This window comes from Bos javanicus, chromosome X (assembly GCF_032452875.1).
Source record: "Bos javanicus breed banteng chromosome X, ARS-OSU_banteng_1.0, whole genome shotgun sequence".
NCBI lineage: Eukaryota > Metazoa > Chordata > Mammalia > Artiodactyla > Bovidae > Bos > Bos javanicus.
In genome coordinates this window covers 75,817,671-75,939,566 of record NC_083897.1, presented here as the reverse complement: position 1 = coordinate 75,939,566, position 121,896 = coordinate 75,817,671, and the positions used below count along the sequence as shown (strand labels likewise).

Sequence of the window (121,896 nt, the reverse complement as noted above, 5' to 3'; positions counted from 1 at the left end):
ATGGCCATATTTTGTTCTAATTCTTTCAGAGTTGAGAATCTCTGTATTGGGTTGGCCAAAAAGTTCATTCGGATTTTGCATATGTGGTTGCAGGAAACCTGAATGAACTTTTTGGCCAACCCAATAGTAAATATGATTCGGTATGTTTAAGTAACAAAACCATCTCTAAATACCTTATATTTAGTGTGATAAATTGTACCACACTGTATGTTTTAAGGTAAAATTTTAACATATGTGTGTCAAAATATGTATGTATACTATAATTACATTTGAGTTTCAAATGTGCCTTGTAAGAAAAGCAGGACACGTATTATTATTCCCACTTTACAAGTGAGGAAGCTGAGAATCAGAGTTTGTATTACTTGCTTCAAGTTTCACTGCTAGTAAGTAATAGAGATCAGATTAGCATCCAGGTCTTCTGGCTTTCAGTGTAATGTTGTTCTACTACAATATACTCATTGAATAACAGAAAGCTTAGTAAATGAGAAATAAGGACTGATTTTATGACACATGTTACATTTGATCTTTGTCAAGTAAGAAAAAAATATAGGGTAAAAGTGCAGGTACTTTTACTTGTACAAACCTCAGGTATGTTAAAAATAAATGGGCATCAGTTATTACTATACCTTTGAGATCCTATGGGCTTCCCACGTGGTGCTAGTGCGAACGAACCTGCCTGCCAATGCAGGAGACATATGAGATGCAGGTTCAATTCATGGATTGGGAAGATCCCCTGGAGGAGGGCATTGCAATCCACTCCAATATTCTTGCCTGGAGAATCCCATGGACAGATACAGTCCATAGGGTTGTAAAGAGTTGGACATGACTGAAGAGACTTATGCATGCAGAAATCTTTCAGGTTTTTGAAGGGATTGCAACATTAGAAGTGAAATAGAAATTACATACATGTGGCAGATTCAGATAGAACTTGTATCCTAGCTTTTCTTTTTTTCAACATTATCATTTCCTCTGAGATAATGCACTTTTTGAAACACAGAATTAAGGAACAGACTACACTTTGACAAAAACTTGCTCATAAGTATTATATTTCAGCCATAATCAAGCTGTTGCTATTTTAAGAAGAAAGCTTCCACTATAACATAAAAACCACTGTAAGTATATCTTTGGTATTCCTGTCAACATGCTAATAAAAGTAAAAAGCATAAAATATAACAAAGCTTATAACAAACTTCCACTCGTAAATGCATACAACAAAATTTCTTACATATAGTTTATACAATATGCATAAATGTAAGTACTTCTTAAAATTTGCAATATCAACATTCAAATTTTTATTCAGAGACTTATTGCAGTTCATTGTGGTTCCAATAATGTGCGTAGAAAATAGATTCCCTTTCCTCTTTTTTAGATAAATTTTAAATTATTTCTGTTATTATATGGTAGTGCCAGTCATCTGCTTTATTAAGGAAGGATGGCATCTTGTTTAGGGAGAGAGTACCCTAAAAGAATCTCAATGAGCAACAAAAACCCCACTATTCACTTTTGGAAGCCTAAGGCAGAAGCAGAAGAAAACTGGAGACAAACTAGCTTTTGATCAGGTTTACCTTCCTCAGTTTCCAGATTGTACATTGAATGGAGACTTTAGGGTCATTTGGCTGAAGACTAGGCTGTTCTAACATGTGATCATCTTCTTGAGGGAAAGAAATGGCCATACTTTCCTAGCCAATCAGTGCTACAAAGAAAGAGGGTGATAGTACATTTTATGTAGCTCCTGGCTCACTCCAGTTCTCATCTGTTAGCATGCATGCAAAGAAATATGTTAGGATCACTGAGAACTATTTGCTAAATTTGTATCTTAAAAAGCCAGTTCTTACCCTTGGTAAAACTTTTATTTGAGAGGGAAAACTTTAATCTCAGATCTATTTTTTACAGTGCCAAGATACAAATTTTGTCCATCTTTAGGTGAAAGCTCAGAAAATCATTTATAATTTAGTTTATAGACTTGAATTGAATTTTAACACTAAAAATATCTTTAGGACTTCTAATAATGTGAATTCATAAATGAGATAAATTTATAGGTACACATTAAGTCAAATAAGTGTAAATTATTAATGGAAGTCCTTATTTTTATTGTGAATGATTTGAGAAAATAGTGATTTGGAAATCATCAAAAATGGGCTTAAACTATTCTTTATATATTTCTTCTCCTTTTTCTGGCAAGGAGGTCTTCTTCTTGGGTACATAAGTCATGCTGGACAACGAATGCTTTCTAAATGTAGACAGCCTTCTCCTAAAGTTCCCCCCTGAAAAGAAATATAGTAGAGGGTCAAAGCAACAATTTGATGCAGCCAGAGACAAGGTTATGACCACTGACTTTTGCATTCTAAGGACAGAATCACAGGGTTTTGTTTCATTGTGTAAAAAATGAAGGTGAATGGTACGTTGAATATGATACGGCATGAAGCTGATCAAAAAGGCAGCTGTCACAACTATGATCATTCCTATCGCTTTTTTACGACTTGACAGATTTTTCTTCATTGATTTTTTTAGTAAGGTCAAAATGATCATCGTGTAACAGACAATTATAATAATGAAAGGAATGATAAATCCAAAAAATAATGACACATAATGCAAGACCAAGACATAATATTTAGCTTGGTTGTCCTGTGGAGGCTCAAAGCACTTGGTATTATTTTTCGCATCTTTGTAAGATTTGGACATTAAAAATGGAGAACTAGTCAAAATCACAAAAATCCAAATACCAACACACACAAACCTGGCTTTTTTCTGTGTAACCAAATTAATATTTTGGACTGGGAAAACAATTGCAATGCACCGGAAAAAGCTCATGGCTGTCATAAAGAAGATGCTACAATAGAGGTTGACATACAAGGCATAGGTGCTGAGGCGACACAAAAAGTCACCAAAGAGCCAAATGCCTTTGTGAACATAATAGACCACACGGAGAGGTAGTGTGCACACACACAGTAGATCAGCTACTGCTAAATTAATCATGTATACTTGGTAGGCTGACTTCTCATGATATGTTTTTATGAGGATATAGAGCACAAAGCCATTGCCAAAGAAACCCACAATGGAGATCATAGAGTACAAGGTGGAATACACTTGATTTCGGAAATCATCAATAGTGTCATTGCATGCATTACTACTGGAAGAAGATACTGTCAGATTTCCAACTCCATCCATGTTTCTCTAGGAGAGTCTTCTTGGTGCCTGCAATGTATATAAAAGATCTTGTCAATTTTTGCTCTTCCATAAATTATAGGACGTACTAATGTTTCATTTTATAGTGTTGCTATGTATATATTTTTTGAAAACAGCAGGAAGCAAGAGTGGTGGGTGAATAAAAAGATATTCTTCTGGACTTTGCCCCCAGGAGAAGGGTTTGGGTCTTATGCTGCTAAGTCACTTCAGTCGTGTCTGACTCTGTGCGACCCCATAGACGGCAGCCCACCAGGCTCTCCTGTCCCTGGGATTCTCCAGGCAATAACACTGGAGTGGGTTGCCATTTCCTTCTCCAATGCATGAAAGTGAAAAATGAAAGGGAAGTCGCTCAGTCGTGTCTGACCCTCAGTGACCCCATGGACTGCAGCCTTCCAGGCTCCTCCTTCCATGGGATTTTCCAGGCAAGAGTACGGGCACCCAGAAATCTCCTTTCCCCCATTTCCTATCCATGTTTGCCTGATGAACTTCTTAATCTTTAAGACCTAGCTAAAAGAGCTATGCCTTATTTTAAGCCTTATTACTCCAGTGCTATCCTATAAATCTTCCTTTTAAAAGGGTTTGTTTTTCAGAGAAAAGTTTTAAAGACAGTAGTTTCATAAGTATGAGTATCTATCTTCTATCTATCTATCATCTCTTTCTTTATTAGAAGAGCTCTAGATTCTTTCTGAGAATAAAATCTGGATGAAAATGCTTAGTTTCCCCACAAAGAAGTCTTCCTAAGTAACAGCTTCTGGGTGATGCTTGTACCTAAGGAAAATAATTAAATTTGTTATCAGTGGAACTCACTCCTTGGGGGAGAATCTTAGTCTAGAACATGGTGGACTCTATTTAGAACCACAGAACACCAAGGCTGGGGAAACTTTATAAGCTATCTAGTTATTTTAATGAGGAAAAAAGGTGAAATACATTTCCAAAATCCGCACCTAAGTTAAGGCTCTGAGGAGAACTGCAGCATATACTTCCCTGGTGGCTCAGACGGTAAAGCGTCTGCCTATGATGCAGGAGACCCGGTTTGATTCCTGGGTGGGGAAGATCCCCTGCAGAAGGAAATGGCAACCTACTCTAGTACACTCACCTGGAAAATCCCATGGATGGAGGAGCTTGGTGGGCTACAGTCCATGGGGCTGCAAAGAGTTAGACACGACTGAGCGACTTCCCTTTCCCTTTCTGGGTGAGGAAATTGTTGTACTCGCTCATCCTTGTTCTCTTCTCAGAATCACATTCAAAGTCGTACTGTTCAACAACACATGGTCATTTCTCTTATAGCAAGAGATTGTTGCTTGGTCTGGCCTAATTCAGCTTTATCAGGGCAATAAATAAGCTCTAATCAGAAAGATATAGGGATGAGATAGTGCAGAAGTAGTGATTTCCTATGTTCCTCCATAGTCTTCTCTTTTATTCTTTAAGGAGATGGGAACAACTCATCAATTTATAATATGGTAGATAATCTTTGGTTGAAATATGATTTGTTGGCCTGTTACACAGCTCTTTCTCTCTGGTAAGAGAAGGGTTAGGGTTTGTAAAGTGGGAAGATTGCTTCAGCATGCAAGAACTGCTGGCAATGAAAGAGACTGAATTAGTCTCTGTGTCAAGGATACGTATACAGGGAGCTATGGTTGTGGTTGTAGGTGGGATATAACTTTCCAGGTTTACTACTGCTAACAATTATACTTGCTGTGAGGGTATGTCATCTATTCATTTGTCCATCTATTTTTTCCTTTCATTAAAAATGTCATTTTTGGGAGTTCCCTGGTTTCCTAGTGGTTAGTATTCCAGGCTTTCACTGAGGTGGCCTGGGTGCAATCCCTGGTTGGAGAACTGAGATCCCAAAAGCTTTGCAGTGTGGCCAAAAAAAGTCATTATTTTCCACCAAGCAATGTTGATATACAGTAAAAAAAATTGAAGGTGAATCATTCTGAGGGTATATAACTAAGATCACAGAGAAAAATTAGTTCATTATTCTCAACCTATGCATTATTTCTCAGTTTGCTTTCCACTTAACCTGCCTCTTTCACCATCAATTTTCTGAATTCAGGTGCAATTGTGGAAGAAAGAGAATCTCTGTAAACTTATTCTAGCTAGCCCTGTATTGGGTTTTCTCCAAATCAGGCAGTGTTAGCCTGTGAGGCACTAGATGGTGCTGTTGAGATTTTTGATATCAATTCAGTTCAGTTCAGTCACTCAGTCGTGTCCTACTCTTTGTGACCCCATGAATCTCAGCACTCCAGGCCTCCCTGTCCATCACCAACTCCTGGAGTTCACTCAGACTCATGTCCATTGAGTCAGTAATGCCATCCAGCCATCTCATCCTCTGTCGTCCCCTTCTCCTCCTGCCCCCAATCCCTCCCAGCATCAGAGTCTTTTCCAATGAGTCAACCCTTCGCATGAGGTGGCCAAAGTACTGGAGTTTCAGCTTTAGCATCATTCCTTCCAAAGAAATCCCAGGGCTGATCTCCTTCAGAATGGACTAGTTGGATCTCCTTGCAGTCCAAGGAACTCTCAAGAGTCTTCTCCAACACCACAGTTCAAAAGCATCAATTCTTCAGCACTCAGCTTTCTTCACAGTCCAACTCTCACATCCATACATGACACTGGAAAAACCATAGCCTTGACTAGATGGACCTTTGTTGGCAAAGTAATGTCTCTGCTTTTCAACATGCTATCTAGGTTGGTCATAACTTTCCTTCCAAGGAGTAAACGTCTTTTAATTACATGGCTGCAGTCACCATCTGCAGTGATTTTGGACCCCCCAAAATAAAGTCTGACACTGTTTCCACTGTTTGCCCATCTATTTCCCATGAAGTGATGGGACCAGATGCCATGATCTTCGTTTTCTGAATGTTGAGCTTTAAGCCAACTTTTTCACTCTCCTCTTTCACCTTCATCAAGAGGCTTTTTATTTTATTTTTTTTTCAAGCAGGAAAGAATTTCTTTTTTTTTTTCTTTTTTTTTTCTCTCTCTTTTTTTTTTCTCTAATTTTATTTTATTTTTAAACTTTACATAATTGTATTAGTTTTGCCAAATATCAAAATGAATCCGCCACAGGTATACATGTGCTCCCCATCCCGAACCCTCCTCCCTCCTCCCTCCCCATACCATTCCTCTGGGCCGTCCCAGTGCACCAGCCCCAAGCATCCAGCATCATGCATCGAACCTGGACTGGCAACTCGTTTCCTACATGATATTTTACATGTTTCATTGCCATTCTCCCAAATCTTCCCACCCTCTCCCTCTCCCACAGAGTCCATAAGACTGTTCTATACATCAGTGTCTCTTTTGCTGTCTCGTACACCGGGTTATTGTTACCATCTTTCTAAATTCCATATATATGCGTTAGTATACTGTATTTATGTTTTTCCTTCTGGCTTACTTCACTCTGTATAATAGGCTCCAGTTTCATCCACCTAATTAGAACTGATTCAAATGTATTATTTTTAATGGCTGAGTAATACTCCATTGTGTATATGTACCACACCTTTCTTATCCATTCATCTGCTGATGGACATCTAGGTTGCTTCCATGTCCTGGCTATTATAAACAGTGCTGCGATGAACATTGGGGTACACGTGTCTCTTTCCCTTCTGGTTTCCTCAGTGTGTATGCCCAGCAGTGGGGTTGCTGGATCATAAGGCAGTTCTATTTCCAGTTTTTTAAGGAATCTCCACACTGTTCTCCATAGTGGCTGTACTAGTTTGCATTCCCACCAACAGTGTAAAAGGGTTCCCTTTTCTCCACACCCTCTCCAGCATTTATTATTTGTAGACTTTTGGATCGCAGCCATTCTGACTGGTGTGAAATGGTACCTCATAGTGGTTTTGATTTGCATTTCTCTGATAATGAGTGATGTTGAGCATCTTTTCATGTGTTTGTTAGCCATCTGTATGTCTTTTTTGGAGAAATGTCTATTTAGTTCTTTGGCCCATTTTTTGATTGGGTCGTTTATTTTTCTGGAGTTGAGCTGTAGGAGTTGCTTGTATATTTTTGAGATTAGTTGTTTGTCCGTTGCTTCATTTGCTATTATTTTCTCCCATTCTGAAGGCTGTCTTTTCACCTTGCTAATAGTTTCCTTTGATGTGCAGAAGCTTTTAAGGTTAATTAGGTCCCATTTGTTTATTTTTGCTTTTATTTCCAATATTCTGGGAGGTGGGTCATAGAGGATCCTGCTGTGATGTATGTCGGAGAGTGTTTTGCCTATGTTCTCCTCTAGGAGTTTTATAGTTTCTGGTCTTACGTTTAGATCTTTAATCCATTTTGAGTTTATTTTTGTGTATGGTGTTAGAAAGTGGTCCAGTTTCATTCTTTTACAAGTGGTTGACCAGATTTCCCAGCACCACTTGTTAAAGAGATTGTCTTTAATCCATTGTATATTCTTGCCTCCTTTGTCAAAGATAAGGTGTCCATATGTGCGTGGATTTATCTCTGGGCTTTCTATTTTATTCCATTGATCAATATTTCTGTCTTTGTGCCAGTACCATACTGTCTTGATAACTGTGGCTTTGTAGTAGAGCCTGAAGTCAGGTAGGTTGATTCCTCCAGTTCCATTCTTCTTTCTCAAGATAGCTTTGGCTATTCGAGGTTTTTTGTATTTCCATACAAATTGTGAAATTATTTGTTCTAGCTCTGTGAAGAATACTGTTGGTAGCTTGATAGGGATTGCGTTGAATCTATAAATTGCTTTGGGTAGTATACTCATTTTCACTATATTGATTCTTCCAATCCATGAACATGGTATATTTCTCCATCTATTAGTGTCCTCTTTGATTTCTTTCACCAGTGTTTTATAGTTTTCTATATATAGGTCTTTAGTTTCTTTAGGTAGATATATTCCTAAGTATTTTATTCTTTCCGTTGCAATGGTGAATGGAATTGTTTCCTTAATTTCTCTTTCTGTTTTCTCCTTATTAGTGTATAGGAATGCAAGGGATTTCTGTGTGTTGATTTTATATCCTGCAACTTTACTGTAGTCATTGATTATTTCTAGTAATTTTCTGGTGGATTCTTTAGGGTTTTCTATGTAGAGGATCATGTCATCTGCAAATAGTGAGAGTTTTACTTCTTCTTTTCCAATTTGGATTCCTTTTATTTCTTTTTCTGCTCTGATTGCTGTGGCCAAAACTTCCAAAACTATGTTGAATAGTAATGGTGAAAGTGGGCACCCTTGTCTTGTTCCTGACTTTAGAGGAAGTGCTTTCAATTTTTCACCATTGAGGATAATGTTTGCTCTGGGTTTGTCATATATAGCTTTTATTATGTTGAGGTATGTTCCTTCTATTCCTGCTTTCTGGAGAGTTTTTATCATAAATGGATGTTGAATTTTGTCAAAGGCTTTCTCTGCATCTATTGAGATAATCATATGGTTTTTATTTTTCAATTTGTTAATGTGGTGTATTACATTGATTGATTTGCGGATATTGAAGAATCCTTGCATCCCTGGGATAAAGCCCACTTGATCATGGTGTATGATCTTTTTAATGTGTTGTTGGATTCTGATTGCTAGAATTTTGTTAAGGATTTTTGCATCTATGTTCATCAGTGATATTGGCCTGTAGTTTTCTTTTTTTGTGGCATCTTTGTCAGGTTTTGGTATTAGGGTGATGGTGGCCTCATAGAATGAGTTTGGAAGTTTACCTTCCTCTGCAATTTTCTGGAAGAGTTTGAGCAGGATAGGTGTCAGCTCTTCTCTAAATTTTTGGTAGAATTCAGCTGTGAAGCCGTCTGGACCTGGGCTTTTGTTTGCTGGAAGATTTTTGATTACAGTTTCAATTTCCGTGCTTGTGATGGGTCTGTTAAGATTTTCTATTTCTTCCTGGTCGAGTTTTGGAAAGTTGTACTTTTCTAAGAATTTGTCCATTTCTTCCACGTTGTCCATTTTATTGGCATATAATTGTTGATAGTAGTCTCTTATGATCCTTTGTATTTCTGTGTTGTCTGTTGTGATCTCTCCATTTTCGTTTCTGATTTTGTTGATTTGATTTTTCTCCCTTTGTTTCTTGATGAGTCTGGCTAATGGTTTGTCAATTTTATTTATCCTTTCAAATAACCAGCTTTTGGTTTTGTTGATTTTTGCTATGGTCTCTTTTGTTTCTTTTGCATTTATTTCTGCTCTAATTTTTAAGATTTCTTTCCTTCTACTAACCCTGGGGTTCTTCATTTCTTCCTTTTCTAGTTGCTTTAGGTGTAGAGTTAGGTTATTTATTTGACTTTTTTCTTGTTTCTTGAGGTGTGCCTGTATTGCTATGAACTTTCCCCTTAGGACTGCTTTTACCGTGTCCCACAGGTTTTGGGTTGTTGTGTTTTCATTTTCATTCGTTTCTATGCAAATTTTGATTTCTTTTTTGATTTCTTCTGTGATTTGTTGGTTATTCAGCAGTGTGTTGTTCAGCCTCCATATGTTGGAATTTTTAATAGTTTTTCTCCTGTAATTGAGATCTAATTTTACTGCACTGTGGTCAGAAAAAATGCTTGGAATGATTTCTATTTTTTTGAATTTACCAAGGCTAGCTTTATGGCCCAGCATGTGATCTATCCTGGAGAAGGTTCCATGTGTGCTTGAGAAAAAGGTGAAATTCATTGTTTTGGGATGAAATGACCTATAGATATCAATTAGGTCTAACTGGTCTATTGTATTGTTTAAAGTTTGTGTTTCCTTGTTAATTTTCTGTTTAGTTGATCTATCCATAGGTGTAAGTGGGGTATTAAAGTCTCCCACTATTATTGTGTTATTGTTAATTTCTCCTTTCATACTTGTTAGCATTTGTCTTACGTACTGTGGTGCTCCCGTGTTGGGTGCATATATATTTATAATTGTTATATCTTCTTCTTGGATTGATCCTTTGATCATTATGTAGTGACCTTCTTTGTCTCTCTTCACAGCCTTTGTTTTAAAGTCTATTTTATCTGATATGAGTATTGCTACTCCTGCTTTCTTTTGGTCCCTATTTGCATGGAAAATCTTTTTCCAGCCCTTCACTTTCAGTCTGTATGTGTCCCCTGTTTTGAGGTGGGTCTCCTGTAGACAACATATGTAGGGGTCTTGTTTTTGTATCCATTCAGCCAGTCTTTGTCTTTCGGTTGGGGCATTCAACCCATTTACATTTAAGGTAATTACTGATAAGTATGTTCCCGTTGCCATTTACTTTATTGTTTTGGGTTCGAGTTTATACACCGTTTTTGTGTTTCCTGTCTAGAGAATATCCTTTAGTATTTGTTGGAGAGCTGGTTTGGTGGTGCAGAATTCTCTCAGCTTTTGCTTGTCTGAAAAGCTTTTGATTTCTCCTTCATACTTGAATGAGATCCTTGCTGGGCACAATAATCTGGGCTGTAGGTTATTTTCTTTCATCATTTTAAGTATGTCTTGCCATTCCCTCCTGGCTTGAAGAGTTTCTATTGAAAGATCAGCTGTTATCCTTACGGGAATTCCCTTGTGTGTTATTTGTTGTTTTTCCCTTGCTGCTTTTAATATTTGTTCTTTGTGTTTGATCTTTGTTAATTTGATTAATATGTGTCTTGGGGTGTTTCTCCTTGGGTTTATCCTGTTTGGTACTCTCTGGGTTTCTTGGACTTGGGTGATTATTTCCTTCCCCATTTTAGGGAAGTTTTCCACTATTATCTCCTCAAGTATTTTCTCATGGTCTTTCTTTTTGTCTTCTTCTTCTGGAACCCCTATGATTCGAATGTTGTAGCGTTTAATATTGTCCTGGAGGTCTCTGAGATTGTCCTCATTTCTTTTAATTCGTTGTTCTTTTATCCTCTCTGATTCATTTATTTCTACCATTCTATCTTCTAATTCACTAATCCTGTCTTCTGCCTCTGTTATTCTACTATTTGTTGCCTCCAGAGTGTTTTTAATTTCACTTATTGCATTATTCATTATATATTGACTCTTTTTTATTTCTTCTAGGTCCTTGTTAAACCTTTCTTGCATCTTCTCAATCCTTGTCTCCAGGCTATTTATCTGTGATTCCATTTTAGTTTCAAGATTTTGGATCAATTTCACTATCATTATTCGGAATTCTTTATCAGGTAGATTCCCTATCTCTTCCTCTTTTGTTTGGTTTGGTGGGCATTTATCCTGTTCCTTTATCTGCTGAGTATTCCTCTGTCTCTTCATCTTGTTTAAATTGCTGAGTTTGGGGTGTCCTTTCTGTATTCTGGCAGTTTGTGGAGTTCTCTTTATTGTGGCGTTTCCTCACTGTGTGTGGGTTTGTACAGGTGGCTTGTCAAGGTTTCCTGGTTAGGGAAGCTTGTGTCGGTGTTCTGGTGGGTGGAGCTGTATTTCTTCTCTCTGGAGTGCAATGAAATGTCCAGTAATGAGTTATGAGATGTCTATAGTTTTGGGGTGACTTTGGGCAGCCTGTATCTTGAAGCTCAGGGCTGTGTTCCTTTGTTGCTGGAGAATTTGCTTGGTATGTCTTGCCCTGGAACTTATTGGCCCTTGTGTGGTGCTTGGTTTCAGTGTCGGTATGGAGGCATTTGATGAGCTCCTGTCAATGAATGTTCCTTGGAGTCAGGAGTTCCCTGGAGTCAGGGTTTGGACTTAAGTCTCCTGCTTCCGATTATCGGTCTTATTTTTACAGTAGTTTCAAAACTTCTCCTTCTATACAACACCATTGATAAAACATCTACATTAAAGATGATAAGTTTCTCTACAGTGAGGGTCACTCAGAGAGGTTCACAGGGTTACATGGAGAAGAGAAGAGGGAGGAGGGAGTTAGAGGTGACCCAAATGAGATGAGGTGAATCAATAGTGGAGAGAGTGGGCTAGCCAGTAGTCACTTCCTTATGTGCACTCCACAACTGGACCACTCAGAGATGTTCACGAGGTTATACAGAGAAGAGAAGAAGGAGGAAGGTAACAGAGGTGGCCAGAAGGATAAAAGGGGGAATGAAAAGGAGGGAGACAGATCCAGCCAGTAATCAGTTCCCTAAGTGTTCTCCACCGTCTGGAACACACAGAAATTCACAGAGTTGGGTAGAGTAGAGAGGGGTTAGGGAGGAGACACAGGCGACCTGGTGGAGAAAAAGGAGGGTCCAAAGGGAGAGAGAGCAGTCAAGCCAGTGATCTCACTCCCTAGTGAAAAATGGGTCCTGAAGATTGGGTCCTTAAAGGTACAAAATTGGTAACAAATACATAAAAGCAAAAATTAAAAATCTAGAGTAGAGTTTGGAATTTCAAAAATACGACGTTAAAGAAAAGAAGAAGGAAAAGAAAGAGAGAAAGAACGAACAAACAAAAACAAACAAGGTCGCGAAAATTATAAAGAAAGTACAGGTACAAAATTGATAACTAATACCAGAAAGCGAAAATTAAAAATCTAGAGTAGAGTTTGGAATTTCAAAAATATGATGTTAAAGAAAAGAAGAAGGAAAAGAAAGAGAGAAAAATCGAACAAACAAAAACAAACAAGGTCGCGAAAATTATAAAGAAAGTACAGGTACAAAATTGATAACTAATACCAGAAAGCAAAAATTAAAAATCTAGAGTAGAGTTTGGAATTTCAAAAATACAATGTTAAAAAAAAAAAAGAAGAAGAAGAAGAAAAATAAAGAGAGAAAACAAACAAACAAATATGAACAATGTCACAAAAATTATAAAGAAAATACAGGTACAAAATTGATATCAAATACCAAAAAGCATAAATTAAAAATCTAGAGTAAAGTTTGGAATTTCAGATATACAATGTTATATAAAAGAAGAAGAGAAAGAAACAGAGAAGAAGAAAAAAAAAAGTCACAGAAATTATATAAAAAAAAACTATAGGTACAAAATTGATAACATATACCAAAAAGCGAAAATTAAAAATCTAGAGTAGAGTTTGGAATTTCAAAAATACAATGTTAAAGAAAAGAAGAAAAAAACAAAACCAAAAAAAAAAAAAAAAACACAAGGTCAAAAAATTATAAAATATATATATATGAAGTTTGATGAAGAAGAAAAAAATAGGGTCTTTTTTTTTTTTTTTTGCAAAGTAATAGGTTATAAAAGTGAAAATTAAAGGAACAATAGAGGACTTAAAATTTTTTTTTAATTAAAAAAAAAAAAAGAATGATCGTAAAAATAATAAAATTATATCTAGGACTTTTTTGGGTTTTTTTGTGGGTGTAGTGGGTTCAGTTCATTTTTGGCTAGTTCCTTGGTCAGATTTATATTTCTCAAGATCAATAGGCCCCTTCCTATGTAGTCCGTAGTAACCACAGGGTTTTGATCTATTGCCTGTAGCTTCCAAGGCGCTTCCCTCTGTTATATCTTCTTCTGTTTGCTAGTCTCTTCAGTATCTGGTTTCCGCCCTGACTCAAAGGGCACGGTGGAGGACACTTTTTTTTTTTTTTTTTTTTTTTAGCCTTACTTGTTCAGTCGCGCTGTGGGGAGGGAGGGAGGGAGCGATGCTGCAAACAAATAACACTGGCGTGGGCTCGCAGTGCCTCAGCCACCCTGGGTCTGCCCCCGCTCACGGCGCGTGTAGCCTCCCTGTCCACACTGCTCGGACTCTAGGTTGTTCCGCCGGGAACAATCCGAGGCTGGCCCTGGGCTGCATGCACCTCCCAGGTCCAAGCCGCTCAGGTTCAGGCACTCGGGTAGTCCTCAGAGGCGCAGACTCAGTTGGGCCTGCGTTTTGTGCTCTTCCCAGGTCCGAGCGCCAATTTGCTCTTCCCAGGCGAGCGCCAATGCTGCGACTTATCGCCTCCCCGCCACTCGGTTATCTGGATGTAAAACCGGCGCACCTTCTCAGGCAGATGTTGACCGTCCAGACCCCCAAGAAGTTTTAGTTAGCAAAGAAGCCTGCTTACAATTTTATAGATAATGTCTCTCTGGGGCTGCGATTGCCCCCTTCCGGCTCTGGCTGCCTGTCACCGGAGGGGGAAGGTCTGCAGCCGGCTATCTCTGTTCAGTCCTTTGTTTCGTGCGCGGGCCTGGCGGTCTTAGGTTAGGGCTGGCTTTTCGCGTGGTAGGTATCCCACAGTCTGGTTTGCTAGCCCAAATTATTTCGCTCAGATAGCGCTCAGGGTATTCAGGCCAGATTCTTACTCTCAGCGATGCAGCCCACGCCGCGAAGAGGCTTTTTAGTTCCTCTTCACTTTCTGCCATAAGGGTGGTGTCATCTGCCTTTTTAAAAAATAACCACATTTGAAAGGTATCAAATAATTACCATCTGTCCTTTCTACCACCACTAACACTCACTATATTCTACTACAAACTCTTTCCAAAATAATTCTCTATACATTATAGCTTTCAATTATTTCATATTACTTCTCTAAAAATCTTCAATGGTCTTTCAGTGTCTTCAAATTAAAATCCAGACTTCTTGGCCTGATATTTAAGCCTCTTGGAAGAACCCCTGGAGGAGGGCATGGCAGCCCACGCCAGTATTCTTGCCTGTAGAATCTGATAGAGAGAGGAGCCTGGCGGGCTACAGTCCATATGGTCGCAGAGTCAGATACAACTGAAATGACTTAGTGCGCACGTGTGCGTGCATGCGTGCACACACACACACAGAGTCCGGTTGCAATTGAACTTTCCTAGCTTCTTTCTACTTCTCCCTTTTTGTTCACCCTATATTTCAATAAACAACTACTTTACTATATCAGGGACATGAGCTATATGTTTTCCCGCCTATCTGTCTTTTTTCATGGTATTTCTTTTTCGTGAAATGACCTTTTCTCCATCTATGTGTGTGCAAAAGCTACCCATCTTTCAGCTCTTCTTGACCTTCATGACAAAGCCTTCCTTTAGCCTCCTTCCAAGGTAATTTCTATCTTTCCTCTTCTAGGGAACTTAAAATCTGTCTTTCAGATCAGTAGTGCGTATGTGTTTGTTATCTTCCCTCATAGACTTTCTGATTGATATATAAAGGGCTCACACAGGGCCAAAACATATGTACTTTGCTCATAAATATTAATAAAATGAATGAGTAAATGAATGACAGAGCAAGTTTATCATTTGAAAGTATTGTTTATCATTCTAAATCACTGAAAGTTATCTTTTCACTCCAATATTATTTAAAACTTTCCCAACCTCAGAGTGAATCTGTTAAGTTGCTTCCTAAAGTACTAAGAAAGGCACTAAATCATAAGGTTAACTATAATATTAAAACACACATATCTTTACAGAGATTAATTATTTGTTTTACTTGTCTGTTAAATATTATCTTTACAGAGATTAATCATTTGTTTTACTTGTCTGTTAAACATTATAAATAATTTTGAAATTCTCAGGTGTTTGAATGAAAAATGCCGAATAAAATGGATAAATTAATAAAAAAAAGAAATAGGTCACTCTAGTACCATTAATAAATTTATTGGTCATTACTAAAAAAGCTTTCCTTGTACTTTTGATATTTAGATTTGACTGCTTATTTATAACTAAGTCAAGCTATTGACTTATATTAGGTCAAAAAAAGAAAATTTTAAAACTTTCAAACAAGTAATGAATCCTAGAAGGTTAGAGATAATTTAGTTCAAGCTACTCATTTTGCAGATGATGGTTTTACTTATCTTAAACAACATTTGATTCATTTTTATAGAATTTACTGTGATCTCCTAATAATGATATCCACACTATATGGAAACAGGGATGCTTAAGGATGCATCTCTGCATTTGAGCAGCTCATAGAATGCTGGGGGAGAGGAGTGATAGCTCAGAAGTATGAACAAGTTATAGTACAGTATGGTAAGAACTGTCTTAGCACAAAACGAATGGGCTATTAGTTGATTCATATATACAAACAATAGGGACTTCCCAAGTGCTTAGTGGTAAAGAATCTGCCTGCCAATACCAGAGATGCAGGTTTGATCCCTGAGCTGGGATGATCTCCTGGAGTAAGAAATAGTAACCCACTCCAGTATTCTTGCATGGAAAATCCATGGACAGAGGAGCCTGGTAGGCTACAGTTCATGGGGTTGCAAAGAGTCAGACATGACTGAGCACGTATGCAAACATATACAGGCAATAAACATAAATGAAATTAATATTTAGTGCAGATGATGAAGGAAGTTACTTTGTTAAGATAAGTAGTGAATTGAAAAACAAGATTTATTTAGAAAATAGAGCCATACCTCTTTCTGGCACTGCAGTACCCTTCACGAATGTTCTTGGCTAGTGGTCAGCACTTCTTATGATATAATATCAGATGAAGCCTAAGCTGAAATCATAAGATTGAAAAGGAAGTTAATGACTTTAGAAGCAGTCCAGAGGGTCATGGGAGCTTAGCAGCCTTAACCACAGGGTGTGTGATGGGACATCATAGCTTTACTGACAGGTTTAGAGCTAGTTATTGGATTCCATGTATCCTCATTTCCACTCCACTCATTTTTACATCCTTAGGGGAAAATTTAAAATAAAGACCAGGGCTGATTACATATGTCTACTGCTCTATTAATAGTTTCTGTATCTAGAGATGAACACAGTATTATAAAAATTCTCTTCTATGAAACCATGGTATTTTCCCTATTTTCTCTTCTAAATAGCTCTTTATAAAGTTCCAAGGAGAAATAACTTTGAACTTCATATCCAAGCATCTAGTCTGCTAGGAAGAGGAATTAGGACTTGAAAAATATCAAGTATGTCTGCCTGTGATGGCTTAGGGACAGTTTTCCTGGGAGGAATGATGATTTATAAGACTTTGGGCTCTTTTCCCTAAAAATTCATAATAATAGTTATGGACTTAATCATCAATTTGGCATATATTATATACCTTTGAATATCAACTGTTTTATAGTTTGTATAGTTAACTTTTCATGAGTGTATGTATCTTCAACTAAACTATCAGAAAATCTAAGAAAGTATAGAAAATCTCCAAGAAATGAACAAAGAAGGGCTTTCTTAAAACCGTAGCAGCCTGAATACTTGTTTCCTAAATTTGTGTTGCCCTATGGCAACTTTCATCCCTATATGCAAGGACCCCAGAGGCTGGCCATTTTTCTTTTACTTGTGGCCTGTCAACAAAATAAACATATTTCTCCAATTAATCCTTCAGTTCAGTTCAGTTGCTCAGTCATGTCCGACTCTCTGTGACCCCATGGACTGCAGCATGCCAGGCCTCCCTGTCCATCACCAACTCCCGGAGCCTACTCAAACTCATGTCTATCATGTTGGTGATGCCATACAACTATCTCATTCTCTGTCATCTCCTTCTCCTCCCACCTTCAATCTTTACCAGCATCAGGGTCTTTTCCAGTGAGTCAGTTCTTCTTATCAGGTGGCTAAACTATTGGCTACAGCATCAGTCCTTCCAATGAATATTCAAGACTGATTTCCTTTAGAATTCACTGGTTGGATCTCCTTACAGTCCAAGGGACTCTCAAGAGTCTTTGCCAACACCACAGTTCAAAAGCATAAATTCTTTGGCTCTCAGCTTTCTTTATAGTCCAACCCTCACATTCATACGTGACTACTGGAAAAACCACAGCTTTGACTAGATGGACCTTAGCAAGTTTAAAATAGGTTGGAACTTTCCAAAGGAACTCTACTGAAAAAAAGGAAAATCAAAATGAAAATAAAGAAAATGCAAAATATGAAACAGTTTAAAAAGTAGGAATCTGAACCCACAGCTATGATATTGATGTTTGAGTCCACCGCATATTCAGATAATCATTTTTCAAATATTCTCCAATTTCTTCTCTCTCGCAGAATTTTCCTTTCATCCCCAGGCAAGGAGTTGACATAAGTAAGCTTCTACTAGCAGTCCGGAGGAAGTAAGCATTGCAGGTGGGAAATTACTCAAACAGAGTTGGCTTTTATATTTTGTTATTCAGGCATTAAAACTTCTTTGGGGATTTAGCTTATCCTGGGGCTCTTTAATCAATAAAGATACTGACTGACTATTTAATAAAAATAACCTTTCTAATCCAGGAATTATATGATTTCAGTCATTTTCTTTAGGTGAAAATTAACTTTGGCTCTGTCACAGTTTTGTGTTTAGACAAAGCTTATATTTCTCCCCAGTGTGGAAAGAGAAAGTTTTTGAATTTCTAAGACCCATCTATGAGAAGTGTACTTTTACCAGGCTAATGTACTAATTGTCCAAGTTTATGGTAGCTGTACAACTACAATTTAGCCTTCTCTCTGTACATGGACAAGTGAGTAAAGTTCACATTGCCTGGGCAACAATGTAATGTTTCCTGAAGTTTGGGATTTTGAAGTGTCTTCCATGGTTCCTTTAGAAATTTCCTTTAGAAATTCTGAGTTTGCATATAGTAGACATTCAATACTCTTATGCTTTGCCCCTCTTTTCTTTTTGTTTACTTGAGAACTCTTGTCTCTGACATCAGCTTCTGCCAAAATTGGATTCTACCATTCTTCTCTGGGTGATTGGGTGAGGGAAAATGAGGCAATAAAGTAAATGTGTGGATATATAACTTTTGGGTTCAATTATTTATTTCAGGAGGTACTCAAATTTTTATTTGGCTCCTCTAGTACATGTATATCTATCTATCTATCTGTCTATCAGTTTATCTATCTATCTTCATTATCATCATCATCTATCTACTCTCCTTGCATCAGCCCTTAGCCTCCATTGATCTGTAACCTGGTCAAGCTTCAGTGAACAAGTAAGTAGGAGTTCCCAAAGATAACCCGAGAATCAGTTCAGTTCAGTTCAGTCGCTCAGTCGTGTCCGACTCTTTGCGACCCCATGAATCGCAGCACTCCAGGCCTCCCTGTCCATCACCAACTCCTGGAGTTCACACAGACTCATGTCCATCGAGTCAGTGATGCCATCCAGCCATCTCATCCTCTGTCATCCCCTTCTCCTCCTGCCCCCAATCCCTCCCAGCATCAGAGTCTTTTCCAGTGAGTCAACTCTTCACATGAGGTGGCCAAAGTGCTGGAGTTTCAGCTTTAGCATCATTCCTTCCAAAGAACACCCAGGACTGATCTCCTTCAGAATGGACTGGTTGGATCTCTTTGCAGTCCAAGGGACTCTCAAGAGTCTTCTCCAACACCACAGTTCAAAAGCATCAATTCTTCGGCGCTCAGCTTTCTTCACAGTCCAACTCTCACATCCATATATAACCACTGGAAAAACCTGAGAATATAAGGTCCCGATTCATATACCATACCCTTTATTTTTGCTGCAATAAAACTATTTATGAATGAGGATGACTTATATACTGTTGTGCCTTCTAAGTGTGGCCCAGGTAGAGCTAGTGATCTGTAGCATCCTCAGATAGTCCCCAGGCTAGTATCTTCTATTAAATGAAAATAGTAACTGTGCCTCTTTTTTGCTTATATTAAAAAAAAAAAGCCATTCCTGATCCAATTTAATATTTCTTTCCTTTGAAGTCCTACATTATTTTGTTTGTACTTTCCTTGATAATTTTTACTGATTGTTTCATGTCATACTCATCTCTGTGGTTATTCAATTTAAACTTCACTGTTCTTTCTACTGGGCAGTCCCACTAGCCTTAAAGGGCAAAAACCAAGTATTCTTTATTTTTCATCTTAGAAAAAAAGAGCACATAAGTTAAGAGATTTACAGCTTCAATAAAGAGGAACCAGACATAAGTTGTTTGTGAACTTGATTTAAGACTTCTAGGTGTTCCCTGAGTTTCTCTCAGGTGAACATCTGAGAGAAAGTATCACTTCATTCCTCTTTGAATATATCAGCTGTGCTCAGGATACAGGTTTCTTCAGGCCCTCTAAAGGTAGCACAACAGTTTTAACTTTGATAGTGGTTTCTAAACTAAGTGCTAATTTTGCAATGTAAAGTTACTGGACTTTCTAGGGCTCAAAGGTCTTTTTTTTTTTTTTTTCCTTGACCTTACCCGCTTTGTTTTCTAACAAATAACAACATATTCTGGCAGTATGATCACCATTCTTCATAGCCTGCAAGGGAGAAACTGCTTAAGTCTTCTTTGTTGGTCCCTTTTATTTTATTTTTTTTAAAAATACAAATGTATTCATTTTAATTGGAGGCTAATTACTTTACAATATTGTATTGGTTTTGCCACACACTAACATGAATCCTCCACTGGTGGACATATGTTCCCCATCCTGAACCCCCCTCCCACCTCCCTCCTCATACCATCCCTCTGGGACATCCCAGTGCACCAGCCCTGAGCATTCTGTATCATACATCAAACCTGGACTGGCGATTCGTTTCACATACGATATTATACATATTTCAGTGCCATTCTCCCAAATCATCCCACCTTCGCCCTCTCTCACAGAGTCCAAAAGACTGTTCTATACATCTGTGTCACTTGCTGTCTCGCATACAAGGTTATCGTTACCATCTTTCTAAATTCCATATATATGCATTAGAATACTGTATTGGCGGAGAAGGCAATGGCACCTAACTCCAGTACTCTTGCCTGGAGAATCCCATGGATGGAGGAGCCTGGTGGGCTGCAGTCCATGGGGTCACGAAGAGTGGGACACGACTGAACGACTTCACTTTCACTTTTCACTTCCATGCATTGGAGAAGGAAATGGCAACCCACTCCAGTGTTCTTGACTGGAGAATCCCAGGGGTGGTGGAGCCTGTTGGGCTGCCATCTATGGGGTTGCACAGAGTCGGACACGACTGAAGCGACTTAGCAGCAGCAGCAGCAGCATACTGTATTGGTGTTTTTCTTTCTGGCTTACTTCACTCTGTATAATAGGCTCCAGTTTCATCCACCTCATTAAAGCTGATTCAAATGTATTCTTTTTAATGGCTGAGTAATACTCTATTGTGTATATGTACTACAGCTTTCTTATCCATTCATCTGCTGATGGACATCTAGGTTGCTTCCATGTCCTGGCTATTATAAACAGTGCTGCGATGAACATTGGGGTACATGTGTCTCTTTCAATTCTGATTTCTTCAGTGTGTATGCCCAGCAGTGGGATTGCTGGATCATAAGGCAATTCTATTTCCAGTTTTTTAAGGAATCTCCACACTGTTCTCCATAGTGGCTGTACTAGTTTGCATTCCCACCAACAGTGTAAGAGGGTTCCCTTTTCTCCACCCCCTCTCCAGCATTTATTGCTTGTAGACTTTTGGATCACAGCCATTCTGACTGGCATGAAATGGTACCTCATTGTGGTTTTGATTTGCATTTCTCTGATAATGAGTGATATTGAGCATCTTTTCATGTGTTTGTTAGCCATCTGTATGTCTTCTTTGGAGAAATGTCTATTTAGTTCTTTGGCCCATTTTTTGATTGGGTCATTTATTTTTCTGGAGTTGAGCTGGAGGAGTTGCTTGTATATTTTTGAGATTAGTTGTTTGTCAGTTGCTTCATTTGCTATTATTTTCTCCCATTCTGAAGGCTGTCTTTTCACCTTGCTTAGAGTTTCCTTTGTTGTGCAGAAGCTTTTCAGTTTAATTAGGTCCCATTTGTTTATTTTTGCTTTTATTTCCAATATTTTGGGAGGTGGGTCATAGAGGATCCTGCTGTGATGTATGTCGGAGAGTGTTTTGCCTATGTTCTCCTCTAGGAGTTTTATAGTTTCTGGTCTCATGTTTACATATTTAATCCATTTTGAGTTTATTTTTGTGTATGGTGTTAGAAAGTGTTCTTGTTTCATTCTTTTACAAGTGGTTGACCAGTTTTCCCAGCACCACTTGTTAAAGAGATTGTCTTTAATCCATTGTATATTCTTGCCTCCTTTGTCAAAGATAAGGTGTCCATAGGTGCGTGGATTTATCTCTGGGCTTTCTATTTTGTTCCATTGATCTATATTTCTGTCTTTGTGCCAGTACCATACTGTCCTGATGACTGTGGCTTTGTAGTAGAGCCTGATGTCAGCAAGGTTGATTCCTCCAGGTCCATTCTTCTTTCTCAAGATTGCTTTGACTATTCGAGGTTTTTTGTATTTCCATACAAATTGTGAAATTATTTGTTCTAGCTCTGTGACAAATACTGTTGGTAGCTTGATAGGGATTGCATTGAATCTATAGATTGCTTTGGATAGTATACTCATTTTCACTATATTGATTTTTCTGATCCATGAACATGGTGTATTTCTCCATCTATTAGCGTCCTCTTTGATTTCTTTCACCAGTGTTTTATAGTTTTCTATATATAGGTCTTTAGTTTCTTTAGGTAGATATATTTTTAAGTATTTTATTCTTTTCATTGCAATGGTGAATGGAATTGTTTCCTTAATTTCTCTTTCTATTTTCTCATTATTAGTGTATAGGAATGCAAGGGATTTCTCTGTGTTGATTTTATATCCTGCAACTTTACTATATTCATTGATTAGCTCTAGTACTTTTCTGGTGGAGTCTTTAGGGTTTTCTATGTAGAGGATCATGTCATCTGCAAACAGTGAGAGTTTTGCTTCTTCTTTTCCAATCTGTATTCCTTTTATTTCTTTTTACGCTCTGATTGTTGTGGCCCAAACTTCCAAAACTATGTTGAATAGTAGTGGTGAAAGTGGGCACCCTTGTCTTGTTCCTGACTTTAGGGGAAATGCTTTCAATTTTTCACCATTGAAGATAATGTTTGCTGTGGGTTTGTCATATATAGCTTTTATTATCTTGAGGTATGTTCCATCTATTCCTGCTTTCTGGAGATTTTTTTTTTTAATAAAAAATGGATGTTGAACTTTGTCAAAGGCTTTCTCTGAATCTATTGAGATAATCATATGGCTTTTAGTTTTCAATTTTTTAATGTGGTGTATTACACTGATTGATTTGCAGATATTGAAGAATCCTTGCATCCCTGGCATAAAGCCCACGTGGTCATGATGTATGATCTTTTTAATGTGTTGTTGGATTCTGAATTTTGTTAATGATATTTGCATCTATATTCATCAGTGATATTGGCCTGTAGTTTTCTTTTTTTGTGGCATCTTTGTCAGGTCTTGTTATTAGGGTGATGGTGGCCTCATAGAATGAGTTTGGAAGTTTACCTTCCTTTGCCATTTTCTGGAAGAGTTTGAGTGGGATAGGTTTTAGCTCTTCTCTAAATTTTTGGTAGAATTCAGCTGTGAAGCCATCTGGACCTGGGCTTTTGTTTGCTGGAAGATTTCTGATTTTAGTTTCAATTTCCATGCTTCTGATGGGTTTGTTAAGATTTCTATTTCTTCCTGGTTCAATTTTGGAAAGTTGTACTTTTTGAAGAATTTGTCCATTTCTTCCACGTTGTCCATTTTATTGGCATATAATTGTTGATAGTAGTCTCTTATGATCCTTTGAATTTCTGTGTTGTCTGTTGTGATCTTTCCATTTTCGTTTCCAATTTTATTGATTTGATTCTTCTCCCTTTGTTTATTGATGAGTCTGGCTAATGGTTTGTCAATTTTATTTATCCTCTCAAAGAACCAGATTTTGGCTTTGTTGATTTTTGCTGGTCTCTTTTGTTTCTTTTGCATTTATTTCTGCCCTAATTTTTAAGAGTTCTTTCCTTCTACTAACCCTGGGGTTCTTCATTTCTTCCTTTTCTAGTTGCTTTAGATGTAGAGTTAGGTTATTTATTTGACTTTTTTCTCGTTTCTTTAGTATGCCTGTATTGCTATGAACCTTCCCCTTTGCACTGCTTTTACAGTGTCCCATAGGTTTTGGGTTGTTGTGTTTTCATTTTCATTAGTTTCTATGCAAATTTTGATTTCTTTTTTGGTTTCTTCTGTGATTTGTTCGTTTTTCAGCAGTGTGTTGTTCAGCCTCCGTATGTTGGAATTTTTAGTAGTTTTTCTCCTGTAATTGAGATTTAAGCTTACTGCATTGTGGTCAGAAAAGATGCTTGAAATGATGTCATTTTTTTTGAATTTACTAAGGCTAGATTTATGGCCCAGGATGTGATCTATCCTGGAGAAGTCTCCCACTATTATTGTGTTATTGTTAATTTCCCCTTTTATACATGTTAACATTTGTCTTACATATTGTGGTGCTCCTATGTTGGGTGCATATATATTTATAATTGTTATATCTTCTTCTTGGATTGATCCTTTGATCATTATGTAGTGTCCTTCTTTGTCTCTTTTCACAGCCTTTGTTTTAAAGTCTATTTTATCTGATATGAATATTGCTACTCCTGCTTTCTTTTAGTCTCTATTTGCTTGGAATATCTTTTTCCAACCCTTCACTTTCAGTCTGTATGTGTCCCTTGTTTTGAGGTGGGTCTCTTGTAGACAACATATTTATGGGTCTTGTTTTTTTTATCCATTCAGCCAGTCTTTGTCTTTGGCTTAGGGCATTCAACACATTTACGTTTAAGGTAATTATTGATAAGTATGACCCCATTGCCATTTACTTTATTGTTTTGGATTCGTGTTTATACACCCTTTTTGTGTTTCCTGTCTAGAGAAGATCCTTTAGCATATGTTGGAGAACTGGTTTGGTGGTGCTGAATTCTCTCAGCTTTTGCTAATCTGTAAAGCTTTTGATGTCTCCTTCATATTTGAAGGAGATCCTTGCTGGGTACAGTAATCTGGGCTGTAGGCTATTTTCTTTTGTCACTTTAAGTATGTCCTGCCATTCCCTCCTGGCCTGAAGAGTTTCTACTGAAAGACCAGCTGTTATCTTTACGGGAATCCTCTTGTGTGTTATTTGTTGTTTTTCCCTTGCTGCTTTTAATATTTGTTCTCTGTGTTTGATCTTTGTTAATTTCATTAGTATGTGTCTTGGGGTGTTTCGCCTTGGGTTTTTCCTGTTTGGGACTCTCCGGGTTTCTTGGATTTGGGTGATTATTTCCTTCCCCATTTTAGGCAAGTTTTCAACTATTATCTCCTCAAGTATTTTCTCATGGTCTTTCTTTCTGTCTTCTTCTGGGACTCCTATGATTCGAATGTTGGGGCATTTAACATTGTTCCAGAGGTCTCTGAGATTGTCCTCATTTCTTTTAATTCGTTTTTCTTTTTTCCTCTCTGATTCATTTATTTCTTACCATTCTATCTTCTACCTCACTAATCCTATCTTCTGCCTCTGTTATTCTACTGTTGGTTCCCTCCAGAGTGTTTTTGATATCATTTATTTCATTATTCATTATATATTTACTCTTTTTTATTTCATCTAGGTCCTTGTTAGACTTTTCTTCTCAATCCTTGTCTCCAGGCTATTTATCTGTGACTCCATTTTGTTCAAGATTTTGGATAATTTTCAATATCATTGTTCAGAATTCTTTATCAGGTAGATTCCCTGTCTCTTCCTCTTTTGTTTGGTTTGGTGGGCATTTATCCTGTTCTTTTACCTGCTGGGTATTCGTCTGTCTCTTCGTCTTGTTTATATTGGTGTGTTTGGGGTGGCCTTTCTGTATTCTGGCAGTTTGTGGAGTTCTCTTTATTGTGGAGTTTCCTTACTGTGGGTGGGATCCTATGGGTGGCTTGACAAGGTTTCCTGGTTAGGGAAGCTTGTGTCGGTGTTCTGGTGAGTGGGGCTGGATTTCTTCTCTCTGGAGTACAATGAAGTGTCCAGTAATGAGTTGTGAGACGTCAGTGGGTTTTGAGTGACTTTGGGCAATCTGCATATTGAAGTTCAGGGCTATGTTCCTGTGTTGCTGGAGAATTTGTGTGGTATGTCTTGCTCTGGAACTTGTTGGCCCTTGGGTGGTGCTTGGTTTCAGTGTAGGTATGGAGGCGATTGATGACCTCCTGTCGATTAATGTTCCCTGGAGTCAGGAGTTCTCTGGTGTTCTCAGGATTTGGACTTAAGCCTCCTGCTTCTGGTTTTCAGTCTTATTTTTACCATAGTCTCAAGATTTCTCCATCTATACAGCACCTTTGATAAAACATCTAGGTTAAAGATGAAATTTTCTCCACAGTGAGGGACACCCGGAGAGGTACACAGAGTTACATGGAGAAGAGAAGAGGGAGTAGGGAGATAAAGGTGACCAGGATGAGATGAGTTGGAATCAAAAGAGGAGAGAGCAAGCTAGCCAGTAATCACTTCCCTATGTGCCCTCCACAGTCTGGACTACTCAGAGATGTTCACGCAATTATACAGAGAAGAGAAGAGAAGAGGGAGGAAGGAGATAGAGATGGCCAGGAGGATAAAATGAGGGAATCAAAAGGATAGAGTCAGTAATCAGTTCCCTAAGTGTTCTCCACAGTCTGGAACACACAAAGTGATTCACAGAGTTGGGTAGAGAAGAGAAGAGGGAGGGAGGAGATAGAGGCTACCTGGTGGAGAAAAAAAAGAATCCAAAGGGGGAGTGAGCAATCAGGCCAGTGATCTTACTCCCAAGCAAAAATGAGTAATGAAGAATGGGTTCTTAAAAGTACAAAATTGATAACAAATACCAAAAAGCAAAGATTAAAAATCTAGAGTAGAGGTTGGATTTTCAAAAATACAATATTAAACAAACAAACAAACAAAAAACAACAAAGTCACAAGAATTATAATATATATATATATATATATATATATGAAGTTTGCTTTAAAAAATAGGGTCTTTTTTTTTTTTTCAAAGTCATAGTAGGTTATAAAAATGAAAAGTAAAGGAGTAGTAGAGGACTTAAAAATTAAAAAAATTAAAAAAATTAAAGAATGATAGTAAAAATAGTAAAAATATATCTAGGACTTTCTCTGGTGTTGTTGTGGGCAGTGTGGGGTCGGTTTATTTTTGGATAGTTCCTTTATCTGGCTTATATTTCTCAATATCTATATGCCCCTTCCTATGTAGTCAGTACTAACTACAGGGTTTTAATCTATTGCACCTGTCACTTCCAGGGAGGTTCCCTCTGTTTTAGCTTCTTCTGTTTGCTGGTCTCTTCAGTGTCTAATTTCTGCCCTGACACAAGGGGGCGGTGGTGGACACTTTTTTAGGCTCACTTGTTCAGTCATTCTGTGGGGAGGGAGGGACACTGCAAACGAATAACACTGGCAGGTGCTCGCAGTGTCTCAGCCACACTAAGTTTGCCCCCTGCTCACAGCGTGTGTGCTTTCCCTGTCTATACTGCTTAGGCTCTAGACTGCTCTGCTGGGAACTGAGCCCAGCCCTAGGTTGTATGCACTTCCCAGGTCTAAGCCGCTCAATTCAGGTACTCGGGTAGTCCTCAGAGGCACAGACTTGGTTGGGCCTGTGTTTTATGCCCTTCCCAGGTCTGAGCAGCTGAGGTGACCAGGTGTTTAGCGAGCGCAGTTGCTGTGACTTATCGCCTCCCCTGTCCCTGCTGCTTGGTTTTCTGGGTGTACAACCAGCACACCTTCTCAGGCAGATATTGACTGTCTAGAATCCCAAGAAGTCTTGGTTAGCAACGAAGCCTACTTGCAGTTTCATAGATAATCCCTCTCTGGGGCCGTGATTGCCCCCTTCTGGCTGTGGCTGCCCTTGCCTGCATGTCAACAGGAAGGGGGCTGGGCTGGGCTAGCTCTGCTCAGTCCTTTGTTCTGTGAGCAGTCCTGACAGTGTCTTACGTTAGGGCTTTTTGCGTGGTGGCTATCCTACAGTCTGGTTTGCTATCCAAGGTAGTTCCCTCAGATTGCCCTTGGGGCATTCAGGCTTGGTCCTCACTCTAAGCAATGCAGCCCAGGCCTCCCTGCCCAACCCCCGCTTGCTAGTGGCGGATGCATGTGTCTGCGCTGCTTCTCTGCTGGGGGAATTACCGTTGGGCATGTAATCTGTGCATTTTAATTATTTATTTTTCCTCTCGGCTACGTTGCCCTCTGTGGTTCCAAGGCTCGCCACAGACTCAGCAGTGAGAGTGTTTCCTGGTGTTTGGAAACTTCTCTCTTTTAAAAAACTCCTTTCCCAGGTTGGAGCCCCATCTCTACCTCTTTTGTCTCTTTTTATCTTTTATATTTTTCCTACCTCCTTTTGAAGACAATGGAGAAAGCAATGGCACCCCACTCCAGTACTCTTGCCTGGAAAATCCCATGGATGGAGGAGCCTGGAAGGCTGCAGTCCATGGGGTCACTGAGGGTCGGACACAACTGAGCAACTTCACTTTCATTTTTCACCTTTATGCATTAGAGAAGGAAATGGCAACCCACTCCAGTGTTATTGTCTGGAGAATCCCAGGGACGGGGGAACCTGGTGGGCTGCCGTCTATGGGGTCGCACAGAGTCGGACATGACTGAAGTGACTTAGCAGTAGCAGTATGAAGATAATGGACTGCTTTTCTGGGTGCCTGATGTCCTCTGCCAGCATTCAGAAGTTGTTTTGTGGAATTTACTCAGCTTTCAAATGTTCTTTTGATTAATTTGTGGGGGAGAAAGTGGTCTCCCCATCCTATTCCTCTGCCATCTTAGGACCTCCTCCTGTTGGTCCCTTTAAAAAAAATCGTCTGATATGTGATGCTCATCCAGCTCGATCATATGGCTTTAGAGTTCCAGGACCAACAATTCATCTGTCCATATCTTAGCTGAGGGCCAGAATCTACTCTTCAGAATTTTTAAGAGGCTTTGATTTCTGTTAAAATGACAAATTTATCAGACTGTGTCATCTAGTTAGATGGTAGGAGTCTGGGAGAGTTTTGCTAAAACTCATGGGGAAAGAGAAAAAGAGAGGAAGGTAATAGAAATCTGAGATCTGATGACACTGAAGTTAAAATTAAATATAGGGAAAACAGCACAAATGTGGGAAGCTGGGGGTGAAGAGAGAAAGGATGTGGCTTTGCAATTTTGCTCCAGTTCCAGCTAACATTTATACAATCTGACACCAAGTCTTGGTCTTTTTCCACTCAATTCCTTTTCTTTCCTACTGCTGCTTCTTCTATCCTGACTCTAATTACCTCAGATGTAGATGACTTAACAATAATCTCCTACCTTTCACATGTACTTTGTATTTCAACCATGCTGAACTGTTTGTAATTCCTGGAGATGTCTTTCATGCGTCCTTAATTTCAGGCTCTTTCTTTTCAACATCATCTTACACACCACTGCCCAACCAGTCATTTTTAAAATTGAAATACAGTTGACTTACAATGTTATGTTAATTTAAGATGTATAGCACAGTGATTGTTTTATATATACATATACATATGTATATATATGGATATAATATATATTTATTTTCAGATTATTTTCCATTTTAGTTATTATAGGTAGAGAATATAATTCCCTGTGCTATACAGTAGGTCCTTATTGTTTATCTATTTGTATATAGTAGTGGGTATCTGTTAATCCCAAACTCATAATTTATTCCTCCCCTCCTTTCCTATTTGATAACCATAGGTTTGTTTTCTACATCTGTGAGTCTATTTCTGTTTTGTAAATAAGTTCATTTGTATCATTTTTTAAAGATCCCACATATAAGTGATAACATATGATATTTGTCTTTCTCTGTCTGACTTTACTTAGTATGATAATCTCTATGTCCATCCATGTTGCTGAAAATGACATTATTTCAAGATTTTTATGACTGAGTAATATTCCATTGTGTTTCTATGTGTGTGTGTACATGCATACCCCAGATTTTCTTTATCCATCATCTGTTGATGGACATTTAGGCTGCTTCTGTGCTTCTTGGTTATTGTAAATAGTGCTGCTATGACATTGGGGTGCATATATGTTTTTCAAATTAGTGTTTTTTCTGGGTGTATGCTGAGGATTGGGATGGATTACACACCATACATATGGTAACTCTGGATGTATGCTGAGGATTGGTATGGATTACATACCATACATATGGTAACTCTATTTTTAGTTTTTAAAGGAACCTTCATACTGTTCTCCATAGTGGCTGTATCAATTTAAATTTCCATCAACAGTGTAGGAGTGTTCCCTTTTCTCTACCTCCTCTCCAGCATTTATTGTTTGTAGATTTTTTGATGATGGCCATTCTGACTGGTGCAAGGTGATACCTCCTTGTAGTTTTGATTTTAATTTCTGTAATAATGAATGATGTTGAGTACCTTTTCATGTGCCTGTTGGTGATCTGTATTGAACTACTCATTTTAGACCTTGTTGTTTGATTTCTCAAGAGTCTGTAAGTAACTATAATCAAGACCCCACCCTAAATTCCAGGCAGTTCCATCCACAATCTAGCACTAGCCTCCTATCCAGTGAATCTTCTCTTTCACAGAGAAAGGTAATAATGGCAGAGGCCAAAGAAAGAATCTGGAGAAAGAATAAAGCCACCAGTAAGTACTAAGGAGAGCTTAGGGCTCTTAGAAAGAGAGCCTTGAAACAATCTGTGGCATATTTTTGGATATGCAGTTATCTCAAGCTAAGATATTCTGTAGAATTAAAATGACAGCTTAATTATTGAAACAGTGACTCTTGGGAAAATTAGGTTTAAGGACAAGGTTACCTTGATATGCCAGTTTAAAATTCTGATCTTGACAGGCATATCAATTTTGTATATTATAGTGAATCACCAAAATAGGTCAATAACTTGCTTAAGTTTAGCTTATTTTTAGGTTATCCAGTCATCATTTACAAGTATCCGTGGTTTCCACCCAACCTTTTCCTTGTTGGGCCCACCTCCAGCTGTACACCACTTGGATAATCTCTTGAGAAATGAAACATTTATTTTTACTTTGTTATTTGTCCTATCTGAACAAATCACAAACATTTTTATAAGTAATATCTTGGGGGGTAGTCAGGTATACTTAATATTTCTAACAATTCTAATCAAAGGAGATGCTAGGGCCAACTTTGATCAGCCGGGTGAGAAGTTAGAGTTTGTTTACTTTATGGCATTTGGAACTAAAATCATCTTAGGAGATGAACTTAATTCTGGAATTTGTTTCCCAGAAGAGTGTGAGAACATTTTTGAAGATATACAAAGAAGAGCATCTATGTTAATCTAAATTTGGGGACTTCACATTACTGATAGCATTTTGTTGGAGTAAACAAATTGCAAATCATTTTAATTGTGAAGAAGAACTCACTTATTTGGGTTGTTAAGAATCCAAGAAATCAAAATAGTCTGAATTAGGGGATAGATATGCTTTCTATAAGGACTAAGGATATAGGTGGAAATGTATAATGAGTCTATTTTGTTTTCCAAAACATAGGAAGTTAGGACTTGCCAGCAAGATGACAGAGTAGGATGGGAGCTCGCCCTTTCTCATAAAAACACCAAAATGACAACTAACTGCTGAACAACCATTGACAAAAAACTGTTGGTACCTGAAAAAAAATAAAAGATTTCCTTTATCCAAGACAAAGAAGAAGCCACAATAAGACAGTAGGAGAGGTGTGATCATGATAAAATAAAATCCCACACCTGTTAGGTGGGTGACTCACAAACTGGAAAATATTGATACCATAGAAGTTCTCCCATAGGAGTGAAAGTCCTGATCTCCATGTCAGGCTTCACAGACTTGGGGCCTATCAATGGGAGGAGGATCCCCCAGAGATTCTGATTTTGAAGGACAGCAGGGTTTGAGTGCAGGAATTCCACAGGACTGGAGAAACAGAAACTCCATTCTTGGAGGGCATCCACAAGGTCTAGCGTGCACCAAGAAAAAAGCAGTGACCTCATAAGAGATTGGGAAAGACCTACCTGCTAGTACTAGAGGGTCTTCTTTGGAGGTAAGGAGTGGATGTGGCTCACTGCAGGGAAAATGACACTGGCAGCAGCAGCTCTGGTGAGCACTCATTGGCATGAGCCCTCCTGGAGGCCTCCATTCTCCCACAAGAACTAGTCCTACCCAATAGCCAGTAGGCTTTAGTGCTGGGATGTTTCAGGCCAAACAACCAACAGAACAGGTACACAGCCCCATCCATCAGCAGACAGGCCACTTAAATAAAGTCTTCCTGAGCACAGCTCTGCTCAACAGAGGGACAAAACCCAGCTGCACTCATCACTGGGCAGAAACCACGTCCTCCCACAGGAAGCCTACACAAGCCTCTTACCAGCTTCATCCAGCAGAGGACAGACAGAAGAAGCAAGAAGAAATATAACCCTGCATCCTGCAGAAAAGAAACTGCTATCACAGAAAGTTAGATGAGATGGCAGAGGCATATGTCCTAGAGAGAAGATCAAGAATAAACCTCAGAAGAAAAACTAAATGAAGCAAAGATAGGCAATCTACTGGAAAAGAAATTCAGAGTAATGGTAGTGAAGACGATCCAAGTTCTCAAAAAAATAATGGAGGCACAGACTGAGAAGATACAAGACATGTTTAACAAAGACTTGTAAGAACTAAGGGCTTCCCTGGTGGCTCAGACAGCAAAGAATCAACCTGCAAATGTGGGAGATCCAGGTTCAATCTCTGGATTGGGAACATACCCTGGAGAAGGGAATGGCTACCCACTCCAGTATTCTTGCCTGGGTAATTCAATGGACATAGGAGCCTGGCAGGCTACAGTCTATGGGATCACAGAGAGTCAGACACGACTGAGCAACTAACACTTTCACTTTTCCAGAAGTGCTAAAGAACAAACAAACAGAAATGAATAATATAATAACTGAAATGAGAAATATACTAGAAGGAATCAATAGCAGAATAGCTGAAGCATAAGAATAGAGAAGTGAATTGGAAGACAGACTGGTGGAAATCACTGCCATGGAATAGAATAAAGAAAAAAGAAGGAAAAGATATGAGGAAAGAAAGAGAGATCTCTGGTACAATGTCAAATGCACCAACATTTACATTATAGAGGTCCCAGAGGAGAATCGGAGAAGGCAATGGCATCCCACTCCAGTACTTTTGCCTAGAAAATCCCATGGACGGAGGAGCCTGGTAGGCTGCAGTCCATGGGGTCGCTAGAGTCGGACACGACTGAGTGACTTCACTTTCACTTTTCACCTAAATGCATTACAGAAGGAAATGGCAACCCACTCCAGTGTTCTTGCCTGGAGAATCCTGGGGACGGGGGAGCCTGGTGGGCTGCCGTCTCTGGGGTCACACAGAGTCAGACACGACTGATGTGACTTAGCAGCAGCAGCAGAGGAGAATATATATAGAAAAGACCTGAGAAAACAGTGAAAGAGATAATAGTTGAAAACTTCTCTAACATGGGAAAGAAAACAATCACCTAAGTCTAGAAAATGTAGAGAGTCCCAGGCAGGATAAACCCAAGGAGAAACACTATGAGACACATAGTGATTGAATTGATAAAAATTAAAGACAAAGAAACAATATTAGAGAGAACAAGGGGAAAGCAACAAATAACATACAAGGGAAGTACCATAAGTTTATCAGCTCATTTCTTATCAGGAGGCAGTGCAAAATATATTTAAAATGATGACAGGAAAGAACCTATAACCAGGAATGCTTCATCTAGTAAGGCTCTCCTTCAGATGTAATGGAGAAATAAAAATGTTATGAACAAGCAAAAGCTAATCACTAGACCTGTTTTGCAACAAATGCTAAAGGAATTTCTCTAAGCAACAAAGAAAAGGCCATTATTAGAAACAAGAACATAACAAATTGAAGAGCTCACAGATAAAGGTAAACATATAGTAAGATTAAGAAATCATCCACACACAAGTATGATATCAAAACCAAAAACCATGAGAAGAGGAGAACACAAATGCAGGAAATAAGAATTGCATTGAATTTAAAGAAATTGAATTGAATTGAAATTGAATTGAAATTAAAATACCAGTAACTTAAAATAGTTTTGTTTATATATAGACTGCTATATAAAATTCTCATGGTAATCATAAACCAAAAATCTACAATTGATACACAAACAAAAAAGAAAAAGGAAAGCAAATGCTACACTAACGTTAGTCTTTAGAGGCGGTCCTAAGAGGGTGGAGGAATAGGACAGGGAGACCACTTTCTCTCCCACAAATTCGTCAAGAGAACATTTGAATGCTGAGTAAATTCCACAAAACAACTTCTGAATGCTGGCAGAGGTCATCAGGCACCAAGAAAAGCAGCCCATTGTCTTCGAAAGGAGGTAGGAAAAAATATAAAAGACAAAAAGAGAGACAAAAGAGGTAGGGATGGAGCTCTGTCCTGGGAAGGGATTATTAAAAGAGAGAGACGTTTCCAAACACCAGGAAACACTCTCACTGACCAGTCTGGGTGAGCCTTGGAACCACAGAGGGCAACAAAGCTGGGAGGGAAAATAAATAAATAATTAAACCCCACAGATTACAAGCCCAATGGTAACTCCCCCAGCGGAGAAGCAGCACAGACACCCGCATCCCCCACTAGCAAGTGGGGGTTGAGCAGGGAGGCGCGGGCTGCATTGCTTCGAGTAAGGACTGGGCCTGAATGCCCCGAGGGCAATCTGAGGGAACTAACTTGGGATAGCAAACTAGATTGTGGGATAGCTACCACGTGAAAAGCACTAACTTAAGACACCGCCAGGCCCACTCACAGAACAAAGGACTGACTAGAGCTATGCGAAAAGCCCTAACCTAAGACACTGTCAAGACTGCTCACAGAACAAAGGACTAAGCAGAGCTAGCTGGGTGCAGACAGGCCCACCCCCTACCTCCCCTCCCCCGTGACAGGCAGGCGAGGGCAGCCAGAGCCGGAAGGGGGCAATTGCGGCCCCACAGAGGCATTATCTATCAAATTGCAAGCAGGCTTCATTGCTAACCAAGACTTCTTGGCATTCTGAATGGTCAACATCCGCCTGAGAAGGTGTGCCAGTTGTACACCCAGAAAACCAAGTGGCAGGGACTGGGGAGGCAATAAGTCGCAGCAACTGTGCTCACCAAACACCTGGTCACCTGAGCTGCTTGGACCTGGGAAGGGCATAAAACGCAGGCCCAACTGAGTCTGCATCACTGAGGACTACCCGAGTACCTGAACCGGAGGGGCTTAGACCTGGGAAGTGCATACAACCCAGGGCTGGCCTCAGACAGTTCCTGGCAGAGCAACCTAGAGCCTAAGCAGTGTAGACAGGAAAAGCACACACACCGTGAGTCGGGGGCAAACCCAGTGCGGCCAAGACACTGCGAGCACATGCCAGTGTTATTTGTTTGCAGCGTCCCTCCCTCCCGACAGCACGACTGAACAAGCGAGCCTAAAAAAATTGTCCACCACCTCCCCCCTTTGTGTCAGGGCGGAAATTAGACACTGAAGAGACCAGCAAACAGAAGAAGATAAACCAGACTGAACCTCCGTAGAAGTGACAGGAGCAACAGATAAAAACCCTGCAGTTAGTACCGACTACATAGAAAGGGGCCTATAGATATGAGAAATATAAGCCAGATCAAGGAACTATCCAAAAATGAATTGACCCCACACTGCCCACAACACCAGAGAAAGTCCTAGATATATTTTTACTATCATTCTTTAATTAAAAAAAAAAATTTTTTTTTCAATTTTAAGTCTTCTATTACTCCTTTAATTTTCATTTTTATAACCTACAAAATTTTTTTTTTGCAAAAAAGACCCTATTTTTAAAGCAAACTTCATATATATATATTTCATAATTTTTGTGACTTTGTTATTTTTTTTTCTTTAATACTGTATTTTTGAAAATCCAACCTCTACTCTGGATATTTAATCTTTGCTTTTTGGTTCAGTTCAGTTCAGTCTCTCAGTAGTGTCCGACTCTTTGTGACCCCATGAATCACAGCACGTCAGGCCTCCCTGTCTTCTTTTTGGTATTTGTTATGAATTTTGTACCTTTAAGAACCCAGTCTTAAGTACCCATTTTAACTTGGAAGCAAGATTACTGGCTTGACTGCTCTCTCCCCCTTTACACTCTCCTTTTTTCTCCATCAGGTCGCCTCTATCTACTTCCTCCCCCTTCTCTTCTCTACCCAACTCTGTGAATCTCCTTATGTGTTCCAGATGGTGGAGAACACTTAGGAAACTGATTACTGGCTGGATCTGTCTCTCTCCTTTTGATTCCCCCCTTTATCCTCCCAGCCACCAATGTCTCCTTCCTTCCTCTTCTCTTCTCTATGTAACTCAGTAAACCTCTCTGAGTGTTCCCGACTGTGGAGAGTACATAGGGAATTGATTACTGGCTAGCTTGCTCTCTCCTCTTTTGATTCCAACTCATCTCATCCTGGTCACCTCTATCTCCCTACTCCCTCTTCTCTTCTCTAACTCTGTGAACCTCTCTGGGTGTTCCTCACTGTGGAGAAACTTTTCATTTTTAACCTAGATGTTTTATCAAAGGTGCTGTATAGATGGAGAAATCTTGAGACTATGGTAAAAATAAGACTGAAAACCAGAAGCAGGAGGCTTAAGTCCAAATCCTGAGAACACCAGAGAACTCCTGACTCCAGGGAACATTAATCGACAGGAGGTCATCAATCGCCTCCATACCTACACTGAAACCAAGCACCACCCAAGGGCCAACAAGTTCCAGAGCAAGACATACCACACAAATTCTCCAGCAACACAGGAACATAGCCCTGAGCTTTAATATGCAGGCTTCCCAAAGTCACTCAAAACACATTGGCATCTCACAACTCATTACTGGACACTTCATTGCACTCCAGAGAGAAGAAATCCAGCTCCACCCACCAGAACACCGACACAAGCTTCCCTAACCAGGAAACCTTGTCAAGCTACACGTAGGACCCCACCCACAGTGAGGAAAGTCCACAATAAAGAGAACTCCACAAACTGCCAGAATACAGAAAGGCCACCCCAAACACACCAATATAAACAAGACGAAGAGACAGGAATACCCAGCAGGTAAAGGAACAGGATAAATGCCCACCAAACCAAACAAAAGAGGAAGAGACAGGGAATCTACCTGATAAAGAATTCTGAACAATGATATTGAAAATTATCCAAAATCTTGAAAACAAAATGGAATCAGAGATAAATAGCCTGGAGACAAGGATTGAGAAGAAAGGTTTTAACAAGGACCTAGATGAAATAAAAAAGAGTAAATATATAATGAATAATGAAATAAATGATATCAAAAACACTCTGGAGGGAACCAACAGTAGAATAACAGAGGCAGAAGATAGGATTAGTGAGGTAGAAGATAGAATGGTAGAAATAAATGAATCAGAGAGGAAAAAAGAAAAAATGAATTAAAAGAAATGAGGACAATCTCAGAGACCTCCAGGACAATGTTAAATGTCCCAACATTCGAATCATAGGAGTCCCAGAAGAAGACAGAAAGAAAGACCATAAGAAAATACTTGAGGAGATAATAGTTGAAAACTTGCCTAAAATGAGGAAGGAAATAATCACCCAAGTCCAAGAAACCCAGAGAGTCCCAAACAGGAAAAGCCCAAGGCGAAACACCCCAAGACACATATTAATGAAATTAACAAAGATCAAACACAAAGAACAAATATTAAAAACAGCAAGGGAAAAACAACAAATAACAAACAAGGGGATTCCCATAAGGATAACAGCTGATCTTTCAATAGAAACTCTTCAGGCCAGGAGGGAATGGCAGGACATACTTAAAGTGACAAAAGAAAATAACCTACAGCCCAGATTACTGTACCCAGCAAGGATCTCATTCAAATATGAAGGAGACATCAAAAGCTTTACAGATAAGCAAAAGCTGAGAGAATTAAGCACCACCAAACCAGCTCTCCAACAAATGCTAAAGGATCTTCTCTAGACAGGAAACACAGAAAGGGTGTATAAACTCGAACCCAAAACAATAAAGTAAATTGCAATGGAATCATACTTATCAATAATTACCTTAAATATAAATGTGTTGAATGCCCCAACCAAAAGACAAAGACTGGCTGAATGGACAAAAAACAAGACCCCCTATATATGTTGTCTATAAGAGACCCACCTCAATGCAAGGGACACATACAGACTGAAACTGAAGGGATGGAAAAAGATATTCCATGCAAATAGAGACCAAAAGAAAGCAGGAGTAGCAATACTCATATCAGATAAAATAGACTTTAAAACAAAGGCTGTGAAAAGAGACAAAGAAGGACACTACATAATGATCAAAGGATCAATACAAGAAGAAGATATTTAACAATTATAAACATATATCCACACAAAATAGGAGCACCACAATATGTAAGACAAATGGTAACATGTTTGAAAGGGGAAACTAACAATAAAACAATAATAGTGGGAGACTTTAATACTCCACTCACACATATGGATAGATCAACTAAACAGAAAATTAACAAGGAAACACAAACTTTAAATGATACAATAGACCAGTAAGATGTAATGATATCTATAGGACATTTCATCCCAAAACAATGAATTTCATCTTTTTCTCAAGCACACACGGAGCCATCTCCAGGATATATCACATCCTGGGCCATAAATCTAGCCTTGGTAAATTCAAAAAAATTGAAATCATTCCAAGCATCTTTTCTGACCGCAACGCAGTAAGATTAGATCTTAATTACAGGAGAAAAAAAAAACACTAAAAATTCCAACATACGGAGGCTGAACAACACGCTGCTGAATAACCAAAAAATGACAGAAGAAATAAAAAAAGAAATCAAAATATGCATAGAAGTGAATGAAAATGAAAACACAACAACCCAAAACCTGTGGGACACTGTAAAAGCAGTGCAAAGGGGAAGGTTCATAGCAATACAGGCATACCTCAAGAAACAAGAAAAAAGTCAAAAAAATAACCTAACTCTACACCTAAAGCAACTAGAAAAGGAAGAAATGAAGGACCCCAGGGTTAGTAGAAGGAAAGAACTCTTAAAAATTAGGGCAGAAATAAATGCAAAAGAAACAAAAGAGACCAGCAAAAATCAACAAAGCCAAAAGCTGGTTCTTTGAGAGGATAAAAAAAAATTGACAAACCATTAGCCAGACTCATCAAGAATCAAAGGGAGAAAAATCAAATCAATAAAATTGTAAATGAAAATGGAGAGATCACAACAGACAACACAGAAATTCAAAGGATCATAAGAGACTACTATTAGTAGTTATATGTCAACAAAATGGGCAACTGGGAAGAAATGGACAAATTCTTTGAAAAGTACAACTTTCCAAAACAGAAGCAGGAAGAAACATATAATCTAAACAGACCCATCACAAGCACGGAAATTGAAACTATAATTAAAAATCTTCAAACAAAAGCCCAGGTCCAGATGGCTTCACAGCTGAATTCTACCAAAAATTTAGAGAAGAGCTAACACCTATCCTACTCAAACTCTTCCAGAAAATGGCAGAGGAAGGTAAACTTCCAAACTCATTCTATGAGGCTACCATCGCCCTAATACCAAAACCTGACAAAGATAACACAAAAAAAGAAAACTACAGGCCAATATCACCGATGAACATAGATGCAAATATCATTAACAAAATTCTAGCAATCAGAATCTAACAACACGTTAAAAAGATCATACATCATGACCAAGTGGGCTTTATGCCAGGGATGCAAGGATTCTTCAATATCTGCAAATCAATCAGTGTAATTCACCACATTAAAAAATTGAAAAATAAAAGCCATATGATTATCTCAATAGATGCAGAGAAAGCCTTTGACAAATTTCAACACCCATTTATGAAAAAAAACCCTCCAGAAAGAAGGAATAGATGGAACATACCTCAAGATAATAAAGGTATATATGATAAACCCACAGCAAACATTATCCTCAATGGTGAAAAATTGAAAGCATTTCCCCTAAAGTCAGGAAAAAGACAAGGGTGTCCACTTTCACCACTGCTATTCAACATAGTTTTGGAAGTTTGGGCCACAGCAATCAGAGCATAAAAAGAAATAAAAGGAATCCAAATTGGAAAAGAAGAAGTAAAACTCTCACTGTTTGCAGATGACATGATCCTCTACATAGAAAACCCTAAAGACTCCACAAGAAAATTACTAGAGCTAATCAATGAATATAGTAGAGTTGCAGGATATAAAATTAACACACAGAAATCCCTTGCATTCCTATACACTAATAATAAGAAAATAGAAAGAGAAATTAAGGAAACAATTCCATTCACCATTGCAATGAAAAGAATAAAATACTTAGGAATATATCTACTTAAAGAAACTAAAGACCTATATATAGAAAACTATAAAACACTAATGAAAGAAATCAAAGAGGACATTAATAGATGGAGAAGTATACTGTGTTCATGGATTGGAAGCATCAATATATTGAAAATGAGTATACTACCCAAAGCAATCTATAGATTCAATGCAACCCTATCAAGTTATCAACGGTACTTTTCAGAGAACTAGAACAAATAATTTCACAATTTGTATGGAAATACAAAAAACTTTGAATAGCCAAAGCAATCTTGAGAAAGGAGAATGGAACTGGAGGAATCAGCCTGCCTGACTTCAGGCTCTACTACAAAGCCACAGTCATCAAGACAGTATGGTACTGGCACAAAGACAGAAATATAGATCAATGGAACAAAATAAAAAGCCCAGAAATAAACCCATGCACCTATTGACACCTTATCTTTGACAAAGGAGGCAAGAATATACAATGGAGAAAGGACAATCTCTTTAACAAGTGGTTCTGGGAAAACTGGTCAACCACTTGTAAAAGAATGAAACTAGAACACTTTCTAACACCATACACAAAAATAAACTCAAAATGAATTAAAGATCTAAACTTAAGACAAGAAACTATAAAACTGCTAGAGGAGAACATAAGCAAAACACTCACCGACATAAACCACAGAAGGACCCTTATGACCTACCTCACAGAATATTGGAAATAAAAGCAAATATAAACAAATGGGACCTAATTACAATTAAAAGCTTCTGCACAACAAAGGAAACTATAAGCAAGGTGAAAAGACAGCCTTCAGAATGAGAGAAAACAATAGCAAATGAAGCAACTGACAAAGAATTAATCTCAAAAATATATAAGCAAACCCTGTAGCTCAATTCCAGAAACTAAATGACCCAATCAAAAAATGGGTCAAAGAACTAAGCAGACATTTCTCCAAAGAAGACATACAGATGGCTAACAAACACATGAAAAGATGCTCAACATCACTCATTATCAGAGAAACGCAAATCAAAACCACAGTGAGGTATCATCTCACGCCAGTCAGAATGGCTGCTATACTAAAGTCTACAAGCAATAAATGCTGGAGAGGGTGCGGAGAAAAGGGAACCCTCTTACACTGTTGGTGGGAATGCAAACTAGTACAGCCACTATGGAGAACAGTGTGGAGATTCCTTAAAAAACTGGAAATAGAACTGCCTTATGACCCAGCAATCCCACTGCTAGGCATACACACCGAGGAAACCAGAATTGAAAGAGACACGTGTACCCCAATGTTCATCGCAGCACTGTTTATAATAGCCAGGACATGGAAGCAACCTAGATGTCCATCAGCAGATGAATGGATAAGAAAGCTGTGGTACATACACACAATGGAGTATTACTCAGCCATTAAAAAGAATACCTTTGAATCTTGACTGGATGAAACTGGAGCCTATTATACAGAATGAAGTAAGCCAGAAAGAAGAACACCAATACAGAATCAGTTTAGTTCAGTTCAGTTGCTCAGTCGTGTCCGACTCTTTGCAACCCCATGAATTGCAGCATGCCAGACCTCCCTGTCCATCACCAATTCCTGGAGTTCACTTAAATTCATGTCCATCGAGTTGGTGATGCCATCCAGCCATCTCATCCTCTGTTGTCCCCTTCTCCTCCTGCCCCCAATTCCTCCCAGCATCAGAGTCTTTTCCAATGAGTCAACTCTTCACATGAGGTGGCCAAAGTACTGGACTTTCAGTTTTAGCATCATTCCTTCCAAAGAACACCCAGGACTGATCTTTAGAATGGACTGGTTGGATCTCCTTGCAGTCCAAGAGACTCTCAAGAGTCTATTCCAACACCACAGTTCAAAAGCATCAATTCTTTGGCCCTCAGCTTTCTTCACAGCCCAACTGTCACATCCATACACGACCACTGGAAAAACCATAGCCTTGACTAGACAGACCTTTGTTGGCAAAGTAATGTCTCTGCTTTTCAATATGCTATCTAGGTTGGTCATAACTTTTCTTCCAAGGAGTAAGCATCTTTTAATTTCATGACTGCAATCACCATCTGCAGTGATTTTTGAGCCCCCCCCCCCAAAAAAAATAAAGTCTGCCACTGTTTTCACTGTTTCCCCATCTATTTCCCATGAAGTGGTGGGACCGGATGCCATGATCTTCATTTTCTGAATGTTGACTTTAAGCCAAAGTTTTCACTCTCCTCTTTCACTTTCATCAAGAGGCTTTTTAGTTCCTCTTCACTTTCTGCCATAAGGGTCGTGCCATCTGCATATCTGAGGCTATTGATATTTCTCCTGTCAATCTTGATTCCAGCTTGTGCTTCTTCCAGCCCAGCGTTTCTCATGATGTACTCTGCATATAAGTTAAATAAGCAGGGTGACAATATACAGCCTTGACGTACTCCTTTTCCTGTTTGGAACCAGTCTGTTGTTCCATGTCCAGTTCTCACTGTTGCTTCCTGACCTGCATACAAATTTCTCAATAGGCAGATCAGGTGGTCTGGTTTTCCCATCTCTTTCAGAATTTTCCACAGTTTATTGTGATCCACACAGTCAAAGGCTTTGGCATAGTCAGTAAAGCAGAAATATATGTTTTTCTGGAACTCTCTTGCTTTTTCGATGATCCAGCAGATGTTGGCAATTTGATCTCTGGTTCCTCTGCCTTTTCTAAAACCAGCTTGAACATCTGGAAGTTCACAGTTCACGTATTGCTGAAACCTGGCTTGGAGAATTTTGAGCATTACTTTACTACCTTGTGAGATGAGTGCAATTGTGTGGTAGTTTGAGCATTCTTTGGCAGTACCTTTTTTGGGATTGGAATGAAAACTGACCTTTTCCAGTCCTGTGGCCACTGTTGAGTTTTCCAAATTTGCCTGCATATTGAGTGCAGCATTTTCACAGCATCATCTTTCAGGATTTGAAATAGCTCAACTGGAATTCCATCACCTCCAGTAGCTTTGTTCATAGTGATGCTTTCTAATACAGTATACTAACACATATATATGGAATTTACAAAGATGGTAATGATCACCCTGTATGCGAGACAGCAGTAAGACATAGATCTATAGAACAGTATTTTGGACTCTGTGTGAGAGGAGGAGGGTGAGATGATTTGGGAGAATGGCATTGAAACATGTATAATATCATATGTGAAATGAATCGCCTGTCCAGGTTCTCTGCATGATACAGGCTGCTCGGGGCTGGTGCACTGGGATGATCCAGAGGAATGGTATGGGGAGGGAAGTGGGAGGGGCGTTCAGGATGGGGAACACGTGTACACCAATGGTGGATTCATGTTGATGTATGGCAAAACCAATACAATATTGTAAAGTAAACAAAACAAAACAAAAAGAAACATGTATATTACCATATGTAAAATAGATGCTCAGTACAAGTTCCATGCATGGAGTAAGCACCCAAAGCCCATACTCTGGGGCAACCCAGAGGGATAGGGTGGGGAGGGAGCAGGGAGGGAGGTTCAAGATGGGGGAACACATGTATCCCTATGGCCGATTCATGTTGATGTATAACAAGACATCACAATATTGTAAAGTAATTATCTTCCAATTAAAATAAATTAATAAAAATGTGGTGACATAAAAAAAAGTTAGTCTTTAAATTGCAAGAGAACAAAAGAGGAAGGGAAGAAAAAGGACCTACAAAAAAAAAATCCAAAAAAAAATTTAAGAAAATGGCAATAGGAACATACATATTGAGAATTTCCTTAAATGTAAATGGATTAAATGCTGCAACCAAAAGACATGGACTGAGGTGGGTTCAGGATGGGGAACGTGGGTATACCTGTGGCGGATTCATTTCGATATTTGGCAAAACTAGTACAATATTGTAAAGTTTAAAAATAAAATAAAATTAAAAAAAAATAAGACTCATATATATCCTGTCTAATGTAGATCCAATTCAGATCTTGGGGAACATACAGACTGAAAGTGAGGAGATGCAATTAGGTATTTCAATCAAATGGATATCAAAAGAGCACTGCAGTAGCAATACTCATATCAGACAAAATAAACTTTAAAATAAAGACTGTTAAAAGAGAGAAGGAAGGACACTATATAAACATGAAGGGGATTGATCCAAGAGGAAGGTATAACAATTGTAAATATGTATGAACTCAATATATCATCACCCCAATATATAAGGCAAATATTAACAGCCATGAAAGGAGAAATATACAGTGACTCAATAATACTGGGTAACTGTAATACTCCAATTTTATCAATGGACATATCATCCAGACAAAAGATCAATAAAAAACAGGCCTTAAATGACATATTAGACCAGATAGACTTAACTGATATTTATAGAGCATTCCTTCTGAAAGCAACAGAATACACAGTCTTCCCAAGTGGACTTGGAACATTCTCCAGGATTCACATGCTGGGCCACAAGGTGAGCCTTGGAAAATGCAAGAAAATTGAAATTGTATCAAGGATTTTTTCTGACAATAATGCTATGAGATTAGAAATAAACTACAAGAAAAGAACTGTTAAAAATACTTAGAGGCTAAACAATAGGTTAAAAAACAATGAATAGATCACTGAAGAAATCAAACAGGAGATAAAAAATACAGAAAATGAAAACTAAAACATGGTGTTCCAAAACCTGTGGAATGCAGCAAAAGCACTTCTATGAGGAAAGTTTATAGCAAGCAACCTTCCACAGGAAACAAGGGAAATATCTCATAAACAACTCAATCTTACACCTAAAAAAAAAAAGAAAGAAGAACAAACAAACTCAAAGTCAATAGAAGGAAAGAAATCATAAAGATAAGAGCAGAAATAAATGAGATAGAAATGAAGTACACGATGAAAGAGATCAGTGAAAGTAAAAGCTGGTTCTTTGAAAAGATAAACAAAATTGGTAAACCATTATCCAGCCTCAAAAAGTAAAAGAGGATAAGGCTCAAATCAATAAAATTAGAAATGAAAAAGGATAAGTTACAACATAAAATGCCACAAAAATACAGTAGATCACAAGAGACTACTACAAGCAACTATATGCCAATAAAATGGACAACCTGGAAGAAAGGGATAAATTCTTAGGAAGTGACAATCTCCAAAGAATGGACAAGGAAGAAATAGACATTATAAATAGATCAATCACAAGGCCTAAAATTGAAAATGTGATTAAAGATCTCCCAACAAATAAACGTCCAGGACCAGATGACTCCACATGTGAATTTTACCTAATTTTTAGAGTTAACACCTATCCTTCTGAAACTCTTTCAAAAAATTGCAGAGAAAAGAATATTCCCAAACTCATTCTATGAGATGACAATCACCCTGATACCAAAACTAGTAAAGATACCACAAAAAAGAAAAAATTTCAGGCCAATATCACTGATGAACATAGAAGCAAACTTCCTCAAAAAAATACAAGCAAATCAAATACAAAGATATTTTAAAAGGATCACACACCATGATCAAAAGGAACTTGAGGATTTGTGAATCAATCAGTGTGATACACCACATCAACAAGTTGAAGAATGAAAATAATTTGGTCTTCTGGTTCAAGATGGTGAAGCAGAAGAGCATGTGCTCATCTCCTCCTTTAAGAGCATGAAAACCACAACTAGCTGTTGAACAACCATCGACAAGAGGATGCTAGAACCCACATACACAAAAAAAAGATGCTCCACATCCAACCACAGCAAGATGGTAGGAAGAGCACAATCATAATAAAATCAAATCCTATACCTGCTAGGTGGGTGACACATAAAGTGGAGAACAATAATACCAGGAAGTTCTCTCACTGTTGTGAAGGTTCTGAGCCCTACATCAGGCTTCCCAGCCTGGGAATCTGACAAAGGGACTGGGAATTCCCAGGGAATCTGACGTTGAAGGCCAGCAGGATTTACTTACAGGACTTCCACAGGACTGGGGGAAACAAAGACTCCACTCTTTGAGGGCACAAACAAAGTCTTGTGCATGCCAAGACCCAGGGGAAAGGAGCAGTGATCCCACAGGAGACCAAGACAGACCTAACTACTAGTGTTGGAGGGTCACCTGTGGAAGCATGAGTCAGCAGGTGATTGTCACAGGGACAGGGGCACTGGCAGCAGCAGTCCTAGAAGATGCCCCTTAGTTCTCTTGGAGGTTGCCATTAACCCTACCATAGAGTCTGTAGACCCCATGGCTGGGCCATCTCAGGCCAAACAACTAATACAGAGGGAGCACAGTCCCACCTATCAACAGCTAATTGGATTAAAGATTTACTGAACAAGGCCCTGCCTACCAGAGAAAGACCCAGTTTCCCCCACCATCAGTCCCTCTCATCAGGAAGCTTATACAAGCCTCTTAGCCTCATTCACCAGAGGACAGATAGAAGCAAGAAGAACTATAATCCCACAGCCTGGCTAGAACAAAAACCACATTACAGAAAGTTAATTAGGATGAAAAAGCAGAGAGTTATGTCCCGGATGAAGGGACAAGATAAAACCCAGAAACAACTAAAAGAAGTGGAGATAGACAACCTCCCACCTAAAGAATTCAGAATAATGATAGTGAAAATGATCCAGAATCTTGGGAAACAATGGAGAAGATGCAAGAAATGTTTACTAAAGGCCTAGAAGAACTAAAGAAAAAATAGAACAAACAATACACTAGAAGGAATCAGTAGCAGAATAACTGAGGCAGAATAGACAAGTGACCTGGGGGAAAGAATGGTGGAAAACACTGCTTCAGAACAGAATATAGAAAAAAGGATGAAAAAAGATGAATATAGCCCAAGAGTCCTCTGGGACAATATTAAACACACCAATATTTGCATTATAGGGGTCCCCTAAGTAGAAGATTGAGAGAAAGGACTTGAGAAAATACTTGAAGAGATAATAGCTGAAAACTTCCTTGACATGGGAAAAGACATAGTCAACCAAGTCCAGGAAGCACAGAGAGTCTCAGGCAGGTTAAACCCAAGGAGGAACACACCAAGACAAATAATAATCAAACTGTAAAGACAAAGATAAAATATTAAAAGCAACAAGGAAAAAATGAGAAATAAAATACAAGGGAATGCCCATAAGGCTGTCTGCTGATTTTTCAACAGAAACTCTACAAGCCAGAGGTGCCTGCAACCAAGAATACTCTACCCTGCAAGACTCTCATTCAGATTTGATGGAGAAATCAAAGCTTTCCAGACCAGCAAAGGAGAAATTTAGCACCATCAGATTAGCTTTACAACAAATGCTAAAGGAACTTCTCTAGGCAGGAAACAAGAGAAGGAAAAGACTTACAGAAAATAAACCCAAAACAATTAGGGAAATGGTAATAGGATCATACATATCAATAATTACCTTAACTGTAAATGGATTAAATGCACCAACCAAAAGACATAGACCAGCTAGGTATATGAAAACATGTGCATGTACACTTCCACTTACCTCATCACTCTATTTAACCACCCAAATTGTATGCAATTATTTTATATTGTTAGGTTAATCATGTTTTCATTATAGCTTGCAATTGTAATTATCTTTTATTTTTTGTCTGGCTATTGATTGTGAAAACTGATAAACATCTTTTACTATTGTGATTATGTAACTAGTATTCATTTTAATACTGTTGTATCATGATTGGTCAACAGAAAATAATAGAATTTTATATCACCAAAGACTGGCGGGCTGCAGTCCATGGGGTTGCAAAGAATTGGACATGACTGAGCAACTGAACAACAACAACAATATCACCAAAACTATCATTTAATAGAAAAACCTGTAATCACTTAAAAAAATCTAGATGCATAATAGAATTATCTTGGAATTTTTTTTAAAAATACAAATGCTTAGGTATTTTTGTTTCTTCAAAGCTCCATATGTTTTTCTAATGAGCAGCCTTGTTTTATTTTATTTTTTAACTTTACAATATTGTATTGGTTTTGCCATATATTAACATGAATCCGCCACAGGTATACACGTGTTCCCCATCCTGAACCCTCCTCCCATCTCCCTCCCCGTACCATCCCTCTGGGTCATCCCTTGTTTTAAAACAACTGGGTTATATGATGATCTTTTACTTTTATCAAGTTTGCTTAATTTTTTCTATTTCATATTCAGCTCTCACATTTTATCTTGTTTATGTTTTCTAATTTCTCCATCTTTTTTTTTTTGATGCTCTTTTTCAAGTCTTCATCAAGTGTAGTAGAAAAGCTTTTGTGTGTGTGTGTGTGTGTGTATATATATATATATATAGTGTGTATAATATATGTGATCCCTCTTCATAGATCACTGCCTTGTTGTGGTGAAGGGGCTTGCATAATTCAATGAAGCTATGAGCCATGCCATGCAGGGATATCCAAGCTGTGCAGGTCATAGTGGAAAGTTCTGACAATATGTGATCCACTGGAGGAGGGAATGGCAAACCGTTACCCCAGTATATTTGCTGTGAGAACTCCAAAAGCATGGAGTCGCTAAGAGTCAGACACAACTTGATGACTGAACAGCAGCAATAATATACATATTTTAGAAACATGAATTTTTGCCTAACTAAAAAATTTATAACATTTTGATTCCATGTATTTGACTTAATATAAACAGAATGCTAGTTTTCTCATGAAACATATACATTGCCATATGTAAAATAGATGACCAATGTGAGTTTGATGCATGAAGCAGGGCACCCAAAGTCAGTGCTCTGGGACAACATAGAGAGATAGGGTGGGGAATGGGGTAGGAGGGGGATTCAGGATGGGGGCAACACATGTATACCTATGGCAGATTTGTATTGATGTATGGCAAAAACCATGACAATGTTGTAAAGTAATCATTCTCTAGTTAAAATAATTAATTTAAAAATAGATAGGCAATAGACAACAAAGGTTTTCTGTATAGCATAGGGAATTATAGTTGATATCTTGCAATAACCTATGATGGAAAATAATCTGAAAGATAATATATGTGTATATGTATAAGTGAATCACCTTGTAGTGCACCTGAAATATTGTAAGCCAACTATACTTTGGGGATCCCCTCATAGCTCAGTTTCTTCAACAAAATATATAAATAAAAACATGACCTTTTCAACAGATGTAAGAAAATAATTTTTGGCAAAATTCAACAATGATGTATGATAAAACTCTTCAGCAAGTGGGCATAGAGGGAACATACTTCAACATAAAACAGCAAGCGTCATTCTCAATGGTGAAAAAATTAAAGCATTTCCTCTATGATCAGGAACAAGATATGGATGTCCACTCTTGCCACTTTTATCTACATAGTTTTGGAAGTCCTAGGCATGACAATGATTGAAGAAAAAGAAAAAAAAGGAATCCAAATTGGAAAAGAAGTGAAACTCTCACCGTTTGCAGGTTACATGATATTATACATAGAAAATACTAAAGAGGCCACCAGTAAATTACTAGAGCTAATCAGTGAATTTGGTAAAGTTCTGGATACAAAATTAATACACAGAAATCCCTTGAATTCCTATATACTAACAACAAAATATCAGAAAGAGAAATTAAGGAAACTCTCCCATTTACCATTGCAACAAAAAGAATAAAATACCTAGTAATCAACCTACTTAAGGAACCAAAATACCTATACTAGAAAACTATAAGGTACTGATGAAAGAAATAAAAGACAACTTTACAAATAGATGGATAGATATACCATGTTCTTAGAATGGAAGAGTCAATATGGTGAAAATTGCTATAGTACCCAAAGCAATCTACAGATTCAATGCACTCTCTGTCAAATTACCAATCGCACTTTACAGAGAACTAGAACAAAATCTTAAAATTTGTCTGAAGACACAAAAGACCCTCAATAGGAAAGGGGTCTTGAGAAAGAGAAATGGCACTGGAGGAGTCAGGCTCCCTGAATTCAGACATACTGAGTGGTTACAGAGACAATTTAAAAATCACCTTATATGGAGTAGAAGGACTTGGTGATGGATGAAACCAAATGACTCTGCCCTCCCTGATGGACCCATCACCCCTGTATTTCACTTTGAGATTAATTTTGGTTTTATTCTATGTCATATTTTACTTATAGTAAGTTCTCTGTTTTATCAATAAAGATTTTTTCATTATGCAAAAACACATCTTTTTTAAAAAAGGAGAAAAACTCAGCTTAATTGTCTACTGAGACAAGGTCAATGTGGATACAATGGGGAAAACATAAAGGCTTTTGAGCCAGTATAGATCTGAGTTTGAATCATAGTTTCTCCACTTACTGTTTGAACTTTGGCAATTTACTTAACCTCAGTAATACTCAGTTTTCTCATCTGTAAAGTGAAGATAGTAAAGGAGGGGAGAGATCCAAAGAATAAAACAAGTCAAAAGGGCAATTTTAAGAAATAATATGGTCATTTATTAAAAATATTTCCAAAAGACCAAAGAGAATGAAGTTCATAAAATAGCAATTGCATTTGGTACTTAGGAAGCCTTGCAGACCTTGGAGAAAATATTTTCAATACAGTGTTGAGTTTAGAACCAAAATAAAGGTTTTAATCAGACTTCTTGATCTCCACTTTGGTAGTCATCATCAGTAAAAAGAGAAAAAGAATGAATAAAAGTATATTATTTTTCTATTGGTTTAACAAATTATCACAAACTTGAAACAACACCAACTTATTTCCTCATTGTTTCTGTGGATCAGGAGCTCAGATACAAGTTAGCTGGGTCCTCTGCTTAGGGTATCATAGGGCTGCAATCAAGTTTTCAGCCAGAATTGAGATCTCATTTGAGGCTAAGCGTTCTCTTCCAAGATCACTGGTTATTGGCAGAATTCATTCCTTGCTATTGAGGTCCTGTTTTCTCACTGTCTTTCTTATTGGCCAGGAACCACTCTCAGTTCTTGAAGGGCATTCTTAGGCTCTTGAACCACTTCTCTCACAACATGGATGTTTGTTTTCTTCCAGGCCATCGGAAAAGAAATCTCTTTAAATCTTTCTGACTTCTTTCTCGAACTTACCAACTTTTCACTTGATATAGGGCTCACCTAATTAAGTAGTCCAACCCAGGATAATCTCCAGTTTGGTTAACTGAAAACCAATGGATTGTACTCTAATACAGGAATAAAATATCCTATTCACAGGTCCTACATATATTAAAGAGGAGGAGATTATATCAAGTTTGTACACCAGTGGGTAAGAATCCTGAGATCTATCTTTGAATTCTGCTTACCAAAGAAAAAATGTCTAGGGGAGATTTTCTAGGGAGAAAAATGTGGTTCAAAGCTAAGCTAGATAAATCTGAAAAGAGTGACAGCAATTGGAAGTATAGATTTGTATATAGAAACATGATGAAGATTGGTTAAAGTTCTTCAGAAGGATGTTCATTTCATGTAAAACATATCTTTTTTTCTGGTAAGGTGGGAGTGAATCACTGTAGTCTGCATATAAGTGCTCCAACAGAATGGCATTGTCAGAAATCTTTGCTATGAGTCCAGATGAGGTCTCCTGGATAAATTATAGCAAAATCTGGGAATTCAGATGAAAGTTTTGAGATGAAGTAAGGATTTTATAGTGTTGAAAGAAGCTGTTAAAGGCACATAATGCCGTTAAAGAAAGCATCATTATTTTGTGCAGATGTTTTCAACTAGTGGGTTGGGGTAAAATTGTTAATAACTCTGAAAAATCAAATGAGTTGGGAAATGTAACTAAGGTTAACACTCTGTAAGTTTGAGTAGTTTGTTAAATACCAGTTAGGAAATGTACTGTATTGTTGCAAGTAAAGCTAGAAAGAAAGAAAATAAGGAAGGAAGGGGAGGGAAGAAAGAAATAGAAAAAAGAAAAGAAAGCAAGATAAAAAAAGAGAATGAACTAGGCATAAGTGTGGAAAGCAAGCTTCAACTTGTTCATTAATCAGCAGTGAAGAGGTAATTCTGGGTGACCACCACCTTGATCATGGCTTCTATCTCCTTAGAATCTCCTGGTTGCTTACAGGAGAAAGCATAAATTTTATCCCACTAAATTGTACTAAATTACTTCTCAGAGTTCTTTCTCTTACTATAAATCTGCTAGCTTAATGTCAAATTTACTTCTTTAAGGTATATTCAATTATTTGAAAAATTCTACCAGTGCACACTTTGGCACTCTACAGCAAGAAATGGCAGAACAAAGAATAACCTAGTAGTGTCCTGGTGGTCAGGCTTTCATGAAGATTAAAGACTAGACATGATCACAGAGCAAGTTCTATGAGAAGGGATGAAGGCTATGTTCCCATATAACTGTTAGCTGAATCAGGTCACTGTGAACAAGGAGGTATGTGTCAGATAAATAAAAAGGAAGTATGTATCAGAATACTGAAAACAATTCTTATACAAAGCTATTCCTGAAGGAAACTTCCAGAAGTGGCTATACAGTCTCTCTTTGTTGAATGACCTATTTTGATGGAATATTAGATACAGAAGAGCACTTAGAAAACATCTAATCCATCCCACTTCATGACCCAGAAAGATAAAATGATTATTGAAAGTAACTCACAAAATTAGTGCCAGAACCACTGGCTCACAGTCCAAGGCTATTTTCATTACACCACACTATTAAGTTTCAAATTCCACAAGGCCTGTTACTAAACAATGACATAAGATAAACTTGTGTATTGGTATGAAAGTGAGAGTGCTAATCGCTAAGTCGTGTCTGACTCTTCATGACCCCATGGACTGGGGTCCACCAAGCTCCTCTGTCCGTGGAATTCTTGAGGCAAGAACACTGGGGTCGGTAGCCATTCCCTTCCCCAGGGGATCTTCCTGACCCAGGGATTGAACCCGGCTCTCCTGCATTCCAGGCAGATTCTTTACCATCTGAGCCACCAGGGAAGCCCCATATACTGGTATAAATCATGACAATTTAACAAACTGTTGTGGAGAGGACTGCACAAAAGCCCAGGACTGATCCATTACTTTGCTCTCTCTTTGGTTATAATATGGGAGAACTGTTTACTGAATGCTAGAAATTACAACTTTCCTTTTAATTTTCTTATTTCTCTTCTGTTTAGTTGGTCTTTATCACTTATAACAAATTATTCATCTTAAAGCACAGTTATAATCATTTCACATCCGTTTCAGAGTTCTCTGATGACTTATTAAGCTTGAAGCACCATTCAAGACTACAATAATATTCTATCTTAACTTTATAGAGTCATTTTATATGGTTTACTATATACATAATAGAACTGTGGTCTTATGAATAGCTCCATCCTTTACTTAGTCTTTTGCTCAGGCCATTTTGCCATCTGAAACGTTCTTTTCCTTCATTGTTATTTGATATAATTCTGACCACTTTTAAGACCATCTCTTACATCACTCCCTCTATAAAAAATTTCCTAATCTTCGGTACTACTGTGATATGTTTATTATATTAAAAGGGATGTATTAGCCTGGAAAATCCCATGGACGGAGGAGCCTGGTAGGCTGCAGTCCATGGGGTCGCTAAGAGTCAGACACGACTGAGCGACATCACTTTCACTTTTCACTTTCATGCATTGGAGAGGAAATGGCAACCCACTCCAGTGTTCTTGCCTGGAGAATCTCAGGGACGGGGGAGCCTGGTGGGCTGCCGTCTATGGAGTCACACAGAGTCGAACACGACTGAAGCGACTTAGCAACAGCAACAGCAATTAGCTACTTACTATGTGTCAATCCTTTGGAAAATAAGACACAGGCCCTGCCTGCCCATGAAGGCTTACACTCTACTAGAATAAGGCATAGATATGTTAAAAAATTCATTTACTGCACAATTACAGTTGCTGCAATAGAAGTATATAAAGAACACAAAGAATGGTTTGCATATGTCAGTAAAAGCTTTACAAAAGATAGAGGGGTATGATAGGTGGAGAAGAGCATTCTAGGCAAGGGTAGAAGGTAGAATGGGCTTCCCTGGTAGCTTAGCTGGTAAAGGTCTGCCTGCAATTCAGGAGACTCTGGTTCGATTCCTGGGTCAGGAAGATCCTCCAGTGAAGGGAAAGGCTACCCATTCCAGTATTCTTGGGCTTCCCTGGTGGCTCAGATGGTAAAGAATTCACCTGCAGTGAGGGAGACCTGGGTTTGATCCATAGGTTCGATCCATAGGGAAGATCCCTTGGAGGAGGGTATGGCAACCCAGACCAGTATTCTTACCTGGAGAATCCCCATGGACAGAGGACGCTGGAGGGCTACAGTCCATGGGGTCACAAAAAGTTGGACATAATTGAGTGACTAAGCACAGTAGAGCACAGAAGGTAGAATGAGCAAAGATTTGGAGATGTGAAATAGCATGGCATGTTTAGGGAATAGCTAGCAGTATGACAGGGATGAAATATAAGATGAAGGTTGTATATGTGTGCAGATGTGCCTATTTAGGTGTATGTATCTGTGTATGTTTGCACTATTGAGTTTAAACATAAGAAAATAGGTTGGCAAAAAATGCAGAAACTAGATCACAGTGGTCTAGTATACTGTTTTAGAGAATTAAAGTTTATCCTTTAGGGAATGGAAAACTACTAGAATGTGCAGGGGAAGAAAAAAATACTAACAGGTAATGGAAAGTGGAGGGAATCTCAGGTGGCTTGGTGGTAAAGAATCCATCTGCCAAGCAGGAGATGTGGGTTCAATCCCTGGGTTGGAAGATCCCCTGGATGTGGACCCACTCCAGTGCTCTTGCCTGGAGAATTCCATGGACAGAGGAGCCTGGTGGGCTACAGTATATGGGGTTACAAAGAGTTGAACACAGCCTAGCAACTAAAATAGCAACAGCAAGGGAAAGTGGAAGTGGAGAAACAAAGATAGAGATTGCTTATCCCTGAGAGGCTTAACTTTCTTGGTGAAATAAGAAACAATGTTGTCTGTTGAGAAAAAGAGGACTAAACTTGGGTTCAGGTCTTTTGAAAATTGGTGAAGGTTTGAATGGTGACTCTGGGGATTGGGAGGGAAATATGACCAAGAAGAAATTGAAGGCCCAGTTGAGGTTGGAGAGTATGAATTTTTAGTGGACCCAGCTGCAAAATTGTGCCATTTGTTTTAGGAGTGTTGAAAAACCTGTGTGTAAGAGAAAAAAAATGCAAATGCTTAAATTGATATAAGGTTGGGATCATAGAGCAAGTGCTGTGGAAGGACAATGGGATAAGAAAGTTGAAAATGCTACAAAAAGAGTAGTAAAAAGTGAAACAATGAAGAAGTTTAACAGATTAGGAAAAAAGGGAGGAACCAAGGGGTGCAAAGATTTAATTGAGATTTAAGGACTGGTATAGGGCTTCCTTGGTGGCTCAGTGGTAAAGAATCTGCCTGCCAATGCAGGAGATGTGGGTTTGAGATGCAGGTTTGACCTCTGGGTGGGGAAGATCCCTTACAGTAGGAAATAGCAACCCACTCCAGTATTCTTGCCTGGAAAATTCCAGGGACAGAGGAACATGGTGGGCTACAGTCCATGGGATCACAAAGAATCAGACTTAGTGACTAAACAACAACAAGGAGAACTGGTATAGGAACAATGAAATATCCTGTTTCAATGGACTGATGACTTGCTCAACAGCACATAGCTAGGGACAGGGCTGGGACTAGAACCCAGGTATTGCAACCACCAGCCTAGTTCTGCTACCTCAGTGCTGCCCCAATAGCCACTCTTTCTTTCTTTTTTTTTATTATTATTTTTTTCCTCTGGAAATTCTTTTTTTTTATTATTTTATTTTATTTTTGTCTCACTTCATCAGTGACAGAGTTTTCAGATAGCCAATTGTGGCAATCGGTGTAGCCAAGATCTGTGAAACACAAATTTTGGTGCTTTGTTCTGTGCTTCTCTCTTTCCCTTGGAGAATCTACCAATTTACATGGCTCAAAAAGATCACTTATGTATTAATAGATGATTCAAATTTCTGTCTCAGCCACAAACCTGAACTTTAGTCTCTCATTTTCGTCTACCTATTATGTTATTCTTCTTGGACTTCATATGTTTACCTCAGTTTTGACATGTTTAAAGACAAATATCATCTTCCTTCCCAAGTCAAATTCTCCAACTAACTTTTCTGTTTTTGTCCCATTGACCTAATAGTCTTTCAGTCACTCAAGCACAGAATCTGGTAGTCATATTTGACCCCAACCAACCCTGACTTCTCCCCTCATATGTAAACTCTGAGTTTTGTTAATTCTTATTCTGCAGTATCCCCTGACCCTCTTTCTTCCACCAATGTAGTTCAGAATCCTGATAGCATCATGTCCGGGCTACTTGAAGATACCTGAACTATGCGTCTTTTACCCTTTACCTAGTCAAAGAGGTGAACGTGGCAAATTTCTACTTATAGTTCAAGAGTAAAATAAGCGGTCATTCTCTACAAATACTCCTTTTCTCATGGCTTTATTATTCCATTTATTACAGTGATTTAATTACTCTTTTTGCTTACATGTGTGTCATACCCACCTAGACAGTAAGCCCATTAATGGCCATGAGTCTGTTTTATCCATTTTTTCTCTCTTCCTCTCCTAGTTGAGCAACTTTCGAAGAGTAACTGTGTGGTACAGGAGATTTTGAGTAATTTGACTCTCCAGGGTGAGTGTCCTGGGGGGAGCATGTTTTTAGTGTGGAAACATAGGTGCTATTGTGCAGGAATCTAGATAATGGTGTAAAGTGGAAGTGAAATGTATACTCTTTTAGAATGATAGAGTCTTTTAAAAAGAAATTTGAAAAATCAGAGTGTAGGGTATCACGACTCACCCACCCTCCCTCTCCCCAACCCACATCCATGTCCACGTGTATGAATTAGTAGAGAAGAAAGGAAAAGTGGTAGCACAGTTGTATCCACACATTTGGGAAGAAATAGAAGGCAGAGCTTAAAAAAAAAAACAAACAAAAAAAACACAGCTAAAGTGGTGTGATGGGGCTGTAGGAGAGTTCAAAGTGGCTGAGGACAGAGATTGTTGAGAATCCAAAGATCCAAAGCTGTGTCTGACCATAAGTTCTGGGTAACACATAATTCAGTCAACAAGAGAGACTGAAAGATTAAATCAGCATTTGGACGTAGTTTTATGATTCTATTTAGTCGACTGCCTCCCCAAGACTTTCTTTACCTTTCTAGCAAAAGCATGCACCAGATTGTCTGAATATGTTGGAGGACTGCCAGCAGGGGTGGGGTGATGAGGCGAAAGCAGAAGGGGAAGTGGGGAGACTCAGGGCTCGGCTTCTAAGACAGATACTTCCTCGACTTCTGCTGAGTAGTGAAAACATGCAGGAAACTTAGTTTGCATGAAGGTACAGCTCAATGGTCCATGCTTTTATTTGGCCAGCTCCCCAATACCGTCTTTCCTATTCTCCATGTATCCTATTATTGACAAATGAAAAAATTTAGTTGTGCTATTCATCATTTTAAAGCTGAGCTCAGGAAGGTGAAGGACAATGCTTCCCCTTCAACTTTATTGAGGTATATTTGACAAATAAAATTACATATTTAAAGTGTACAATGTGATGATCTGATATATGTTTACATTGTGAAGGGATTCCCCCCAACAAGTTAATTATCAGGACAATGTTTTATTCACCTTTTGATATAGAAGGTGTTTGTTGAATAAATACATGAATGAATAATAGGATCAATAAATAAGAGTGTTTTGTAAACTGTAAAACACTATATGAATGTAAATTTTGATGATTTTCTTTCCTACTCACATCAGACTTAGCTCAGGTTTCACTTCCTGACACCTACTTTGACTGTTGCATCCTACACTCAAAGTTTCTCCTTTTTGAACTTGTATTATGTTTATTGTCTGTACCAATAGCATAACAACCAGTATTCTATTGCTTTGTATTGTATCTTTTAGTGTGTAGGAAACTTGTCTCCCTAGGTAGATTGTGAACTCCCCTAGAGCAGGAGAAAGTCCAGCCTTTTTTTCCCCTAAGCTCTGTGAACCCAAAGCCTAACCTGCTACAACATTTTGCACATAGAAAAATGTTTATTAAATGATTGGTTATTGATTAATTGGAGCAAAGCTACACATCCCCTATGGAGTTTTAATCTATAAATGACCAGGATTGTACTAATGATCCCAGTGGCTTTCCTCCATGAGAGTAAAAGATCTTGAGGAGGAAAGTAGAAAGACCCCCTCCCCCATCATTACTGTCACTTTATTATTACAATAAGTAGTATTTTCCTTGGCATTTCCAGGGATATGCTTAGTAGCATTCTCACTAGTATTAAAAATTACAGGAGGAATTGATACTACATTGCTGACAGTTCTATGACCTCTCTTCTCCAGTAAATTCATTCTTAAGAAGAGATCATCACGTTCATCAAATCAGGTCACTCTATTGTCAAACAGTTGGGTTCCAAATACAGGACACTGTCAAGTCCAAATGGAAGTCAGACTATGACATTCAAAGTTAATGTCACTATGTGTCCTCTGCATAGTGAAGTCACTCAGTTGTGTCCAACTCTTTGCAACCCCATGGACTGTAGCCTACCAGGCTCCTCTGTCCATGGAATTTTCCAGGCAAGAGTACTGGAGTGGGTCATCATTTCCTTCTCCAGGGGATCTTCCCAACCCAGGGATCGAACCCAGGTCTCCTGCATTGCAGGCAGACACTTTACCAACTGAGCCACCAGGGAGGCATAGTACCATGATACAAATATTTTATCTTGTATGACCAGAATGAAGCAATGCATAAGAGCAGACCTCAGGGGAAATATGAGTCACAAAATGGCAATAGAAATCTTGAGGAGTGCATGAGTGTGTGTGAGAGAGGACAGTGGGAGGATATTTCTACTCTTAGTCTAGATGGTCAAAATATGTTACAGACAGCTTACATACTTTTGAACTTTTTGTAAAGCACTAACTAGAGGGCTGACCTTTCAGGGATACCTGTATGAGTCCCTATCTAATTACTAGCAATCTGAAATCCTCCTAAGTTCTGAGGTCATTCCTCAGACCTGGCTCCAAGGCCTGCCTCTAACTTCTTGGTATTTTAGATGCCTGGATTTTGGAAGCAAGATAATTGTTCTTTAAGAGATTGCTTTTTATGGAAGGACTTTGTCACAAACAAGAATTCAATTTCATAAACCAAATGTTTACCCGAACTGGGTAAACCGATTCAGAATGAAAAGAAGCTTTTAATATTTTGTAAGGCCTGAACTTCTTAGAAACTTTGGAATAAGTAAACAAGATGTGTCAGAGGTGTTTGAGTATTGTTACTGCTAACTTAATTCCACGTATCATGTAGAACCCATGACAACACAGACAGCCCTATGTAAAAATAAAGGCTATTAATCTGAAATAGATATGTCAGTCATCTCAAAATGTCATTCCAAACTGGATTTTCCGTTCCTTTTTAGAGTAAAGAGATTGATGAAAAGTAAATCAAAGCCTGATGTGCCAGAGAACTCTAAGTCTAGATCTCAGTCCCCTTTCCTCTTTCATTAGTGACACTTAAGTAGGAGCTCAAATGTCTGTGATATGATTCCACAAACACTCTAAATAAGATAATGGCATTTTATTCTTCAAAAAGAAAACCAACTCTGTATTTAAGTGCTAAAGGGTTTATGTTTACTCTTCTATTTTGCCTTGTTTCCCCTATTTCTGCCAAGGCCCCTCCTTAACCTATATTTTCCAAACATGTATAGATTTTTCTTTCTCTTTTCTCTCAAATGTGTGCATGTGTGTGCTAAGTCGCTTCAGTCATGTCTGACTCTGTGCGACACCATGGACTGCAGCCTGCTGAACTCCTCTGTCTATGGGATACTCCAGGCAAGAATATTGGGATGGGTAGCTGTTCCCCCCTCCAGGGGATTTTCCCTATCCAGGGATCAAATCTGCATCTCTTACATCTAACCTGCATTGACAGGTGGGTTCTTTACCACCTAGGAAGCTCTTGTCTCATATGTACTACCCCCTAAATAAAGAAGAAAAGCTTGGAAGGCACAAAGAAAAGAGGGATCATGATGGGATGAAGTGGGATGGGCTGGAAAGAAGAAGTAGGATAGAAGAGTTTTGTGGTTTACAACTTATGTTTAAACGGTGGTCTTCCCTACCAACCCATGAAGAATTCTCAGTCAAAGGCAAAAGTAATTGTCAGTTGACAGTGTTGTAGCACCAGTATTGTAACATGAATTAATTGACCTAAGATGTCTGGATTTATCTAATCAGGTTAATTGGCTTCCTTTGTTGCTTTTTCTATAAGAATGAAGACATGCCACTACCAGCTATGAGTCTACCATACTTATTGACAGTTGTATTTCTTCAATACAAATAAACAAATTGACAATCTGATTCAAGAATCTCTTTTATAGGATTGATTAATAGGAATCTAACTTCCAGGAATTTTCTCACACCTGATTGAACAGGGGAAGCTGTTTCTTACTGGCTCTCAAATCATACCATGCTTGGTAACCATGTAGCCTGAAACATAAATATCATTGGTATGAGGGATAAAAATGACTTTAGGTCTTTGTATTTTAGGGAGAGATACATGCACTATACCTACTTATATTTTCTGGAACATCATATGTATTATAACTAAATCTGTGTTTGGACAAATGGCTTGATAACAGAGTAGTAGAATATTGTGTTACATTCAGAAATCAGTGTAAAAAATTATTTTGATTCTCAGCATTTGATCCTAGGAATCAATGGACTTAATGGAAGTAATATGTAGAGAAAAGGTAAATAGCATTTTCACAGAAATACTTCTTAAATATTACTCTTAAATATTTTAATCCTTTCAACAGAAAATTAATAAGGAAACATTGGCCTTAAATGACACTTCAGATGACTTGGACTTAACTGATATTTATAGAGCATTCCATCCAAAAGCAGCAGACTACACACTCCTTTCAAGTGCCCACAAAACATTATCTAGGATTGCCTACATGCTGGGCCACAAAACTAGCCTTGATAAATTTAATAAAATTGAAATCATATCAAGCATCTTCTCTGATCACAACGCTATGAGTTTAGAAATGAACTACAAGAAAAAGAAACCCATAAAAACACAAACATGTGGTGGCTAAACACTAAACTACTAAACAACCAATGGATCACTGAAGAAATCAAAGAGGAAGTTAAACAAAACAAAACAAAACAAAACAAAAAAAAAAAAACAAACAAAAAAAACCTACTGACAAATGAACATGAAAGCACAAGTCCAAAACATATGGGGTGCAGCAAAAGCAGTTCTAAGAGGGAAGTTTATAACACTACAATCTTTCCTCAAGTAACAAAAAAAGAAAAACTCAAATAAACAACCTAACCTTATACCTAAAAGAACTAGAGAAAAAAGAACAAAACCCAAAGTTAACAGGAGAGAAGTCATAAAGATCCAGCAGAAACAAATGAAATAGAGGCAAAGCAAAAAACTGCAAAGATCAATGAAAATAAAAGCTGGTTCTTTGAAAAGATAAACAAAATACGTAAACCTTTAGCCAGACTCATCAAGAGAAAAAGGGAGAGGACCCAAATCAATAAAATCAGAAATGAAAAAGAAGTTGCAACTGACACTACAGAAATACCAAGATCACAGTACCAATACTATGAGCAAATGTAGACCAAAAAAAAAGGACAACCTGGAAGAAGTGGACAAATGCTTAGAAAGGTACAAGACTGAACCAAGAAGAAATAGAAAATATTAACAGATAAATCATAAGCACTGAAATTGAAAGTGTGATTGAAAACCTCCCAACAAATGAAAGTCCAGGACCTGACAGTGTCACAGGCAAATTTTATGATACATTTAGAGAAGAGTTAACATCTATTCTGTTGAATCTGTTCCAAAAATTGCAGAGGAAAAAAAACTTCTTAACTCATTTTATGAGGCCACCATCACCCTGATACCAAAACCAGACAAAGATATGACAAATGAAGAAAATTACAGTCCAATATCACTGATGAACATAGAGAGGCAAAAATCCTCAACAAAATACTTAGCAATCCATATACAACAATACATTAAAAAGATCATACACAATGATCAAGTGGGATTCATCCTAGGGATGGAAGGATTTTTCAGTATCCAAACATCAATCAATGTGATACACCACATCAACAAACTGAAGAATAAAAATCATATGATGATTTTTATGCAGATTTTTATGCAGATGCAGAAAAATCTTTTGACAAAATTCAGCACCTATTTATGATTAAAAAAAAAAAAAACTCTCCAGAAAGTGGGCAAAGAGCGAAAACACCTCAAAATAATAAAGGCCATATAAGATAAACTTGCAGCTAGCATCATACTCAATGGTGAAAATCTGAAAACATTCCCTCTAAGATCAGGAACAAGACAAGGATGTCCACTCTTGCCACTTTTGTTTAACATAGTTTTGAAAGTCATAGGTTATAGCAATCAGAGAAGAAAAAAAGTAAAGGGAATCCATATTGGAAAAGAAGAAATAAAACCGTCACTGTTTGCAGATGACATGATACTTTAGGTGAAAGATCCTAAAGATGCTACCAGAAAATTACTAGAACTCATCAATGAACTTGGTTAAGCTGCAGGTTACAAAATTAATACACAGAAATCTATTGCATCTCTATGCACTAACAATGAAAGATCAGAAAGAGAAATTCAAGAAACAATTCCATTTACCATCACATCAAAACCAATAAGATATCTAGGAATAAACATAACTAAAGATACAAAAGACCTGTACTCTTAAAACTATAAGATGCTAATGAAAGAAATTGAAGAAGACATAAACCAGTGGGAAGATATACCATGTTTGTGGATTAGAAGAATCAATACTATCAAAATGACTACACTACCCAAGGCAATCTACAGATTCAATGCAATCCCTATCAAAATACCAATGGAATTTATCACAGAACTAGAACAAAAAATCTAAAATTGCATGGAGACACAAAAGATCACGAATAGTCGAAGCAATTTTGAGAAAGAAAAACAGAGCTGGAGAAATCAGGCTCCTTGACTTCAGACTACACTATATACGTTGGTGAAAAAGTAATTGCAGTTTTTGTATTGTTGAAGTTTGCTGTTTGATATTGGAATACATTCTTAAATAAATGTGGCTACGTTATACATCATTTTTAATGTGCACTTCTCAATTTACGGTTTTTTTTTTTTTTTTGCTAATGACATTACCTTTTGCTTATTTTATCTTTATTTTAGACTATGGAAATGAAGTTAGAAAAAAATCAAATTTGAGTGATTCTCTTATTCCAGTTCAAAATGGGTTGTAAGCAGTGGAAACAACTTGGAACATCAACAATGCATTTGGCCCAGGAACTGCTAATGAACATATAGTTCAGTGGTTGTTAAAGAAGCTTTGGAAAGGAGATGAGATCCTTGAAGATGAGGAGCTTAGTGGCCGGCCATTAGAAGTTGAAAATGACCAACTTAAAGCAGTCACTGAAGCTGATCTTCTTACAACTATACCCTATGTTGCTGAAGAACTCAACATTGACCATTCTATGGTTACTCAGCATTTGAAGCAAATTGGAAAGGTGAAAAAGCTCAGTAAGTGGATGCCTCATGAACTGACTGAAAATAAAAAAATCTTCGTTATTAAGTTTCATCTTCTCTTATGCAACAAGGAGCCATTTCTTGATCAGATTGTGACATGTGATGAAAAGTGGATTTTATACAACTGGTGACAACCAGCTCAGTGGTTGAATCGAGAAGAAGCTCCAAAGCACTTCCCAAAGCCAAATGAAAAGTAGTGAAAGTGTTAGTTTTTAGGCTCCTCTGTCCATGGAATTCCCCAGCGAAGAATACTGGAGTAGGTAGCCATTTCCTTCTCCAGGGGTCTTCCCAACCCAGGGATAGAATCCAGGTATCCTGCATTGCAGGCAGATTCTTTATCATCTGAGCCACCAGGGAAGCCCCTTCCAAAGTCAAACTTGCACCAAAAAAGGTCATGGTCACTGTTTGGTGGTATGCTGCCAGTCTGACCCACTACAGCTTTCTGAATCCCAGAAAAACCATTACACCTGAGAAGTATGCTCAGCAAATTGATGAGATACAGCAAAAACTGCAGTGTCTTCAGTTGGCATTGGTTAACAGAAAGGGCCCAATTCTTCTCCATGACAATGCTCAACCACACTTTGCACAACCAACACTTCAAAAGTTGAATGAATTGGGCTACAAAGTTTTGCCTCATCGACCATATTCATCTGACCTCTTGCCAAACCACTACCACTTCTTCAACCATTTTGACAACTTTTTTCATGGAGTACACCTTCAGAACTAGCAGGAGACAGAAAATGCTTTCCAAGAGTTTGTCAAATCCTGAAGCACAGATTTTTATACTACAGGGATAAACAAACACTTCTTGTTGTCAAAAATGTGTTGATTGTAATTGATTAATAAAGATGTGTTTGAGCCTAGTTATAATGATTTAAAATTCCCTATCCAAAATCACAATTACTTCTGCATCAGAACAGTATGGTACTGATGCAAAAATAGAAATATAGATCAATGAATCAGGACAGAAAACCCATGAATAAGCCCACAAACTTATGGCCAATTAATCTATGACAGAGAAGGCAAGACTATAAAATGTTGGAAAGATAGTCTCTTTAACAAATGCTGCTGGGAAAACCAGACTGCTATATATATAGTGGTCCATGCAGAGCTATCTGTGTTACTGGGGAGATTATGATAGATACGCTCCATGGCATCAAATCCACAAGGTTTAATACATATCTTAAGGATCAGTGCTGTTCCTTTAATCTCTTATTATTAACAAGTAGTACTGAAAAAGAAAATTTATAATTTTCAGCACTATGGGAGAATTTTGCTTTTATCCCAGACAAATAGTTCCTAAAAAATCAAAAGCTTGACTAAGGATAGGAGAGAAAAGATAGTAGAAAATGAAACTGATGATTCTGGGCTAGGAAGAAACATAAATGCTGAATTCGCACTGGACTCAACCTGCAAACTTTCTTTAACCTATCATTCTATTAAATACCTCTGCATGGACTGCTATTCTGATCTATTTCATTATTTTTATGTTCTTATTAAAATAGCTCAAATCTCTTATAATTCAGTTAAACAATCTTCAATTAAGCTCAATATAACATGTACCACAAAGTAAAGTTAGATGTAGTCCCTGCCTTTTGGAGAATTACCATGTTGGTGGGGAGATATATGGAATTTAGAAAGACGGCACCAACAATCCTACATGCAGGGCAGCGAAGGAGACACAGATGTAAAGAAGAGACTTTTGGACTCAGTGGCAGAAGGTGAGGGTGCGATGGTTTGAGAGAAGAGCACTGAAACATGTACATTGCCACATGTAAAATAGATGACCAGTGCAAATTCAGTGCATGAAGCAGGGCACTCAAAGCCGGTGCTCTGGGACAACCCAGAGGGCTGAATGAGGGAGGAGGTGGGAGGGGGGTTCAGGATGTGGGGGTCACATGTATACCTATGGCTGATTCATGTTGATGTATGGCAAATTCACCTAAATGCTGACTTCGCACTGGACTCAACCTGCAAACTTTCTTTAATCTACCATTCTATTGCTTCCCTCGTGGCTCAGCTGGTAAAGAATCTGCCTGGGTTTCTTTACCAATGTGGGAGACCTGGGTTTGATCCCTGGGTTGGAAAGATCCCCTGGAGAAGGGAAAGGCTATCCATTCTAGTATTCTGGCCTAGAGAACTCCATGGACTCTATAGTCCATGGGGTCGCAAAGAGTTGGATACAACTCACTTCTCTTCACTTCACCATTCTATTTGGGTTCATGGGCTGATTTATTTCATTTGTGGGAAGGGATTCGCTAGTATAATCATTTAAATATCATGGGGACCTGGGGAACAGTTTTTATTAAAGGGATAGATATAAATATAGTACCTCAGGTTGTTTACTTACAGTGTAAACACAGACTGCTTTTAGTTCTGATTGAACAATTAATAATAAAACAGCAACAGAAAGTTTTCTGAATAATTTAAATAGATACCATAAACTTGATCTTGTTGTAGTAGAGATTATAAATTTAAAATTATCTGGAAACAAATTTCACCAACATATTTGAAATGCAATGTAATCTCAACTCTAAGTTTAGTTACATTTTTTTTTAATAATAGCCTTAAAAATCCTTTTTCTAGATTTCAAAATAATCAGAGGATTGGAAGGCAGAACCACTGAATTCAGGTTATTTTTTTGTTTTTGTTTTTTAGCTATAGATGGAATCCACCAACCCATTTGTTTACTTTTGAAAACAACTCTTTGCTTCTAAGTAGAAGGATGCTCCTGGCCAAAGATTTTGATTAAAATATATGAAGCGGTAGGCCTGTTTAAACCTGGTATAAGTCAGATATGTCCAAGCTACTAAATCATCTAATTTCCTTATATTCATTTATAATTGTGAGAGCTTTCTATTTTCAGTTTCTAGTCAGAACTTGTCAGTTCTAGTTGTGTGGCAAGTTTCCAGAAAATTTCTTAACCCCTTTGAATTTATTTTTTTTGCAAAACAGAAATAAGAACACTTACCTGTTTAAACTGCAGAATATTGATAGATTCAAGTAGGATAATGAATATGAAACTACCTTGTGAAGATACCAAATCAGTCTTCACTAGTGGGTTTACCTTCAGCCGTCACTGTATATTTTATTTGTATGTTAAAGGAAACTGCTATTACAGTTTAGAGAAACTCCACTGAGCCCTTAATAAAGAATTTAAAAATATCCCTTACTTTTTTCACTTGATTGCAAAGGTGCTGGAGGCTTGGGGAGTGTCCCCTCGGTATTTTGCCATGTTGAACCCCTAACAGAAGCACTGAGCAATACTTGTTGACTGACCGATTAGATTATTTAATCTCTGTCTAATAAATAAAGCAGAAAGAATCATACCAGCAGCCCAATTTAAAGCAGACAAGGCAAATTATTTATCCTCAAACTCCTGGGAATTTGCTAAAATCTACCATCAGCAGAATGCCTGGTTCTAGCACTGAAAAAAACATCGAATCTGCTTACCTGTTAACTTCAAGGTTGACAATTTAGGGTCTTTTGCATTCACTCTCAGAAGTAAGCTCCAGGTCTTCAGTAAATCCAATCTATCAGTCCCTTGGAAAGCTAATCATTGCTGGTCAGCTGTACAGTAAATTTGAATACCCTGGAGGTCCTGAAAGTAAACACCATTCACACTATGCCTGCTCTTTTAGGCAAACTTCTTTGAAAAGATGAGTTGTTGCTATTTTCAAGAGGAGAGGAGGGCAGGGGAAATATGCTAGCCAATGTATACAAATTCTTCTTCCTCTTTCAGATCAGTCCTCAAGCTGTTTAAAGCACGCCTCAATTTGGCTACCCTGGTTCAAAGTGGGGGAAGGGGAAGGCAGAAGGAGAGAAGAACAGAAACTGGACTTACAGGTTGTTGTGTGTATAAATGAACTTTTATCCCTAGCTCCAGTAACGGAATCCTCAGGAAATCACACAACTGTTTTGAGATTGGAAGCAGGAAGGAGTATACTCTGTCCAGTTTAGTTCTCTCTGATTTTTATGATTTGGGGGAGTGGTTAGACTATTTGTAGGTGGAGAAATATATACCAGTATATGCTAATATAACTGTCAACATGTGAAACCTGATCTTAGGCAAGATAAATTTTACATCTCTCTCTCACTGACAATTATGGCTCTATCTGCATTCTAAGACTCCTCCTTTCTGGTGACTTATGCCCTGACAAATAAATGTCTTAGGTTGAATTTGGTTTCTCAAAATCCCCACAGCAATACATTATCTCCGTTGAATTAAAAATGATTTTTTTTCTTTCTCTCACACTAAGAGTGGTCTGGAATGACTGGGTTTTCTGTCTGTGGGCCTGTTATGGGAATTTAGAAAGAATTTGTCTTTGGCTAGGAATTTGTCTTTGGCTAGGCTCTGGGATATTGGAGCTTTGGGATGCTCTGTCTGTTTCTGGATAAAGGGATATAACAGTCTGTTATGTGTTGACTGGAACTTGGGGCAGCACCTTGATGTTATAAACCAAATGGATAATAATACCCAAATGTGAATTGGTTACTGCAATTATATTGAGTTGTATATTAAGATATTTCATCTTGGGATGGCATAAATATGTTCATATTAACACTTTTAAAACATAGCCCTATAACTAATAATGAATTTGTGTACTCAGTAAATCAGGAAACTAGCAACAGCCCTCTGGCATGCTACCTGCTGCAGAAACAAAGGCTTGAACTTTGCATCTGTAGGTAACAGAATTATCTCATAGCCAACCTGGGGTCAGGGCTCTAAGGTTTCTTAAATATTCATCTCCTTTCATAGTATTCTTGGTTGTGCTATTAGTTGGGGGGAAAAGTCATTCAACCAAATTAAAGAAGGAGATAACATTTGGATTCAAGATCATACTCTAATCCTTTCCTGGAAAGTTTTACTAACTGAAGTGATATTAGAAATAGAATTTCTTCAACTGAATTTGGATCCTCAGAGATCTAGGGGAAAGTTTGTAGGAGAGACAGAGGATAAATTACCACTTTGCCTCTGATCTGGACTGTTACAGCCATTTTCAACTATGGTGGAAGCGTAGTACATACTCAGGAAAGGAAGGAAAAAGAAAGAGGCAAAATCTTTCAAGAGGACATCACAATAACTGTGGCAGAGACAGGATGTCCTGTGGTGCCTCTGTGTACTCCCCCAGTTGTCTGTCCTTAGCTGTTTCTCTGCCTCTGGGATGGAAAAAAGCAGTGCTCCACTCATCCCCAATTGTGTTTTTGCCTTCTTTAGCTATATCAATTTATGCCATGTTTGTTATAACTGACAGCAGATTCCTAATCTCCTTTCCTCATCTCTCTATCCTTTCTTTTCAATTCTGTCTTCATTACCTACTTGTCCTTACATTTTCTATTATTTTAGGAAATGATGAAGTATCACACTGTTATCTCTTTGCTGTCATCTCTCTATTCTTTCTCATTTTCCCCAGACTCTTTCAGTTCTTAATTTTTTATTGAGGTGGAGAGGACCAAGAAGGGAATGGTGAGGAAGAAGGTGAATAATGTGTAGTTGGATGGGGACTCTGTCTTAATGGAGTAAAACTTGGGTAGAAGGTTATAAGATTTTCAGTAAGACAGCATTCATATATTAACTTTGTGCTGCAGGATTCATAGCTTACTCATAGAGCTGAAAAGGCCTTGAAAAATCATTTTGTTTAGACTTTTTAAAAAATTGAGTTCCTGAGGGTATGACACATCTGGTTAATCATTGTGTTCCTAGATGTTAGCTGATTGCCTTGTTTGGTTTGTTAAATAAATCTAGTTCAACTCTCTTATATTATAGATAAGGTAACTGAGGCCATAAGAGAAAGAGATTTTCTAAAGATGTTTATTTTACCACAAAAATCAAGAAACATCACTTATTTTCTTTCAGAACTGAAACTGTTCCACAATTAATACTCACAACACTTTGAAAAGGTAGATAAAGAGTGTTACTATACTTACAGCCCAGTTCTATACAGACATACATTCACTCAAAGAACCTTGGATACCATGATGCATGCTTTAGTTCCAGCTTAAAGAAAATCAGAGACAATGAAAAGTATCAATCTAGTTGTGGAAATATGACTCTCATCACTCTCCCTATTTCTGCCCCAGGGCTTACCTCATGATATAAATCAATTTTGAGTTGTCATTTCTGGTGAGGCCATGACACAATAAATGAAAAATTTGAATAAGTTTGAATAAACCCTGTAGGACAGAATGGTATAGACCACTTAAGGAGAGCTGGTACAGATTATTTAAGCCCCCAATCCCTACATTATTCTGTGCTGCCCAATGCCATAGTCACTAGTACTATGTGCTTATTTAAACTTAAATGTAAATACATTAAATTATATTAAATTAAATAGAAAATTCTGTCCTTCAATTACACTAGTCACATTTCAGATGCTCGATAGCCAACATATAGACAGTGGCTACTGCTTTGAACTGCACAGATTTAGAATAGATTTTAAAATTAATACTTAGTTTGGAGTAAAGCATATCATCAGTACAAGGTCATATAATTAAGTGCCAAAGTTGGGAAAGAAGCCAAGTTTCTGGATTCCTAATTAAGAGTAAGTAGATTTATTTCCACTTCCTTTGTATTTATTTATATCTCAGTGTGGGTCTACGGGCATAGTTGAGGCACACTAGTGTGTGTAATTTCATGTATGGGCTTTCAAGTTTGAGGAGGATGCCATCTGGTTAGCATGGATGAGAAAGTTCATTTGCATGGATTTGTAGAGTTCCTGCCTTTCTCCCTGACAGGACCAAAAAAGAGAATATATAGAAAGGTGCTATGAAAAGGAAAAAAAAAAAAAGTTATACAAATGGAAGTTGTAGTAATGATGATAAACTCCAACTTTATTTTTTCCTACTTAGTATGTGCCCCTGAGTCCAGCTGTAGATGGGTGTGAGTAGGAAAATGGGCTGTATTGGTGAGTCATTTTGGCAACTGATGTGAGAGACAGTCTGCTGTGTGCATGTGATCAGGGAACCTGGTATATAGCCTGCAAACCTAGGAACTGGGGCTGGTTGGATTTGCCCCTACCTCAGACTTTACTTCTAAAGAAGATCAGTAATGGGAGAATTAGACAAAAACTTTCAGTGAGAACTAGACCTTCTGTTAATTGAAGGGATTGTGCAACTACTGAAAAGTGTGTCAAGTTTAGTTTTTTCTAAGAAAATGAAAGAAAACTTTCTGAGTAATCATTGTACTGTAAATTCCTGGTGAAAGTGTTGCTGTATCTAGAGACTAGTGCTGTTGTTGTTCAGTTGCCCAGTGGTGTCCGATTCTTTGTGATCCCATGAACTGTAGCAAGCCAGGCCTCCCTGTCTCTCATCATCTCCTGAAGTTTGCTCAATTTCATGTCCATTGCTTTGGTGATGCCATCAAACCATGTCATTCTCTGATGCCCTCTTCTCCTTCTGCCCTCAATCTTTCCCAGCATCAGGGACTTTTCTAATGAGTCAGCTGTTCACATCAGATGACCAAAATACCTGAGTTTCAACTTCAGCATCAGTGTAGAGACTAGTGTACTAAGAATTATTTTAGGAGTGTCTAAGAAGTCCACAAGGAGAAGGCAATGGCACCCCACTCCAGTACTCTTGCCTGGAAAATCACATGGATGGAGGAGTCTGGTAGCCTGCAGTCCATGGGGTCGCTAAGAGTTGGACGCGACTGAGCGATTTCACTTTCACTTTTCACTTTCATGCATTGGAGAAGGAAGTGGCAACCCACTCCAGTGTTCTTGCCTGGAGAATCCCAGGGACAGAGGAGCCTGGTGGGCTGCCGTCTATGGGGTCGCACAGAGTCGGACACGACTGAAGCGACTTAGCAGCAGCAGCAGCAGCAGCAGCAAGAAGTCCGAAGATCCTCAAAGCTCCTGCTACTCCAAACTTGCTAGCCTAGCCGGAAATACCTTTAAGTATAGTTGAGTGAATATCGTCTATTAAATTTCTCTAAATTAAGAAGTCGCTCAAGAACTGACTTTTATAGGAGAGGTCACCCATTATAAATGGGGAGTCTAAGTGTTCTTATTAGAAAAGTGATGATAATATCAGCTCTGCTTATTTCACAGCATTTATTTCACAGAAAAGGAGAGCCATGAAAGGGCAAAGGTTTATTTTTATATTTGGAGCTGCTGCTGCTGCTAAATCGCTTCATCTCTCAGGAGTATTTGTATGTGTTTTACTGTGTGTATGGGTTAATAAAGTACTATTTGTAAAACTGCCTTAGCCCCTGAAGGGAAAACATTAGTTTAACTTGAAAATGGAATTCCATGGCCTGGGTTTATTGGGGCTTCATCACTTTTGGTGTGACCTGAGAGGGAGCAAGTCACTTGAATTTTCTGAGCTTCAGTTTTTCCCATTTGTAATTAATAATGGTAAAGGGTTAATAACCACCACTCTGTCACTTTACTGGGAATCAGAGTGAGGTAACACATGTGAAAGTGCTTGTGAACTGTAAATAGCTATATAAACAACCTCTTAGTTATTTCCTAGTATTGGGGGAAGTTCCCCAGGGATGTGCTCAGAAGCTATGTTTGGCATGTTTCCTTTATCTCACCAGGGACCAAACAACTGTCTAAGCCAAGAAGGGAAATGGACTTAAATATTTGATTTTGGGGCCTAGCTCTTAACTAGCTTCGCCTCTCTTACCAAGATAACTTCCCTTTCAAAAAATACAAGCAAGACTAGACTTGAACAAACATTTTGAAGCAAATAAAGCACGTTTTCAATTACTTTCTTTTTTCATTTTTCCTTTCAGTACCCCTCCCCCCCGCCCCCGAGGGAGTAGAAGGTAGTGGAAGAAACTACATTCTGAGAGGTTGTAGCACTAGGGTTTAATAATATAAACTCTGGAGGTGGACAGATCTGGGATGAATTTTGGTTCCACCATTTACTAATTGTGATCTTAGGCAAGTTATCCAAACTCTTGTATCCTTAGATTCCTGGTCTGTAATATGGGGCCAATAATTACACTACCTTATGCAGTTATTATGGGACTTAAGTGCATAGTGTCTGGCACAAATTATGCTTCTAATACATATAGATTTATTTTCATTAACATTATGGTTTACTCACTCAGAGTTATTTAAAGTTACCAGCCAGGAATGTAACACTGTTTCAAAGAATGATTTCTGGTTTGGAGCATTAAAAACTTTCCCATATCTTAGCTTTGCTGGTTTTGTGGTTTGTATAAGTGAATTCTCAGGCAATATGGGGCACAAATCAGAATATAAAATAGAATCTTGGTTTTTTTAAAAAAAATAACATTTTCACAGACTTTCCAATTTGCATTTTAGATGACTTTTCTTTTTACTTTTGCTTTCATATGATCAGAAGTTCTTTACTTGACATTGATTTGTCTCCTATTAACTATGTTCTTTCCTGTTCTATCCAAAGGCCTCTCACCACTGGATAGTTGGTGCTTAGATTAGCTTGCTGAGGTTTTGACCTTGGCTAAAAAAATAACAAAATAGAAGATTTTTTCCTGTGTCACAGGGCTAAGTTGAATCCTTAAAGTGTAATATATATGACTATGGAACAAAGTGCTTAGTTTAATTTCATGATTTTTAATTTGGAACATACTTTTATGGATCAACCTCGATTTTACTTGTCAGTTTATAGATTGCCCTTGGCATTTTAGAGTTGCATTTATTTCTCACACATAGAGAAAATTAGTGGACAAAGTTGTGGGAAAGGGACATATGTGAGGTTACTGGTTGGTTGAACACTTTCTGTATAGCAGGAAAATACACTTTTAGGATGAAGAGTAAAGGTTTATCTGGTGTTCAGGCACTCAAACCAATAGCTTTTGTCACATCTCTTAAGATAGAGCCAGAGCTATCGTTTTTCAGTTTCTCACTGTTGATAAAATGAAGTCTGTTAAAGCACTTTGAAAATTGGAATGCATTATAAAATTCTGAGATTATTTTTTGTTATTAACTTAGTGTTGCTTGTGAAATGCATTTGTTAGGTAATGTTGAACTTTCTTTTTTGCATTAAAATATTATTGGTACCCTCACTCCACTGAAATAGTTCTAATGTCCACTTGATTTCTAAATAAGATATATTCTTGAATCTCATGACTATTCCATCTCCAGGCTGTCTTGAGTCCAATATCATTTAAACAAATGAACAAACAAGCAATTATCAGAAGCACTCAAAATGGTAAGTGTAATGGTCTGTCTTTTGTTCCTGAGATAAAGAGGCCTCCTCATTTCACTAATTTTGGGTTTACAACTGTCAGTCCTTCTCTTCCTTCCTGTTTTAAGGAGGAAGTGCTGATAGTATTATATATAAATAAGCACCCCATGTTGCACAACTGTTGCCTCCTTTAAGGCTTTAAGAGTGTCAGAAAGTCATGTTGTACTTAGTATATACTTAAGAGAACCAGTCATATGAACATTTTAAACAAAGAAGAAAAGAAGCTAGAAATCTTGAAATCTCTCTTACACGCTGTGTATGTGTCTTCTTGGGGGCATGGCTTATCTACCATGTGAAACACATGAAATTAACTCAAAACTTCTCAGTCTTGCTGGATCAGCCCTGAGAAAAATTAGGGAATAAATAAATTAGGGAATAAATTAGGACTCAGCCCTTCCTGGAGCTCTCTTTTCTCTTTTTTATCTCTTGTGTGGTCCAGATATCTTCTTATGCTGACTGAGTTCCAACTGCTTGAAGGAAAGTAGATCTGTGAAATCTCTGACATTTCAGTGTAAATAAATTTAAGTTGTTCTTTTTTCTGAAATTATTTCATTTTATTTTAGTTATATAAAAGTGTAAAATATCACTAAGCAGAAATAAAATCAATTAAAAAATCATACATGATCCCATCATGTTAAAGTAACCCACTCTTAATATTTATATGTATAGCCTTTTTTGCTTTTTATATATATATATATATATATATATAAATATATTCATCAAAATGGGATTACACTATACATGTTGCTGCTGCTAAGTTGCATCAGTCATGTCCGACTCTGTGCGACCCCATAGAAGGCAGCCTACCAGGCTCCGCCGTCCCTGGGAGTCTCCAGGCAAGAACACTGGAGTGGGTTGCCATTTCCTTCTCCAGTGCATGAAAGTGAAAAGTGAAAGTGAAGTTGCTCAGTCATGTCCAACTCAGCGACCCCATGGACTGCAGCCTCCCAGGCTCCTCTGTCCATGGGATTTTCCAGGCAAGAGTACTGGAGTGGGTTGCCATTGCCTTCTCCAGAAAAACACCTACTCCTGCTTTATTGATTACACCAAAGCCTTTGACTGTGTAGATCACAATAAACTGTGGAAAATTCTTCAGGAGATGGGAATACCAGACCATCTTACCTGCCTCCTGAGAAATCTGTATGCAGGTCAAGAAGCAACAGCTAGAACCAGACATGGAACAACAGACTGGTTCCAAATTAGCTGGGACTCAAACCCAGCCAAAAGCTTGCTTGGGACTCAAACCCAGCCAAAACTCTGCTTGGGACTTGCACCCACATGGCTGGGACTCAAACCTAGTTAAAACCCTTTTTACCTGATTTCAGGACCTAATGAAGTTAGGTTCTAGATGTCTCATCACAGAAGGAATTCAGTGAGAGACAAAGTGATAGCTAAGAAATGGATTTATTCAGATTCAGAGAGAAGCACACTCCACATACAGAGTATGGGCCATCACAGAGGGCGAGTGCAGCCTTACACTATACATATTGCTTATCAACTTGTGATTTTTACTTAGCATTATATTATGAATTTATTTCTATAATATTAAACATATTCTCTCTCTTCACAGGCAATCTGCTTATAGATCATTTACAAAGCAGTTTCTTTGTTGTTATTTAAACAAAGTCAGCCCTCAACACAGGGTTTGTAAAAAAAGATGAGGTAGAAACACACACTCATAAAAGAAATAAAAAAAAAAAACCCAACTTAAAAAACGGTGCATGTAATTGGCTGAGGAGCCAATGGGGGTAAAGCTACTATTTGTGGAATTATAGTTAAATGCTTCTGAGTCAGAATCCTACTCAGGAGGAATGACGTGTCAGTGCTACAGAGCTTAGATTGGCATCAGATAGCCTATCCTCTTACCCCTTATGTCACTCAACATGTTCCCACTGTGTACCAAGACAGGGTCTGGCACCCAGACCTGTCACAGATGGTGATGTCCTGGAAAGAAAGCCTATTCACTTGCCAGTCATGCAACACAAGTTGGTGGGGAACCTGGTGCTAAATTTTTTAAATTAAAATATTATGCTATGATAACTGGATATTCACATGCAGTTCTAAGAAATAACAGAGAGACGTTGTGCACTTTTTGACCCATTTCCCCCAATGGTAGCTTCTTAAAAAAAATCTATAGCACAATATCACAATCAGGAGGCTGACACTGATATAATCAAATACAGAACATTTCTATCACAACAAAGATTCATGTCACCCTTTTATAGGATTGGCTTTTTAGCACTCAGCATAGTTCTCTGGAACTTCATCCTAAGTTTTTGTGTGTATCAATAGGTTGATCATATTTTATTGCTGTGTAGTATTCCATGGTATGCATATGCCACAGTTTGTTTAATTGCATGCTTATTGGGGGACATTTTGGTTGTGTCCAGTTATTTGTTCTTATGAACAAAACTTCTATGAACACTTCTGGACAGGCTTCTGTGTGTACAAAATTTTTTACTTCTGGTGAAAATGCCTAAGAGTCCAATTGTTTGACTGAATGGCAGTTGCATGTTTAGCTTAGTAAGAAAGTGACAAATTGCTTTCCAGAGTGGCTGAACAATTTTACTTTCCAAAACCAATGCATGAATGATGTTTCTTACAACCTCACAGGATTGGTGTCACTTAAAAAAATCCATTCTAATAGTGCATAGAGATATTTCATTATTTAAATCTGTATTTCTCTAAGAACTAATAAATTGAATATCTTAAAAGTATTTATTTACCATTTGTACATATTCTTCAGTGAAGTGTCTGTTCATGCCTTTTCTAATTTTCATGCTCATTTTCTAATTATTAAAAAAATTGTTTTTTTTGCTTTTGGAGACTCATTTACATATTCTTTACACTATTCCATTGTCAGATATGTCTTTTGAAAGAATTTTGTCTGAATCTATAGCTTGCATTTTCAACCTCTTAATAGGTTTTTTTTTTTCTTTTTTGTAAAGCAAAAGTTCTTAATTTAATGAGGTCAAATTTGTCAGTTTTTCTCTTTATGGATCATGCTATTGATGTCAAAACTCTTTGCTTTTCCCAAGATTCTGAAGATAATTTCCTATTAATTTTTCTGAAAGTTTTACAGTTTTTTAAAAAATTATTTATTTTTAATTGAAGGATAATTGCAAAAGTTCTTAATTTAATGAGGTCAAATTTGTCAGTTTTTCTCTTTATGGATCATGCTATTGATGTCAAAACTCTTTGCTTTTCCCAAGATTCTGAAGATAATTTCCTATTAATTTTTCTGAAAGTTTTACAGTTTTTTAAAAAATTATTTATTTTTAATTGAAGGATAATTGCTTCATAGTATTGTATTGGTTTCAGCCAAGCAGCAACACGAATCAGCCATAGGTATGTTTTACATTTAAGTCTGTAATCCATTGAAAGTTAAGTTTTGTGCAAAGTGTGAGACTTTGGTGGAGATTAATTTTTTAATCTATTGATATCCAATTGTTCTAGCACCATTTGTTGAAGAGGTTTCCTCCACTGAATTGCTTTTGCATCTTTGTCAAATATAGTTGGGAATATTTATATTAGTCTATTTCTAGGTTATTTATTCTGTTCCATTAATTTATGTTTCTATTTCTATGCCAATTCCGTAGTCATTATTTCTAAAGAAATTCTTTTTTTTAATAAAAAATTCAAAACAACTTTATTGAAATATAGTGGATTTACAATTTAGTGTTAGTTTCTGGTGTACAGCAGAGTGATACAATTGTACATACACACACACATATTCTTCTCCATTATGATTTATTACAAAATATTGAGTATAGTTCCCTGTGCTATACAGTAGGTTCTTGTTGGTTCTGTAGGTTCAGTAGGTTCTGTATCAGTTAATCCTAAATTCCCAATTTATCCCTCCCTCTTTTTTGTCCTTTGGTAACCATAAGTTTGTTTTCTTTTCTTTTTTTAAAATTTATTTATTTGTTTTACAAGAAAAAAGTCAAATAAATAATCTAACTCTACACCTAAAGCAACTAGAAAAGGAAGAAATGAAGAACCCCAGGGTTAGTAGAAGGAAAAAGATCTTAAAATTTGAAGAACTTCTTTGATAATCTGCAGTTTGTTGGTCACCCATGTGGGTAGTATGAGATTTGATTATATTGTGAGTGTGCCCCTTCTACCATATCATTGTGGTTTCTTATTTATATCATTGGATGTAGAATAAATGTTTTTTGGTATGTTGAAATTGTTTCTATTGATGTTTGTTCAGCAGTTAGTTGTGATTTGGGTGCGATATTGATAGGAGACGAACTCAAGGTCCTTCTAATCTGCCATCTTGTCCCAGCCACCCTCTATAGTAATTCTTAACATTGAATAGAGTAATTACTCCATTTCTATTCTTCTTTTTACATACTGTCTTAACTATTCCAGGTCCCATGCCTCTCCATATAAATAATAGAATAAGACTTCAGTTCAGTTCAGTCATTCAGTTGTGTCTGACTCTTTATGACCCCATGGACTGCAGCATGCCAGGCTTCCCAGTCAAACACCAACTCTTGGAGCTTGCTCAAACTCATGTCCATCGAGTTGGTGATGCAATCCAACCATCTTATCCTCTGTTGACCCCTTCTCCTCCCACCTTCAATCTTTTCAAGCATCAGGATCTTTTCCACTGAGTCAGGTCTTTGCATCAGGTGGCCAAAGTACTGGAGTTTCAGCTTCAACATCAGTCCTTCCAATGAATATTCAGAACTTATTTCCTTTAGGATTGACTGGTTGGATCTCCTTGCAGTCCAAGCGACTCTCAAGAGTCTTCTCCAACACCACAGTTCAAAAGCATCAGCATTCTCTATGGTCAAACTCTCACATCCATACATGACTCCTGGAAAAACCATAGGTTTGACTAGACAGACCTTTGTCCACAATGTCTCTGCTTTTGAATATGCTGTCTAGGTTGGTCATGACTTTTCTTTCAAGGAGCAAGGGTCTTTTAATTTCATGGCTGCAGTCACCATCTGCAGTGATTTTGGAACCCACAAAAATAAAGTCCACCACTATTTCCATTGTTTCCCCATCTATTTGTCATGAGGTGGTGGGACTGGATGCCATGATCCTTGTTTTTTTTTTTTTAATTTATTTTTTTAAATTTTATTTTATTTTTAAACTTTACATAATTGTATTAGTTTTGCCAAATATCAAAATGAATCTGCCACAGGTATACATGTGTTCCCCATCCTGAACCCTCCTCCCTCCTCCCACCCCATACCATCCCTCTGGGTCGTCCCAGTGCTCTAGCCCCAAGCACCCAGTATTGTGCATCGAACCTGGACTGGCATCTCGTTTCATACATGATATTTTACATGTTTCAATGCCATTCTCCCAAATCTTCCCACCCTCTCCCTCTCCCACAGAGTCCATAAGACTGTTTTATACATCAGTGTCTCTTTTGCTGTCTCGTACACAGGGTTATTGTTACCATCTTTCTAAATTCCATATATATGGGTTAGTATACTGTAATGGTGTTTTTCCTTCTGGCTTACTTCACTCTGTATAATAGGCTCCAGTTTCATCCACCTCATTAGAACTGATTCAAATGTATTCTTTTTAATGGCTGAGTAATACTCCATTGTGTATATGTACCACAGCTTTCTTTATCCATTCATCTGCTGATGGACATCTAGGTTGCTTCCATGTCCTGGCTATTGTAAACAGTGCTGCGATGAACATTGGGGTACACGTGTCTCTTTCCCTTCTGGTTTCCTCAGTGTGTATGCCCAGCAGTGGGATTGCTGGATCATAAGGCAGTTCTATTTCCAGTTTTTTAAGGAATCTCCACACTGTTCTCCATAGTGGCTGTACTAGTTTGCATTCCCACCAACAGTGTAAGAGGGTTCCCTTTTCTCCACACCCTCTCCAGCATTTATTGCTTGTAGACTTTTGGATCGCAGCCATTCTGACTGGTGTGAAATGGTACCTCATAGTGATTTTGATTTGCATTTCTCTGATAATGAGTGATGTTGAGCATCTTTTCATGTGTTTGTTAGCCATCTGTATGTCTTCTTTGGAGAAATGTCTATTTAGTTCTTTGGCCCATTTTTTGATTGGGTCATTTATTTTTCTGGAGTTGAGCTGTAGGAGTTGTTTGTATATTTTTGAGATTAGTTGTTTGTCCATTGCTTCATTTGCTATTATTTTCTCCCATTCTGAAGGCTGTCTTTTCACCTTGCTAATAGTTTCCTTTGATGTGCAGAAGCTTTTAAGGTTAATTAGGTCCCATTTGTTTATTTTTGCTTTTATTTCCAATATTCTGGGAGTGATTCTTGTTTTTTGAATGTTGAGTTTTAAGCCAGCTTTTTCACTCTCTTCTTTCACTTTCATTAAGAGGCTCTTTAGCTCCTCTTAGCTTTCTGTCATAAGGGTGGTGTCATCTGCATATCTGAGGTTATTGATATTTTCCCCAGCAATCTTGATGCCAGCTTGTGCTTCATCCAGCTCGGCATTTCTCATGATGTACTCTGCATATAAGTTAAATAAGCAGGGTGACAATATACAGCATTGATGTACTCCTGTCCCAATTTTGAACCAGTCCAATATTCCTGTCTGGTTTTAACTATTGCTTCTTGATATGCATATAGATTTCTCAGGAGGCAGGTAAGGTATTCTGGTATTCCCATCACTTGAAGAATTTCCCACAGTTTGTTGTGATCCACACAATCAAAGCTTTTAGCATAGTCAATGAAGCAGATGTTTTTCTGTAATTCTCTTTCTTTTTCTATGATCCACACGATGCTGGAAATTTGATCTGTTTCCTCTGCCTTTTCTAAATGCAGCCTGTACACCTGGAGGTTCTTGGTTCACATACTGTTGAAGCCTGGCTTAGAGAACTTTGAGCATTACTTTGTGAGCATGTGAAATGAGTGCAATTGTGCAATAGTTTGAACATTCTTTGGCATTTCTCTTCTTTGACACTGGAATAAAAACTGATCTTTCCCAGTCCTGTGGCCACTGCTGAGTTTTCCAAATTTGCTTGCATATTGAGTGCAGCACTTTCACAACATCATCTTTCAGGATTTGAAAGAGCTCAGCTGCAATACCATCACTTCCACTAGCTTTGTTTGTAGCTATGCTTCCTCAGGACCACTTGAATTCACACTCCAGAATGTCTGGCTCTAGGTGAATGATCACACCATCATGATTATCTGGGTCGTTAAGATCTTTTTTGTATAGTTCTTCTGTGTATTCTTGCCACCTCTTCTTAATATCTTCTGCTTCTGTTAGGTTCATCCCATTTCTGTCATTTATTGTGCCTATTTTTGCATGAAATGTTCCCTTGGTATCTCTAATTTTCTTGAAGAGATCTCTAGTCTTTCCTATTCTACTGTTTTTATCTATCTCTTCGCATTGTTCACTTAGGAAGCCTTTCTTATATTTCCTTGCTATTCTTTGGGACTCTGCATTCATACAAGGATTTCTTTCCTTTTCTCCTTTGCCTTATGCTTCTCTTCTTTTCTCAGCTATTTGTAAGGCCTCCTTAGGCAGCCATTTTGGCTTTTTGCATTTCTTCTTCTTGGGATCATTTTGATCACCACTTCCTGTACAATGTCACCTCTGTCCATAATTTTTCAGGCACTCTGCCTCTCAGAGCTAATCTGTTAATATTGGGGTACATGCATCTTTTTCAATTTTGGTTTCCCTAGGGTGTATGCCTAAGAGTGGGATTGCTGGGTCATATGGTGGTTTTATTCCCATTTTTTAAAAAGAAATACTATTTTCCATAGTAAGTGTATAAATTTACATTCTCACCAGTAATGCAAGAGGGTTCCCCTTTTCTCCACATCCTCTCCATCATTTATTGTTTGTAGACATTTTTTTTTCTTTTTTTTTTAAAATATTTTATTGGTTTTGCCATACATCAACATGAATCCACCACAGGTACACACGTGTTCCCCATCCTGAACCCTCCTCCCTCTCCCCTCCCTGCACCATCCCTGTTTGTAGACATTTTAATGATGGACATTCTGACTGTTGTGAGGTGGTATCACACTGTAGTTTTGATTTGCATTTCTCTAATAATGAACGATGTTGAGAGTTTTTTCATGTGTTTCCTAGCCACCTGTATGTATCAAAAGTGCTTCTTGATGAAGGTGAAAGACAGGAGTGAAAAAGCTGGCTTAAAATTCAACATTCATAAAATGAAGCTTATGTCATCTGGTGCCATCACTTCATGGCAAATAGATGGGGATAAAGTGGATATGGTGACAGACTTTATTTTCTTTGGCTCCCAAATCACTACAGATGGTGACCACAACCATGAAATTAAAAGATACTTGCTCCATGGAAGAAAGGCTATCACAAACCAGGACAGCATGTTAAAATGCAGAGATAACACTTTGCCGACAAAGGCCCATATAGCCAAAGCTGTGTTTTTTCCAGTAGTCATGTATGGATATGATAGTTGGACCATAAAGAAAGACGAGCACCAAAGAATTGATGTTTTCAAACTGTCTTGCTGGGGGTGACTCTTGAGAGTCCCTTGGACAGCAAGGACATCAAACCAGTCAATCGTAAAGGAAATCAACCCTGAATATTCATTGGAAGGACTGACGCTGAAGCCAAAGCTCCAATACTTTGGCCACCTAATGCAAACGGTTGAGTCTTTGGAAAATACCTTGATGCTGGCAACGACTGAGAGCATGGGAAGAATGGGGAGAATGGGGAAACAGAGGATGAAATGATTAGATGGCATCACTGACTCAATGGACATGAGTTTGAGCAAACTCTGGGAGACAGTGAAGGACAGGGAAGCCTGAGCTGCTGCAGTCCATGGGATCGCAAAGAGCCAGACATGATTGAGTGACTGAAAAAGAACAACAAATGTCCAGTAGTGGAGTTGGCTGCCTTAAGATTACTGAATTGAATTTCCCATTACAGGTTTCAGCGACATATCTGTCAGGCATGAAGTAGGATTCTTCCACTTCCCAGGTGGTGCTGCTAATGGTAAAGAACCCATCCGCCAATGCAGGAGATGTAAGAGATATGGGTTCGATCCCTGGGTCAGGAAGATCCTGGAGGAGGGCACGGCAATCCATTCAAGTATTCTTGCCTGGAGAATCCCATGGACAGAGGTGCCTTGGAGGGCTATGGGGTTGCAAAGAGTCATACATGACTGAAGCTACTTAACACACACCATTGGAATATTTAATATTCTACCAGTGTTATTATTGTATAACCCAACTGTTGAATATTCTGAGAAAAGCCACACTCTAATGCATACTAGATGTACAGTAAAAGGATAACATTATTAGATCACTAGAAATGAAAAAAAAAACTTATTTCTTTAACAATCATGAACGTAGGCTCAAGAGGGTGATCTGAGTACCAGCACTTTCACATATTATACATCTCCTGAGCTAGCAGTCCCATGAAAAGGCTGAAGACAACCCTGCTACTTTCCTAGAAAAATGATGAGGAAGTTTTAGCACTTGTAAGTGTTGCTGACTGATGAGATAAGTGTAGAGAAAAGTATTTATTTTTGAGAGTCTGAAGTCATTTTTGTTTTTTTATACCAGTGGAATCCAATTACACTCATCTCAGCTACATACTGTGTGTCTCCCATTTCTCTTCTAATCTTCTCAATGTTTACTGTTTACCCATTTATGATTTTTGATGATTGCTACACTATCTGGTTTGAGAACAGTTGATTTTAACTCTGGGGAGGTTGACTCCTAAGATAGTATCCTTTCATCAGGCCAGTGGTTCTTTGCCTATTTCAGTCTGTGGGATTGTTCTGGTGGGCTTATATTCAATAATTAGCTCATCTGGGAAGAGCTCACCTCCTTAATGGTTCTCAATGCCTCCTCTCCATTTTGGTTGTCATATCTGTGTTCATTTACAATTTATATCCACACGTCTACCCTTCCAACTAAAATGTAGTAAAATCACATGACATGGCAAAGAAATCTTTGCATTATTCATTACAACATTTATTACATGGGTTTTAAACTACTAATATTTTTGTCTTTCTTCCTAAGTAGTTGTGAATTTCAGGGCAAGAGCTATGGCTTCATTTTTGTATCCTCATTGCCCCATTCAGTGTTTGATAGAGAGTGGGTTCTCAATGTGTAGCTTAAGTGAACAAAGCTACCAAAATGTTTAATATATAGTGAGTATAGAATGCTCTAGACAGTATAGTTTAATACTTAATCAAAGGTCATTTGCCCAGCATAATATGCCTGAAAAAAGGCCTATAAGAAGGATAAAGAATGGCTCAATTTTGTTTTAAAAACCAGGTTAGATGCAGAAGAAAGTTTCTTTTGGTCACATTATAACAGTGAGTTTGTCCAAAATTTTATGTAACTATGAGTTGTTTTCCTGAATCATTCACAACGGTTAAGAATTTTATAACTATTTATGATTATAAAATACATGTACTTAAGTAAATGTGTAAAATTTAAACTTCTAAATAACTTTTAGATCTTTGAGAACAAAAATGTTTATGAACATAGTCTGGAGATAAATTAGGAGTCTAAACAGACTTAAAAGAAAGCTGGAGACAAAAAAGGCAACAAAGGATAAAATAGATACTATAAGGCATAAAAAGTTATTCTATGACATTTTTAATGACTTTAAAGTAACATTGTTTTTTTGTTACATAAAAAATAACATAGAAAAATTTACATGTACCAACAAGTGAAAAGAAGAACACAAAAATCACTTGTAGAATTATCACACAAAAATAATTGTGATTAACAATTTGGTATATAGCTTTCTAGTTTTGTTTTACTTAATAATAAAAATTATTATAAAAATAATGGTATAATCAATATAATTAAAAGCTGCGTTAATTGTGGCTTAAGGAGAAATCAATTTTATTCATTCTCACTATTCATTAAACTCTCTTTGTGGAATAGCTTTTGCTCCTTGATGAAATCTTGAATGGATGTGATATACTCTTACATGTGTATTGTTGTTGTTCAGTCCCTAAATGTTAAATTTAATATAATAACCACTCAGCTCTAAACTCTCACAAAATTTAAAGCTTCTCCCTGTCTCCAGTATGGATCTATTCCAAATGGTACTTGGAAAGGCACAGCCAGCTTCTTTATTTTTCTGTACTACTGTTTTCTGTACTACTATTCCTTCTTCTATAATCTCTAAGCTGCATCTACCTTCTTCAGGGTTGAAGTTTGTGGTGGAATGTGTGTATGAAATAGAGGGAAGAGATAAAGAGAAGAGGGCCTTACTTGACTGATACAGTTGTAGATATTATGTTATGCTTGTGTTGGAGCAGATTTCAAATGTTGAATATTCTTGAGAAGTTATTCATCACTGCCTGTCTCATCTACTGTTCTCTTGATACATGCAGTTCTTCCTTTGTTTGACCACTTATAATGTTGCTTTTAGTCCTATGGTTACTAGCAGTTCTTTTCTCTACTCAGGTAACCTTGCTATTCTAAGTAGACCTTTCTTTGATTAAAGAAAACTCAAGTCCAAATCCATTCCCTGATATCAGTTCTGGTCTTCAGGAAACAAGCATGAACCTTTATCTGCTAAATTCTACAAGTTTAAGCCATTCTGCAAAGCATTTCTGCTATCTAAGGGATGAAACTCAAGTCCCCACAAATTCCTATCTTTACGTTTCCTAGGCAAGGGACAGATGCCTATCTTTACCACCACCCCCCACCTCATTCAATGGGATACATATACAATTTCCAAATTATTCCACTGAAGCTTCCCTAACATAGTTTGAAATAAGGGGAAACAAACTCCCCACTTCTCTTTGGGTTTAGGGGGAATATGCAAGGTACATTGAAAACTTTCTCTAGCTAGATTTTTACTGGAGAATGATGTCACCAAGATAGAAACATAGATTGTTCCCAGCTTTACTTCCCTTCACAAGAAAAACAATTAGCAGCTATTTATTGATAAGACACTACTGAGAAAATCCTATAATATGGGGGTGAGGGTGAATCATTCTTCTGTATCACAGAGACCAAGACAGAATACATTAGAGGAGTAGGAGGAACAGCTACACATTGACAGCCTTGTCCTCCCCAAGATCAGCACAGCACCATACCAGTCTGCTTTGAGTCCATAGCTCCTCCAGTGGAAAGAGAGTCCAGGGTGGACAAAGAGCTCTCCCAGAACTGTGTGTAGCTTCTTGGGAGTCCCCACTCCAGTTTTGCCAAATGGAGATTGTGGGAAAATCTACAAGGTTTGCCCACTGGAAATATGATTATGATGAAAGGGAGAGGAGCTTGCAACAACCAGCACTGGGATCCTAGCATTACTGAATTCCTGCTTTCAGCTCCCAAGTAAGAGTCCAAACCAGTGGCTTTGTTTATCTGCATAGCCATGGCAGTGGCACAGTCTGGTCAGGAAAGTTGGTAAGGCATAGTTCTGCTTGATTTGAGTCCTGAAATGAAGAGCCTTGCTAGTCCTGTAGATTGGTCCACCTCCCCACTCATCTAGCAGGACAGCTGAACCATAGCCCTGCCGATTGCTGAGTGTAGCTCCAAGCCCCACCCAACCAGAAAGCCTGCCTGGGACATCTGGAAGCTGCAACATGCTCAGGATGGAGAATATAGCAGATAGAGCAAACTGTCCACAGAGCAAAACCAGTGACTCTGTTCAGTCAAGGAACTTAGGGTATAGATAGGCTTGAGTCAGGATCACAAACAGTATTGTGGCAGGCGGGGAGGAGGGAGCCAGTTCTGCCCAGGCAGTGCAAAAATTTATAGCCCACCCACTGCTGAGTGTAGCTCCTGGGGCTGCACCCTGGAACTTCTGGCATCTTGCTAGGAGCTAGCCCACCTGCTCTACTTGGGCAGGGCAAATAATTCATAACCTCACCTACTGCTGAGTATAGTACCCAGCCACAATCACCTAAGAAACCTGATCAGAAAATACAGACAACTATGGAACCAAACTACAGCTTCACTTGGGCAGAGAACCAAGCCAACAGTCCTATCTAACTGTTCTAAGCCAATGGCCTCTCCCTAACTTCAGAGCTCAGGCAGTGGTCTCATCCCAAAGCAGACCCTGATAGCAAGCCCCTCCTACCCAAGGATGTTACAAGCAGATGCATACAGGAGCCCAAATTGAGATGACTGGTGAAGAGCTGTTTCTGCCAAAGCAAACCTGGAAAGTCTGGAAAAGAATAACACTTACTCATATGTGCAGATACCAATATAAGGAATCAAAGATCATAAAACATCAGGTTAACATGGCACCACCAAAGGAAACAGTTCCAAAAACTGACCCTAAAGACATGAAGATCTTTGAACTATCAGACAAAGTAATCAAAATAGTCCCCTTAAACATGTTTAGTGAACTACAAGAACACACAGATAGACACATAAAATTAAGAAAACAATGCAAGAACAAACCAAGAACTTTAACAAAGAAATAGAAGTTAAAAAATCCTAGAGCTAAAAAACAGAATGACTTAGCTAAGTAATTCAACAGAAAGCTTCAACAGTAGACTCAATTATGCAGAACAATCAGTGACCTAGAACACAGGACATTTGAAATCATCCAGTCAGAGGAACAAAATGAAAAAAAAAAAAAAAAAAGAATGAAGACAGCCTAGAGAAAAAAAGACAACCTATAGAACCTATGGAACACAATCAAAAGAAATACCTTTTTTATGGATAGTCTAGAAGGAGGACAGAAAGAGAAAGGGATAGAAAGTATATTTAAACCAGTAATGTATGAAAATTTCCCAAACCTGGGGAAAGAAGAGGAGATCCAGATCCTTGAGGCCCAAAGGACTCCAAATAAGTTGAACTTGAATTGGACTACACAACTTCATATTATAATTTATTAAAAAAATCAAAGAAAAAGAGAATTTTGAAAGCAGTAAGAGAAAAGAGAGACGTTACATTCAGTGGAACTCCCAAAAGACTAGAGATGTATTTCTTAATAAAAACTTTTCAGGAGAGAGTGGGATAAAATATTCAAAGCGTTTAAAGAAAAAAATCCCTGTCAACTAAGAATTCTATACATGGCAAAACTATTCTTCAGAAATGAAGCAGGGATAAAAACTTTCTTAAACAAACATAAGCTTAGGGTGTTAATGCCATTAGATCTGTCTTATAACAAGAAATATAGGGAGTTTTTTGAGTTGAAATAAAAGGATACTAATGAACAGCAAAAAAAAAGTTGCATAAAACTCACTGGTAATGAAAATATATAATCAAAGTTAGATTCTATAATATAGTAATGGTGATGTGTAATTTACTAACAATTCTATTTTAAAAATCAAAGAACAAATTTATTAAACACAACCATAGCCACAATTATTTGTTATTGGTTACACAGTAAAAGAAATGTGCAAACTGTAACATCAATAACCTAAAAAGTGAGGGGAAGAAGAAGTAAAAGTAAGATTTAGGTATGCTATCAAAGTTCAGTTGGTATCAGTTTAAAATAAAATATCAAAATTTTAGGAGGCAGTCTTAAGATGGCAGAGGAATAGGTTGGGGAGACCACTTTCTCCCCCACAAATTCATCAAAAGAACATTTAAATGCTGAGTAAATCCCACAAAACAACTTCTGAATACCATCAGAGGACATCAGACACCCAGAAAAGCAGCCCATTGTCTTCAAAAGGAGGTAGGAAAAAGTATAAAAGACAAAAAGAGAAACAAAAGAGGTAGGGACGGAGCTCCATCCTGGGAAGGGAGTCTTAAAGAGAACTTTCCAAACACCAGGAAACACTCTCACTGCCGAGTCTGTGGCAAGCCTTGGAACCACAGAGGGCAACATAACCAGGAAGAAAAATAAATAAATAATTAAACACCACAGATTATGTGCCCAATGGTAACTCCCCCAGTGGAGAAGCAGTGCAGATGCCTGCATCTGCCACTAGCAAGCAGGGGTTGGGCAGGGAGGCGAGGGCTGCATTGCTTAGAGTAAGGACCGGGGCTGAAGGCCCCAAGGGCAATCTGAGGGAACTAATTTGGGCTAGCAAACCAGACTGTGGGATAGCTACCATGCGAAAAACCCTAACCTAAGACACCGCCAGGCCTGCTCACAGAACAGAGGACTGAACAGAGCTTGTTGGCTGCAGACCATGCCCCTCCTGTGACAGGCAGACAGAGCCGGAAGGGGGCAATCATGGCCTCAGAGAGGCATTATCTATCAAACTGCAAGCAGGCTTCGTTGCTAAGACTTCTTGGGATTCTGGACGGTCAACATCCGCCTGAGAAGGTGCACCAGTTGTACACCCAGAAAACCGAGCGGCAGGGATGGGGGAGGCAATAAGTCACAGCAACCTCCCTCACGAAACATCTGATCACCTACCTGAGCTGCTCGGACCTGGGAAGGGCATAAAACACAGGCCCAACAGAATCTGTGCCTCTGAGGACTACCTGAGTACCTGAACCTGAGCAGCTTAGACCTGGGAAGTGCATACAACACAGGGCTGGCCTCAGACAGTTCCCGGTAGAGCAACCTGGAGCCTAAGCAGTGTGGACAGGGAAAGCGCACACGCCATGAGCAGGGGCAAAGCCAGTGTGGCTGAGACACTGTGAGCACACGCCAGTGTTATTTGTTTGCAGCGTCCCTCCCTCCCCACAGCACAACTGAACAAGTGAGCCTAAAAAAGTGTCCACCACCGCCCCCTTGTGTCAGGGCAGAAATTAGACACTGAAGAGACCAGCAAACAGAAGAAGCTAAAACAGAGGGAACCGCCTTGGAAGTGACAGGTGCAATAGATTAAAACCCTGTAGTTAGTACTGACTACATAGGAAGGAGCATATAGATATTGAGAAATATAAGCCGGATCAAGGAAGTATCTGAAAATGAACTGACCCGACACTGCCCACAACAACACCAGAGAAAGTCCTAGATATATTTTTACTATCATTCTTTAATTTTTAAAAATTTTTAAAAATTTTAAGTCTTCTATTACTCCTTTAATTTTCATTTTTATAACCTAGGATTACTTTGCAAAAAAAAAGAGACCCTATTTTTTAAAGCAAACTTCATATATATATATATAATAATTTTTATGACTTTTTTTTTCTTTAATACTGTATTTTTGAAAATCCAACCTCCAGATTTTTAATCTTTGCTTTTTGCTATTTGTTATAAATTTTGTAATTTTAAGAACCCAATCTACAGTATCCATTTTTACTTGGGAGCGAGATTACTGGCTCGAGTGCTCTCTCCCCCTTTGGACTCTCTTTTTTCTCCACCAGGTCACCTCTATCTCCTCCCTTCCCCTTCTCTTCTCTACCCAACTTTGTGACTCTCTTTGTGTGTTCTGGATGGTGGAGAACACTTAGGGAACTGATTACTGGCAGGATCTGTCTCTCTCCTTTTGATACCCCCTTTATTCTACTGGCCACCTCTGTCTCCTTCCTCCCTCTTCTCTTCTCTGTGTAACTCTGTAAACATCTCTGAGTGGTCCACACTGTGGAGTGCACATAAGGAAGTGATTACTGGCTAGCTTGCTCTCTCCTCTTTTGATTCCACCTCATCTCATTTGGATCATCTCTATCTCCCTCCTCCTTCTTCTCTCCTACATGTAACTCTATGAACCTCTCTGGGTGTCCCTCACTGTGGAGAAACTTTTCATCTTCAACCTAGATGTTTTATCAATGGTGGTGTATAGATGGAGAAGTCTTGAGGTTATCATAAAAATAAGACTGAAAACCAGAAGCAGGAGGCTTAAGTCCAAATCCTGAGAACACCAGAGAACTCCTGACTCCAGGGAACATTAATCAACAGGAGCTCATCAAACGCCTCCATACCTACACTGAAACCAAGCATTACCCAAGGGCCAACAAGTTCCAGAGCAAGACATATCACACAAATTCTCCAGGAACACAGCCCTGAGCTTCAAAATACAGGCTGCCCAAAGTCACTCCAAACCCATTGACATCTCATAACTCATTACTGGACACTTCATTGCACTCCAGAGAGAAGAAATCCAGCTCCACCCACCAGAACACCTACACAAGCTTCCCTTACCAGGAAACCTTGACAAGCCACGAATCCAATCCCACCCACATTGAGGAAACTCCACAATAAAGAGAACTCCACAAACTGCCAGAATACAGAAAGGCCACCCCAAACACACCAATATAAACAAGATGAAGAGACTGAGGAATAACTAGCAGGTAAAGGAACAGGATAATTGCCCACTAAACCAAACAAAAGAGGAAAAGATAGGAAATCTACCTGGTAAAGAATTCCAACTAACGATAGTGAAAATGCTACAAAATCTTGAAAACAAAATGGAACCACAGATAAATAGCCTGGAGACAAGGATGAGAAGATACAATAAAGGTTTAGCAAGGACCTAGAAGAAATAAAAAAGAGTCAATATATAACGAATAATGTAATAAATGAGATCAAAAACACTCTGGAGTGACCAAATAGTAGAATAACAGAGGCAGAAGATAGGATTAGTGAGGTAGAAGATAGAATGGTAGAAATAAATGAATAGAGAGGAAAAAGAAAAAACGAATTAAAAGAAATGAAGACAATCTCAGAGACCTCCAGGACAATGTTAAAAGCCCCAACATTTGAATCATTGGAGTCCCAGAAGAAGAAGACAAAAAGAAAGACCACGAGAAAATACTTGAGGAGATAATAGTTGAAAATTTCCCTGAAATGGGGAAGGAAATAATCACTGCCCACTTTCACCACTATCATTCAACATAGTTTTGGCCACAGCAATCAGAGCAGAAAAGGAAATAAAAGGAATCCAGATTGGAAAAGAAGAAATAAATCTCTCACTATTTGCAGATGACATGATCCTCTACATAGAAAACCCTAAAGACTCCACAAGAAAATTACTAGAGCTAATCAATGATTATAGTAAAGTGGCAGGCTATAAAATCAACACACAGAAATCCCTTGCATTCCCATACACTAATAATGAGAAAATAGAAAGAGAAATTAAGGAAGAGTTCCATTCACCATTGCAATGGAAAGAATAAAATACTTAGGAATATATATACCTAAAGAAACTAAAGACCTATATATAGAAAACTATAAAACACTGGTGAAAGAAATTAAAAAGGACACTAATAGATGGAGAAATATACCATGTTTATGGATTGGAAGAATCAATATAGTGAAAATGAGTATACTACCCAAAGCAATTTATAGATTCAATGCAACCCCTATCAAGCTACCAACGATATTCTTCACAGAGTTAGAACAAATAATTTCACAATTTGTATGGAAATACAAAAAACCTCGAATAGCCAAAGCAATCTTGAGAAAGAAAAATGGAACTGGAGGAATCAACCTTCCTGACTTCAGGCTCTACTACAAAGCCACAGTCATCAGCACAGTATGGTACTGGCACAAAGACAGAAATATAGATCAATGGAACAAAATAGAAAGCCCAGAGATAAATCCACGCACCTATGGACACCTTATCTTTGACAAAGGAGGCAAGAATATACAATGGATTAAAGACAATCTCTTTAACGAGTGGTGCTGGGAAAACTGGTCAACCACTTGTAAAAGAATGAAACAAGAACACTTTCTAACACCATACACAAAAATAAACTCAAAATGGATTAAAGATCTCAACATAAGACCAGAAACTATAAAACTCCTAGAGGAGAACATAGGCAAAACACTCTCCGACATACATCACAGCAGGATCCTCTATGACCCATCTCCCAAAAAGAATACATTAGAATCAGTTCTAATGAGGTGAATGAAACTCGAGAGTATTATACAGAGTGAAGTAAACCAGAAAGAAAAACAGCAATACAGTATACTAATGCATATATATGAAATTTAGAATGATGGTAATGATAACCCTGTATACGAGACAGCAAAAGAGACATAAATGTATAGAACAGTCTTTTGGACTCTGTGGGACAGGGCGAGGGTGGGATGATTTGGTAGAATGGCATTGAAACATGTATAATATCATATCTGAAACAAATTGCCAGTCTAGGTTTGATGCATGATACAGACTGCTCAGGGCTGGTGCACTAGGATGACCCAGAGGGATGGTATGGGGAGGGAGGTGGGAGGGAGGTTCCGGATGGGAAACACATGTACACCCGTGGAGGATTCATGTTGATGTATGGCAAAACCAATACAATATTGTAAAGTAATTAGCCTCCAATTAAAATAAATAAATTTATATTAAAAATAAAATAAGTATCATAATTTTAGATATTTTATGTAAACCTCATATTAATCACAGTGGAAAATGCTGTAGCAAGTACACAAAAGGAAACAATGAAAAAGTCAAAGCTTGCTAATACAAAAAGATATCAAAACCACTAAAAAATGCAAGATAAGAAACAAGGAAATATAGATCTACAAATCTCCGAGAAAACAATAAACAAAGTGACAATAATTAGTCCTTTCCTACCAATAATTCAAACATAAATAGACTAAATTCTCCAATCAAAAGATATAGAATGGCTGAATGTAGAAAAAACAAAACAAAACAAAAACAGTATGCTGCCTCTGAGAGACTCACCTTAGTCTTAAAGGCACAGTCTGAGAATAAGGGATGGAAAAATATGTTTCAACCAAATAATAAACATGGAAACAAACAAAAGGGCAGGGGTAAACTTCACTTATATCAGAGAAAATATATTAAACTAGTAGATTAAAATAGATTAAACTAAAAATGGTTAAAAGAGACAAATAATGTATCATTGTACAATGTAAGGTTGTCTATACATCAAGAAAATAACACAATTTAAAATATTTATACACCCAATATTAGAACACGTAATTATGTAAAGCAAACATAAACAGAGCTAAATTGAGAAATAAACAGCAATGCAATAATAGTTGAGGACTTTAGTACCCCATTGTCAATTATAGATAGGTCATCCGGACAGAGAATGAGTAGGGAGACATTGGATTTGAACAACACTAGAGGAGGCTGGTGGGCTACAGTCCATAGAGTCACAGAGAGTCAGACATGACTGAAGCCACATAGCATGCACACACATAGATCAAATAGTTCTAATTAGACATATACATTTTATCTGACAACAATTGAATGCACATTTTTTCTCAAGCACACATGGAACATTTTCTGGGATAGATCATATGTTGGACCATAAACCAAGACTTAGCAAATCCAAGAAGTTGAAATCATATCCAGTATCTTCTCTGACTACAATAGTATAAAAGTAGAAATCAATAACAGGAGGAAAATTGGAAAACTCATGAATGCATGGAAATCAACACTCTCTTCAGCAACAAATTTATGAGAGGAGAAATTAAGGGGGAATAAAAAAAGTATTTTGGGTCAAATGAAAATGGAAACACAGATGAGAGAAGAAATTAAAGGGAAAATAAAAAAAGTATCTTGAGTCAAATGAAAATGGAAACACAACATATCAAGATTTAGGGATGCAGAAAAAGCAGTTCCAAGAGGTAAGTTCATAACAATAACACCGACATTATGAAACAGAAAATATTTCAAATAAACAACCTAACCCAGTGCCTCAAATAACTAGAAAAAGAATAAAAATTGATTCCAAAGTTTTCAGAAAGAAGGAATAATAAATATTAGAGCAAAAACAAATAAAATAGCAAGAAAACAAAACAGTGTTGTTTTCTTGAAAAGATAAAGAAAACTGACATTTCATAGCTTAGTCAGTAAAGAATTTGCCTGCAGTGCAGGAGACCCGAGTTTGATTCCTGGGTTGGGAAGATCCCCTGGAGAAGGAAATGGCAACCCACTCCAGTATTCTTGCCTGGAAAATCCCATGGACAGAGGAGCCTGGTGGACTGCAGTCCATGGGGTCACCAAGAGCGGGCACGACTGAGCAACTAACACTTCAAACTAAGCAAGGAAAAAAGAGAGGGCTGAAATGAACAAAATTAGAAATGTAAGAGGAGATATTACAACTGGTACCACAGAAATAGAATCATAAAAAACTACTTTGTTGTGCTCAGTCATGTTAGATTCTGTGTGACCCCATGGACTATAGCACGCCAGGCTCCTCTGTCCATGGAATTTTTCCATTTAGGAATATTGGAGTGGGTTGTCATTTCCTACTCCAGGGAATCTTCCTGACCCAGAGATTGAACCCACGTGTCTAGAATCTCCTGTATTGGACAGGTGGATTCTTTACCTCTAGCACCACATGGGAAGCTAAAAAAAAAAAAAAAAAAAAAAGAGAGAGAGAGAGAGAAGCTACTAAGAATCATATGCCAACAAACTGGACAACCTAGAAGAATTGGAAAAATTCATAGAAACATACAATCTACCAGGAATGAATCAAGGAAGAAGTAGGAAATATGAACAGACCAATTATTAGCAAGAAAATTGAATAAGTAATAAATACAACCTCAATGAAGAAAAGCTCAGGACTAGAGAGCTTCATTGGTGAATTTTATAAAATATTTAAGGAAGGATTAATGGAGAGATATCCCATGTTCATGAATTGGAAGATTTAATATTGTTAGCATTTCCTTACTACCCAAAGATATCTATGAATTCAATCAAATCCCTATCAAGATTATAATGACATCTTTTTCAAAAGTAAAAAAAAACAGCCCTAAAATTTATATGAAGCAACAAAAGATCTGCAGAAAGCAATCTGCAGAAAGAGCAAAGCAGGAGGCACCACACTTCTAAAAAGGTATTGTAATCTGAACAGTACAGTCTTGGTATAAAAATTGACACAATGGAATAGACTCAAAAGCCTCAAATTAAACCTATGCATATACAGTCAACTAATATTTGATAGTTCAGTTCAGTTCAGTCACTCAGATCAGATCAGATCAGTCGCTCAGTCGTGTCTGACTCTGCGACCCCATGAATTGCAGCACGCCAGGCCTCCCTGTCCATCACCAACTCCTGGAGTTCACTCAGACTCACGTCCATCGAGTCAGTGATGCCATCCAGCCATCTTATTCTCTGTCGTCCCCTTCTCCTCTTGCCCCCAATCCCTCCCAGCATCAGAGTCTTTTCTAATGAGTCAACTCTTCGCATGAGGTGGCCAAAGTACTGGAGTTTCAGCTTTAGCATCATTCCTTCCAAAGAAATCCCAGGGCTGATCTTAAGAATGGACTGGTTGGATCTCCTTGCAGTCCAAGGGACTCTCAAGTGTCCAACTCCTTGTGACCTCATGGACTGCAGCATGCCAGGCCTCCCTGTCCATTGCCAACTCCCAGAGTTTACTCAAACTCATGTCCATTGAGTTGGTGATATTTGACAAATGAACCAAAAATACTCAATGGAGAAAATAAAGTCTCTTCAATAAGTAGTGCTGGAATAATTGGATATTCACATGTGAAAGAATAAAACTAGACCCCTATCATATATCTTTCACAAAAATTAACTCAAAATGGAATAAACACTTAAATATACGGCCAGAAACCATGGAACTCCTAGAAGATAACTAGGATAGACTTTTTTGACATGGGTCTTGGCAATGACTTTTTGGATATGACAGCTGAAGCACAAGTAACAGAATAAAAGAAATGAGTGGGACTACATCAAACTAAAATGCTTCTGCACAGCAAAAGAAATGATCAACGAAGAGAAAAGACATTCCATGAAATAGGAAGAATGTAATGCAAGCGATACATCTGATAGGAGGTTAATATAAAAAATACACAGGGAACTCATGGAGCTTAATTGCAAAAATCCTGAAATAACCCAGTTTTAAAAATGGGCAAAGAACATGAATAGACATTTTTCCAAAGAAGATATATGAATGGCCAACAGGTCTATGAAAAAGTGCTCAACATAGCTAATCCTTTAGGGAAATGCAAATCAAAACCACTAATCATTGGGGAAATGCAAGTCAAAACCTCACTCTTATTAGAATCACTATCATCAAAAAAAATAAGATTTAACAAATGCTAGTGAGGACGGTCTAGTCAAGGATATGGTTGTTCCTGTGGTCATGTATGCATGTGAGAGTTGGATTGTGAAGAAGGCTGAGAGCCGAAGAATTGATGCTTTTGAACTGTGGTGTTGGAGAAGACTCTTGAGAGTCCCTTGGACTGCAAGGAGATCCAACCAGTCCATTCTGAAGGAGATCAGCCCTGGGATTTCTTTGGAAGGAATGATGCTGAAGCTGAAACTCCAGTACTTTGGCCACCTCATGTGAAGAGTTGACTCATTAGAAAAGACTCTGATGCTGGGAGGGATTGGGGGCAGGAGAAGGGGACGATGGAGGATGAGATGGCTGGATGGCATCACTGACTCGATGGACATGAGTCTGGGTGAACTCCGGGAGTTGGTGATGGACAGGGAGGCCCGGCGTGCTGCGATTCATGGGGTCGCAAAGAGTCGGACATGACTGAGCAACTGAACTGAACTGAACTGAACTGAGTGAGGATGTGGAGAATAGGGAACCCTTGTGCATTGTTGGTGTTACAACCGCTATGGAAAATAGTATGGTGGTTTCTCAAATGATCTAACAATTCTACTTCTGGGAGTGTATATCTGAAAGAACAAAACCATTACATTGAAGAGTTCACAGTGGCATTATTTACAATAAATAAGGCATGGAAACAATCTAAGTGTCTACTGATGGATGAATGAATAATGAAGTTGTGATACACACACGCACACACACACAGAGGAATACTATTTAACTGTAAAAATGTAGGAAATTCTGCCATTTGTGACAATCTGGATGGATCTTGAGGGCCTTATCCCAAGGGAAATATGTAAGAAAGACAAATACTGTATGATCTAACGTATGCAGAATCTGAAATAAGACAAAACAAACTTATAGAAAAACAGATCAAATTTGGGATTACCAGAGGTGGGAGTTGGGGAGGTGGTGGTAAAGGAATTGGATGAAGGTGATCAAAGGGTACAAATTTCCAGTTAAAAGATAAGTACTGGGTGATGTAATGTAAAATATGAGGACCATAGTTAAAAGTGCTATATAATATGAAAGTTGTTAAAGGAGTAAATCTTAAAAGAGTTCTGGGGGAGAATGGATACATGTATATGTATTTCTGAGTCCTTCTGCTGTCTCCCTGAAACTATCACAACATTGTTAACCGGCTATACTCCAATATAAAATAAAAAGTTAAAAATAGAGTTCTCATTACAAAGAATAAACTTTTTCTCTTTTTGTTGTATCCATATAAGATAATGAACGTTAACTAAACTTATTGTGGTAATAATTTCACAGTATATGTAAGTCAAATCATTATGCTGTACATCTTAAACTTATATAGTACTAAATATCAGTTATACCTCAATAAATCTTGAAAAAGGCAAACAATAAAAATTTTAGACTGCTATGCTATTATACTCTTAATGAATTCTTAGACTTCTCTTATGTAACCTGGGCATTGCTGAAGGACTAATACTGGCAAAATTGAGCTTTGGTCACTCACTCCACATGCAAGACTTTCTAGATGATCTTATTGCATTGTTTTTGGTGTTGAGGCTTTTTCTTAAACTGGAACAACAGCAAAATCATATTTAGCATCTTGTTACACTAGCTTAATGCTTAGTAAGTAATTAATATATACTTAGCACTTGAGTGAACTCTGGGAGTTGGTGATGGACAGGGAGGCCCGGCGTGCTGTGATTCATGGGGTCGCAAAGAGTTGGACACGACTGAGCGACTGAACTGAACTGAACTGAATGCTAAGTAGTTTACATGTATTAACTCATTCAATATTCACAACAATCTAAAGTACAATCATTACCCTTATTTTACAGTTGAGGAAACTGAAGTATGGAGAAATTGAGTAACTTAATTAAGCTTACACAGTGAGTGAGTGATGTAGCCAGGATTTGAAGCCAGGCTGTATGTCTTCAGAGCTTGCAACAAATATGCTATGCATACCTATATAGAATCATATGGTTTTTTTTGTTAGGCCAAACAAAATGGTTTTGTGTTAGTTATAAATTACTGGTATTGAAATGCAACTACTTTTGTGTAATTAATATATAGTGTAATTAATATATAATACATAGTGCAGACTCCTTAGGCACTATGGTCACAAAAGTAGTTGATGGACATGTTAGACAAATAGTTCAAACTACATAAAAGAGCCTTAAATGAAAAGCAAAATCTCTCCTCACTTCAACCCTGCTATTAAGTTTTTGAGTCCTTCCAGAAATAGTCTATGCATATGGAAGCACGTGTAAGCACGTGTGTACCTCTGTGTCTGTTTTTAACAAATGAGACCATACTTCAGACACAGTGTGTACTTTTTTTCTTTTTCGTTTTGGACCCCCAGGATGCTCTATTTTAATTAATTAGAAACAGTGCTATTTTTAGGTTGAAGTAGTGATTATGTTGTCTTTATTAACGCCTTCAGGATTGTTTTTAGTTTATTTTAATTGGAGGCTAATTACTTTACAATATTGTAGTGATTTTTGCCATTCATTGACATGAATCAGACATGGGTGTATATGTGTTCCAAATCCTGAACTCCCCTTCCACCTCCCGCCCCATCCCATCCCTCAGGGTCATCCCAGTGCACTGGCCCTGAGCACCCTGTCTCATGTATTGAACCTGGACTGGCAATCTATTTCACATATGGTAATATACATGTTTCAATGTTATTCTCTCAAATCACCCCACCCTCGCCTTCTCCCACAGAGTCCAAAAGTCTGTTCTTTACATCTGTGTCTCTTTTGCATCTTGCATATAGGGTTATCATTACCATCTTTCTAAATTCCATATATATACTTTTTTTTTCATTTATATCTTACCCATCTTTCCATACCTGATATAAAGTATTAAACTAGAGCATCTTGAACTCATAATTTTTTAAAACTTTTTCTTATTCTTTTTGTAATATAGCTTCATTAGAAACCCGTTGTTGGAGTCAGCTTCCTGTGTCTTACACTTGCTGAGTGTCTTATGACCAAGTAAAAGAGACTTTCTGCAACTTTGCAAATCTGAGAAGAAGCTAAAGTTTGCTTCTGTGGTCTGTGGCTTTCATTTTATGGAAACTCTACCTCTCTGAGACACTTTGTCCCTCTGTCCTTTTCCTTCAGGTGCTTGTTTTCCTCCCTGTCCAAATCTGCTTTCAAGAAAGGCTCTGCTGGTAGAACCTTACCTCCCTGTATGATCTGAAGTCCTAATCTTGTTTATTCCCAAGTATCTATTCATATTCTGAATGCTATATTTGTTATAAGAGATGTTGTTCCCTACTACAAAAATTCCTCAATATGAATATACATTAATAGAGAAAACTAAGGATACTGTTCTGAGTTTTTCAATACAGATAAATGTATTTATTTATTTATTTTTTTTAGCAAGGCAGTGACTAATTAAGTCACTCAGTTTAATTTTATATTCTTCACAGTCATTTGATAATCATGTAATGATGAACAATATTTTCTGTCACTTTTGAGATAAGTTAATTTCTGCAAACAAGAGAATTCTGCTAGTTGTCACTGAATTTTATAAAAGAGGTTTAAAACATTAACATTTATAGAAATAACACAGTAAAGCAATGTGAAAATAAATTGGAAAACACAAATATACCCACCCATCCCCAAAGTCTAGAGCATTCCTTTAGTCTGTCCCCTGGTGTTTCTCTTACCACCTCATTCCCTCTTCCTAGAGTTCAGCAACTGAGACACTGCTACTCTGCAGGGGCTATTCTGAGCTTAAAGTGCCTCTGTTCCTTTAATTTCTCAGTTAATCCTAGAAACAGTCTTCTGAAATAAAGTATTACTCATATTTCAGAGACGAAGAACACCGTGGCTAAGACGTAAGTTGCTTGATCAAAGTCATACCAATAATTATTAAAAGCAGAATTAGGATTTCCACCCAGGTCCACCCAACTTTAGTTAGCCTACGATTTTGTTGCTTCAGGGTGGTGTGGGCCACTTTCTCAAGAGGCTGGTACATGGTACTTCTTGAGCTAAGGCTCTTTAGATTTCCAAATTTTCCATCCTGAGGCTGAGGCTCCTCCAGTCCCCAGGCACTTGCAATTCCCCCCAGAGCCCTAGAAACTTCTTCTCCCTACCCCCAAAGGATTAGAGTTGCTCCTCTGGCCTCACAAGCCCTGATGCCAAACAAACCCAAGCAGTTACTCCCCCATTTTGGGCATATAGTATTAAATGGAGAACTATGTGCTTGTATAACTTTAGTAAAGTCTGCTAAAAGCTGTTCTATATAACAAAATTATGCAGGAAATATCCAGTCTTTTCATACCAAAAATTAAAGAAAAGCCAATATATTTTATAATTATAGCTAATAATCTGCTATTTTTATATATAATCACAGATTTTTATATTTCCCCTTCAGAACTATAGCAGGGTTCTTAATAAAGGCTGTCATTCAAATATCCCCTTACTAAGTAAATACAACTTTGAATGTTCAATAGTCATTCACATAAATTTCATGTTATTACTCAAAATTAAGACATTCACACTATAGAAAGGTACCAGTCTTAAATTACTAAATTAGCATACATCATTGCAATCTAACAAAGCTCAATCTATATTTGCTACAATCCTAAAGAAAAGTGGCCACTTAATCGGTAAGGGGGAACATTCATATTGTCATGCACTAGATACTGTGAATTAGAAAATAAATAGGGTTTTTGGAACTATCTTTAAAAATTTAATATTAATTCCTGAAAATAACTCCAAGACCATTCAGATTGCTGAACATTAAAAGGGCCACTACTGAACAGCTTAAATAACTGCTTTTGAAAAATGAATATAAAACTAGTTATACAGTGATTATTAAGGTGCTAGCCTCCTCAATATGACAAGCAATTTAAACTTAAAAACATTAGTATTTTTTTTCCTCATAATAATCTCACAAAACAATGACCTTAATATTTGCTCAAGACTTCTTATTTTCATAATTATTCCTCACTGACTGGTATAAAAACAAAGAGCTCAAGGCCTCACCTTGGTTTACTCACTGCTGGTTTTCTGTCTGTTGAAATTAGACTGTAAACTACATAAAAGCAGGAACCAAGTCTGTTGTGTTCACCACTGTATCCCACACAGCACTTTGCATAATGCCTGGGCAAGCAGGAGGTGACCAGCAAATACCTGAATAACTGAATCGATGAGAGAGGAGAGTAAAATAACTATTGATTTTCTGCAAATCGTTCTCTGTGCTCAAACTACTATAAACTGTCAGTTCTATTTTCTAGAAATATGAATTAAAAAACTTTCTCCAGTGATGGAAGGACCTGATGTCTGTGTCTCTGTGTCAGTTTGTCTGTCTATCTCTCTCTCTCACACACACATACACACACACGCACACAGTAATTAAGACTGCATGAGTCACAATTACATCATGCCAGGACATGGAAGCAACCTAGATGTCCATCAGCAGATGAATGGATAAGAAAGCTGTGGTACATATACACAATGGAGTATTACTCAGCCATTAAAAAGAATACATTTGAATCAGTTCTAATGAGGTGGATGAAACTGGAGCCTATTATACAGAGTGAAGCAAGCCAGAAAGAAAAACACCAATACAGTATACTAACGCATATATATGGAATTTAGAAAGATGGTAACGATAACCCTGTGTACGAGACAGCAAAAGAGACACTGATGTATAGAACAGTCTTATGGACTCTGTGGGAGAGGGAGAGGGTGGGAAGATTTGGGAGAATGGCATTGAAACATGTGAAATGTCATGTATGAAACGAGATGCCAGTCCAGGTTCAATGCACGATGCTGGATGCTTGGGGCTAGTGCACTGGGACAACCCAGAGGGATGGTATGGGGAGGGAGGAGGGAGGAGGGTTCAGGATGGGGAACACATGTATACCTGTGGTGGATTCATTTTGTTATTTGGCAAAACTAATACAATTATGTAAGGTTTAAAAATAAAATAAAATTAATTAAAAAAATTACATCATGAACTATGAGATGTCAACATTATATAAATAAAATTTAATAGTGAAAAAGTGATCTGGAAGCCCTGTGAATTTTTACCCTACACATTTTGGAGGACATCACATGGGTTAAGAAAAACACAACAAAATTGCATTTCTTTAGATAATCATTTGAATGTTTACATACATTTTTGGTTTGTTAATTATTTATAACTAATTTACATTTCCTCATATTAACATATACTTCTGCTTAGCCTGTAATCAAATTATGCCAGTGAGAAAAATCCTCACAGTACCTTCATTGAGTTGCTAATTCTAAGAAAACACTGAACATGAACATGTACAAAAGAGGCATTTGAATAAAATAGCATGTGTATTTTTAAATATTTGCACAGTTTGATCTTTACATTTCTGTCTTGAGGAAAATATGAACAAAACTCAGGTTCACCATGCTAAGATAATGGTTCAGATGACCGCCATGAAAGAAGTACATACAAAACAAGGAAAACAAATCACATCCTTAGGTTCCGTGATTACTGAGGGGGTTTCCCCTGCCCTAAGTGCTTTATTATATTTCTTAAAAATATGAGAGCAGCAGCTTATTACAAGTCTCCATTACTGTGCATCAATGATGGAATCAGAACGACACAACAGACTCCTAAGAATGGGAGGACTGCAGAACAACAAGAAGTCGCAGTTTTATGCTTCTTCTTGCTCTGGGTAATTTAGGATTTTGCGATGTGCCTGACGTAAATATTGCTGCTGTTTGAAGTAAACCTTGAATGCTCCTTTAATGGCAACAAAAGCAATTCCACCCAAGATTGTCCTTTGTAAATTAGAGTTAACACTACTGAACATTAGTTTACCAACTATTGTCACAATAGTAGGAAAAACAAGGGCTCCACACAAAATTCGGGTGGCAGAGACATGATCTGCTAAAGGATTAGCCTCAGCTGGAATTCGAGGAACAGGACAACCAATCCCTGGGAATATACTGTTCAAAATTTGTGGTTTATTTGAGTATTTGCGCCAGAGTCTAAGCACATAGTCCTCCCAGCGAATCATCTTGCCTAGTATCAGCATGACCGGAATAGTAGGAAGTCCAATTAAAAGGAATAAAGGATCAACTCTCTCCATAACATCCAGACCTTCTTTCTGGCCTACAACCTGCATCACTGTCACCTGTCCGTAAGTCACAGCTGTCCAATAGATGGAGCCAACCATTATTCCTGCTGCAGCAAATGGACAGGCTTTTGAGATCAGTCTATCTGCAAGATCCAAGATGTAAACAACTGGACCCAACTTTGGAAAAACTATTAAGTATTCAGCATTGCACTGAGGACATGCCACTCTGGCTGTACTGTTTCCTCTTTGTTTTTCATCCACCCAGCACTGTAGACAAGCCTGGTGAACCCATTTTGTAGATCCTCTGCATCTGCATGGTCTCACCCATTCAGCTGTTTTATTATCTTCATCAGTGGCAAAACACACCCAGCAACTTCTGTCCAGCATCTGCTGTAGGGCTTAGTCTGGCATCTTCGGTGGAGCTGGTGCACTCGCCTCTCCGGTGTGCCTGGTCAGGGCCGGGCCCTGGACAATAGCACTGAGAGGTGGCGGAGTAGGCCTCAGTCCGGTGGCAGCCGCAAACCCGCCACCCAGCCTCCCGGGGCGGCTCCGTGAGCCCGGCGGTGGCGGTGCGCGGCTGAGGGCGTCCCCAGATAAATGTATTTATTTTAAAAATTCAGGGTGGGAAAGGAAGTGGGAGGAGGGGTTCAGGATGGGGGGAGACACATGTATACCCATGTTGATGTATGGCAAAACCATCACAATATTGTAAAGTAATTAACCTCCAGTTAAAGAAATTAATTTAAAAATGCGCTGCTGGGCATACACACGGAGGAAACCAGAATTGAAAGAGACACATGTACCCCAATGTTCATCGCAGCACTGTTTATAATAGCCAGGACATGGAAGCAACCTAGATGTCCATCAGCAGATGAGTAGATAAGAAAGCTGTGGTACATATACACAATGGAGTATTACTCAGCCGTTAAAAAGAATACATTTTTTTTTTTCTACTTTACCCCAAAATCTGTCTTTATTAAAGTGAATAATCATGGGCGTGTGACCCCCAACGTACCGGGCGAGGGCTGTGTTGGCACGGCTCGCCTGCCTCCAGCCGGGTGGACGCCAGCAGAGTACCGTGCCTCCCTCGTGACTGCGTGGCGGGGGAACCCGCCGCACTTGTAAACGTTATTCCAGCAGAAGACAGACCGCAGATTTCAGTGCTTTTAGGGAACTGCTATTTTCAGTAAACTTTTTCTGAGCAGCAAGAAACAAGAATTTTTGTTTTTTTTTTTTTTCCCAGAAATCTTAGAATTGGATATAAACGTTGGCAGTAGACACAATCAATAAATATTATACAATTCTCAAATGAAAACAACTCCCCACCATGAACTCCTTTCCTACAGACATTCAAACACCCTGACCCGAGACCAAGTCTCAGTCCTGTGATCCCGCGAGATCACAGCCAGCCACAAGAGCGGGGGGGTCAGGTCATGTGCAAAAAGGGGTGAGGTGGGAGGCAAGGAAGCAAAGGAGATCACTTTAATTTACACTGAAGGAGAACTTCAAGTAAAAGGACCCCACTGCTGGCAGCTCTGGGACACACCCCGGCCGGGAGCCTCCGAGCAGCAGGGCCGGGGCGACCGCTGGGAGCGATCGGGCCCCGGCTCCACCCCCATCCTGCTGCCGGGGGCTCAGGGAGGGGTTTTCTCTTGTTGTCTAGAAGCCTCTTTGAAAAAGGTCTGTGATTCTGCATACTTCGTACCCAAAAGGAAGAAAGTAATAAATATCCACCCAGCCAGCGCGTCCGCAGACTTTGCCACGCCGGGGTCATTTGCGAGTCTGAGTCTTCTTTGGTGCTGAGGGCCGCTTGGGCTGCCACAGGTGGTTGTGGATGAAAAGAATACATTTGAATCAGTTCTAATGAGGTGGATGAAACTGGAGCCTATTATACAGAGTGAAGTAAGCCAGAAAGTAAATCACCAATACAGTTTACTAAAGAAAATATATGAAATTTAGAAACATGGTAATGACAACCCTGTACGCGAGACAGCAAAAGAGACATAGATGTATAGAACAGTCTTTTGGACTCTGTGGGAGAGGGAGGTGGGGATGATTTGGGAGAATGGCATTAAAACATGTATAATATCATATAAGAAATGAATCGCCAGTCCAGGTTCGATGTGGGATACAGGAAGCTTGGGGCTGGTGCACTGGGATGACCCAGAGGGATGGTATGGGGAGGGTCGTGGAAGGGGGGCTCAGGATGGGGAACACATGTACACCTGTGGCAGATGCATGTTGATGTATGGCAAAACCAATACAATATTGTAAACTAAAAAAATAAAATAAAATAAATAAAATAAAAATGTACTCTTTACCTTTTTGGTGCTAATCTTAATGAAATGATGGCAAACAGTAAATGGCAGCTGATTTTTATGTTTACTTGGTAAAATAAAAATCTGGCTGCCTATAATTAGACCCTACTTCCATCTAAATTTTTTCTCTGGAACTTTTACTGATCAAATGAAGGTTAAAATTTTGGAACCACTTGCGGCATACAGGCATTTTTGGGCATTAAACCAATAAGGAAGTTTGATGAGAGAGAATGAGAGTTTGTATGTGCCCTTTCCATTGTTACTGTAGTCGCACAGCACAGTCACCTATATATCAGGTAGGTGGTTGGCTCTCTTAAGAGGTGTAACTGAGTTTAAAAATTGAAAAATGACATTATTGCTACTGCAGTAATCCTTTTTTGGCTACAGGAGTACTGTGTTACCTTCTTGTGATATAAAAACCAATGCAAGAAAACCAAATCAATTTTACAGCTTCCCAAGACCAGTTAGTTGGGAAACCATAGACATGTATGGATGTGAAAGCTGGACCATACAGAAAGCTGAGCACCAAAGAATTGATGCTTTTGAATTGTGGTGTTGGAAAAGACTCTTGAGAGTCCCTTGGACTGCAAGGAGATCCAACCAGTCCATCCTAAAGGAAATCAGTCCTGAACATCCATTGGAACGACTGATGCTGAAGCTGAAACTCCAATACTTTGGCCACCTGATGCGAAGAACTGACTCATTGGAAAAGACCCTGATGCTGGGAAAGTTTCAAGGCTGGAGGAGAAGGGGACGACAGAGGATGAGATGGTTGGATGGCATCACCAACTTGATGGACGTGAGTTTGAGCAAGCTCTGGGAGTTGGTGATGGACAGGGAAGCCTGGCAGTGCTGCAGTCCATGGGGTCACAAAAAGTCGGACACAACTGAGTGACTGAACTGAACTGAAGGCAAGTTTGTTAGTTTTTTTTTTTCTCCTAAGAACTGCTGTCTTCTAGAAATATTATGTGTGCTTTTCAAGGTTTTGTATCTAATACTCTTTTGTAAGTCAAATGTTTATTTATCTAAGACATGCACAAGGGTACTTCATTTTCTCTACATGGCTTTCTCTTTTCTTATGGGAATTATATATTCACAATAGAAAAGCAGTCCTTCTCTGTCAGGGAAAAGTCACACATGTTTGCTAAGAGCATTATTTCAGGAGAAGACACACAGAGTGGGAGAAGGAAAAGGACACTCACCAATCCAGTTAAAAGGTAGAATTTTAGAGCTTAAAATGACTTTGTGTCCCTTTATTTATAGATTAAAGGGAGAAAAACCCAGAAGGAAATATGATTTCCCTAAAGTAACTCAGCTTGTAAGGGGTAGAGTAAGGGTTAGGACTTTCTTCAGGCCAGCCTCCTTTCTAGACTATGTCCAATTTGACAATTGAGTCTGAAGTGTTGAACTGAGCCATTATCAGGTCTTCATGGAAATCTAAACCCACTAATGAAAGATAGATAAGGCTCAAAGAGTCTCAGTTTCTTTTACCACTGTGGGTTATTTTTTCATTAAGTTTTTCTCTGAATTCACTGTATGGGAACTGCTTGGGTCTCTTGGGTCTCACTCTACTAATCAAAAGGTAGAGACATTTACTCACCTCAAACAGAGTTGTAAATTGTTCTCAGAGATAAAATATTCCGAGTATTAGAATCACAAAGTATAACAAATTAGTCTAGGGTCTTGACCCAGTAGATGACAGATGCTAGTGTACTAGTAAAATATAAGTGGTAACTCCTACTCTATTTTATAGAACAAATGAAAATGAAATGAAAATAAGATAAAGAATTCTCTGTTACCTAGAAAAAAAGGTAACTCTAAAGGGTACTTAGTTTCTTTTTCTTTTTTTTTCCTTTTGTATTTATTATAATTTCTGATTTTGTTTGGCAATTTTAGAGAAATAGAATTTTGGGACTCCAGTATAAACTAATAATAATCATTACCCTCGATATATTATTGACATACTACTCTAAAGTTTATAGTTCTTTCATATTTGTATCTCATTTGATGCTCACAATACTCTTAATTTGGACTAATAAGTACCACACATTGTCTTGACTGTCAAGATGCAGTCTTTACTGTAGACTGTACTGACCCTCACATGTTCAAGTAAGCAAGCTGAGTTTCAGCATTTCTATTCCCTCTTTGTTTTATCTTATGCTGGTTTTGTATTACAGTTTTTCATTACCTAACACTCTCAAGAGATTTTGGATGGAGTGAAGATTAAACTTCATTTTCTTTTTTCTGTCAATTTGCATTTTAACAAATAGTTTTACAACTCTTCTTTGCAGTTATTTCTCTCTTTGTTATTTTCTTTTCTCAGATTTGCAAACAAATGCTTCCAGTACAGGAGAGAGTAGTAAAAATAAAAAGACGTTATCTTAGCCCTTGTTGCTACTCCTCTTTTAATTTGATTTTCCAGAGGGGTATATATATTCTGGATTGATTTGATTATTTTTGGATCCTGTTCCACTGAGAGCACTGAAATCAGAATATGTGTTATTGTAGCTTAAATGCAAGGTTAATCTATTATTTTAAATTCTAATTTAATTTAAAAATTAAGCCATTCTTCTAAATCTTCTTTATTCTCTTCAACATGTTTGTTGGCAAGTCATAGTAGCTAAAAAGGGAGATCTTATCACTTCCTGATATGTAAATATCATGTAAAAAATGTCTCATTTGCTTGACAGTTTTTCAGTTTTCTTGACATTTCAGCATTGCTCACTAGCAGTAAGGCATCAGGGTGATTCAAGTGATAATTGCCTTATTAAGACAGATGGTATCTTTGATGTGTACCCACAGCTGCTATCTAGTTCACAGGAAGCCATAGAGGTATATATAACAAAGCAAAAGAAAACAAAACAAAAATGTGAACAAACACTGACAACTAAATCTCGCATTTTTTGTAGCAGGAAAAAATCTTTCTTTTTTCTTTCATATTTTCCTAGGTTGTATTCTGATGAACTTTGCTGGCAGTATACTGCTTTGGAGTTTACACATGTTCGTGATTAGTCTTAAATATTAAGAGCAAAGTATAGTAGGTTTCGGAGAAGGCAATGGCACTCCACTCCAGTACTCTTGCCTGGAAAATCCCATTGACAGAGGAGCCTGGTAGGCTGCAGTCCTTGGGGTCACTACGAGTTGGATATGACTGAGCGACTTCACTTTCACTATTCACTTTCATGCATTGGAGAAGGAAATGGCAACCCACTCCAGTATTCTTGCCTGGAGAATCCCAGGGACAGAGGAGCCTGGTGGGCTGCTGTTTATGGGGTTGCACAGGGTCAGACACTACTGAAGTGACTTAGCAGCAGCAGCAGCATAGTAGGTTTGGACAGAGAGAAAGTAGAGTGTATATACTAGCTAAAACAGGATCAAAAATGAAAAGTCAGAAGACAGCATACTTTTTTTGTAAGGAAAGGATAGAAGAGCTGGTGGTGCCCCAAAACATCACCAAGAATATTAATATCTACTGGAACAAGATACTATGCTAGATACTGAGTCTGAAGCTCAGCGTTTGTGTGTGCTTATGTCTGCGTATATAGGCATTTATTTCTCTCTGTTTGACTTAGGGAAAAGATAAAGATCCACTGTATCCTTGGTGGTTATAGGAATTCAGAGATAGTTCAGTTTGAATCAAGGGAGAATAAAGGGGAACTAAACAAGCAAAAATACCTGTGTATGAGAATTGACTGGACTTGGACAAGAAAATAGATATCAAACGGAGTTCTCTATTTAGGATTTACCTCCTTAGCTATGGTTTTTCCTGTGGTCATGTATGGATGTGAGAGTTGGACTGCGAAGAAGGCTGAGAGCCGAAGAATTGATGCTTTTGAACTGTGGTGTTGGAGAAGACTCTTGAGAGTCCCTTGGACTGCAAGGAGATCCAACCAGTCCATTCTGAAGGAGATCAGCCCTGGGATTTCTTTGGAAGGAATGATACTAAAGCTGAAACTCCAGTACTTTGGCCACCTCATGTGAAGAGTTGACTCATTGGAAAAGACTCTGATGCTGGGAGGGATTGGGGGCAGGAGAAGGGGACGACGGAGGATGAGATGGCTGGATGGCATCACTAACTCAATGGACGTGAGTCTGAGTGAACTCCGGGAGTTGGTGATGGACAGGGAGGCCTGGCGTGCTGCGATTCATGGGGTCGCAAAGAGTCAGACACGACTGAGTGACTGATCTGATCTGATCTGATCTGATCCTTAACTTAGATTTTGTATTCCTTTGTTTTTGTAATGTTTAAATTCCAAACATCTAACTTTGGCATTTAGGCTGCACTTCCTAAGACTGAAAAAATCTAATTGACATTTAAAACTTTTAATATTTGAGGCATAATTTACATAGATTAAATACTGCAAAATTTTATGAGAGCATTTTGAAAAGTCATACAATCATGTAAACATGAAACTTGAGATTCAGAACAGTTCCATCCTACACTCCCTTCCCAAATTCCTTTGTGCTGCCCTCCTTTGCAGTTCCTGGGAAATACTGATTTTTTTGGTCAATATTGTCAATATTTCCTTTTCCATAATGTTATGTAAACAGAAACATAGAGTATATACCCTTTTTAACATGGCTTCTTTCACTTAATATAACTTGAAGGAGTCCTCGGGCCTGGAAAAAGGAGGTAATGCCCTCAAAGACCTCGGGCCTAGATAAAGGAGATAAACACCTCAAAGGCCCTTGTTGAACCACCTGACTTGGGGAAAACAAGACTGAACTTCAAGTCCCACCCGGATACTCAGAGCAGATTGCATCAGCCCGAGCTTTCAATCCCCTGCTAGGGACCACTCCCCGCCCCTCCCTCACCCCGCCACCCGTCTCCGTTCATCCGCAAACTGCCATCTCAGCTAAAGATTACCCAGAACGCCCCGCCTAACTAAATCTTCCTATATAGCTTCTGAAAAACCTCCCCTTAAATATGAAGCCTCCCTGATCCCGCTCGCGGTCAGCCTGGTGGTTAGACCGACTGTCGCCCCTCCTTGCCTGAATAAAGGTAACCTGTCTCAGTTGAGGTCGTCTTCCTTTCTTCATTGCCTCCTCTCCAGCTGTACCTTACATAACTATTTTGAGATTCACCCATATTGTTGCATGTTGTTCAATAGTTCATACTTTTTATTGTTCTGTAGTATTTTGTATGCATGCGTGCTCAGTTACTTCAGTCGTGTCCGACCCTTTGCGACTTTATGGACTGTAGCCTGCCAAGCTCCTCAGTCCTTGGGATTCTCCAGGCAATAATACTGGAGCGGGTTGCCATGCCCTCCTCAAGGGAATCTTCCCCAGCCGGAACTGAACATGCATCTGTCTCCTGCACTGCAGGCAGATTCTTTACCACTGAACCATCAGGGAAATCCCTGTAGTATTTTACTGTGTGGCTATCATTTGTTCACCCATTTATCAGGTGAAAGAGATTTAAGTGGTTTCCAGTTTTTCGGTTTTCTTTTTTTGTGTGACTTTGGAGAAAGCCACTATTAACGCTCATGTACTTTATGTGTAAATATGTATTTTCATTTCTCTTGGGTAAATACCTAGGAGGAAGTTGGCTAGGTCACTGAGTCTGTGTATGTTTAGCTTTATAAGAAACTGCTAAACTGTTTTCTAAAGTGACCCTAGACTTTGCATTCTCATTAGCAATATATAATCATTTCAGTTGTTCCAGTCTTTGCCATCATTTGGTATTGTCAGATTTTTCAAGTTTGGCCATTCTAAAATATGTGTAGTGGTATATCTCATTATTTTAATCTGCATTTCCCCAGTGACTGATGATTTTGAGCATATTTTCATAATCTCACTTGCCATCCATATGTTGTCTTTGATGAAGTATCTGTTCAAGTTTTTTGCTGACAATGCAAATTGGTTTGTTTTTATATTAATGTGTTTTTTAAAATAGACTTTTTTAGAGCAGTTTTAGGTTCATAGAAAAATTAAGAGGTACAGAAATTTTCCATGTACCTCTTTGCCTGCAAATATGCATAACATCTCTGATTATTAACATTTTACACAAGAATAATGCAATTCTTAAACTTACACTAGTGTGTAATTATCAGGCAAAGTCCATAGTTTACATTTAGAGTTCACTCTTGGTTTGTATATTCCATAGATTTGGGAAAAGTATAATGACTTGTGAATACCACTATGTATCATACACAATAGTTTCACTGCTCAAAAAAATGCTCTCTACTCCATCTATTCATCCCTTCCTCTTCCCTAATCGCTGGAAACCACTCATATTTTTACTGTTTCTATAGTTTTGCCTTTTCTAAGATGTCTTATAGTTGAAATCATGCAGTCTATACACTTTTCAGATTGGCTTTTTTTTCACTTAAAGTTTTTCCATGTCTTTTCACTTCTTTCATTTACAGTTCTTCCATTTCTTTTAATGCTCATTTTAATAGCTCTTCAAAGCTCATTTCTTTTTGGTGCTGAATAATAGTACATTGTCTGGATGTATCAGTTTATTTACCTATTTGAAAGACATCTTGGTTGCTTACAAGCTTGGGCAATGATGAGTAAAGCTGCTTATAAACATTGGTGTGGAGGTTTTGTATGGACATAAGTTTTCAACTCCTTTGGATAAATACCAAGGAGCATAATTGTTGGATTGTATGGTAAGAGTACATATAATTTTGTAAGTGATTCCTAAACTATCTTCTGAAGTGGTTGTATCATTTGCATTCCTACTAGAAAAGAATGAGACTTCCTATAGCTCTGTATCTTTGTCAGCATTATTGAGTTTTAAGAGTTCCTTTTATTTCTAGGATACAAGTCCTGTGTCAGATAGTTCAGTTCAGTTCAGTCACTCTGTTGTGTCTGACTCTTTGCTACCCATTGGACTGCAGCATGGCAGGCTTCCCTGTCCATCACCAACTCCCACAGCTTGCTCAAACTCATGTCCATTGAGTCGGTGATGCCATGCAACCATCTCATCCTCTGTTGTCCTCTTCTCCTCCTGCTTTCAACCTTTCCCAGCATCAGAGTCTTTTCCAAGGAGCCCATTCTTTGCATCAGGTGACCAAAGTATTGGAGTTTCAGCTTCAACACCAGTCCTTCCAATGGATATTCAGGACTGATTTCCTTTAGGATGGACTGGTTGGATCTCCTTGCAGTCCAAGGGACCCTCAAGAGTTTTCTCCAACACCACAGTTCTAAAGCATCAATTCTTCGGTGCTCAGCTTTCTTTATAGTCCAACTCTCACATCCATACATGACTACTGGAAAAATCATAGCTTTGACTAGATGGACCTTTGTCAGCAAAGTAGTTTCATGGCTGCAGTCACCATCTGGAGTGATTTTGGAGCCCAAGAAAATAAAGTCTCTCACTGTGTTTCCATTGTTCCCCATCTATTTGCCATGAAGTAATGGGACTGGATGCATGATCTTTGTTTTTTTGAATGTTGAGTTTTAAGCCAGCTTTTTCACTCTCCTCTTTCACTTTCATCAAGAGGCTCTTTAGTTCTTCTTTGATTTCTGCTATAAGGATGGTGTCATCTGCATGTCTGAGGTTATTGATATTTCTCCCAGGAATCTTGATTCCAGCTTGTGCTTCATCCAGTCTGGCATTTTTGCATGATGTACTCTGCATAGAAGTTAAATAAGCAGGGTGACAATATACATACTCCTTTCCCAATTTGGAACCAGTCTATTTTTCCATATCTGGTTCTAACTGTTGCTTCTTTGCCTGCATACAGATTTCTCAGGAAGCAGGTAAGGTGGTCTGGTATTCCCAACTCTCTTGAAGAATTTTCCACAGTTTATTGTGATCTACACAGTCAAAGTCTTTGACATAATCAATAAAGCAGAAGCAGATGTTTTTCTGGTATTCTGCAGATGTTGGCAGTTTGATCTCTGTTTCCTCTGCCTTTTCTAAATCCAGCTTGAACATCTGGAAGTTTGCAGTTCATGTACTGTTGAAGCCTGGCTTGGAGAATGTTGTGCATTATTTTGCTAGCATGTGAGATGAGTGCACATGCACTCCCCAAAGTCAGTGTCACCCAACAGGAAGCTTCCATAAGCCTGTTATCCTTATCAGTCAGAGGGCAGACAGAATGAAAACCACAGTCACAGAAAACTAATCAAAATGATCACATGGACCACAGCCTTGTCTAACTCAATGAAACTATGAGCCATGCCTTGTAGGGCCACCCAAGATGGATGGGTTATGGTAGAGAGTTCTGACAAAACATGGTACACTGGAGAAGGGAATGGCATACTACTTCAGTAATCTTGCCTTGAGAACCCCATGAACAGTATGAAAAAGCAAAAAGATATGATACTGAAAGGTGTCAGATAAGTAATTGGTAAATATGTTATTCTGAGAAATTGTGTTTTTATTTTCTAAGTAGTAACTTTCAGAGACCAGGAGTTTTAACATTTGATGAAATATAACATATAAAACAGTGTTCTTGCCTGGAGAATCCTAGGGATGGGGGAGCCTGGTGGGCTGCCGTCTATGGGGTCACACAGAGTCGGACACGACTGAAGTGACTTAGCAGCAGCAGCAACATATAAAACGGAGAAGGCGATGGCACTCCACTCCAGTACTCTTGCCTGGAAAATCCCACGGATGGAGGAGCCTGGTAGGCTGCAGTCCAAGGGGTTGTGAAGAGTCAGACACGACTGAGCAAATTCCCTTTCACTTTTCACTTTCATGCATTGGAGAAGGAAATGGCAGTCTACTCCAGTGGTCTTGCCTGGAGAATCCCAGGGACGGGGGAGCCTGGTGGGCTGCCGTCTATGGGGTCACACAGAGTCGGACATGACTGAAGTGACTTAGCAATAGCAACAACATATAAAAAATTTAATACAATATTCTTTTGGTGTTGCATCTAATATCTTTGCCTAACAAAGGTCATAACATTTTCTCTTATGTTTTCTTCTAGATGATTATGTTTAAAATTTAGGTCTACAATCCACTTTCAGTTTTTAATAAGGTGTGAAGAATGCATTGATAATTCAAATACCAATTATTGAAAGATTATCCTTCTCCATTTCATTGCCTTTAACCTTTGCGAAAATTCAAGTGACTGTATATGTGGATGTATTCCTGGACTCTATTTTGTTTTATTGATCAATATACAATCTGATCTAATTGTATCTAATACAATCTGATCTAATTGTATCTAACACAACACTGTTATGATTAATATAGCTGTACTGTAAATCTTGAAATCAAGTATTGTGAATCTCTCAGCTGTTGTTTTCTATTTTGAAACTGCATTTGGTATTCTAATTTCTTTACCTTTACACATACATTTTTTTGGCTTCCCTCATAGCTCAGTTGGTAAAGAATCTGCCTGCAGTACAGGAGACCTGGGTTCGATTCCCAGATTGGGAAGATTCCTGGAGAAAGAAATGGCAATCCACTCCAGTATTCTTGCCTGGAAAATCTCATGGACAGAGGAGCCTAGCAGGCTATACTCCATGGGCTCGCAAAAGTCAGACATAACTTAGTGACTAAACCACCATTACACATAAATTTTAAAACCAGTTTGTTGAATGCTACCAAAACAACAACAACAACAACAACAACAAAACAGTCCTGCTGAGATTTTGATTTAATCTTATATTGAATATTATAGACAGATTTGGGGACATGTGATGTGTTGAAAATGTAGTTTTCTAATCCTTTGACACTTCTTTCCCCTCCATTTATTTGGGCTTATCTCTGTCAGAAGTATTTCTTTTTTTAGCATACAGATTCAGCATATATTCTGTGAGATTTTCACTTAAGTATTCTACATTTTCATGTTATAGATAGCATTTAAATTTATACTTTTTTAATGTAAAGGATAAATTGGGCAATTAGGATTGTCATGTACACATTATATAGTATGAAATAGGTGATTAATAAGTACCTAGTGTGTAGTACAAAGCTAGAACCTGGGTTTCCCTGTGGCACTACTGGTAAAGAATCTGCTTGCCAATACAGGAGATGCAAGAAATAGGGGTTCAATCCCTGGGTTGGGAAGATCCCTTGCAGTAGAAAATGGCAACCTGCTTCAGTATTCTTGCCTGAAAAATTCCATGGACAGAGGAGCCTGGTGGGCTACAGTTCATGGAGGTCACAGAGAGTCAAGCATGCATGAACAAGCATAGCACAGGGATATCTTCTCAATACTCTATAATGATCAGTATTGGAAAAAACTAAAAAATAGTGAATATATGTAAATGTATAACTGATTCACTTTGCTATACAGGAGAAACTAACACAACACTGAAAATCAACTATATTCCAATAAAAATTTAATAAATTATGCTTTTCATTGATAGTGTGTGGAAATACAATTGATTTTTGTATATTGATCTTGCATCCTGAAATCTTGCTAAACTGCGTTATTAATTCCACTAGCAACTTAGCTGTAGATTTCTTGAGATTTTCTTCATAGAAAATCATTTCATTTCCTTTTGCTTTATTGTATTGTCTAGGCCTTCCAGTAAGATGTTAAATGGAGTGGTAATAACAGATATCTTTACCTTGTTTACAGTTTTAGGGAGAAGTCTACCACAGTAATACGTAATTCTGGCTTTATGTTTTTTGTAGAGGTCCTTTATACTTTCCCCGGTGGCTCAGATGGTAAAGCATTTGCTTGTAATGCAGGAAACCTGGTATCGATCCCTGGTTCATGGTGATCCCCTGGAGAAGGAAATAGCAACCCACTCCAGTACTCTTGCATGGAAAATTCCATGGCTGGAGAAACCTGGTAGTGTACAGTCCACGGGGTCACAAAGAGTTGGACATGACTGAATGACTTCACTTTTATCAGAACAGGAAAGTTTCCTTGAACTGCTTTCTTGAAAGAGGTATTTTAAAATTATGAGTGGATGAATTTTGTGAAATGCTTCTTATGCATCTTTGATAATATCATAAATACAACTTTTTTAGTCTATTGGCATAGAGAATTACATTGATTTTCAAATGTTGAATAAGTCTCACATTCCCAAGATGACAAGCCTTGATAAGACATGATATATGATATATTATTATTTTTATATATTGCTAAATTCACTTTGCTAAAATTTTATTACAAGTTTCTGTGACTATGTTCATGAAAGATACTGGTCTATGGTTTTCTTTTTTGTAATATCTATGTCTAGTTTCCCTATTAGAGTAATTCTAAACTCATGAAATCAGTTGGAAAGAGTCCTTTCCTCTCTTAAATTTTCTGGAAGTTTTGTGTAGAATTGGTATTATTTCTTCCTTAGATGTTCAGTAGAATTCACAAGTGAAACCATCTGGGCCTGGAATTTTCTCTGAAGTTTTGACTTGTATTTCTCTAATAGTTAGTGAGGTTGAGCATCTTTTCATGTGCTTCTTGGCTATCTGTATGTCTTCTTTGGAGAAATGTGCATTTAGATCTTCTGTCCAGTTTTTGATTTGTGTTGTTTGTTTTCTTGATATTGAGCTGCACGAACTGTTTATGCATATTGGAGATTAATCCATTGTCATTCGCAAATATTTTTTTCCATTCTGAGGGTTATTATCTTTTTTTATTCTTTCATTTGCTGTGCAAAAGCTTTTAAGTGTAATTAGATCTCATTTGTTTATTTTTTAAATTATTTCCATTATTCAAGGAGGTGGATCAGAAAAGATGTTGAGAGTTATGTCAAAGAGTGTTCCGCCTATGTTTTTCTCTAAGAGTTTTATAGTGTCTGGCTTTATATTTAGGTCTTTAATCTATTTTGAGTTTGAGTGTTCTAATTTCATTATTTTGCAGGTAGCTGTCCAGTTTTTCCAGCTCTACTTATTGAAGAGACTATATTTTCTCCATTTTTAATGCTTGCCTCCTTTGTCATAGATGAGTTGTTCATAGGTCTGTCAGTTTATCTCTGGACATTCTATCTGTTCCATTGAATTATATTTCTCTTTTGTACCAGTACCATTCTGTTTTGCTAACTGTAGCTTTCTAATATAGTCTGAAGCCAGAGCACATAATACATCCAACTCCAGGTTTTTTCCTTAATAATGCTTTGGCTATTTGGGATCTTTTGTGTTTTCATACGAACTGTACAGGTTTTTTTGCTTCAGTTCTGTGAAAAATGCTATTGGTAATCATATAGGGATGACATTGAATCTGTAAATTGCTTTGGATAGTATGATCATTTTGACAATATTGATTCTTCCAATTCATGAACATGATATATCATTCCATCTATTTGTGTCTACTTCAGTTTCTTTCACCAGCATCTTATAGTTTTTGAAGCACAGATATTTTGTCTCCTTAGGGAGGTTTATTCCTAGGTATTTGGCTTTTTTGATGCAATGGTGAATGGGATTATTTTCTTACTCTCTCCTCTTTCATTGATAGTGTATAGGAATGCAATAGATTTCTGTGTATTAATTTTTTTAAATATAAATTTATTTATTTTAATTGGAGGCTAATTACTTTACAATACTGTATTGGTTTTGCCATACATCAACATGAATCTGCCACAGGTGCACCAGCCCCAAGCATCCTGTATTCTGCATCAAACCTGGACTGGCAATTCATTTCATATATGATACTATACATGTGTCAATGCCATTCTCCCATATCATCCCACCCTCGTCCTCTCCCACAGAGTCCAAAAGACTGTTCTATACATCTATGTCTCTTTTGCTGTCTCACATACAGGGTTATCATTACCATCTTTCTAAATTCCATATATATGTGTTAGTATACTGTATTGGTGTTTTTCTTTCTAGTTTACTTCATTCTGTATAATAGGCTCCACTTTCATCCACCTCATTAGAACTGATTAAAACGTATTCTTTTTAATAGCTGAGCAATATTCCATTCTGTATATGTACCACAGCTTTCTTATCCATTCGTCTGCTGATGGACATCTAGGTTGCTTCCATGCCCTGGCTATTGTAAACAGTGCTGTGATGAACATTGGGGTACACGTGTCTCTTTCAATTCTGTTTTTTTTCTCGGTGTGTATGCCCAGCAGTGGGATTGTTGGGTCGTATGGCAGTTCTATTTCCATTTTTTAAGGAATCTCCACACTGTTCTCCACATTGGCTGTACTAGTTTGCATTCCCACCAACGGTATAAGAGGGTTCCCTTTTCTCCACACCCTCTCCAGCATTTATTGCTTGTAGACTTTTGGATAGCAGCCATTCTGACTGGCGTGAAATGGTACCTCATTGTGGTTTTGATTTGCATTTCTGTGATAATGAGTGATGTTGAGCATCTTTTCATGTGTTTGTTAGCCATCTGTATGTCTTCTTTGGACAAATGTCTGTCTAGTTCTTTGGCCCATTTTTTGATTGGGTCGTTTATTTTTCTGGAATTAAGGGGCAGGAGTTGCTTGTATATTTTTGAGATTAATCCTTTGTCAGTTGCTTTGTTTGCTATTATATTCTCCCATTCTGAAGGCTATCTTTTCACCTTGCTTATAGTTTCTTTTGTTGTACAGAAGCTTTTAATTTTAATTAAGTCTCATGTGTTTAATTTTGCTTTTATTTCCAATATTCTGGGAGGTGGGTCATAGAGGATCCTGCTGTGATGTATGTCGGAGAGTGTTTTGCCTATGTTCTCCTCGAGGAGTTTTATAGTTTCTGGTCTTACATTGAGATCTTTAATCCATTTTGAGCTTACTTTTGTGTATGGTGTTAGAAAGTGTTCTAGTTTCATTCTTTTACAAGTGGTTGACCAGTTTTCCTAGCACCACTTGTTAATGAGATTGTCTTTTCTCCATTGTATATTCTTTTTTTTTTTCTTCCAGAATTCTTTTTTTTTTCTAATTTTATTTTATTTTTAAACTTTACATAATTGTATTAGTCTTGCCAAATATCAAAATGAATCTGCCTCAGGTATACATGTGTTGTATATTCTTGCCTCCTTTTTCAAAGATAAGGTGTCCATAGGTGCGTGGATTTATCTCTGGGCTTTCTATTTTGTTCCATTGATCTATATTTCTGCCTTTGTGCCAGTACCATACTGTCCTGATGACTGTGTCTTTGTAGTAGAGCCTGAAGTCAAGCAGGTTGATTCCTCCAGTTCCATTCTTCTTTCTCAAGATTGCTTTGCCTATTGGAAGTTTTTTGTATTTCCATGCATATTGTGAAATTATTTGTTCTAGTCCTATGAAAAATACCATTGGTGGCTTGATAGGGATTGCATTGAATCTATAGATTTCTTTGGGTAGTATACTCATTTTCCCTATATTGATTAGATTTCTGTGTATTAATTTTGTATTGTGCACCTTTACCAAATTTTTTGATATGATCTAGTAGTGTTCTGGTAGCATCTTTGGGATTTTCAATGTATAGTATCATGTCATCTGCAAACTGGGAGAGTAGTACTTCTTTTCCAATTTGAATGCCTTTTGTTTCTTTTCTTCTTTAATTGAATGAGTAGGACTTCCAAAACTATGTTGAATAATAGTGATGAGAGTGGACATCCTTGTCTTGTTTTTGATACTAAAGAAGTGCTTTCAGGTTTTCATCACTGAGAATAATCTTTATTGTGGGTTTATTGCATATGGCCTTTATTATGTTGGAGTTCCCTTTATGGCCACTTTCAAGAAAGTTTTTATCATAGGTGGGTGTTGAATTTTGTAAAAACCCTTCTCTGCATCTATTGAGATGATCCTATGGGTTTTACTCATCAATTTCTTAATATATCATATTAATTGATTTCCATATACTGAAGAATCTTTCATCACCGGGGTAAATCCCACTAGATCACGGTGTATGATCCTTTTAATGTGTTGTTGGATCCTGTTTGCTAGTATTTTGTTGAGGATTTTTGCATCTATGTTCATCAGCGATATTAGCTTATAAATTTCTGTGATATCATCATCTGGTTTTGGTATCAGGGTGATGGTGGCCTCAGAGAATGAGCTTGTGATGTTTATTCCTCTGAAATTTAAATTTCAGAAATATATAGATGTTAACTCTTCTCTAAATGTTTCATAGAATTTGGCTGTGAAGCCATCAGGTCCTGGACTTTTGTTTGTTGGAAGTTTATTAATTACAGGTTCAATTTCAGTATTTGCTGTTTGTCTGTACATGTTTAAATTGAAGAAAATGGTGAAAACCACTACACCATTCAGGTATGACCTAAATCAAATCCCTTTTGATTATACAGTGAAGTAAGAAATAGATTTACAGGACTAGGTCTGATAGAGTGCCTGATGAACTATGGACAGAGGTTCGTGACACTGTACAGGAGACAGGGATCAAGACCATCCCCAAGAAGAAGAAATGCAAAAAAGCAAAATGGCTATCTGAGGAGGCCTTACAAATAGCTGTGAAAAGAAGAGAAGTGAAAAGCAAAGGAGGAAAGGAAAGCTATACCCATTTGAATGCAGAGTTCCAAAGAATAGCAAGGGGAGATAAGAAAGCCTTCTTTGGTGACCAGTGCAAAGAAATAAAGGAAAACAATAGAATGGGAAAGACTAGAGATCTCTTCAAGAAACTTAGAGATAACAAGGGAACATTTCATGCAAAGATGGGCTCAATAAAGGACAGAAATGGTAGAGACCTAACAGAAGCAGAAGATATTAAGAAGAGGTGGCAAGAATACACAGAACTATACGAAAAAGATCTTCATGACCCAGATATTCATGATGGTGTGATCACTCACACTCACCTAGAGCCAGACATCCTGGAATGTGAAATCAAGTGGTCCTTAGGAAGCATCACTACTATCAAAGCTAGTGGAGGTGATGGAATTCCAGTTGAGCTACTTCAAATCCTAAAAGATGATGCTGTGAAAGGGATGCACTCAATATGTCAGCAAATTTGGAAAACTCAGCAGTGGCCACAGGACTGGAAAAGGTCAATTTTCATTCCAATCTCAAAGAAAGGCAATGCCAAAGAATGCTTGGACTACCACACAATTACACTCATCTCACACAATAGCAAAGCAATGCTCAAAATTCTCCAAGCCAGGATTCAGCAATACGTGAACCATGAACTTCCAGATATTCAAGCTGGTTTTAGAAAAGGCAGAGGAACAAAGATCAAATTGCCAACATCTGCTGGATCATTAAAAAGCAAGAGAGTTCCAGAAAAACATCTATTTCTGCTTTATTGACTACGCCAAAGCCTTTGACTGTATGGATCACAATAAACTATGGAAAATTCTGAAAGAGATGGGAATACCAGACCACCTGACCTGCCTCTTAAGAAACCTATATGCAGGTCAGGAAGCAACAGTTAGAACTGGACATGGAACAACAGACTGGTTCCAAACAGGAAAAGGAGTACGTCAAGGCTGTATATTGTCATCTTGCTTATTTAACTTCTATGCAGAGTACATCATGAGAAACGCTGGGATGGAGGAAGCACAAGCTGAAATCAAGATTGCCAGGAGAAATACCAATAACCTCAGGTATG

At 38.1% G+C, this 121,896-nt stretch overlaps 2 protein-coding genes, 1 non-coding gene and 1 pseudogene across 5 annotated transcripts; 1 reads left to right on the top strand and 3 right to left on the bottom strand.

The window, feature by feature from the left end:
- Positions 1-1,028: 1,028 nt before the first annotated feature.
- Positions 1,029-67,320, bottom strand: CYSLTR1 (cysteinyl leukotriene receptor 1). Of its 3 annotated transcripts, none has more exons than XM_061409645.1 (3): positions 66,679-67,320; positions 16,261-16,346; positions 1,029-3,195 (listed from the first exon to the last, which is right to left on the bottom strand). In XM_061409645.1, exon 3 carries the CDS (start codon positions 3,166-3,168, stop codon positions 2,146-2,148), a length of 1,023 nt encoding a protein of 340 aa, XP_061265629.1. In that variant the 5' UTR covers positions 3,169-3,195; positions 16,261-16,346; positions 66,679-67,320; the 3' UTR covers positions 1,029-2,145. The 3 variants fall into 3 exon arrangements, with proteins under 3 accessions (XP_061265629.1, XP_061265630.1, XP_061265631.1); XM_061409646.1 differs by lacking the exon at positions 66,679-67,320 and adding an exon at positions 17,753-20,981; XM_061409647.1 differs by lacking the exon at positions 66,679-67,320 and having other exon boundaries at positions 16,261-17,725.
- On the bottom strand, positions 58,289-58,360 carry TRNAC-GCA (transfer RNA cysteine (anticodon GCA)). The gene has a single exon. It is a non-coding gene; the product is annotated as a tRNA-Cys (tRNA).
- LOC133243125 (histone-lysine N-methyltransferase SETMAR-like) lies at positions 62,802-63,404 on the top strand (annotated as a pseudogene).
- A 34,843-nt stretch (positions 67,321-102,163) lies between the features above and the next one.
- LOC133243123 (E3 ubiquitin-protein ligase MARCHF5-like) lies at positions 102,164-103,656 on the bottom strand. The gene is given in 1 exon segment (XM_061409644.1): positions 102,164-103,656. A coding segment is annotated over 1 exon segment (837 nt). The 3' UTR covers positions 102,164-102,819.
- Positions 103,657-121,896: the final 18,240 nt, after the last annotated feature.

What these genes read in the sequence shown, in the direction of transcription:
- CYSLTR1 (XM_061409645.1), bottom strand. Translation starts at nt 3,168, where the DNA reads ATGGATGGAGTTGGAAATCTGACAGTATCTTCTTCCAGTAGTAATGCA.